Genomic DNA, 116,756 nt, shown 5'->3' on the forward strand with positions numbered 1-116,756 from the left:
GATCATGCTAAACTTTGAGCTTTAAGATTAATCAGAAGCAAATCAGTGTGTAATAAATTCTTTGGAAGATTATGGTGGAGTTTAAAAATTTGATAGATCAGTAATCTAAGCTTCAGGGAAGATTGTCATGTTATATTCCCCATTCTAAAGGTGAGAAGATGTAGCCCCTCAAAAATATGTTTTCTTTTATAATGTTGGCTTTCCAAGTGTACCCTGCCGGTTATCTCTAGCCTTTTTATTTTCCCTTAGGCAGGGAAAGAACAGAATCTTCTTCCAACATGTAAGATTAATATTTAATGGCCACTCATTTTCTTTTTTATATTTGGGCTCTGGCTTTACAAAGACCACTTACTGTTTCTGGCTGTAACATAAATGTTTAATTAAAGAAAAACCTACTTTGAACTATTCTTCCATAATGTATAAAGAACTTTAGCCTTGGGCTATATACTTAAGCCACTTTCCAAAGCCATCTGTTATTTATCCTAGTGAGGTTTTTTTTAGGAGAGAAAAAAAAGTTTTACAAACTCAGGATGTGTTCACCTTGCCTGGCTATTGAAATGTTTCTAGAGGGTTGGGAATATAGCCTAGTGGCAAGAGTGCTTGCCTCGTATACATGAAGCCCTGGGTTCGATTCCTCAGCACCACATATATAGAAAAGGCCAGAAGTGGCGCTGTGGCTCAAATGGTAGAGTGCTAGCCTTGAGCAAAAAGAAGCCAGGGACAGTGCTCAGGCCCTGAGTTCAAGCCCAAGGACTGGCAAAAAAAAAGTTTCTAGAAACTGGGTGCCAGTGGCTTATATCTAATCCTAGCTACTCAGGAGGCTGAGATCCAAAGTTCTTGCGCAGACCTATCTGCAAGTCTCTTATTCCCAATTAACCAGCAAAAAGCTCAGAAGGTGGAGCTATGGTTCAAGTTGTGAAGTGAGAACCGAGAGCTGAGGCTCTGAGTTCTAGCACAAAAAGAAAAAAAAAGTTTCGATAAAGTGAATACATAGCCAGGAGCTAGTGGCTCACACTTGTAATCCTAGCTACTTAGGAGGTTGAGATCTAAGGACAGCAGTTCAAAGCCAGCCTAGGCAGGAAAGACTTAAGACTCTCATCTCCAATTAATTACCATTAAACTAGAAGTAGAGCTGTGGCTGAGAGTAGCAGAGTATTAGCCTTGAATGAAAGAGCTCAGGGACAGTGCCCAGGCCCTGAATTCAAGCCCCATGACCAACCGTCGTTCACAGGCACACACAACACACATTATCACACACATAGTAAAAGAATAACAAAACATAAAAGTTATCCTAATTTCCTTCTCTTTCATGATAAAGGCACACTATTTGAAGTTGAAATACACTTCTGTGTTTTCTTTAGTATTTTTTTGGTGATGCTAATGTTTGAATTTGGCCTCTCAACCTCATCCCACTTCTTTGCTTTGGTTTTTGACCTGGACTTGGTATTTTAGCCCAGGGTATCTTCAAATTGGCGATCTTCCTACTTTACCTTCCCAATTGCTGGGATTACAGGAGTGTACCAAAAACATACCTGGCTCATACAATTACTTTGAAAAGCAAACTATGTATTCTTAAATTTTTTAAATATTCTCTGAAATTACCCACCAAAGAATTTTGTTCAACTGTTTCATCTTGTTATAATATTCACATGCGTATAATAATTATTTTCAAGCCATGTGCCAGTGGATCATATCTGTTGTAATCCTAGCTTACTTAGGAGGCTGAGATCTGAGGATCGCGGTTCATAGTCAGCCTGGGTAGGAAAGTCCATGAGGATTCTCATCTCCAATAAACTCAGAAAAGACTGGAAGTGGCACTATGGCTCAAGTGGTGGAGTGCTAACCTTGAGCACAAAGAAGCTCAGGGATAGCGCCCAAGCCTTGAGTTCAATCGGATATAAAATAAGGTTACCTGTAAATGGGTCTACACTCCCTCAAGCAAAAGAATATTTCGCTGATTAAAAACTGTGCTTTTGGGCTGGGAATATGGCCTAGTGGCAAGAATGTTTGCCTCGTATACATGAAGCCCTGGGTTCCATTCCTCAGCACCACATATATAGAAAAGGCCAGAAGTGGCACTGTGGCACAAGGGGTAGAGTGCTAGCCTTGAGCAAAAAGAAGCCAGAGACAGTGCTCAGGCCCTGAGTCCAAGCCCCAGGACTGGCAAAAAACCCCCAAACAAATCTGTGCTTTGAGAATTCACTGTCCCTTGGATGTGAGTCTCTGGTTTCCCTAAAAGATTCTGATCACTCAAGTGTAGAGCATGCTGCCTGAAGATCTTGAATGGAATTCCAGGAAAGCCCATGGCTACATATGGCTCTAATAAAGCTTTGCCATAAACATATGTGGGAAATATGAGGGCACACGCCTAGAGGGATATTAAATTTGGAACCAGTTGGCTTTTTGCCCTTGTGTTAGGTCTCTTCCGGCAAATGAAGTGAATTCTTCCTAAGGAATCTGAGGAATTAGTTAAAGTTCTGCTTTTCTCTATTTAAGCTCTGGGTTTTGTTTTGTTTTTAAATCTAATCCAGGGCACTCTTGTGACCCTGAATTGTTAGTGTAAAATGAGATGGTGATCTCAGCCCTGTCCTAAGGAAAACATCTTTCACATTGAAATTGGCACTAATTGGTCTTCCTGTTGACAGGCCTGGGCAAGAGCTCATGATTGAATGGACATTGAGAGCAGAAACTACTGTACTTCTTCAGCTCAGCATTTTGCCCAAATGACACAGAACAACTACCAGTTCCCCATGTTCCCAGCAGATCTTGACTTGTAAAGCAGCTAGGTTGGCCCAAGGCACCCCTTATTTGTGCATAATAATTTCCATATGTCTAGCCCTATATGGATAAGGCCCTAGGCCTTGGATCTGCAGACTTTTTCTGGAAAGGGACAGAGAGAAAACCAGGCACAATAGTTCATATTTGCTAACTACTTGGGAGGTAACAATCTAGAAGATTGATGTTCCAGGCCACTCAGGCAAAGTGCTAGCAAGATCCTCATCTCAGCAAGACAAACCAAGTGTGATGATACAGACCTGTAATCCCAGCTATATGGTAAGAGAACACCTAAGCCTGGCTGATGCAAAAGTGGTGAGAAATACACAAAAAAATAAAAGAATTTACTGGGCGCTGGTGGCTTACACCTGTAATCCTAGCTACTCCAGAGGCTGAGATCTGAGGATGGCAGTTCAAAGCCAGCCCAGGCAAGAAAGTTCGTGAGACTCTTATCTCTAATAAACCATTCAGAAAAAGCCAGAAATGGAGCTGTGGCTCAAGTGGTAGAGTAGCCTTGAGCATAAGAAGCTCAGGTTCTGGAGCTGTGGCTCAAGTAGTAGATCAATAGCCTTGAGCATGAGAAGCTCAGGGACAAAGTCCAGGCCCAGAGTTCAAGCCCCAGGACTGGGGAAAAAATAATTAAACACTGAAGCAGAGCATTGTGGTGCAATGCAAAGCCTGTTCTCCAATCACTCATCAAGTTCTAGGCCAGCCTGGGCTATACAGGGAAACCCCATCTCCAAAGAAAACACTGAGCCAGGCCTAGTGGCTCATGCCTATAATCAGAGTTAGGAGGCTGAGATCTGAGGATTGTTTTTCAAAGCCAGCCCAGGCAGGAATGTCTATGAGACACTTAACTCCAATTAACCACCAGAAAACTAGAAGTGGGCCTGTGGGTCAAAGTGGTAGAGTGCTAGTCTTTTAAGCAAAAAGAGTTCAGGGACAGTGCTCAGGCACTGAGTTCAAACCCTATGACTGACAAAAAAAAAAAGAAAAAGAAAAAAGAACAATGACATTGGGATTTTATGTAAATTTTTTCTCGTCAAAAGGTATTAAGATGGGTATGGTAAAGCATACTTGTAATCCCAGTAGTTAGGAGGCAGGAGAATTGAAAGTGGTATTCCAAATGTGAGGTCTTGCCACTCCATCTCTACCATGTAAAGAGATGATAATAGTGATGGACAGGAAAGAGAAAAAAGAAGAATTTATTACACAGCACAGGCAGCTGTAGCAGAAGAGGTGAAGTAAACACTTGAGCCCATCTTTGGCCATCTTCAGGATACAAACAGAAGCCATAAGCCATATGTTTAAACAGACAACTCGGGGGCAGAGGGCAGAAAGATATGAATAAGCAGTCACAGGTGTGGCCTGCCTGGTCATTATCTCACTGCTGGTTCTCCTAGCTTCTAAAGACATCAGTGATGACAGTGGTCATGACCTGAGAGGAAAAAATCTAGTGTGGGTGAGCTGATTATTCCTCCTGGGCGCAGCTCATCATTACAGATTAGTTGTCCTCATTTGGGGGTAATCTGTCCTGCAAGGCTCTGTTCTTCCTTAGGGGGAATTTTAGTCCCTTGTTATAAAGATGTTATCATTATTCCTGTCTTTCCTGGGTGACTGCAACGTGAATGACTTAGAACAAGGACAGATGCCAAAATGGAGACTGGGATGACAATATTTTTGCCTGCTTTGGGTTAAAATGTGGTCCCACATAAGTAGTTAGGGCTTTTCAGGAAACGTAGCTTTGTACCTGTTGCAGAATCATGAATTTGAGGCTAGTAAGAGTGAAAAGCAAGACCCTGTCTCCAGAAACCAAATAATAAAGTGTTATTCTCCCCCTCTCCCCGTTAAAAAATGTTAAAAAAAAAAAGTAAAAATCATTTCTAAAGTTAGGTGCCTGTGGCTCACTCCTGTAGGAAGTGGCACTATGGTTCAAGTGGTAGAGTGCTAGCCTTGAGCTGAAGAGCTCAGGGACAGCTCCCAGGCCCAGAATTCAAGCCTCATGACAAAAAAAAAAAATCATTTCTAGTTTTCTAGACATAAAAAAGAAGGCAGTAGTCCACATTTGGGCAACAGTTTGCAGACTGCAGAGATGTTTCTCACTTCTAGCTTGGTCATTAATAAATTGGATCCTGGGTACTTTCTTATCTTCTGTGGGCTTTAGCTTCTTTTTTTTTTTTTGGCCAGTCCTGGGCCTTGGACTCAGGGCCTGAGCACTATCCCTGGCTTCCTTTTGCTCAAGGCTAGCACTCTGCCACTTGAGCCACAGCGCTACTTCTGGCCGTTTTTCTCTATATGTGGTGCTGGGGAATCGAACCCAGGGCCTCATGTATACGAGGCAAGCTCTCCTGCCACTAGGCCATATCCCCAGCCCATGGGCTTTAGCTTCTTTTGATTTGTTTTTGCACTCAACCTCAAAGCCTTAAAGCTCACTAACCATGTCCCTGTCCTTGTCTTGTTTCATTAACTTAGGATCTTACCATGTAGCTCAGGCTAGCCTTGAACTCACTAATCCTACTGCAATGACAAGCTCAAACTACCAACCCACCTTGCATCTTGCATTTTCTTTAGCTCTTCACTGGACTGTTAAATAAATGAAATCTGTTTAGTCCCCAACTAGCATTGGTACCAACTTGATGTAGCCATCCTGTGTGACCCTTTCACACTTTACTGTTTTGTTCAGTGACTTTCTTAATTTGAGTCAGCACTAAGCAGATGTTCTAGAAGATAGGCAGAAGAATGAATAAGGGGAATCTTGGGCTCCTGCTGTTGTTAAGCAGGAACATGTGTGTAGGGGTGTGTGTGTGTGTGTGTGTGTGTGTGTGCGTGCGCCATACTGGAGGTTAAACTCAGTGAAGCCAGACTGTTGCTTAGCTTTTTGCTCAAGGCTTGCACTCTACCACTTGAGCCACAGCTCCACTCCCAGCTTTTTGGTGTTTAATTGGAGTTACGTGCCTCTGGATTTATCTTCCCTGGCTTGGCTTTGGACCTTGATCCTTGGATCTCAGCCTCTCTCTTTTTTGGCCAGTCCTGGGCCTTAAACTCAGGGCCTGAGTATTGTCCCTGGCTTCTTTTTGTTCAAGGCTAGCACTTTGCCACTTGAGCCACAGCGCCACTTCTGGCCATTTTCTACATATGTGGTGCTGGGGAATCGAACCCAGGGTTTCATGTATATGAGGCAAGCACTCTTGCCACTAGGCCATATTCCCAGCCCAGATCGCAGCCTCTTGAGTAGTCATGAGCCATGTGCACCTGGTTAAGCATAAATAACTTAAAAGGTAGGAAGTGAATTGTACAGGACTCTAGGCAGTGACCAAAGGAAGATACTCAGGAGAGAAGCACAAAGGTACAATGGTTATCTGCTTCTGATCATGTAAAATTATATTTATCGAATAAACTTCAGGAAATTGAGAGCTTTTTCTTCATTGCTGCTCTTTGTTCATTTATCTCTTTTTTTGTTTTGTTTTTTGCCAGTCCTGGGGCTTGGACTCAGGGCCTGAGCACTGTCCCTGGCTTCTTTTTGCTCAAGGCTAGCACTCTACCACTTGAGACACAGCACCACTTCTGGCCTTTTTGTATATATGTGGTGCTGAGGAATCGAACCCAGGGCTTCATGTATATTAGGCAAGCACTCTACCTGTATGCCACATTTCCAGCTCCTAACAATTTTTTTAAGAAGAAAAAAGGTAGAAAGTGAGTCAGGAGTCAGTGGCTCACACCTGTATCCTATCTACTCAGGAGGCTGAGAGCTGAGGGTCATAGTTTAAAACACCAAAGAAGCTGAGGTGGAGCTGTTTGGTAGAACTCAAACTGTGGGCACAAAAGTTCAGAGATAACACCCAGGCAATGACGACAAGCCCCAGGACCAGCACCAAAGAACAAAAAAACTAGAAGGTGAGAATAAGGGGAAAGCAAGTTTCCCAACTGAAAAAAAAAGAATCAGGCACAAGTAGTAGATGTTTTTACATTTTTCTTCCCCCATAAAAGACTAGGAGACAGGGGCTTCACTGCAGACAGAGTTCCTTTGAAATCTGGGCACTTGGAATGTGGCCAGCTCATTTTTGGTGGGATTTGCATGTAAACTGATTATTAGGAGGCCTAGCTTTACACTCTCTGCTGTAGTGAAACTGACTGAAAAGAACAGTGGTTGCTCCTTTAAAATCCTGAAGCTGGGTTTGGAAACTTGCCTCGGGCCTCTGTACTTGATTCTGTCTGAGTGTGCTCTCTCTCTCTGTGTATGTGTAGTACAATTTTGTTTTACATGAGAACTTTGCAGACTTGCTCAGACTTCAGGGCACTTGGCTTCTGAACTTGATAGGAAGTAGTATTTTTAGGGTCTAAGACATGCCCTCTGACCCTCTTTAATAGGTGCTGGAATGAAGTGTCCCCTTGTTGGTTAGACAGGCTATTAGTTTTGATGGCTCCACAGTGCAGAAAGGCCAGCTAGCCTTTCTCTGCTCCATTTGTTCTTGCCAGAGTCAGAGTTGAGCAGGTTTGTTTTGTTTTCCCCTCCATTGCAGTGGGCCCTGGACCCACTGCCATGGCTCCCTAGTATAGTCTTTATTATCATCTTTGGCAAGTATAATGGTGGTGTTGTTTTTTCCCTCTCCCTAATGCCCTTCTCTTTCCTTTGATTCAACACAATCACAGTAAAGTCTCATGTTTCCCTTTGAAAAATAAGCCTCCAAGTTTTGTTGTTTCTTTGCTTTTTTTTTTTGGCCAGTCCTGGGGCTTGGACTCAGGGCCTGAGCACTGTCCCTGGCTTATTCTTGCTCAAGGCTAGCACTCTGCCACTTGAGCCACAGCGCCACTTCTGGCCATTTTCTGTATATGTGGTGCTGGGGAATCGAACCCAAGGCCTCATGTATACGAGGCAAGCACTCTTGCCACTAGGCCATATCCTTAGCCCTTTCTTTGCTTTTTGGGTGGTTCTGTGGTTTGGACTCAGGGCTTCATGCTTTCTAGACAGGAGCTACAATCAGCCTGCCAGCCTTTTTTGCTTCAGTTACTTTTGGGATAAGGTCTAATGTTTTTGCCCACCCCAGCCTACACCATAATCTTCCTATTTATGGTTAGCATGTAGTTGAGATGACAGGTGCGAACCATGACTAGGTATTAAAATGGTGTCTTGTGAACTTTGTGCATGAGCTAGCTTCAAACTGTGTTTCTCTTATCTTTGCCTCAAGTAGCAGGGATTTTTTTTTAACAGCCTAGTGTATGACTTTTATTTTATTTTATTTTTCTGGTCTTGGGGCTTGCCCTCATACCCTAGGCACTGTCCCTGAGTTTTTTTGCTCAACACTAGCATACTGCTACTTGAGCCACAGTTCCAGTTCTGGCTTTCTGGTAGTTAATTGGAGGTAAGAGTCTCCCAGACTTCCTTGCCCAGACTGGTTTCAAAACATAATAATCCTCCAATCTCAGCTTCCTAAATAGATAGGATTACAGGTCTGAGCCACCAGTTCCCAGCATCTATAAACTTTTATGCTGTTGTATCTTTAAGACAAAGTCTTGTTAGGAAGCCCTCAAATTCCATCGTGTGTGTGTGTGTGTGTGTGTGTGTGTGTGTGTGTGTGTTCCCATATTAGGGCTGAACTCAGGGCCTGGGCACTGTCCCTGAGCAGCTTTTGCTCAAGGCTAGCACTCTACCATTTGAGCCACAGCACCACTTCTGGCTTTTCCTGTTTATGTGGTACTGAGGAATTGAACCCAGGGCTTCATGCATGCTAGGCAAGTACTCTACCATTAAGCCACATTCCCAGTCCCAGTCTTTTAGCTTTCTTGCTCAAGGCTGGCACTCTGCCACTTGAGCCACACCTCCACTTTGGCCTTAAATTCTCAGTCCTCTTCCTTCAGCCTTTCCACTGTTAGGGTTATGTGTGCACCACCATGCCTGGCTAATAGCATACCAACCTGGTATGAAAACAAAATTGAGAGAAGTAACCCAAAGGTTACCTTTGCTGTAACATTACATATGTGTGTTGTAAACAGAGAAACTACTGGAACCCAGGTGTCTGGGTATATGAAGAGGCTAGACTTTGCAACTTTGCCTTGGCCCTTGGATAACCAAGAGATTCATCCTCCAAATCAGAAGTGCTCTTGTGCATGTGGCAACAGGTATTAAGAAGGCCACAGAAAAATGGAGGATGTATTAAGGAGTGACTGTATGTGCGCGTGAGCACGTACGTGCATACTGGTCCTGGCGCTTGAACCTGGGACTGGGTGCTGTCCCTGAGCTTTTTTGCTCAAGGCTGGCTCTACCACTTGAGCCACAGCTTCACTTCCATCTCTCTCTCTCTCTCTCTCTCATGCTTAATTGGAGGTAGGAGTCTCACAGGCTTTTCTGTATGGGCTGGAACTGTGATCCTCTAATGTGGGCCTCATGGGTAGCTAGGAATACATGGGTGAGTCACTGGTGCCCTACTGATTACTTACTAATTAGTTTCTCTGAAGACCAAAGTATTGAAATCAAGAGAATAATACCTTAATTGCCTGTTTATATGTAGAGGCAAGCTCACCTAAATATAAAAGATTCAGATCTTTTTTTTTCTTTTGTTTGAAAATTTCTATTTTGTTGTATTGGTCTTTAACTGATGATAAAAATAGTATCTAATTGTACTGATATCCCGTACAAAGATATATTATGTAATGTTTAAACAAAACATTGCCTTAGACTTTGAGCATTTTGTGATAGTCTTGCTGTTTAGCCCGAGCTGGGTTCAACCTCATCTTTCTGCCTTAGCCTCACCAGTACCAAGATTATAGGCATGGACTACTGCCTTGTCCACAGTTGATCACATTTGAAAGGTGTGCTCTCTCCAGTGCATGCATGTTCTAACTTCAAAGATGAAAAGTTGGCTGCTGCTTGTGGGTCTCGGGACAATCCTGCTTGTGGGACTTTCTGTCTCTGCTGTTGAGGTTCTGGTGAGTTTGTAGTGTACTACCTCCTGTCTTGTGTAAAATGGCTTTGGCTAAGTCAGGCTTTTGTTGATGGTTCCATATACATTTAGAGTTCTTTTGTTTTTGTCTCTATGTAAAGAATGACATATTGGGGCTGGGGATATGGCCTAGTGGCAAGAGTGCTTGCCCCGTATACATGAGGCCCTGGGTTCAATTCCCCAGCACCACATATATAGAAAATGGCCAGAAGTGGCGCTGTGACTCAAGTGGCAGAGTGCTAGCCTTGAGCAAAAAGAAGCCAGGGACAGTGCTCAGGCCCTGAGTCCAAGCCCCAGGACTGGCCAAAAACAAAACAAACAAACAAAAAAAACAGAATGACATATTGATAGAGATTGGATTGAAGCTGTAAAATGCTTTGTGTGTATGGATATTGTTAAAAAAAACTTCATTCTTTAAATACAAGAAGTCTTTCCAAAAAAAAAAAAAAGACACAGGAGCAGTGGTGTCTGGCATCAAGTACTAAATACATTGTACTGATTCTGTTTGAATGAATCTTGTGTACCAGGCTTTGGGAAGGTGCTGATACACAGAAATAAATCATGAGTCTCACCCTGATGAAATCTCAGGTTGACTGATTATATAGGCAACTAAATATTATAGCCCTCAACAAAGTGTTGTGAAAGGCTTAACAATGTGCTTGAGAGTGGATGAAATTGTCTTGGATGTGTCACTGGTTTTGTAATCTAGGTTTTGTAGGCTTCCAAAGGGGTAGATGAGAGGAAAGCTTTTCTAGGTAGAACTGTAAGAAAGGGCAGGATCATTTATTTTTGGAAGCCTGTAATGTGTAGCTGGATGAGAGTGGGGGAGGGAATGATGGAAATAGAGACTGGGGTCTTTTCTCTGGTTCTTTCTTACCTCCTCCTCTCTTTCACTGCCAGTACTGGGGCGTGAACTCAGGACCTTGAGCCCTTGATTGGCTTTTTGGCTCAAGGCTAATGTTCAAACACTTGAGCCACAGCTCCACTTCCAGAATTTTTTAGTGGTTAATTCAAGACAAGAGTCTTGCCCGGGGGCTGGGGATATAGCCTAGTGGCAAGAGTGCCTGCCTCGGATACACGAGGCCCTAGGTTCGATTCCCCAGCACCACATATACAGAAAACGGCCAGAAGGGGCGCTGTGGCTCAGGTGGCGGAGTGCTAGCCTTGAGCGGGAAGAAGCCAGGGACAGTGCTCAGGCCCTGAGTCCAAGGCCCAGGACTGGCCAAAAAAAAAAAAAAAGAGTCTTGTCCGGCCAGACACTGGTGGCTCATACCTGTAATCCTACCTACTCAGGAGGCTGAGATCTGAGGATCTCTACTTGAAGCCGGCCAAGGGAAGATAAATTCATGGAACCCCCCCCCCCCCCGCCGCCCCCCGCACAGCATCCCTGCAACTTCAGCCTCTGCTCTGGAAGGCCCTAGGGAGGACATCAAGCTCAGGACCGGCCGTTCGCCACCTCAGCTCGCTGGGCTGTGGTCGGCTGTGTGCGCCAGGACACGCGGGAGTCTCTCTTCACCGGCGATCTCAGCACTCTGGAGGCAGGCGGGAGCCCAGCCTGAGCTTCTACGAGGAGCTTGGCCCGCTCAGACACCGGAGAAGTAAAATAAACTTGCTGAACACGTTAGGAACAGAAGCTAGACTCAAACTTGCGGTGTCCACGACACTCCCAAGCTTTCTTTCCGTCGTGGTCTTTTGCACAGCGAGCCACCGCCAAGCCCTGCTGTTGGCAGCCGCTGGAGAGAGGGGTTCTGCCGGGGGTCGAGGGGGGGGGGGGGGCTCTGAGAGTCGCTCCCAGCTGCGGCGTGGGGGGAGTGGCTGGGGCGTGGCTGGAGAAACTGCGGGCGGGCCGTGCAGGCCAAAGCTCCGCTTCTGGAAGCCCCGCCCCGCTCGCCGGCTCCGCCCAGACCTCGCCCGCAGGCCCCGCCCCTGCATCCCCGTTCCCCTGGCAGCGGGCGCCGCGCGCAGTCCGCCTCCCTGCTGGCCCGCGAGAGGGTCCGGAGCGCCCGTGCCTCCCGCCCAGCGGTAGCCTGAGAGCTCCAGATACCCTTCCCGCAGCAGCATGGCCCGTCCGGTACAGCTAACGCCGGACTCGCTGGCGCTGGTGCTGTGTCGGCTGGACGCGGGGGAGGCGGCGGGAGCCGCGGCGGAGCCCGGTGGGCGTTCGGTGTTCCGCGCTTTCCGTCGCGCCAATGCCCGCTGCTTCTGGAACGTGCGGCTGGCGCGCGCCGCCTCGCGGCTGGCCTACCAGGGCTGGCTGCGGCGCGGCGTGCTGCTAGTGCACGCGCCCCACACCTGCCTGCAGGTGCTGCGCGACGCCTGGCGGCTCCGCGCGCTGCGTCCCCCGCGCGGCTTCCGCATCAGCGCAGTGGGTGAGTGCGTGCGGGGTGAGGGTGCGGAGGGGATGGGCGCGACCCCGGCGACTAAGGGCGCAGGGGGCGGGGGCGACCCGGAGGGTCCTGAGACACCAGGAGAACTTCCATCCTGCCAGAGTTCTCGAAGCTCAGGCTCCCGGGTGTCTCCTTCTTCAAGTCCCACTAGATGCTCCGGGAGGGACGCTTCCCGTCTCCGGGTGTCGGTCACTTGGGCACTTAGGAAAAGGCAGCCGGAGTGCACCGAATCTGGCAGCTGCTCTTATTTATTTGTTTAAAATTACAGACTCAGAAAGGGTAACTTCAGGGGAAAAGAATTATACGGATTTTTGTTGTTTTGTTTGGTTTTCTGTTCCTTTGGCATTGCTGGGGATGGTAACCCAGCGCCTTGCATATGCTGAGCAAGCGCTGCACCTCTGAGCTACTTCCCCAGCCCTGGCTGCTGTGGTCCACATGCATCGCTTCCCATTAGCTAGACACAGAAGATTTGACCATCCAAATACCTTTGCTAGAAAACAGCTATGTTCCGTTTGCATAAGGTAGCTAGCTATTCATTGGGACGCTAGGCCCAGTGAACCAGTGAGTGGTCACCGACACAGGCCACCGAATTCAGGAGGCCATCTAAGTGTCTAGCAACAGCCTAGTTCAGTCTGTGCATTCAAGTGCTGTGTTGATGGTGTGTTGTTGACAAGTCACTAGTTAAGTCCCAGCCCTCCCTTTGACTCCTACCTAGGAAGCCTTCCATCTTAGTCCATAAACCCTCTTCGTTTTTCTCCTTCTCAGAGCAAAGAAACATATTTCATTATTTATTTATTGGTGTTGGTACTGGGGCTTGAACTCTGGGCCTGGGCGCTGGCCCTTACTTTTTTTACTCAAGGATGCCACTCTACTACTTGAGTCACAGCTCCACTTTCAGCTTTATACTGGTTAGAGAGGAGAGGCCCATGGACTTTTCCTTCCCCAGGCTGACTTTGAATGGGATTCTGAGATTTCAGCCTTCTGAGTAGCTAGGATTACAGGCATGAATCACTGGCACAAATAACATGAACTACTAGAGCAACTATTAAGAGCTACTGGCTCAAGTAAACATTTAGTCCCCAGAGACAAGGGATCAATGCATCTAGAGGCACCTGATGCTGTGTATCTTGTATCCAAGGATGTCCCCATAGCCCAGCAGCCCAAGTCAGTGCAGCTAACCTCAGCCTCACTTGCATGCTGTCATCCGGTTGCCACCTCCATTTTTTCTTCACCACCAATACCACCACCAACAGAAACCCTACTCATTGCAAACCCACATAGGCATGTTTCATCTCTGTTTACATGCAAATATGAATGAAGAAATAGCTTTCTGGCTCTGAAAGCAGAGAGCCAAGTAGCCAAGCCAGAATTCTCTCTGGGGAAGGGGTCTTTTAGGCAGGTTGGATGAAAAACTCTTTTCAGTTCTGTGTCCAGGGGTTTTCTGGTTTGAATTAGTGGTTACATTCTCTGGTTCCCCCACCCCCTTGCAAAGAATGAGCACAGACTGTGTTGCCCAGAGTGAGTAAGTTGCAGTGGGTCTAGATCTGGGGCTGAAATAAGAGAGGGCTTCTGCTAAGTGAAGGACAGCTATTGTGCCACTGTGTGGGTTGGGTCCAGAGAGTGGTGACAAATGATTCCCTATCATTATGGACATGACTGATATGCCTGCAACAAAGACAGCTTAATAGAAAAGCATAATAGATTTTTTAGAATCAAAGTTTTGAGTGACATAGGAACCTTCATAAAAGACCCAAAGACCCAGTGAAAACTAGGCTTAGATTCAATAAAGAACAGGCAGCCATGTAGAAATAGGATCAGACAGAATGCTTGTGACCTAGATGCAGTAGACTGAGGAAAGGATTCTCTTCTAGGCTTCTCTGAGTGGTATTCCTTCCCTCTATGTCTAGGGCAGGATGCCACTGGAATGAAGGTCTTCTGATACACTATCAGACCAGCGAGGTAAAAGAGCTTTATTGTAGACAGCTCTTTCACAGAAAGGCAGAAGGAGCTTAGAATATATTTCTAGAGTTTATGGTTGTCTTTGGAGGATAAGGGTTTGAGTTTGTATTTCCTTTTTTTTGTGTGCTGATCCTGGGGCTTGAGCTCAGGGCTTGACTACTGTCCCTTAGCCTTTTCTACTGAAGGCTGGTGCTGTACCACTTAGGCCATGCCTCTACTTCTGGCTTTTTGGTGGCTAATTGCAGATGAGTTTCACAGACTTCTCTACACAGGCTGGCTTTGACCCTTGGTCCTCAAATCTCAGCCTCCTCAGTACTTAGGATGAGAGACAGGAACTGGTACGTAGCTCCTTTTGCTTTTTCAGTTTACATTTCTGATAGAGTCTAGTAGTAACTTTGCCTGTGCTGACCTTAGGTCTTGATTTTCCTGCCTCCTGAGTAGCTAGGATTATAGGTGTGAGCCACCAGTGCCTAGTGGTGCTTTTGCTTTGAATAGTTATCATCGATGTTAGTGATTTTTGTTAGTTGTCATCTAACTTAGAGTCTCAGGACCATAGCAACAGAGAGGAGTCGTTGAGGCTGCTGTGTGAAAGGATATGTCTGGCCTTCCCACCGTGCGGAGATAATCACAGACAGGAGAAGAAGGTTTATAAGACGGTTTATTAGTGGGGCCATAGTTCCCACAGGAGTGGGAGCTACATGGTGTCTGCACTTTATCCAGGTGGCAGCTTCTCTCTTTGGGGGTAAAAGGGGAAGTAGGTAGGTAGTGAGTAGGAGTGGCTCATTAGGTATGGGTGGATCTGGGGGCTAATGGGAGGAGCTGAGGACCCGAGGCTGGGGAAATGCTAACACTGTGGAGATCCAGAGGGAGGTGAGTCCTTTCTGCCACAGGAAGTACACCTTCAGTCACTTGCTCTTTGGAGTCAGGCATTGGGAGCTTCTGCAAAGCCAAAGCAAGACACCAGGAAGGGGAGGGAATTGTTTCTGGGTGGCTGTTGCAGGTTCTTGCCTTTGTGGAAGAGAAAAATTGCTAGAAAAGGACACAAAGGAGCAATCTGACATATTTGCTGTGCTAGCCTTGAGCTAAAATAGGTCCGGGACAGCGTTCATACACAAAAAATCCCATGAACGTGTGTGTGTGTGTGTGTGTGTGTGTGTGTGTGTGTGTGTGTTTGTGGGTACTGGAGTTGCAATCTAGAAGCTCCTGTACATTAGGCATACATTGTCACACTGAATTACATACTTAGCCTGTAAATGAATGCTTAAATTTCTGTCTTCTTCCCTTTTTAGGGATTTTGTTTTGTTTATTCACTGTCCCTGAGATTCTTTCACTCAAGGCTAGCACTCTACCACTTGGCCATAGCTCTACTTCTGGCTTTTGGGTATTTAATATAAGTTTCCCAGGTTCCCCTGCCTGGGCTGGCTTCCAGTTGTAATCCTCAGTCTTAGTCTCCTGACTAGCTAGGATTTCAGGTGAGCCACCGGTGCCTAGTTCTTCCCTTTTAAAATTGTCCCTCCCTCCTTCCCTCTCTCTCTCCCTCCCTCCCTCCCTCCCATCTTTTGTACATGTCCTAGGGCTTAAACTCAGGGGCTGGGTACTGTCCTTGAACCACTGTGCTCAAGGCTAGTAGTGCTCTACCACTTGAGCCACAGCACCACTTCTGGCTTTGTTTGAGTTGTTGATTGGAGATAAGAGTCTCAGACTTTCCTACCTGGGCTGGCTTTAAATTGTGACCCTCAGATCTTTGCTTCCTGAGTAACTAGGATTCCAGCATGAGCCACCAGCGCCCAGATCAAAAATGTCTTTTTTTTTTTTTTTTTTTTTTTTTGCCAGTCCTGGGCCTTGGACTCAGGGCCTGAGCACTGTCCCTGGCTTCTCTTTGCTCAAGGCTAGTACTCTGCCACTTGAGCCACAGCGCCACTTCTGGCCATTTTCTGTATATGTGGTGCTGGGGAATCAAACCGAGAGCTTCTTGTATACGAGGCAAGCGCTCTTGCCACTAGGCCATATCCCCAGCCCCCAAAAATGTCTTTTCTTGGGTGAAAATTGTCTAGCTATAGAGAAAATGGCTGTACCTAATTATTTAGGTAGTCACCAGAAAGAAATACCTTGGTTTAATTTTTCCCTCTTTCCGGCCAGATCTTGGCATTCTCTAGTCACTTCCAGCTGGAGTGACCTTTCTTCTATCAGGGTAAGCTAGGATGACCTGTTCACTTTGCAGACAGGAAGCGGAATCAGCTGTGAAGTGCCTGGTTTGCAGGAGTTTCTTGCCTACTTTTCTGTTCCTGACCAGTCCTCCCCTGTTCCTTTGAAAATCCTGGTATTTCTCACTGGCTCCCACACTTCCTAGGGGGTTGTCAGATTGCTTCCAAGTCCTAGGAAATGGCAGAAACAGCTGCTTCGATCATGCCCTGCTCTCCCCTTTCTCTTTCTTTTTGTTCCTCCTTCCCATCCAAGATCTTCAGCTTTGTTTTCTAGTTTTGTTCTGCCAGATGTTGCCTTTTACGGTATTCTGCTGGGGGCAGCTGCAGGGCTCACAGCAGGATGTCTCCTGAGCTTGTTCTTGTCATTAAGCTGTTGACCAGTAGGCAGCATGTGTTTTGTTTTGTTGGGCGGTACTCAGGGCACCTTGGCTGGGTAAGTGCTCCATACTTGAGCCATGCCCACTAGCTCACATTTTGATTTAGCAACTGGTGAATCAGAGAAGACACCTACAGTTGCTCACATAAAGCACTGAGATCCAATGGGAGAAGAGCCAGTAACCTGAAAACCAGATCAAATTCCATTACCCTCTCCTTCATACCCCAGACCAGGAGGTCATTATGCCTACCTTTCCATTACCTCTGCTAGGCTTTTTTTTTTTTTAATTGTAAAGGTGATGTACAGAGGAGTTACACTTACATAAGTAAGGTAATGAGTATATTTCTTTTTTTTTGGCCAGTCCTGGGGCTTGGACTCAGGGCCTGAGCACTGTCCCTGGCTTCTTTTTGCTCAAGGCTAGCACTCTGCCACTTGAGCCACAGTGCCACCTCTGGCCATTTTCTGTATATGTGGTGCTGGGGAATTGAACCCAGGGCCTCATGTATACGAGGCAAGCGCTCTTGCCACTAGGCCATATCCCCAGCACCATAATGAGTATATTTCTTTTTTTTTTTTTTTTTTTTTTTATTATTTTTTTTTTTTATTTTTTTTTTTATTATCAATTGAACATAAATTTTTTTTTTTTTTACAAGGTGCTGTGCAAAGAGGGTGCAGTTACATAGTAGGGCATTGTGTACATTTCTTGTGATATCTTACAACCTGTTTTCCCATCCCTTGTCTAGGTCAGGTAGACCCATATGCAGTATACAATGTATCAAGCACATATACAGTGTTCACAGACTTGGTCTCTACTGTCTCTCCATCTCCCTTTGTTAACAGTCATATATCAGGGAGATCATGCCCCTTTGTTTTCTGTGTTCTAGGCTTGTCTCACTCAACATTATTTGTTCGAGTTCTGACCATTTCCCTGCAAATAACAATATTTCACCATTCCTAATCGCTATGTAGTATTCCATTGTGTATAAGTACCATATTTTTTGGATCCATTCATCTGTGGAGGGGCATCTGGGTTGTTTCCAAATTTTGGCTATTGTGAATTGTGCTGCGATAAACATGGAAGTACAAATGTCCTTTTGATATCTTGGGTTTTGCTGTTTAGGGTAGATGCCTAGGAGTGGTATGGCTGGGTCATAGGGTAGGTCTATATTGAGCTTTTTGAGAAACCTCCATACTGTTCTCCAAAGTGGCTGTACTAATTTGCACTCCCACCAACAATGGAGAAGGGTTCCTCTTTCCCCACAGCCCCTCCAGCATTTGTTGTTTCCTGAGTTCAGAGTATAGGCCATTCTAACTGGGGTGAGGTGGTATCTCAGGGTTGTTTTTATTTGCATTTCCTTTACTAGCAGGGATGTTGAGCATTTCCTCATGTGTTTCTTTGCCATTTTTATATCTTCTCTTGTGAAGCCTCTCTTTAGCTCTTTTGCCCATTTCCTAATAGGTTTATTGGGCTTGGAGGGGCTTAGTTTTTTGAGTTCTCTGTAGATGACAGATATCAGGCCTTTGTCTGTTGCTGTGCTGGTAAATATCCTTTCCCATATCGTTGGCTGTCTTTCTATTTTGGTGGCTATGACCTTAGCTGTGCAGAAACTTTTTAATTTGTAGTAGTCCCATTTGTTGAGTCTTTCCCCTATTTGTTGTGCGCCTGGGACTCTATTCAGGAAGTTCCTTCCTGTGCCTATAAGTTCTAGTGTCTTTCCTACTCTGTCCTTCAGTAGTTTCAAGGATTCAGGTCTGATGTTGAGGTCCTTGATCCATTTTGAGTTGATCTTGGTGCATGGTGATAGGCTTGGGTCTACTTTGAGTTTTCTGCATATGGCTGCCCAGTTCTCCCAGCACCAGTAGTTGAAGAGGCTATGTTTATTCCATTGTATGTCTTTAGCTCCTTTGTCGAATATCAGTTGGCTGTAAGAGTGCGGTTTTATTTCTGGGTCTTCAATTCTAATCCACTGGTCTTCCGATCTGTTTTTATACCAATACCATGCTGTTTTTGTTATGATGGCCTTGTAGTAGAGCTTGAAGTCTGGTATGGTGATACCTCCTGCACTATGTTTTTTGCCTAGAATTGCTTTGGCTATTCTAGGTTTTTTGCTGTTCCATATGAACTTATGGATTGGTTTCTCTATTTCAGTGAAGAATGTGGCTGGGATTTTGATAGGTATTGCATTGAATTTGTATAACAATTTGGGCAGTATGGCCATTTTCACTATATTGATTCTGCCTACCCATGAGCATGGGAGGTCTTTCCATCTCCTTGTGTCTTCTTTGATTTCCCTTATTAGATTTTTGTAGTTTTCATTGAATAGGTCCGTCACGTCCTTGGTTAAGTTGATCCCTAGGTACTTTATTCTTTTTTTGGCTACTGTAAATGGAATCGTTTCCATAATTTCCTTTTCTGTTTGTCTATTGCTGGTGTACAGAAAAGCTGCTGACTTTTGTGGATTGATTTTGTATCCTGCTACTTTGCCAAATTGGTTTATTAGATGTAGGAGTTTGGGTACTGAGTTTTTTGGGTCCTTGAGATATAAGATCATGTCGTCTGCGAATAGGGATAACTTGATTTCTTCCTTGCCGATGTGGATCCCTTTGATGTCCTCCTCTTGCCTTATTGCTATGGCTAGGGATTCCAGTACTATGTTGAACAGAAGTGGGGAGAGTGGGCATCCTTGTCTTGTTCCTGTGTTTAGGGGGAATGATTTAAGTTTCTCTCCATTTAATATGATATTAGCAGTTGGTCTGTTGTATATGGCTTTTATTGTTTTGAGGAATGTTCCATCTATTCCTGTTCTCTCCAAAGCTTTTAATAGGTATGGATGTTGTATTTTGTCAAAGGCTTTTTGGGCATCGACTGAGATAACAATGTGATTCTTGATTTTAGTTCTGTTTATGTGGTGAATTACATTGATTGATTTACGGATGTTGAACCATCCTTGTGACTGAGGGATGAAGCCTACTTGGTCATGATGTATGATATTCTTGATCACTTTCTGGATCCTGTTAGCTAATATTTTATTGAGGAGCTTTGCATCTGTGTTCATTAGTGATATTGGTCTGTAGTTCTCTTTTTTTGTTGGATCTTTGCCTGGTTTGGGGATGAGTATGATATTAGCTTCGTAGAATGAGTTCGGGATTTTTCCCTCCGTTTCTATTTCGCGGAAGAGTTTGAGGAGTATTGGAATTAGCTCCTCACTAAAGGTTTTGTAGAATTCATTGGTGAATCCATCTGGGCCTGGGCTTTTCTTAGTAGGGAGGTTCTTGATTACCTCCTGTATCTCACCGTAAGTTATTGGTTTATTTAGTTGATTTATTTCTTCTTGGTTCAGTTTGGGCAGTTTGTACTTCTCTAAGAATTGATCCATTTCTGTAAAATTATTGTTTTTTGTTGAGTAGAGGTTTTGGAAATAGCTCCTTATGATTGTTTGAATATCGTGTGTATTTGTTGTAATTTTTCCTGTGGAGTCCCTGATTTTACGTATATGAGTCTCGAGTATATTTCTTGAACAGTGTTACCATGTCCTCTGCAAAGCTTTTGCTCATCATTTGCTTTCAATGGTGCTGTCTCCTGGTTGGCCCTGCACATTCCCTTAATTCTGTAGCCTAGACACTCATGACATCTACAATGCAATTTTTTTTTTTTGGCCAGTCCTGGGGCTTGAACTCAGGGCCTGAGCACTGTCCCTGGCTTCTTTTTTGCTCAAGGCTAGCACTCTGCCACTTGAGCCACAGCGCCGCTTCTGGCCATTTTCTGTATATGTGGTGCTGGGGAATTGGACCCAGGGCCTCATGTATACGAGGCAAGCACTCTTGCTACTAGGCCATATCCCCAGCCCGCAATTTTTTTTTTTTGCCAGTCCTGGGCTTGGACTCAGGGCCTGAGCACTGTCCCTGGCTTCTTTTTGCTCAAGGCTAGGACTCTGCCACTTGAGCCACAGCGCCACTTCTAGCCATTTTCAATATGTGTGGTGCTGGGGAATCGAACTCAGGGCTTCATGTATGTGAGGCAAGCACTCTTGCCACTAGGCCATATTCCCAGCCCTACAATGCAAATTTGATTCTACCCTTTATCTGCTCAAATTCTACCTGCTGTTTCCTTAGCTTTTTGGGAAAAGGTCAGAACTTTTTTTTTTTTTTTTAATATGTACTACTAGATTTTCTGTAGATCATTATAGGTCATTATTCCCACAGGATTTGATTGTTTGTTTGTTTTTTGCTAGTCCTGGGGCTTGGACTCAGGGCCTGAGCACTGTCCCTGGCTTTCTTTTGCTCAAGGCTAGCACTCTATCACTTGAGCCACAGCACCACTTACAGCTTTTTCTATATATGTAGTGCTGAGGAATCGAACCCAGGGCTTCATGCATACGAGGCAAGCTCTCTACCACTAGGCCATATTGCCAGCCATAGATCCTATTAGTGTTGCCCAAACTCAGAGTTTACTTGAAAGTGAAAGGAAAGCCATGAAAAAAAAAAAAAATAGGAGATGCAACATCCAGAGAGAGGCCCAAAGAAAAATCCTTCTCATGGAGTTTTCTTCCCTGGCTAGCTGAGAACCACAATCCTCCAGGTCTCAGCCTCTGAGTATGGAGGATTACAGATAGAAGCAACTGGTGCCTAGCACACTCAGCAGATTAAAAAAAATTGTCATAAAATAGACCTAATATACCATCCTACTTGTAGGTGTACATTCAGTGACATTAAGTACATTCACTGTATTGCACAACTGGCATCCATCTCCAGAACCTAAATCCCAAACTCTGACCCATTAAATAGTAGCTCCTCATTCCCTCCTTCTTCCTCTCCTGTCCTTGCTTAATATTATTGTACTTCTTGTCTCTATGGATTTGGCTGTTCCAAGTATCTCTTACAGGTGGAACATTAGTTTGTTATAACTAGCTTATTTTTCTTATTATATCTTCAGCGTTCATCCATTTTTGTAGTGTATGTCAGGGTATCCTTCTTTCTTTCCTTCGTTCCTTTGTTCCTTCGTTCCTTCGTTCCTTCTTTCCTTCCTTCCTTTCTTCCTTCCTGTCTGTCTTTCTGTCTGCGTCTTTCTTTTTTTGTTGTTGTTGTCCCATTGTCCCTGAGCTCTTTTGCTCAAGGCTAGCACTCTACTATTTTGAGCCACACCTCTACTTCCAGTTTTCTGGTGGTTAACTGGAGAGAAGAGTCTCATGGACTTTCCTGCCTGGGCTGGCTTTGAATGATGATCCTCAGATCTCAGCCTCCCGAGTAGCTAGGACTACAGGCTTGAGCCACTGACGCCCGGTTTATCCTTTTTTTTAAAGCTGAATGATATTTCCTTGTATGCATACACATAAACACATTACCTTTTGTTTATCTAGGTAAAAGGCTGCTTTTTGTTTTTTGGCATTTAAACAGGTTTGTCATTTTCTCTCATTGTATGATGCATTGAACCTTTTTATGTCTTTTGTGAATTTCAAGTGTAATAATACTGAAGAACACCAAGAGATATTATTTTTCCATTATAAGCAGCAAAGAATCAATACTTTAGAAGTCATAGAATAGTGTAGATTAAACTTTTCAGCTCACTGAGAATCACTTTGGTTACTCAAGAAAACTTGGGTCCAAATTCTGCATTGGATTGGTAGCTGTGTGACCTTGAACTACCTCACTTCTCGGGCTGGGAATATGGCCTAGTGGCAAGAGTGCTTGCCTCATATATATGAAGCCCTGGGTTCGATTCCTCAGCACCCCATATGTAGAAAAAGCCAGAAGTGGCGCTGTGGCTCAGGTTGGCAGAGTGCTAGCCTTGAGCAAAAAGAAGCCAGGGACAGTGCTCAGGCCCTGAGCCCAAGCCACAGGACTGGCAAACAAACAGACAAACATAAAAACTCCAACACCTTCACTTCTCTTAGCCACGATGTCTACATGGGTGCCAGTGAGAATAGTTGCCTGGCAGGTCATTGTAAAAGTTACTTAGGAGTACTCATCCTGTGGCTGGTGCAGTTCGTGAGGGTCAGGAACACGAATCAGCTTCTAGCATGGAGGTTGAAGAGAATTCATCTCGGGATTCTTATTCTCCATACAGCCCATCTCTATTGTGGGCCAGCAGGTTACTTACTGCTAGCCTAGCACTTACTACATACAAAACCTCCTCGCCTTTTTAACATGATCTCTCGTAGACTCCTTGATGCTGGCCAGGTCCATAGCTGTTCACAGTCCACTGTTGTCCTGTGTTGGTGTTATACAAGGAGCTCAGCACTTCCATCCCAGTGCCTGACTTTGGAACCAGCCCTGCTGCTTGGTGGCTGGGGTACCCAGGCCAGTCCTCTTACTTCTCCAGGAATCTGGTGGCTTTTCTAGGGAAGAGCAGGTGAAAAACACATTGAAGTTGCCCAAGGTATTTTCCACAATAAGGTGGTTGTGCCTTTCCCCTGGGCCCACCTAGACACCTGGATTCTCTAGTGCGGTGTCCCCTTTGAGAAGCATCTGGAACAATTCAGTTACTGAGGCAGCCACACAATACTATGTCTACTTTGCTCACAGGACCATCTGTTGGTATGCATGCACAACCCCAGAGTAGTCAGTCACTACAGAGGGGCAAAAGAATTGTTTTTGTTTTTGTTTTTGGCCAGTCCTGGGCCTTGGACTCAGGGCCTGAGCACCATCCCTGGCTTCTTCCCGCTCAAGGCTAGCACTCTGCCACCTGAGCCATAGCACCGCTTCTGGCCGTTTTCCATATATGTGGTGCTGGGGAATCGAACCAAGAGCTTCATGTATAGGAGGCAAGCACTCTTGCCACTAGGCCATATCCCCAGCCCGGGGCAAAAGAATTGTATCCTGACCTCAAGGACCTTAGAGATGAGGGGCCAGAAGGGTGAATATGTGATGCACTGTGTGTGTGTGTTTGTGTGTGTGTATGTGTGTGTGTGTGTGTGTGTGTGTGAGAGAGAGAGAGAGAGAGAGAGAGAACGCCACAGAAAGATCACTGGACACAGGATGAGTATTAATCATGTGACCTAGGGCAGAGTAGGCCTCCACTCATAAATGGCAGTTGCCATTTGTGTGCCCTACTCCAAAGCTGATATGTTGCAGGGGTGTGGCAAGGCCTGATTGAGAATGTTAGTCTCTTTCCTACAACCCTGCAGTTCAGGTTCCAAGAAGGAGCAGAGTTTGGATATCCCCTGGGTTGACAGGTCTCAGATTAGGGGGCTTTCAAAAGCCCCCCTTGGTGCAACTACATTCCCTGCTAGTAGAGAAAGACACTTTTTTTTTTAACATTGCATATTTTTTACAGATGGGGAGATGGAAACTGCCAAGATCGTTCGCATGTTAAGTTCATACTGTGATAATTGACTTTTTAATCTATTGGGGAAAATGTGCAAAGGGGCCCTTGTTGGCACAAGGCACCTCTCCATAGCTTTGTATCTTTTCTTTAGCAGTTAATTAAGGATTTGGGGGCTGGGAATGTGGCTTAGTGGTAGAGTGCTTGCCTAGCATGCTTGAAGCCCTGGGTTCAATTCCTCAGCACCACATAACCAGAAACAGCCAGAAGTGGTATTGCCACTCTAGAGGTAGAGTGCTAGCCTTGAGCAAAAAGAAGCCAGAGACAGTGTTCAAATCCCAGGGCAATCAATCAATCAATCAATAAATGGATTTGGAGGCCCCTGGTGAAATTCTTGTGAAAACCAAACAGTCTTTGACTCCCCAAGTCTAAAACTATCAGTAGTGATTATTTGTAAGAAGCAATGAAGCAACATTGATTTTTTTCCTTCCTTGGCTTGACTGTTCTCATGTCATTGCAATTACTTACAACTTATATATTTTTTTCTGTTTGATGCTGATAAGCAAACCCAGGGCTTTACTTGACACAAATTTGGCAGGCATTCTACCCCTGAGCTTATGATACCTTCAGGTCCTGGTCCCTGCTCCCCACTGTATTAAAAAAAGTTTAAGGGCTGGGAATATGGCGTACTGGCAAGAGTGCTCGCCTCGTATACATGAAGCCCTGGGTTTGATTCCCCAGCACCACATATATAGAAAACAGCCAGAAGTGGTGCTGTGGCTCAAGTGGCAGAGTGCTAGCCTTGAGCAAATAGAAGCCAGGAACAGTGCTCAGGCCCTGAGTCCAAGCCCAGGACTGGCAAAAAAAAAAAAGCTTAAGTCCAAATTTTAAAAACTTGTTTTTGGAAGAGTTTAGTGAGACATCATTTAGATCCAGAAAGGTTAGACAAAATTAATCAGTTATATAACTGCCACCTCAATGAAGTTACAACACATTCCTAGTGAGCCTTTACAGTTGGTCCTTGCCCCTACCATCACTCAACCTCTTGGCTATCATCCAACTGATTTTTTTATTTTTCTGTCAGAACTGGGGTTTGAACTCAGGGCCTGGGCTCTGGCCTTGAGCTTTTTCATTCAAGGCTAGTATTCTGCCACTTAGGCCACAGCTCTACTTCTGGCTTTTTGCTCATTAATTAGAAAGTCTTATGGACTTGCCTGCCCAGCCTGGCTTCAAACCAGAATCCTTAGATCTTAGCCTCCTGAGTAGCTAGTGAGAGCAACTAGTGATATATATATATATATATATATATATATATATATATATATATGTATACCCAGGACTTGATGTATACGAGGCAAGCACTGTTGCCACTAGGCCATATTCCCAGCCCCAGTTTTAGATTTTCAATCCCACTCATTTTTGATGAAGATAGTGGCTTCTTAGGCCTTTTTATTTTTCTGTTAAAAAAAACTGTTAAAAATAGTTGCTTGGGATGGGGATATGGCCTAGTGGCAAGAGTGCTTACCTCGTATACCTGAAGCCTGAGGTTTGATTCCTCAGCACCACATATATAGAAAAGGCCAAACTGGTGTTGTGGCTCAAGTGGCAGAGTGCTAGCCTTGAGCAAAAAAGAAGCCAGGGACAGTGCTTGAACTCTTGCAAAGCTGTCATTACCACTTAAAGCCACAGCTCCACTTGCTGATTAATTGGAGGTAAGAGTCTCATAGACTTTTCTGCTGGCTAGCTGGAACTGGAATCCTCAGATCTCAGCCTAGCTAGAATTGTGAGCATGACCCACAAATACTACACCTGGGGTGTTAGCTTTGAATTAGGGATTTGTGCCAGAACTTCACTTCTGACCTTTTCTTGGGTAGTTTATTGGAAATAAGAGTTTTATGGACTTTCCTGCCAGGGCTGGCTTTGAACCATGATCCCTAATATTATATGTATGAGCTACTGGCACTTGGCTTCTACCTTCCTCATTTTTGTTGGCCAGTTCTGGGGCTTGAACTCAGAGCCTGGGTGCTATCCTTGAGCTTCTTTTTGCTTTGTGTATGCTAGGTAAGCACTCTACCACTAAGACACATTCCCAGCCCTAACTTCCTCATTTTTGACACAACAATTCCAACTGTAAAATAGTGTGGAAATTCATTGACCCATTTGGAGTCTTACCTTTCCTTTGCATCTAGTATATACTTAGGACATACAGTGTGTTATAATAATACTTCATATTTTTCTTTTCTTTGTTCATAGGTGTAATTAGGCCAGTCATCTAAAATTCTCCCTAAGGAGCTCCCTGATAGTTGTGATACATTCCTGTAATTCTGCTAACCAATCAGTTGGCTGAGATCTTTTTGCACTCTATAGATAGAAATTGTGATAGGTGACAAGAACTTCCAGTGCTGGCAGTCCTAGGCCTTTGAGAGGTCAAGCCCTAAGAACTGGACTCAGAAGCTTATAGCTTCCAAATTGAGAGCTGTGGCCTATTGCTCCTGCTTGTGGCTTTCAGACACTTGGCATGGAGGGTTATTGTTCTGAGCTTTGACTACCAGCAGTCTAGCACTTGGCAGCTATTGTCGTCCCTGACTTCTAGCAGCAGTGCATTGTGGTAGCAGACAACAGCAAGCAGCAGAGGTGTGGCACTTTCAATTGTGACAGTGGTGGGCTAAGGGGTGAGGATCTCTAGCCCTTGACAGCAGGTAGAGTTATAGCTCTCCGGCTCAAGGCATCTGAGACTTGTGGCCCTGAAGGCTTGGCAGCTCCCTAGCATACTTCCAGTGACCTAGATTGTAGTTTGTCGTATTCTGCAATTTATAGCACATGTGTATCACTTTAACCCCAGTTGTTTCTTCTCTGGAGGCAGCAGAGTAAAGTGATTCTTGCCTAACTCACAAAGTGTCTTGAATACTATACTTGGGCAGACAAAAGGGCATGACAGGGATATCTACATGAATCAAAGAAATATTGCATGCAAAAACCTATGCTCAAGGGCTAGGAATATAGCCTAGTGGTAGAGTGCTTGCTTGGCATACATAAAGCCCTGGGTTTGATTCCTTAGCACCATATATATACAAAAAGCCAGAAATGGCACTGTGGTTCAAGTGGTAGAGAGCTAGCCTGGAGCAAAAAGAAGACAGGGATAGTGCTCAGGTCCAGAGTTCAAACCCCAGGACTGGTGGGAAAAAAAAATGATGCTCAAATTTGGGATAAATACTAACAGAGGCTCAAGAGTATTTAACAGTGTTTCAGTAATGCATGATTTCACCTCTGAGATAAATGGATATCCTTGAATACGTCTCACTTCCTAAGCAATCATAATACTGACACAGAAAATCATAACATTAACATTAATAGCTTATACATGAACATTCCCTCTAAAATAACACAAAGAAAACAATGTCTGTATCCATGAATGATAATCCAAAGCATAAATATTTACATATAAGGATGATCTGTCTCTTATCAAGTCCACATTTTACCCCTGTATGTCTATTTTTTTGTTTTATGATAACATCCAATTCTTTACTTTGTTTTATCTATGGATTCCTTCTGTGCCAGTAACAAGAACCTGGAAACAATGAACAGAGGTCCTTCCCAACCTCACCACCAGCAACACTCACCAGATATGTGGCCTGCTCAATTACAGTTTGAGAGGACTGAAAAGGAGGATTGAAAACACTTGGTGGCATCCCTTAATCTTGATGGAAAACTGAGGGAGAGCGAGCTCTGACTTCTTGGTTACTGTACCCAAGGAGCTGATGTCAGCTGAGCTGGAGCTGCAGTCTGTGTGTGGCACTTGGCACAGACTCACTTTTTCTTTTCTTTTTCCTTTTCTTTTTTGTCTTACCAAGATTGAGCAGCATTTCTTGACCATTTCCTCATTTGGTATATGCTCCTAGAAACTTGAACTGGTGTTTTGTACAGTAAGCACCAGCTTGGTTTTGCTGAGGAGTGGGTCTGTCATGGAGTTTTTCATCCTGCCACTTTGCAGTGCATCCAGATGAGGTATTACTCCACTATAGGAGCCTAGGAAGATCATGAAAAGGAGTTGGAAAAAACCACCAGTCAACCCTTTGGATGAGGGGATGGGTGCCCTCCAGGCATGGGACTGACAAACATCCATCTTCTGTGCTTATTATGCACAGGACCAAATGATTGCTTCTTTGTCCCCTTGTTAAAGGAGGGGGGAAACCCTTTGCTGTTTTGGAGAGGGGGTGACAGAGATGTGTGTTCTTTCTCTACCCTTTTGGAATGTAAACACATCTCTGTAGGGGCCAGACACCAGCTTTGTGACCTAGAGATGTCCCCAAGGTCCTGGGGCTCCTATTTTCTGGAAAAAGAAACACATAGCTCTAGAGTTGGGCAAGTCTATCTATGCCCTTGTAGCTATTATTTTCTAAGGTTATGTGCACCTAGGTTTTGAGCATATTTTCCACTTGCTGCCTGTCTTCTGTGTATCTCCTGGGTTTCTCCATGGTGAGCTACTAATAAATTTTCCATAATATGCCACTCCATTGGCCATCTACTTCTAATCAGATCAGCAGGTGCTAGGACCCAATCCACTCAGTTTCTCTCAGTCAGACTTGGCCGACTTTTGCCTATAGAAGTCCTAGGGCAGGAAGAGGTCAATCCCATTGCATAGGTCTCAGCCTCAGCCTCTAGGACTCTGGCTTTAGTCAGTTGGACAAAATGCTTTCCCACAAGGAAAGCCTGTAGCTTCCCCAAGGTGAACTGGTTCAAGTCATATACCCAGGTAGAGCTGCATATGTATGACTTATGGTAGGCCATTGTGCTAGCCTACAAAGAAGAAATTCTATTCTGTGTGCTAGTTCTTCTATGCATTTCCTCAAGTCTCTGAAAACTGTCTATGTCCAGAGATCAGTTAATGGCCACAACTAATACCAGAAGGAGCATGTGACACCCCAGGAAAAAAGAGTACATCACTTTCAGAGTCTCTGAGTTGGACATGAAGCTGCTCAAGTGTTACCACTTGGTGGCTCTGGGTCCATGTGCTTAATGCTCCATAGCAGAGAAGTTGCTGGGAAGGAAATCAGGTCCTTCAAGGCCGGGCAACCTGGGAGATGAGTAGACCCATTGTCTCCACTCACTTTGAGTCCTCCAAGTGTCACCTTATAGAGCACAGGACTGGCAACCTGCTACATGCAGGTGGTCTCCATCTAGGTTTCAGGCTGTACTTTTCCTTGCCCAATTTCCCCCCCTCAGACTGGCACTTCCCAATCCACCTTGGTCTCCTGGGCCTAGTTAGAAACATACTGCTTTCCCACCAGCTGAATATCATAGCAGCTTACATGCTTTGTGTTAGCTGATACACAGGATTAAAGCCTAAGGGAAGACATTCTTTATTCTGGTATAACCTGAAGGTCACCAGGTGTTCTGGGTTCTGTAAAGAAAGGTGATGGGCTGGGAATATGGCGCCTAGTGGCAAGAGTGCTTGCCTCGTATACATGAAGCCCTAGGTTCGATTTCTCAGCACCACATATGTAGAAAAGGCCAGAAGTGGCACTGTGGTTCAAGTGGCAGAGTGCTAGCCTTGAGCAAAAAGGAAGCCAGGGATAGTGCTCAGGCCCTGAGTTCAAGGCCCAGGACTGGCAAAAAAAAAAAAAAAAAAGAAAAAAGAAAAAAGAAAGGTGACTTAGCATTTAGCATTTTAATCATTTAGATATGGCTTCTCCTTGGAACGTGGACTGCTGGGCTGGAGCTTTAGCTCAGAGGTGGAGCACTTGCCTAGCTTTGCCAGGATCCCCACACCACTCCCATTTCACCATCACCATCACCCTAGCACACCCTTCAGAGAGAGAATGCCAGGGAAAGGGAGGAGAGGCAGCTCTGCAAAGGCATGCACACTCCCTACCCCCACCACACACAAGAGGCAGACCCTGTTCCATAGGGACAAAGGTCTCTGAATGTGACCTCTTACTTTCTCCATCCATGGGTAAGTTTTGGTGTTCCTCACCTTCAGACCAAGGAATGCAGCTGATTTGGTTTTGGCTCTCGAGAAGCTTTTCAGGCCATCCTGACTGCTGCTAGCACCCCTGTCTACTGTGTGGAGTCCATGTTAGTGGAAAATGCAATCCTTGCTCTGTGTGGTCAGCTGTCAGGTAGCAGTACACAGTAGTGTACAGAGAGTAGTTTGGAAGCAGGATTCCTGCAGGGAGGGGCTTGGGAGAGCAAGGAAGTGTTTTCCTGTAGTGGCAGAGGGTTCCAGGTTGCAGATTCTGAAGAACCCAGCTCAGTAATCCTGTCACCCCACCCCATCCTCCAGAGTCTAGAGTTTGCTAGGCTGGAAGGACACTTGCTCTTTGCTTTTCCTCCATGGCTCCCAGATCTGTGGGTCCCATTGGTCCCATTTCACAGGCTTTGCTCAGTCACCCTCTCCTCTCAGCCAGACCTTTCTTCTAGAAGGTTTGGGTAAGCTGCTTTATGGCACATATTTCCACATTTAAGACAGACTTTGATTTGCATTCTCGTTTGCTGCATGTTCTTGTTTCTTGCTTTTGTTGCTGGGATCTTTGTGTGGGGGCAACCCCGTCTTTGTGTTTAGGGAGATTGTGTTCCTTTTGTGTGAAGATCATCTATCTGTGTGGCAGGTGAGCTAGAGTCTGGGTTAATCTGAATTTGAGCTCTGTAGGAATGGGGACATTCTTGGGGCCTTGGTTCACTGGGATGTCCTCAAAGGCAGAGAATCTGGGTGGTTATTATTGTCTGCGTTGTGGAACCTGTGCAGCTACCCTTGAGCATTTTGGGCCCCTGACATGTCAGTGTGTGTTGGGCAGGCCTATCAGCTCCACCGTGTGCTATCAGTGGCCACAGTGCTTCTGTGAAGTGACAGCTTTCAGAGGCTTGGTGATTTGGGGGGTACACCTCCCCTGTGGCTGTGTACACTCACCAGTGCTGTTGAACTGAATGAAGGCTTTGTGGGGTTTTGTGGGTCAGGTGAATGAGTGAGCCATTTCCATGCATCACATCAGGCTGCTCACAGGAAGGCATTTTCTCAGAATTTAAAGGGACTCGGGTGTGAATCTCTCAATCCCCTTCTGGGTAACTGATTTGGGGTTACTGTTGGGGGAGAAAGAGTGATACATGGTGTCCTGGAGAATTACTCTGGTGGAATTCTGAGTTTCAAAGTTTTTGCAAGTGGCTTCTGTTCCCTTCCTTCTCCCTAGCCCTTCCCTTCTTGTCCTGCTCCTGACCCAGTGCAAGACCTAGGTGGGGGCTCAGCTGTGTGTGCTGACAGCTGCATTGAAGAGCCAGGTGCCTCCCTGGGCTTCCTGGCACAGGAGGAAGCAAGGTGTGAGGGCTTGGAGTCACAATAGCAGGTGATGATTGAATGGCCTCTGTGAGATCCATAACATACCAATTCCAAGACTCTGCACCAGCCGGAGAGGCCCAACGGGAACTTCCATGTACCGGGAGGGGACCCAAAGTCCCATCTAACTCCATCTCTGGAGCGACTGTCTGGGCCCTACTTGTGATTCCACCTTCCTCCCCTCTCTCATTTATGTAGAAATCCCATTGCTGGCACAGTCATCAGTGACCCTGGGAGAACACCCATCCTGGGCATCTGGGTGTGTTGCGGGCAAGTCCCCAGCCTTTCTGATTTATTTCCACAGTCCCCATCCCCACAGAGGGGTGTCTTTCCATGGTGTTGAGTGTGAGTCCTTCCTGCTCACTGAGTAAGGCAACACCATCTGATTTCAGCTTGGCAGAGCAGAAACCACCACAGGCATTCATGTGCCATGCCACAGGGACAGCTTGTGAATCTAAGCCCTCTCCTTGCCACTGTCCCCCCATAGGCCTGTGACTTTTCCTTGCATTAGCCAGCAGAAGGGCCTAGCTGTTCCCTTCACCCATGCCAAGATGGAAGGGCATTAAGACAAATCTCCTTTCATCTGTCAATGACAGAATGAGCTGTCTTGCAAGAATGTCTCATCTGAGCTCATTGGCAAAGTTAAGGGCTGCTTTTGATCAAGGCAGATGTTCTAAGGTTGTACCTTGTCCTGGAGACTGTTCCTTTCCATGCTGGCTTGTGTTCTGCCTTTCCTTTGGGAAGAATATGAAGCTCTACACTGAGGCTTGTTCTGTTTCCATATCTAGAGACCTATTTGATTTCATTCTTGTTTGTATTCTTAAGAATCCATCAAATGTCACCTCTTTGCAACCCCAGGATTAAGAGGCATATCTCCCAACCATGAATAGTGTCAAGCAAGGCATGGAATAAACTATTTTTGTTTGTTTTGATCATCTCCTTCTGTTTTCTCAGATCTGGTGCTCCCTGTGCAGCACTTTAAGGACATAACATCCATGTCTATGTCTATTTGTTCTACACATTCAGACACTGTAATGCAGAAAATACTACAGAGCAGTTTTTAAACCTTTTCCCCTCCCCTCTTTTGGCCTTCCTAACAGTTCAACTCATCATTTAGAGGTATACAGTCACACCCCATAGATGTTCTGTTTCCTTCCTAGTAGGAAGTACAGAAGTGAGGCCTGTGCATGTAGTGCCGTGGTCATGCTGATGTCAGTCACGTGCTGGTGTTCATGGCTGTTCCCCCTTCATTCCTCAGTTTTACCACCAGCCCCATGTCCTCCCCTCACCGTGAAGGCATGTGGGTGTTGATGTCCCATAGAGCCATCAACATTGGGATCTCCCCACCCACAATTTCCCCTATGTAGGGAAACTCCTGAGAGCCTCCTGGCATGGGGAGATTGGCTAATGTAGATATAGAATAAAGAGCAGGGGAGGCAAGAAGTAGCTTCCTCAGAGTAGCAAGCTGTTGTACAGGACCACTTGACTCTACAATCTTGGACCTTCTAAGTTTGTGGCCACTAATTCTCTTTAAGAGTTTCGGCATCATTTCCCCAACCACCTGGAGGAGACAGGAGGATCCCGACGTGCCACTGGGCTGCGTTTTCTGAGCCTGTGTTGTAAATTCAGGCTAACAGAGCTTGCAGTCCTTCAGCAGGTCTGTGCCATTCCCCATGGGTATTGCTCAAGTCTTGCTAACCAGCCCTCTTCTCTTAAATCATGTGAATCACCACATCCCACCCTCCTCACTTCTATAGTGAGTGGGCTCTTAATAGTCATTTTTTTAAATTTTGTCAGGCATGGGGCTTGAATTCAGGTCTGGGTGCTGTCCCTGAACTTTTTCACTCAAGGCTAGTGCTCTACCTACCACTTGAGCCACAGCTCCACTTCTGGTGTTTTGGTGGTTAACTGGTGATAAGAATCTCATGGGGACTTTTCTGCCTGGGCTGGCTATCCTCAGAGCTCAGCCTTCTGAGTAGCTAGGATTACAGATATGAGCTACCAGTTCCCAGCTAATAGTCACCTTTTCTGAAGGCACCCATGAGATATTGTAGATAATTATTTGTACAATATGGTAAAATAATATAACTGTGTAGGCCCCAGGGTGATCGAATGAAAACCTGTCATGATATTCCCTTGTTTGGATACTTCGACAGAGGGAAGGAACAAAAGAAAAATGTATTTTCTTGGACAACAAACAGGAAAAAGAAGCAACTGCTTCCTCTTTTAAGAGGAGGGAGGGAAAACCCGTGTTGCTTGGAGTCAGAACCAAGAGAATCCTGGCTTCTCCCACTAACCTTTTGGAATATAAGTACATCTTCCCAGAAGCCACATTGGCTATGGTGGGTTTAAGGTTGTGGGCTTCATTTTCCCTTGAAATATAAACACACCTTCCCAGCTCGGAAGATTTCTCTAGTCTGTCATTAGATAACTGTAGAATAAGTTAACCAAGTGTCCCATGTGTTTAGCAACGTTTTTCTAGCAAGCCCTAACTTTTCAAGCCAACATTCAGAGGCTCTTGCTACCAGTGGCTCCATCCCAGTGGGTCATGTTGGTAGTGGGGCAGAAGCAAGAGTAGTGACCCCGTGGTGCATGCTGCTGGTGCTCAGCAGCCCCATCTTTGATCCGGTAGTGGAGAAACGGTGCCCTGTACTGGGCTGAAGGCCCAGGTGTTGGTAACATGAGCTGCAGCTAAGAATAGCTTCAGAGTGCAGGGAATGGGAGGACATTTTTGTGGAGCCCTTGGGAGGGGGATAGTTTATGAATACATGGAAAATTTGGGGCTTAGATATCTGAAAAGAAGGAAGAGAGAAGCAATAAGCTAGGAAGCAAGTGCATTCAAAACAATGTTGGAGTGGCTGGGAATATGGCCTAGTGGCAAGAGTGTTTGCCTCATATACATGAAGCCCTAGGTTCGATTCCCCAGCACCACATATATAGAAAATGGCCAGAAGTAGTGCTGTGACTCAAGTGGCAGAGTGCTAGCCTTGAGCAAAAAGAAGCCAGGGACAGTGTTCAGGTCCTGAGTCCAAGGCCCAGGACTGGCCATAAAACAAAACAAAACAAAAAGCAATGTTAGAGTTCCTTCCCTAGGTTGAAAATCAAGAGAAAGTTTGTTCTGGAGGGGTGTGGGGAGTCAGATATTCATTGTATGTGGATCCTATTGTGTTCTTCTGGACACATTCTGAGGAACCTTCTGGATATCCCGGGACATCAGGTGATTAAATGATCCATGATGTTCTCATATAGAGATCTATACTCTCCTTTAAGACTTCTCAGATATCATAAACTTCCCTCTTTTTTTTGGGGGGGGGTCTGTTTTTGGGACTTGAACTCTGTTCCTGAGATCTTCAGCTCAAGGTTAGTGCTCTACCACTTGAGCCACAGCAACACCCTGGTTTTCTGGTGACTAATTGTAGATAAGAGCCTCCCAGACTGTCCTGCCCAGGCTGGCTTTGAACTGCGATCCTCAGATCTCAGCCTCCTGAGTGGGATTATAGGTGAGAGCCACTGACACCAAGCATTCACATTTGATTTCTAAGTTGGTGAGATGACAGGGTGAAGTCCTGCTGAGGTGCTTTCATATCTTCCCAGATGAATAAACTATGAAGCCATGTTCTGTGTTGAATGTAAGGAAATCTGCAGTCTTAAAAAAAAAAAGGAGCACTTTGTCTTTAAAGTTTTTATAGGCCTAGAAATGCTTCTCAATAACATATTTTTACATGAATCATTTCCTGAAGTGTGTTTTATCTCTCAAAGTATTTCAGAGGCCAGAAGAGTCTATCATTAGTGTGAAGGCAGCTGGACCTGGGTAGTCTGGGGGTTGTAAAAGGGACCATTGATGTAAAAACTCAGTGATGCTTTTCAGACTGGGCCACTGGTGAGGAGGCCAGGAGAGAAGGTGGCCAGCAGGCAATCCAGCTTAATGGAGGGAAGCACTTGTGCTCATGGACAGGCCTCCTCAAATTCTGGAGCAGATCCTGTTCATTGCTCTGAGTCACCTTTTCTACACTGCTGCCACACGCCCCCCCTCCCCCCCTTCTGCCATGTCAGTAAAAAAGAAGCAAGCAAGGTCATGATTTCTGGGATTCTTTCTTTTGGTAGAGTGTATATGTCTGGGTATAATCTGGATATGAGGTAGGAGCATTGTGTGTATCTCATGATGCAAATTGGAATCCTCACAGTTCCTGATACCACAGAACCCACCCCCTTGTTGGAGCAGGAAGTCTCTGCTGGACTTAGTCCATCTCTAAACAGGTTCATCTACAAAGAGAGTGAGTGAACCCAGACTCTTTGAGCACCAAGACAGCTGTCTTCAACAAATGGCAGGGATTACCCCACTCCTAAAATACAAATGGCGTTATCCATATTGGCCTGCATAAATGCATTGCTTGCTACTAATGTTATTATTGGCTTGTGAGCTCAATTTCACAAGACTTTCTTTCAGCGCTGGGAATATGGCCTAGTGGTAGAGTGCTTGCTCCGCATACATGAAGCCCTGGGTTTTATTCCTCAGCACCACATATATAGAAAAAGCTGGAAGTGGTGCTGAGGCTTAAGTGGTAGAGTGCTAGCCTTGAGAAAAAAAAAAAAAGAAGAAGAAGCCAGGGACAGTGCTCAGGCCCTGAGTTCAAGCCCCAGAACTAAAAAAAAGAAAAGACTTCCTCTTTCAGGGAAGGCTGAAGTGCCTCTGGTTTTCGTGGCTCTAACTCTAGATATCTGTTCAAGAAAGAGCAGGCTGTTTTGTGATTTGCACATGCAGTAAGGAAATCCTCACAGAGAGTACTGATGGCCTTTTCAGTACAGATTTTCCCAAGCAGTTAAAAACTAGGAGTGCTACAAGCTTCTGCTTCTGCTTCTCGAAGCTTCTGCAGCCTTGGTGTGCTATGTGTAGAGCATCGGGAGCCTGGCACATTTTCTGTAAATAGTCGCATGTGTGGCACTCGTGTTTCACAGCAGTGAAGGTTAAAAAAAAAAAAAAAAGCATCTCATGGTTGTGGTTATCAGACTAAACTAGAAGCTGTGTTCAAGCCTTTGGCACATGTTGCTCACAATGGAAAATGTGAAAAAGCAAGGCTGTCAAGAGACCTTCCTTTGGGCTGGGGATATGGCCTAGTGGCGAGAGAGCTTGCCTCGTATACATGAGGCCCTGGGTTCGATTCCCCAGCACCACATATACAGAAAACAGCCAGAAGTGGTGCTGTGGCTCAAGTGGCAGTGTGCTAGCCTTGAGCAAAAAGGAAGCCAGGGACATTGCTCAGGCCCTGAGTCCAAGGCCCAGGACTGGCCCAAAAAAAAAAAAAAAAAAGAGACCTTCCTTTGTGAGCAGTTTCTGACCTCATGCACCTCCTCCTCAGGACCTCAGCAGGAAGAAAGAACCAAGGATGTAAGGGCAAAAGATGTGGAAGGATCTTTTTAAGATGTGTTGGCCATAGTTGTGTCATGTATCTGTTAGTTTTGAGTGAGGCTAGAAATTGAGTATTAAGCTTTTCTTCCGCTATACTAGAAGGCAGCAAAGGAAAAGTTGATTGGGAATGTGCTGAACAAGCCAACTTACCTTATCTGCCACAAGGACTCACCATAAAATGTTACTGGTTAAGGATGGACTCAAGGAACTTCTCTGTAAATCAGGGTGCAGCTTTACCAGCATAAGTTGTTTCCTCCCAGTTGAAGTGAGGTTAGAAATGGTCAAGAAATCCATCCATATACCTGACAGTGTTGTTTAAGAGAAATGTGCAGTACTAATAATGGCCCAGAACAAAGGTGATAAAGTGTGGTTTCCCCTAATTTGGGAAAAAAGTGAAAGAGTGCTAATATCAATAGAACTGCCACATGCCAAATCTTATTCTTTCAGATGTGTTCTCACAATGGCTTTTGAGCAAGTATTGTTACTTATATTAAATAGTTTTGAGTCCAAACACCTATTACTCAGCTCATAATAATAGAAGTGAAGGACTTGAAGCCAGGCTTGCTTGAAATCTGGGGCTCCCCTGTTTTAGATAACTAAGACAACACAAGGATAAATCTGGCTTTTCATTCTCATGATGGGCCTGCCTATGTACTCAAAACAATCTGAAAGGAATGTTCAGGTGGGGAATGCTATCTTGGATCATAATTGTCTCCAACCACTGCTCTTCACTGTCATCAAATCCCCTTGAGGGTGAGGGTTGTACCTTGTTGACTATTGTTTCCCTGGCAACTGGCATACAGTTGCATACTCAGTAAATATTTGCTGGATAAAAAATAAGCTGGGGCTGGGAATATGGCCTAGTGGCAAGAGTGCTTGCCTCGTATACATGAAGCCCTGGGTTCGATTCCCCAGCACCACATATATAGAAAACGGCCAGAAGTGATGCTGTGGTTCAAGTGGCAGAGTGATAGCCTTGAGCAAAAAGAAGTCAGGGACAGTGCTCAGGCCCTGAGTCCAAGGCCCAGGACTGGCAAAAAAAAAAAAAAAAGAATAATCTGATCCAGAGACCATGATCATATGATATCAATGAACTATGAGCATTCAGTGCTACACCACATTAGCCTCCCTTTTTTTTTTTCCCCAATCCTGGGGCTTGGGACTCAGAGCCTGAGCACTGTCCCTGGCTTCTTTTTGCTCAAAGCTAGCACTCTGCCACTTGAGCCACAGCGCCATTTCTGGCCTTTTCTATATATGTGGTGCTGAGGAATCGAACCCAGGGCTTCTTGTTATAAGAGGCAAGCACTCTTGCCACTAGGCCCAATTCCCAGCCTCCCTCCCATTGTTTTTTTTACAGGTGCACATGAGGAAGAATATATTTGCACCTGCTGGGATCAAAGAACATTCTGTGACAGTCACTCAGCTTTTGAGCTAGTCTTAAGTGACAGAAAGGAGTTTGAAAGTCAGATGCATGAGGAAGTGTGCTGTAGGTAGAGTACATGGGGATGAGGATATATATATAGGTGGGAAAACCCAGGCTGTTCAGAAAGAGGCCATTGTGAACAGATGTTAGAGCTAAAGGGCAAGCAATAGGCATGACTTAGAATGAGGTAGTTTGTTTTAAAACATGATCGGGAAACAGTGATTGTTACAGAAGTTCTCAAGAACTTGCAATATGCTATTGTGACACCAAGCAACATTTCTAAAACATTTAGCCTCAGGACTCTTTTTTGCAGAATATTTAGGGCAATGACTATTTCACACAGCACAGCACATTTTTGGAAATGCTGATCTAGACCCCTCCCCCCCCCCCACATATTCAAGGGCTAAGACCAGACCCTTGGCCTACTCAGGACCATGTAGCAGAATCTGGATCAGAACTTCCCAGTTCTTTGGTCAGATTGCTGGACTCCCAGTATAGGGCTCACTTGTACTGTGAGGACTAAAGCTAAAGGAAAAGACAGTTTTTTTTAAAGTTATAGGAAACATGTCTATTATTCAGACAACAACTTTGATGCTTGATTTTCTTCCCCAGCTTTGTACAGTGGTATTTTATATTCATCTCTATGAGGGCTGATGGGGATGTCAGTGCCTGTCCAGCCTCCAGAATCTTAGGAAGATTTATTTGCCTGGAGGACAAAGAAAGGATGGTTCTACACAGCCAAATAGGGACCAGGACAGTCTATGACTCCTGTCCGTCTTCTTTGTTATTCCTTGTCCCTTTTACTACCTGGTGTGCTGGTACAGTGGTCCACTAAAAATGCCCATATCCCAGTCCTAAGATCTATGACTATGTTGCCTTACATAGAAGAAGGGACTTTAGAGATATGATCAGTTTTAAATTAGGGAGATTATTCTGGATTATCATGATGGACCCAATCTAATCATATGAGTTCTTAAAAACAAATTTCCCTCCTAGAGGCAGGAGTAACAACATGAGGGGAAATCAGGTACTACTGAGGTATAAGAAAGCTTTGCTACACTTTCTGGAAATGAAGGGGCAACATGACAGGGAATGCAGGTGGCTTTGAGTTGCAGTGGGAGGTGTATATCTGACAACCATTGAGGAAATAGGGACCTTAGTCTTCAGCACTACAAACGTAATGAATGGAGAGAGATCTGCTCCATAATCTCTAGGTAAGTGTCCAGGCTGACCAACATTGAGAACCCAAGGAGGGCACTAGCCAAGCTACCCACACTTTTAATCGGTAGACTGATAGTTTGTGGGGTTTTGTTTTTGTTTTTGCCAGTCTTGAGGCTTGGACTTAGGGCCTGTGCACTGTCGCTGGCTTCCTTTTGCTCAAGGCTAGCACTCTCTTGAGCCACAGCACCACTTCCAGCTTTTTCTGTGTATGTGGTACTGAGGAATTGAACCCAGGGCTTCATGCATGCTAGGCAAGCACTCTACCACTAAGCCACATTCCCAGCCCCCAGTTTGTGTTGTTTTAAGTCACTAAGCCTGTAGTGACTGATTCTGACAGTTGTAGAAAACCAGCATAACCTGTGGAATATTATTAATATATCCAGAATGAAAACTTCAAAGGATAAAGGGGTTAGGTTAGGGAAATGTGAACCTGAGTGTGACTCTGTTGGAATGCTTGTAATGATTACTAGTTGCCAGTAGTTCATGCCTATAAAACTAGCTATTCAGGAAGCTGAGATCTGAGAATTGAGATTCAAAGTCAGCCTGGACAGGAAAGTCTGTGAGACTCTTATCTCCAGTTAGCCATCAATGAGCCAGACGTGGAGCTGTAGCTCAAGTGTTAATACACTAGCCTAAACAGAAAAGCTCATGGACCAGTGCCCAGGCCCTGAGTTCAAGCCCCAGGACTGGCACAAGTGCATGTATGTACACACGCACACACAGACAGACAGACAGACACACACACACACGCCTATTTGAGTCATTCACTCTACCCATCCCCAGCAGAGACCAGTCCGTATTTCTATCTAAAATGATGGGTCATCTTGAAGGAACCATGCCAGAGGCTTAAAGGGCATCCCCAAGCAGGGCCATCTGTCTTCCTCCCATATCTATATGTTGTTTGATAACAAATCTTGAGGTCTGTCATGATTGGTCCAGAGCTTCTGTGACTCAACTGCTATTTGATATTAGGAGATGTGTCCCTTGAAAAAGGGGGGGAGGATAGCCAGTTTGCTAATCCAGACTGGTTGAAGTGTGAGTATAAAAGAACATCTCTAAGAACTCCATCTGTGTAACAGCCCAGTCTTCTAAGGGAAGCATTAGATTTCAGTGCAGGGCATTTCCCAGAAGGGGACTGTTGTTCCTTCCTCTGAGGTGGTCCTGGGGGGAAAGGGGGAAGGGCAATGGAGTCACGATGCAGACAGGTCTCAGGAGCAAGTCTACTTTATTGTGGAAGCACAGCAGACTATATACACTTTTTCAACTTTTTTATAATACCCTACTCACCCTAGCAACCCAATGTAACTTATTACCTTAAAGGTTGTTTACTAGGTTCTTTTGCTCAGTTCTCAAGAATGAGGAAGGTGCGGTGGTACCTGATGTGGAGGACCTCGTGGAGGAGCTAGTGACCTGGGGCAAACAACACAGTGTTCTGGGTGGTGTTAGGCCTGCAGTGTGCTGTCACACCATGTCCTTTAGGGCAGTGGCATATACTCCAAGGCCAGGCTTGCCTCCCACAGGGGACCATTTGTCTGGGAGTCCAAAATAAACATCACTGTGTTTGAGAAAGAATTTTAACTTCCCAGGCAGATAACCCAGTTACCCTCAGATCTGCAGCAAGCTCCTGAGTCCTGGCACTGTTTTGTTTCTACATGTGGTTGAGAGTGTTTGCAGTCTTTTACTTTATTAAAATGGAAAGGGAGACACAAGGCAGGGGGCTTGGTTTTGCTGCTCTGAAACCCTTATTTTCATTTTGGTTGATTTTCTGAAACTGTTGAAGTGCTAATACAATGGACCTATTTGATTAGACCTCTCCAGGTTTTAGCACTGGCTCTTTTATCTGATGTGAACACGCTATTGCAAAATGCTTTCATTTGTACAAGTTCAGGATTAATTTGGGGTTAAAAAATTTAGTGGAAATTCTGTACCGTATAAAGACTAATTTAAAATCAGCGAAGCTTCTAAGGTTACTTTGAACAAAGCATCCTCTTTTTATTTTTTTAAATTAAACCTGAGTGTATGGACAGGCTGTTTTATTTGTATTGTTGTCACCTCAAATGAATGCAGAGAATACATTTCCCACAGTGAGATTTAATCCTGGTTTCCCTAAAAGATGGTCTTAGATTTCACACATCCAGGTAATTAGCCCAGTTCCAGAGGCTCAGTTAAACCATTTAAAGGTCAGTAAAGCAGACTGCTTTCACTTAGTCATTTGTATAGGATTTAAATGTGTCAGTAGTTGAGTTTTAGTTATGAAATAATAGGATTAATTTTACGTAGAATGTATTGGTACAACAAATTCTTGTGTGAGTATATGTAGCCCAGGCTAACCTCCTTAGTATTAGGGTTACAGGCAAGGTCTACCACATCTGGCTTCAGATTTTGTGCTTTATTGACACTAAAATGTTTGGATGTGAATGCTTTCCAAAATTCCAAATACATTTTTCTTTCTTTTTTTTTTTGCCTGTCCTGGGTTTTTTTGAACTCAGGGCGTGGGCACTGTCTCTGAGCTTCTTTTGCTCAAAGTTACTAATTGAGCCACCCAAATAAATTTTTGTTTTGCACTTTTTTTTTTTTGCCAGTCCTAGGGCTTGAATGCAAGGTCTCTGCACTGCTCCTGAGCCTCTCTGTGCTCAGGGCTAGCGCTCAATACTAGTAGCCACAATGCTACTTCTAGCTTTTTCTGAGTAGTTTATTAGAGATAAGAGTCACATGAAGGGCTGAGAATGTGGCTTAGTGGTAGAGTGCTTGCTTAGGGTTTGGTTCCTTAGTATCACATAAGAAGAAAAAGCCAGAGCCAGGCGCTGGTGGCTCATGCCTATAATCCTCGCTACTTAGGAGAGCTGAGGATCATGGTTCAAAGCCAGCACAGGCAGGAAAGTCTGTGAGACTCTTATCTCCAATTAACCACCAGAAGAAAACTGCAAGTGGCGCTCTGGCTCAGGTGGTAGAGTGTTAGCCTTGAGCATAAAAAGTTCAGGGACAGTGCCCATGCCCTGAGTTCAAGCCTTAAGGATGGTCTCTCTCTCTCCTCTCTCTCTCTCTCTTTCTCACACACACACACACCACATACACACTCACTTATACTCACAGAGCCAAGGGAGAGCTTGAGGCCCCAAATTCAAGCCCCAACACTGGCATCAAAATAAACAAATAAACATACAGTTGTAAAGATGATATTTAATTTTTTTCTTGTAAAGGCATATTTTAAACTAAATATTTACTTTTTTCCTAATACCTTGTTACAGTTTTCAGATATCAAAATAAGCAAATGTGATGAACATTTTTTAAAATTTATATTTCTTGGTCTGTTGTAGGGCTTGAACTCGGGGCCTGGGCACTGCCCTAAACTCTTTTTCTTAAGGCTAATGCACTACCACTTTGAGCTACAGTCCCACTACTGGTTTTTGAGTTGTCCATTAGAGATAAGAATCTCAGGGGGACTTTTCTTCCTGTGGCTGGCTTTGAACCGCAATTCTTAGATCTCAGCCTCCTGAGTAGCTAGGATTACAAGCATGAGCCACCAACAAGCTTAGGTTTGTTTTAATTTTACTAAAGCTTCCCACTGGTAGATTTTTAGGGGAACACTGTTTCTGGATTTTCAACCAGGTTCTTCTCAGTATCATAGTTCTTGTCAGTGTCTGCTTGCTTGACTCCACCATTCCTCCTGGGTGAAAGAATCTTGGTCATGATTTGACCCTCTTGATACTTTACCTTGGAACATGAATGTTCACACCCCACAGATTGGCTAGGAAATGGCTCTGTGAACCACTTCTTTTGCTGATAGAAAACAGCCAGCAACCAAATGACTAATCCCATTCACTTAGGTGAGTATTGGAAGGATGGATAAGGTTCAAGGTCAGCCTGGGCAAAAAGTGAGACCCACATCCCCACAAATAAACCAGGCATGGTAGTACATAGCTGTAATACCAGGTGTTGATTGGAGGATCATGGTACAAGGTAAGCCCAGGCAAAAATGCAAGTTGTGTGTGTGTGTGTGTGTGTGTGTGTGTGTGTGTGTGTGTGTGTGTGTGTGTGTTGCTGATCCTGGGGCTTGAACTTGGTCTGGGTGCTGTTTTTTGCTTGAGGCTGGCATGCTATCACTTGAGCTGCAGCTCCACTAATAGATTTTTGGTGGTTAATCGGAGATAAGAGTCTCACAGACTTTCCTGTCTAGGCTGGCATCAAACTATCATCCTAAGATCTCAGCCTCTGGTAGCTAGAATTACAACAGGTGTGAGCCAGTGGCACTCAACTTCTTTCATTAAAAAAATAGTTTCTTTTAGTTCTTTGAACATGTATTGGGTACTTTGAAGTCTTTAAGTCTTATATCTGGTCCCTTTCTCTGTTTGTGTTTTGTTTTGCCTTTTGGTCCAAGATTGGGATTCAAACTAGGTATGTGATGCTTTTGCTTTATTGGCTAGCACTCTACCAACTGAGCCACACTTCCAACCCTCAAATAGTTTTTATTGCCTTTATATTTTCCTTCATATAGATCATATGTTCCCAATTCTTCGCATGTTTACTGCTGCATTTGTTTGAAACTGGATGTTTTAGGTAATATTTTATAGCAAGTATGAGTATTCTTTTTTCTTTTCTCTGTGGTTTGTATTGACTTGCTTTGTGACTTGAGGCTGTTGCAATGAAATCTATGTGCCCTGCATGGTAAAGCCTCGAATGTTGCTCCTTAGGATACAGCATTGGATAGATCCACAGTTACCTGGGCCAACAGTGGTTTTGGCAGGGCTTTCTTCATATCTTTCCCTGATCTCTGTTAAGGTGATTGTTTCAAGGAATGCTGACATACATCTGTAGTCCCAGGATATGGAGACAGGACACCATGAGTTTGAGTCCAACATGGACAAAGAGGGGCCTTACACAGGGCCTCAAAGAAAGGAAGGAAGGGGGTTGGAGGCATGGCTCAGTTGGTAGAATGCTAGCCAATGAGTGAAAGTATTTGGTACTAAATTTGAGTCCTGGTCTTAGACCAGAATATATTTTTTTAAGCGTGGGGCGGGGGGGGGGGGGGGCGGGGAGAATGTAGCCAGAAGAAAGCAGAAAAGGAAGGAAGGAAACAAGGGAGGTAAAATTGCTGCTTAAGTTGCTAATATACCACACCCATTATGTTGACTAATAACCAATGTATTGCTCCATTTTTTTTCCTTTTTTTTTCCCCAGTTGTGGTCTTGAACTCAGGGCCTGGGCACTGTCTCTGAGCTCTTTTGCTCAAGGTTAGCATTCTTACCACTTTGAGCCACAGAGTAACTTCCAGTTTTCTGGTGGATAATTGGAGACGAGTCTCACAGGGACTTTCCTGCCAGGCTGGCTTTGAACTGTGATCCTCAGATTCAGCTTCCTGAGTAGCTAGCATTGCAAGTGTGAGCCACCAGTAGCTGGCTTGCCTGCTCCATTATTTTCAACAAGGCCTGTGGGCAAATTTCTCTTTTTTGCTTTATTTTATTTTTTGCCAGTCCTTGGGCTTGGACTCAGGGTCTGAGCACTGTCCCTGGCTTCCTTTTTGCTCAAAGCTAGCTAGACTCTACCACTTGAGCCACAGTGCCACGTCCATCTTTTTCTGTTTATGTGGTGCTGAGGAATTGAACCCAGGGCTTCATGCATTCAAGGCGAGCACTCTACTGCTAAGACATATTTCCAGCCCCAAATTTTTCAATAGCTTAATTCAATTTCATTCTGGCAGGAACAGTTTGTTGGTTTGTTTTTGAGTCATCATCTTACTATGTAGCCCAACATGGACTGGCATTCACAATTCTCCTGACCGGGGTAGTTTTTATTGCAGTCTTTTAAGGTGTATTCTGACCCTTGGAATGCTCTTCTTGTCTTTGTGATCCTCTCTAGTGATCTAGAGGATCTGAGGAACTCATAGATCTGAGGAACTGTTGTTTTTAACAATGCCCTTTGCCTTGAACTTTACACAGTTTCAAGAAAAGTCAATTCCATAGAGGAGTGCTTTCACAATCGCTTAGGAGCTGCCTCTCGCTCTAGGCACATTGAACGACTACTTTGCACATTGAGAAAGTAGCCTCTAGTCTTCTTTTTTTTTTTTTTTTTTGCCAGTCCTGGGCCTTGGACTCAGGGCCTGAGCACTGTATATGTGGTGCTGGGGAATCGAACCGAGGGCTTCATGTATGCGAGGCAAGCGCTCTTGCCACTAAGCCATATCCCCAGCCCCAGCCTCTAGTCTTCTTGGCTCGCCTCTGCCAGGATGAAGGCTGTTCTGTAAAAGGGAGCTAGTATGACGACAATCAAGGCTCTGACACTCTTGGCCTGCTGCTCTTGGAACAAAATTCTACTTTATAGGTAGAGGTGTATTTGAGGAAGAAAGAACTTAATTTCTCAGCTATAATTCACCATAGCCAGCGGGCATAAATAAACACAAACTGCATGATATTAGAAGCTATGCAACTGATGAGTTATGCTAGAGAAAATCATGTGATCATCCAAACAGTAAAATGCAAGACCACCTAAAACTAGCATGGAATCAAAGGGGCCAACTGAGAGAGACACTGCTAACTATCTTTGGTCTCATTATAATGGCATTTCCATATCATTGGTCTTGCAAAATTGGCTGTCCTCATGACGCATTTGACACATAAGTAAACCTAATTCCTGGAAAATGACATAAAGGAGGTTGGAATTCCCAACCTCCTTTATAAGACCACATCATGAATTATCCTCCAATGCATGACCATTTGCATATAAGAGGATGTTCTGTCTCTTATGAAACGCACACTTTACCCTATTTGTGTTTACTTTGTGCTCGGTAATAACACTTCTAGTTCCTTACTTTGTGTTGTCTATGGATTCCTTCTGTTCCAGTCACAAGAACCTGAAAACAATGAACAGAGGTCTCAATCTGGTCCCTCTATGTTGAGACCTTCCCAGCCCTCACCATCAGCAACACTCATCAGATATGTGGCCTGCTCAATTACAGTTTGAGAGGACTGAAAAGGAGGATTGAAAACACTTGGTGGCATCCCTTAATCTTGATGGAAAACTGAGGGAGAGCGAGCTCTGACTTCTTGGTTACTGTACCCAAGGAGCTGATGTCAGCTGAGCTGGAGCTGCAGTCTGTGTGTGGCACTTGGCACAGACTCACTTTTTCTTTTCTTTTTTGTCTTACAAGATTGAGCAGCATTTCTTGACCATTTCCTCATTTGGTATATGCTCCTAGAAACTTGAACTGGTGTTTTGTACAGTAAGCACCAGCTTGGTTTTGCTGAGGAGTGGGTCTGTCATGGAGTTTTTCATCCTGCCACTTTGCAGTGCATCCAGATGAGGTATTACTCCACTATAGGAGCCTAGGAAGATCATGAAAAGGAGTTGGAAAAAACCACCAGTCAACCCTTTGGATGAGGGGATGGGTGCCCTCCAGGCATGGGACTGACAAACATCCATCTTCTGTGCTTATTATGCACAGGACCAAATGATTGCTTCTTTGTCCCTTTGTTAAAGGAGGGGGGGAAACCCTTTGCTGTTTTGGAGAGGGGGTGACAGAGATGTGTGTTCTTTCTCTACCCTTTTGGAATGTAAACACATCTCTGCAGTGGCCAGACACCAGCTTTGTGACCTAGAGATGGCCCCAAGGTCCTGGGGCTCCTATTTTCTGGAAAAAGAAACACATAGCTCTAGAGTTGGGCAAGTCTATCTATGCCCTTGTAGCTATTATTTTCTAAGGTTATGTGCACCTAGGTTTTGAGCATATTTTCCACTTGCTGCCTGTCTTCTGTGTATCTCCTGGGTTTCTCCATGGTGAGCTACTAGTAAATTTTCCATAATATGCCACTCCATTGGCCATCTACTTCTAATCAGATCAGCAGGTGCTAGGACCCAATCCACTCAGTTTCTCTCAGTCAGACTTGGCCGACTTTTGCCTATAGAAGTCCTAGGGCAGGAAGAGGTCAATCCCATTGCATAGGTCTCAGCCTCAGCCTCTAGGACTCTGGCTTTAGTCAGTTGGACAAAATGCTTTCCCACAAGGAAAGCCTGTAGCTTCCCCAAGGTGAACTGGTTCAAGTCATATACCCAGGTAGAGCTGCATATGTATGACTTACGGTAGGCCATTGTGCTAGCCTACAAAGAAGAAATTCTATTCTATGTGCTAGTTCTTCTGTGCATTTCCTCAAGTCTCTGAAAACTGTCTATGTCCAGAGATCAGTTAATGGCCACAACTAATACCAGAAGGAGCATGTGACACCCCAGGAAAAAAGAGTACATCACTTTCAGAGTCTCTGAGTTGGACATGAAGCTGCTCAAGTGTTACCACTTGGTGGCTCTGGGTCCATGTGCTTAATGCTCCATAGCAGAGAAGTTGCTGGGAAGGAAATCAGGTCCTTCAAGGCCGGGCAACCTGGGAGATGAGTAGACCCATTGTCTCCACTCACTTTGAGTCCTCCAAGTGTCACCTTATAGAGCACAGGACTGGCAACCTGCTACATGCAGGTGGTCTCCATCTAGGTTTCAGGCTGTACTTTTCCTTGCCCAATTTCCCCCCCTCAGACTGGCACTTCCCAATCCACCTTGGTCTCCTGGGCCTAGTTAGAAACATACTGCTTTCCCACCAGCTGAATATCGTAGCAGCTTACATGCTTTGTGTTAGCTGATACACAGGATTAAAGCCTAAGGGAAGACATTCTTTATTCTGGTATAACCTGAAGGTCACCAGGTGTTCTGGGTTCTGTAAAGAAAGGTGATGGGCTGGGAATATGGCGCCTAGTGGCAAGAGTGCTTGCCTCGTATACATGAAGCCCTAGGTTCGATTTCTCAGCACCACATATGTAGAAAAGGCCAGAAGTGGCACTGTGGTTCAAGTGGCAGAGTGCTAGCCTTGAGCAAAAAGGAAGCCAGGGATAGTGCTCAGGCCCTGAGTTCAAGGCCCAGGACTGGCAAAAAAAAAAAAAAAAGAAAAAAGAAAAAAGAAAGGTGACTTAGCATTTAGCATTTTAATCATTTAGATATGGCTTCTCCTTGGAACGTGGACTGCTTGGGCTGGAGCTTTAGCTCAGAGGTGGAGCACTTGCCTAGCTTTGCCAGGATCCCCACACCACTCCCATTTCACCATCACCATCACCCTAGCACACCCTTCAGAGAGAGAATGCCAGGGAAAGGGAGGAGAGGCAGCTCTGCAAAGGCATGCACACTCCCTACCCCCACCACACACAAGAGGCAGACCCTGTTCCATAGGGACAAAGGTCTCTGAATGTGACCTCTTACTTTCTCCATCCATGGGTAAGTTTTGGTGTTCCTCACCTTCAGACCAAGGAATGCAGCTGATTTGGTTTTGGCTCTCGAGAAGCTTTTCAGGCCATCCTGACTGCTGCTAGCACCCCTGTCTACTGTGTGGAGTCCATGTTAGTGGAAAATGCAATCCTTGCTCTGTGTGGTCAGCTGTCAGGTAGCAGTACACAGTAGTGTACAGAGAGTAGTTTGGAAGCAGGATTCCTGCAGGGAGGGGCTTGGGAGAGCAAGGAAGTGTTTTCCTGTAGTGGCAGAGGGTTCCAGGTTGCAGATTCTGAAGAACCCAGCTCAGTAATCCTGTCACCCCACCCCATCCTCCAGAGTCTAGAGTTTGCTAGGCTGGAAGGACACTTGCTCTTTGCTTTTCCTCCATGGCTCCCAGATCTGTGGGTCCCATTGGTCCCATTTCACAGGCTTTGCTCAGTCACCCTCTCCTCTCAGCCAGACCTTTCTTCTAGAAGGTTTGGGTAAGCTGCTTTATGGCACATATTTCCACATTTAAGACAGACTTTGATTTGCATTCTCGTTTGCTGCATGTTCTTGTTTCTTGCTTTTGTTGCTGGGATCTTTGTGTGGGGGCAACCCCGTCTTTGTGTTTAGGGAGATTGTGTTCCTTTTGTGTGAAGATCATCTTATCTGTGTGGCAGGTGAGCTAGAGTCTGGGTTAATCTGAATTTGAGCTCTGTAGGAATGGGGACATTCTTGGGGCCTTGGTTCACTGGGATGTCCTCAAAGGCAGAGAATCTGGGTGGTTATTATTGTCTGCGTTGTGGAACCTGTGCAGCTACCCTTGAGCATTTTGGGCCCCTGACATGTCAGTGTGTGTTGGGCAGGCCTATCAGCTCCACCGTGTGCTATCAGAGTGGCCACAGTGCTTCTGTGAAGTGACAGCTTTCAGAGGCTTGGTGATTTGGGGGGTACACCTCCCCTGTGGCTGTGTACACTCACCAGTGCTGTTGAACTGAATGAAGGCTTTGTGGGGTTTTGTGGGTCAGGTGAATGAGTGAGCCATTTCCATGCATCACATCAGGCTGCTCACAGGAAGGCATTTTCTCAGAATTTAAAGGGACTCGGGTGTGAATCTCTCAATCCCCTTCTGGGTAACTGATTTGGGGTTACTGTTGGGGGAGAAAGAGTGATACATGGTGTCCTGGAGAATTACTCTGGTGGAATTCTGAGTTTCAAAGTTTTTGCAAGTGGCTTCTGTTCCCTTCCCTCTCCCTAGCCCTTCCCTTCTTGTCCTGCTCCTGACCCAGTGCAAGACCTAGGTGGGGGCTCAGCTGTGTGTGCTGACAGCTGCATTGAAGAGCCAGGTGCCTCCCTGGGCTTCCTGGCACAGGAGGAAGCAAGGTGTGAGGGCTTGGAGTCACAATAGCAGGTGATGATTGAATGGCCTCTGTGAGATCCATAACATACCAATTCCAAGACTCTGCACCAGCCGGAGAGGCCCAACGGGAACTTCCATGTACCAGGAGGGGACCCAAAGTCCCATCTAACTCCATCTCTGGAGCGACTGTCTGGGCCCTACTTGTGATTCCACCTTCCTCCCCTCTCTCATTTATGTAGAAATCCCATTGCTGGCACAGTCATCAGTGACCCTGGGAGAACACCCATCCTGGGCATCTGGGTGTGTTGCGGGCAAGTCCCCAGCCTTTCTGATTTATTTCCACAGTCCCCATCCCCACAGAGGGGTGTCTTTCCATGGTGTTGAGTGTGAGTTCTTCCTGCTCACTGAGTAAGGCAACACCATCTGATTTCAGCTTGGCAGAGCAGAAACCACCACAGGCATTCATGTGCCATGCCACAGGGACAGCTTGTGAATCTAAGCCCTCTCCTTGCCACTGTCCCCCACAGGCCTGTGACTTTTCCTTGCATTAGCCAGCAGAAGGGCCTAGCTGTTCCCTTCACCCATGCCAAGATGGAAGGGCATTAAGACAAATCTCCTTTCATCTGTCAATGACAGAATGAGCTGTCTTGCAAGAATGTCTCATCTGAGCTCATTGGCAAAGTTAAGGGCTGCTTTTGATCAAGGCAGATGTTCTAAGGTTGTACCTTGTCCTGGAGACTGTTCCTTTCCATGCTGGCTTGTGTTCTGCCTTTCCTTTGGGAAGAATATGAAGCTCTGCACTGAGGCTTGTTCTGTTTCCCCACATTCAGACCTATATGCTATAATTTCTAATTTCCATTTGGGTAATTAAAAATCCAGAGTTTTTGGTAACTTAGTTCCATTTTGTTTTAAGTTTCCCTTTTCTTTCTTCTGTGTAGGTGGGATCACATGTTTGTATTACCATTTTGGGTAGGAACTTTTTCTCTTCCATGTCCCTCCTGTTGTGCCCTTTCCCATGAGGTGAGTTAAGAATGTACTTGAGTTAACAAATTGGAGTAAATCAGAAAGTAAAACTACTTTAGTTGGCACAGACCTTTTTTTCTGGGCATTCTCATTGGTAATGGAGAAGAAGATCCTATGGTCAGAGAAGCCCAGTCTTAAGTCTCCTAGGGCAAATTTATGGCCACTGCTAGAAAATACCAGATATAGTCCATAGGCCCATAGATGGTAATGCAAGGTGAATAATGAGCCAAAATAAAAGGAAATTGGTGACCATTATAATTATAACACTATTAAAATAGAAAAATACTATTTGAAAAACAAAAAAAAGGAGGAAAGCATTAAAGAAGCCACTAGAACCAGGGAAGACTCTAGCCATAGGATATTCTATGGCAAAGAAGATCCCATGGTCAAAAAGACCCCTGACATTTCTCGCTCGACCAGGCAGGGGACTGCAGAAGAGTATCACAGTAAGTTTTGGGTGCTCTGTATATCTTGGCAAGAAGTAACTAAAGGAGGCCCAAGGGCAAAAGCAAGTCCAATGTTCCTGGAAGGAAATGGCTGGGCGTGATAATTGTTACAGTGAAAGAAAATGCTGGCATTAATTGACTAAAAAAAGGAAGCAAACTGCCAGCATAAGGTGTTTTTCTTTTTTCTAGAAGTCTTCATCGTGTTTATGGAAGATGCCTTTAGGTCCTCTTCTAAAGAAACCACATTTTTCCTCAACTTTGGTGATGTTGTGGATTACATAAGAACAAGTCTCACAATCCCAGCGTTCTGTCTGCTCCTGTAGTCCAGGGATATTGTAGGCTCTTGTCATTCAGCACCAGAGCCTGGGGACTGGTTGCTTAGTATTAATCTATAGCTATCTCGGAGTGATTTTAGTTACCATTGTAGGATTGGCAGCTGAAGGGACTGCCCTGGACTTACTGGAGGTCTTTAGCTTTTTCTTGTGAAAAGGTTTTTTTTTTTTTTTAATGTGTTGTGAAAAGGTTTTAATATTCTTACTTGTCAATGAAAATCTGTTCACGTGCTACGTATATTTAATTTTCCTTATAGTGTTTTTAAAATTATCCCCTCCCCATAGCATACTTTAAAAGGCCCTGAGTTCAAGCCCCAGGACTGGCAAAGAAACAAAACAAAACAAAGAGTCCATCTAAACTCATCATTTCTGTCATTGTAACTTGGAAATTAATAAATCAATCAAATCCTTTTGGGCTATAGCAAGAAATAAAATGATCCAAAATCTCTGGCAAAAAATCGTTTCAGGGGCTGGGAATGTGGCTTAGTGGTAGAGGGCTTGCCTAGCATGCATGAAGCCCTGGGTTCAATTCCTCAGCACCACATAAACAGAAAAAGCCGCAAGTGGCACTGTGGGTTAAGTGGTAGAGTGTTAGCCTAGAGCAGAAAGAAGCCAGGGACAGTGCTCATGCCCTGAGTTCAAGCCCCAGGACTGGCAAAAAAAAAAAAAAAAAGTTGTTGCAGAAAATTTATCAGACACAAATGGCCTTAACTCTCTCAGTTTGTTTCATTGGTGTTTGTATTTTCTATTGTTTTTCTCTTCCTGAGGCAGCCCAGAGAACTATGTAAACAGAGTGAGCAATGCTGTCTTCTGTTCACTCTGTGTGGCCCACAGTCTCTCTGTAACCTTCTCATCCCTACTTTAGTTCCAGGGTCAAAGAACCAGAGCTGGCCTAAACTTAAAGGAGCTCTTTAATTACTGCTTAGCAATTGAGGATAACGTCAAGAAGCTGGCATTCTATTGTGAAATCTGGTTGTATCAATAACTTTCTGTACATCTCTTCTGCACAGAAAGTTGTTTTTTGTTACAATAACTGAAGTAGTACAGCAGTAACTAAAACAGACCATTGCTATAACTTGGAAATGCTCCCCAACTCAGTCACAAAGGTTCCCTTGTTTGTGTATTCTACTTTCTTGCACAAAGAAAACTTGATTTATGCACCTGAAGGATGTATCTTAGCAACGGAGGTGAGGGAAATGTACTGAGAACCTCTTTCTAAGTTTTGTCTAGGTAAAGCTTTGTAGACGATATAAAGCAACTTAGCACATTTTCTACAGTACAATTTGCATTAATTTGCAGTATAATTTGTATTAATTTTAAGAAGGTACAAAAAGGCAATTGCTCTTCCTTGCTGGCAGTAGATTTGTTTACTCATAGAAGATACATCCTCACAACATGATAAGAATTAGGAAAAAGTTTTAAGAGTTTCTTTGGACTTAGTATTGTTAGGATACTTTTTTGCTTTTGTTAAAAAAAGTTGTTTATGGCTTTAAAAATTCTGTTTCCCCCCCCCCATACATTTCTGGTTAAAATTGTTTGGGGCCTAAAAATATATGAATTTTTTTTCATACATTTCTGATTGTTAACTAAAGGTAGTGATTTTGGGGATAAAAGCTAACTTCTATTTTGACTGTTGTTTTTTTTTTGTTGTTTTGTTTTTGTTGTTTTTTTCTGGTACTGGGGATTGAACTCAGGACGTTGTACTTGCTAGGCAAGTCTTTTGCCACTTAGCTATATCCCAGCTAATTTCTATTTTGAATTAAAGAGATTCATAAAGTGAATATGGACCTTTCTCTCAGCCCCATGAGAAATTTGACTTTTTTTTTCTTGAAACAAGGAAACAAACTAACGGGTTGAAGAAGAATATAGGTTGTTTAAATTTTAGCTCAGTAGTGAAATGGAGACGAGAGCTTCTGTTTCACCGATGTAGGAATGTGGTGCCATGACAGGTGCACAGGGTAGTGTATGGACTTGATCTGTGGTCAGTTGTAGGCTCTACCCTCCATTTCTTCCCCAGTACTCTAGTCATTTTAAGTGTAGGGACCTTCTCCCTTGTGTTAAATGAATTATCCATTGTCCCTCTGCAATGGGGATGGGCAATCAAGATCCCATGCAAGGAAAAAAGTTTTTGGGGAGGTGAGAAAAAAAGTTAACAAAAAATGATTGATGGGCTGGGGATATGGCCTAGTGGCAAGAGTGCATGCCTCGTATACAGGAAGCCCTGGGTTCGATTCCCCAGCACCACGTATACAGAAAACGGCCAGAAGTGGCGCTGTGGCTCAAGAGGCAGAGTGCTAGCCTTGAGCAAAAAGAAGCCAGGGACAGTGCTCAGGCCCTGAGTCCAAGGCCCAGGACTGACCCCCCCCACCAAAAAAAGAAAGAAAAAATGATTGATTTTAAGCAAAGCACATAAAATATTACAGAAGTATTAACATTTAAATTTCTACCTAAATTTTATATTTTTGTGTGCTTAAAGAAGAAAGTGGAAGAGAAATTAATGTTGCAGAGGTAATAAAGAAAGGCAGAGATGAGAAACGAGGCTAGTTATCCTTAGCTCAGGTGAGATTTTCAAGTGGAGTGTGAGAATGTGAATAGTTCAGTCACCACCTATCATCTAATGCAATGCTAATTAAGCAAGTAGCCATTCACCCTAGCTTGTGTGAGCCAGGCTATAGACCTAAGAGTTTAATTTATCTGGTGGGATTGTCAGCCTACAGAAGTACAGCCTTCCAAGGCCTCAGATTCCCCAGTATGCTGGATGAAGAAGCGTAAGTAAACAAGGGATCAAAACATATTATAACGTCTACTTATCAATATCCTAGTCACAGGTACACAGACAGTACTGTGGGCTGTTTGACAGCCTTGGCAGTAGCTCTTAACAGACCTCACCCAACCCACTACCTTCCTTTTTCTACAACCATTCATTATACTGATCTCTCCACAGTCAAGGGGGGTTAAACGCAGGGCACAGCCACATTTTCTCCATCATATAACTTCCTTCTGGCTGCACTTGACTCCTCTGCAATCCCAAGGGCCATATTTTAATTGCTATCGTTAGGCACAGTAACCCTCTACCACCCAGATAGCTCTTTCGACTTTCAATCTCAGTCTTGGACGTCCCCTGGGAAGTTGTTAGAAATGCAGCATCACAGGCTCTGAATCAGAATCTACATTACAGTAGCAAGATTTCCTGGTGATTCTCATATGCACATTAAAGTTCAAGAAGCCTGTGCTGGCCATGCTTTTCTATTCCATATTGTCACCTGCCCTCTAGAAGCAAGGATTAACTCATCTCCACATTCCTATTTCCTTCAGGTTTGCATTTTCCTATTTTGTTAATCAAAAGAAAAAACATTTGTTGAAACCAGAAGTCTTTCAGCATCAGCATATCTGATTAGAACAAGTCATTACTCAGCAAAGCAATATATATAAAATCTCAGAAAAAGGAATAGGCCGGCTGTGGTGGTGCATACCTGGTCCCATCACTCAAGCATCTGAGTGAGGCAAGATTGCAAATTTGAGACCTGCCTGGGTTACATAGTGAGACCTTGTCTCAAAAAAATAAAAGCAACTTGAGAACAAATCAGCCTGTACAGAATTGAATGGATAATACAGAGGATAGCAAAAAGTCATACGCAAAGAAAACTGTGTCCCCACAAGCCTGGAGGGAAGGGCGTAAATTTCCAAATCCTGGTTCCCACATCCCTGAAACATGATTCTTTAAGTTGCCGCATAAAGATCTCACTGCTGGCTCCTTTTAAGTCTTGAGCCACATCTCACCCAAGTCCAAAGCAGTGTATGACCCCCCAAATGAGAAAACAGCAGAATATGCATGGTTCTCCACTTCCTTCTCCTCCTCTGGCATAGGAATGCTAAAGCAGGACCTTAGGATTCCTTTTCTGGCTGTACTTAGTTTTTGTCAAGCTGACTTGTGGAGCATTGTCTGGCCATTTATCCCAGATTATCAAAGACCAAAATTTGGTTTGTAGATAGCTTTTGTGTCTGTATCTCTACCTGTCTATAGTTGGAGGGTGTTTGGATGAGGGAATTGCAAGGTTCAGAGTAGTCTGGTTTTATGCAACTGGCTGCAGAGTAACTGTCTTTAAGCTATCTGTGGTCCAGTTATTTCTGCCAGGTCTGTGGACTCTGTAGAGTACATTTCTTTCCTATTGAGCTCATTGGGAGGCAAGTGTGACTTGCCTAGTGACCTTGTTCCACATGTTTAGCTGGTGCCCAGAACTAGTTATCAGTCCTGGGGTTGAACTCAAGACCTTGTACTTGCCAGATAGGCACTCTTACCACTTGTATTTATGCCCTGTCAACTTGGACCACAATCCTTCCAATCTCCCCTCCCGAGCAGCTAGGATTATAGGTGTGAGCCACTACACTTGGGCTTCAGGAAGTTAAGATTTTCTAAGCCTCCTGGATCCAGCTATGTTATATTCATCCTCCGCAAGTTACTGGCCAATGACCACGTGCTTGCTGACCCTCACTGACACAGCAAGGGAGACCTCTTTGCTGTCAGCAAGAGGGTTGCCATTGGCCATCGTAATGTAAATTAGCTCTCTAGCTACTGGAGTGCATAGGCCAAGGGTCTTGAAGACCCTGGAATCAAACTTGGGTGTCAGTCCTGGGGTTGGTTTTAACCTAGAGAGCTCTAATCTGCTCACAGCTGGGGTGGCAATATTGTCATGACATGGCCTTTTGCATGTATAGATTTGGTTCTGTGTTAGGATGGAGGACATCTCTTAGCTCTTGTAGTTTGAAAGTTTTACATTTGTCTTTGTCCTCTATCATTTAAACCATCTGTTTTTTGTTTTGTTTTGTTTTTTTTAGAAAATTTCAGAAGCATCTGAATAGCTTCTGCTGTCAGTTTATTTCTGTGGTATCCATGACAGATGTTGTGACCTCTTTCAAAGGCTTGTTTGTTTCTTCCAAGGGCCAAGTGGTCAACTGGTTCATCTCTGGTAATGCCTTGAGGAGCTATAAGGTTTAGATGCTGTGCATGTGTTCTAACCCCTTGAGGTGGGTCTGCATGTCTGAATCAGTTTCTTTGATTTATACTTGGCACTTTATGATCAAAGTCCCTAAGAACAAAGTGAGCTTCCATAATGAGTTGATCTTGGCTTCTGAAGAGCCAAAGGACTTGGGTGAAGATTGCAAATTCTAAAGTGAGGGCTGAGAAACACCCTAACTTATTCCTAACCGTATTCCTAACCCTAACATATTCCTTTGTATTTTCTAGTATACCTCAAGAATAGCTTCCCAAAGCCCTTTCCTCATCATTTTATCCTCCCTTGCTTGCCCTTTTCCCCAAATTTACAGAGATTAGATGACAGTGCTGTAGATATACACCCACTGTTCCTTGTTCAAGTCTCAGATAAGTACTTTCCTCCATCTTAAAGCTAATTCCAGCTGGCACACTAGCTACTCAGGAGGCTGAGATCTGAGGATCACAGTTCAAAGCCATCCTGGGCAAGAAAGCTCATGATACTCTTATTTCCAATTAACCACCAAAAATCTAGAAGTGGAGCTGTGGCTCAAGTGGTAGAGTCCTATCCTTAAGTAAGAAGTGTAGCAGATAGTGCTCAGACCCTGAGTTCAAATCCAGTGTACCAAAATCATACGCAGTAACCATGTAGGGTATGCCACAGGAAATTCACCTAGAACTTTAAAGATAAAGTCAACAGTAGAATCCTCCTGTGTCCTTCTCTTGGAGTTGTTTTTGCTTATTGTCTTATATGATCATGTGTACATAGCTGTTGAGCTATTGATCCACTGATAGGTTTATTCTAGACCTTTTTATGTTTAGTAGTTGTTTAGATACATAATGTAAAGTTGCTGACCCAAACATCCTCACTTACATTTTTTTAAATCTCTATTTAGGTGATGTTTTTCCAGTGCAAATGAACTCCATAGAACAATCTCAGTTTGTGCCCTTGGCTGAAGTTGTTTGCTGTGCTATATCTGATATGAATGCAGCTCAGATTGTAGTAACACAGGAATCACTTTTGGAGCATTTGATGAAGCATTATCCAGGTAAGCAGTTTTTTTTTCTCTTTGTAGCTTATGCATTTGGTTTCTGTTTATAATCTTAGACACAGATACTCTGGATGGTATCCATATTTTATTCTACAGAGTCTTATGTCAGAACACTTCCAGAAAAAGTCCTGCCTCAACACATTTGATAAGGGTATTATTTCCTTTACTTTCTAAGCACACTTCTCAAAAGGCAGTAAATAAGACTTTTAAAAAATGGAGTGAAGGGGCTGGGGATATAGCCTAGTGGCAAGAGTGCCTGCCTCGGATACACGAGGCCCTAGGTTCGATTCCCCAGCACCACATATACAGAAAACAGCCAGAAGCGGCGCTGTGGCTCAAGTGGCGGAGTGCTAGCCTTGAGCGGGAAGAAGCCAGGGACAGTGCTCAGGCCCTGAGTCCAAGGCCCAGGACTGGCCAAAAAAAAAAAAAAAAAAAAATGGAGTGAAAAAGAAAAAAAAATGTCTCTCTTTAATTCCCATTTTTCGACTACCACTTCCTAGAGGTGACAGTTGTATTTTTTGTAGTTCTTATTTATGCTATTATAAATTGTATTTTGGGGGAGGGGGAAATGGCAGTACTAAGGTTTAAGCTTAGGGCCTGGAGCTTGTTAGGTAGGCACTCTACCACTTGAACCACTCTTCCACACCAAAAAATTGTATTTGAACAATATATATAAAATGTTAAAGATATATATATATATGCATATATATCCCTTTTATAATAAATGGGATCATTTTATATATTCTGTGCTTTTTCTTAGAAAAACAAGTCATGAGACAGCGTTTTTTTTTAAATTTTCCATATTTGCTTATCCAGAATACTTTTCAGCCAGGTGAGGTAGCTCAAGCCTGTAACACTAGCTACTTAGGAGGCTGAGATAAGGAAGATTCAAGTTTGAGGCCACCTTGGGCAAAAAGTTTGCAAGACCCAGTTTTAATCAATGGTGGTGGATGCATTCTTGTCATCTTAACTACATAGAAAAGCATAAGTAGGATCGTGGTCCCACCTGAGCAAAAAGGGACACTATTTGAAAAATAAGGCAAAAAGGTCTGGAGGATTAACTCAGACCTGGAATCCTAAGCTACTTAGAAGACTGAGATATGGGGATCTAGGTTTGAAGCCAGCCTGGGCAGGTAAGTCTATGAGACTCATCCCCAATAAACTACCAGAAGAGCTGGAAATGGAGCTATGGCTCAAGTGGTAGAATGCAAGCCTTAAGCAAAAAGAAGCTCAGGGACAGGTCCCAGGCCCTGAGTTCAAGCCCCAGGACTGGCATAAGAAAAAGTGGGGTTCTGGGTTAATGCCTGCTTTGCAACCTCAAAACCCTAAGTTTAAATCCTAGTACTGCTTAATAAACAAACAACACTTTCCTGAGCTGCATTCCCACCCACTCAGAAGGATCATGGTCCCTTGCAAAAAGCCTGGCCAAAGACTTTAGTAAAATCCATCTTAATAACAAAAAAAGCCAGAGTGGTGGTAGCTCACACTTGTCATCCTTGTCATCCCAGCTACTCAGGAGGCGTGAATAGGAGAAGTAAGATACAGGCTGACCTGGGCAAAACCCACAATACCCTACCTGAAAAATAACTAAAGTGAAAAGGGCAGGGGTAGATAACTCAAGTAGCTAAGTCTCATTCTAGCAAATATGAGTCCTTGAGCTGAAAGCTCAATACTGGAAAATAAGAGAACACTTTCTTCAACATTTTACCTTTTTTTATTTATAGTACTAGGGTTTGAACTTAGGACTTCATGCTTGTGAGGCATGCACTTTAACAGTGAGTCACATCTCTATTCCTCAAAAATTCGAAATGGATTTGTAGTTTAGTGAATCCAGATTTTTTTCTTTAAAAAATTCATCTAATCATATATCTTTTTAGGGAAAAACTTATATAGCTATTTTTGGCATTTTAATTAAGTATATTATATTACAATCAAGCAAATGGGTTGACCTCAGCTCTTTCACATAGCTTTTTTTTTTTTAAATTCATGGATACTGTTTTACCACTTGAGTCACCCCTCCACTTATAGCTTTTTGCTGTTTAATTGGAGATGATAGTCTCACAGACTTTTCTGCCAGAGTTGGCTTCAAACTATGATCCTCAGAGCTCAGCCTCCTCTGAGTAGCCAGGATTATAGGCTTGAGCCACTAGCACCTGGTACTTCTTATTCAAAAATCTGTTGATATAAAATACTTGTTTGTTTTAGGAATTGCAGTTCCCCCCCAGGATATTCTGTACACCACTCTAGGAGCTCTAATTAAAGAAAGGAAGATTTATCACACCGGAGAAGGATACTTCATAGTTACACCTCAGACTTACTTCATCACAAACACAGGTTACCAGGAAAATAAGAGAACACTTCTGTCAGAAGACAGCTTGGTGCCTACTTCTGTGACCTATCTGGTGAACATGGAGAGCTGTGCAGGGTTGGCAAAGGATAAGGCTGCCCCCATTTCCCATTGTCCTTCTTGCCGGTGTTTTTCTGACATGGGCGTTCAAGACACTGAAGATGCAACAAGTGCTGCAGAAGTGACTAGAAAAGGCCAGAAAAGTCTAGGGGAATCTGTACCTTTGGTTCAGAACCAGGCAGTTTCAGCATCTCAAGATACTCCTATCTGTGAGAGCTCCAAACCTTTACCATACACAAAAGACAAAGAAAAAGGCAAAAAGTTTGGCTTTAGTCTCTTATGGCGCAGTATATCCAGGAAGGAGAAACCCAAAATAGAGCACAGCAGCTTCTCAGCACAGTTCCCTCCTGAAGAATGGCCTGTCCGGGATGAAGATAACTTGGACAACCTTCCCCGAGATGTTGAACATGAGATAATCAAAAGAATTAACCCTGTGCTGACTGTTGACAACTTAATCAAACATACCTTCTTAATGCAAAAACATGAAGAACAGAAAAAATATAATAGCCAGGGCACTTCCACTGATAGACTGACAGCCAGGCCTAAATGTCCTTCAAAAAAGGGAGTTACAAGAAGGCAGGGTCGGTCAGCAAAGCCTCGTAGGCAGGGCCATTCTCGTAGAGACAGACTCAAAGCCCGGAACCAGGGAAGCATTAGACAGGAGAAGCACCCCAGGTATCCTGCTGCCCAGCCCAACCATAGGATTCAAAGTCTCAATGAAGGAGAAGTTCAGAAACTGACTGGTGAGAATGCAGCTGTGCTAGGTTCCCACTTGATTTACAAAAAGCGAATCAGTAATCCTTTCCAAGGCTTGTCTCTTCGAGGGAGCCCAGTAACCACAGGGCACAGCATTCAGAAGACCAGTGATGTGAAACCTAGCCAGATTGAACCAGAGGAAAAGCCTTTCCAAAGGACAGAGTCTTCCTGTCCTTCCTGTCCTGATCCCTCAGGAATATTTGATCGCAAAGTCCAGCAGCCATTTCCTCAACAGTGCTATGGTAAACCAAAAGCAGAATCCATTTATATGACTGACTCTACAGTCCAGCCTGCTGGTGATGACTTCAGAGGTGGTCTCTTAAATTACCCTCAAGGTGGTGCTTCACAAAATGACAGTCATTGCTGTTCCACTAGAGAGAGCATGTTGATATGTGATGTCTCTAGTGGAGAAAATAAGGAAATCCCTGAAGTCTTGAGGAAAAGCCACTTGGACAAATTAGGGGAGGCCAAGGAAACACAGCATATTCTCCCATCACAAGGTTCCTCTTTAGACCTGACATCCTCTGCTTGTAGATTAATTGACAAAACAACACACCAATTTCAAAACCTTAGCCTCTTAGATTACTCAGTTGGTCACAGCCATTTGAGACAGGATGGAGACTCAGAAGAACTAGTGAGAAAGGCATTTGTCCCAGAGGCAGAGACTGTGAGTCTAGAAAATGAAGGGCTTTCTGATGATGATCATGACTTCTACCCTGATGAAGTGGAGGATGATGATGGGGCCTGCAGTTCATTGTATCTAGAGGATGATGACTTTTCTGAGAATGACAACTTGTATCAAATGCTTTCTGGACATACTAAGTATTCCTTTGCACGTGGAAGCAAGTGGAATCATTTAGGAAAGCCAAAAATGACTGAGAGACCTTTGACTGAGTATAGTAGCAAAATGGGTAGGATTGAGCCGGAGGTGCTTAAAAGAAACGAATGTTACAAACCCACTGGGTTGTTTACAAACCCAGGGGAAAGCCCCAATCTTAATCTCTCTGATGAAAGCTGTGTCCTAAAATTTGGGTCCCAGATTAATTTTAACTATGAAGATGACCCTAACATTGCTAAATGTGTACGGTCCTCAGCACCTGTAGATAGTTTATTTGATTACTACAGTGCAAGGAAAACTAGTTCTGACACTGAAACCCTACAAGACTCTGTTGCTGACACCAGAAAGAAACCAGTTAGCTGGAGTCAGAATCCGGAATTGAGAAAACATTTCACACAAAAGTTAGAACTTTTCAATATGCCAGAATTGGCTCGGGATATTCAGCATGAACATAATCACTTGGAAGGCACAGAAAACCACAGCATGGCAGGAGATAGTGGAATAGATTCTCCACGGTAAGTGCACATAAAAGTGTCTCGCCACTCTCCCAAAGGAGCCTAGTGAATTGCTAGTGAAAGACTCATGAATATACTACTTAAACTGATTTAAAAAATTTGCCACCTTCTTATGAATAATTTAAAGTTACAATCAGATCGCCTTTAATAGAATAGAGTTCACTTTCAATGTGAACCAAATTTTATTGATACAAAATCTTGAATTACTTCTAAAATTAGAAAACATTTCCTAAAAACCAAGCACCTTGTGAATTAGGGTTGAAAATTTCCACTTGCATTCCTGAATCTATTCAGGTTGAGAAAGAGATGTAACTATTTGCCACTAACGTTTTCCCCTTCAATTTGCTTAAATAACTTGTTCAGATTTATAACAGTAATATCTTCATAATAGAACATTGAAGAAATACTGAGGGCTGGGGTATTGCGTGGTAGTAGAGCACATGCTTAGCAGGCATGAGGCCCTAGATTCAACTACCAGAACCCCCCTCCTCCAATACCAAAACTTATTTTAAATGCCTTTAATGAGCCTACTATTTTTCAAAATCCTTTCTTCTTTGATTCATTTATAACACTTCAGTCGGAATATATAGATCTGTGTATTTTGTCTACTGGGCTCATTGTTACTAATTTGCATTTTTCCCAATTAATAGTTTCTCACAAACAATCATTAATTTTTTTTTAATGGTCATCCTAAGATTTGGTGTGCTTACTATTTTTTTTTTTTTTTGCCTATCCTGGGTCTTGGACTCAGGGCCTGAGCACTGTCCCTGGCTTCTTTTAGCTCAAGGCCAGCACTCTGCCACTTGAGTCACAGCGCCACTTCTGGCCTTTTCTATATATGTGGTGCTTAGGAATCGAACTCAGGGCTTTTCATGTATACGAGGCAAGCACTCTTGCCACTAGGCCATATTACCAGTCCACTAATATTTTATTATATAAAATTATTGTATATTGAAACAGAAAAAAGTAAAACTGGGGCTACAGTCACTATTCCCCAACTTTTCTCAAAACATTGTCATGAATTGGACAATGAAAAAATGTGCTAAGTATTTTGCATATCATTTTCAACTTTTCTGATGCATTCATAAGTGTTTGAGTGTTTGTTTGTTTTTTTAACAAAAAAGTTATTCAAAGTTATGCCTGCCTTTCTTTTTTTTTTTTTTTTGACCTAATCTATCGTGGATAAAAACCTTTTTCTGAGACAGAGTTTCGCTCTGGAACCCACACTAGCCTTGAGCTTGGGATCCCTCCTGTTTTGGCATCCTGAATGCCGGGTGTCCTGGGTCCTCCCTTTTTAATGAATAGTTGAGATTTTGCTATGTGGTTCCTATTTTATTGATTTATATACTTTTGTGCTGGTACTGGGGGGCTTGACCTCAGGGCCTTGTGCTCTTGCCTTTTTTGCTCATGGCTGTCTACCACTTGAATCATGCCTCCAGTACAGCATTCTACTGGTTAATTGGAGAAAAGAGCTTCTTGGGCTTTTCTGCCAGGCTGGCTTCAAGATTCTCCAGGTTTCAGCTTCCTGAATAGCTAGGATTATAGGCTTGGATCACAGACACCTGGCATCTATTATGTTTAAATAGCAATTGTTTCCCTTCCTATGACATTAACAAATTTCCTAATTTTTTGATACTAACAAATCAACCTAAAGTTTTTTTTTTTTGCCTATGTGTGTGCCAGTACTGGGACTTGAACTCAGAGCCTTATACTCATAATTGTTACTCTACCACTTGAGCCATGCCTCCAGTCCAACGTTTTGTTGGTGAATTGGAGGTAAGAATCTTGTGTAAGGCTGGGAATATAGCCTAGTGGTAGAGTGCTTACCTTGGATACTTGAAGCCCTGGGTTCGATTCCTCAGCAATACATATATAGAGAAAAACAGAAGTGTTGCTGTGGCTCAAGTGGTAGAGTACAAGCCTTGAGCAAAAAGAAGCTAGGACCAGTGCGCAGGCCCTGAGTCCACACCCCAGGACTAGCAAAAAAAAAAAAAAAAAGAATCTTGTGTACTTTTCTGCCCAGTCTGGCTTCAAACTTTGATCCTCGGCTGGGAATATGGCTTAGTGGCAAGAGTGCTTGCCTCCAACACATGAAACTCTCGGTTCGATTCCCCAGCACCACATATATGGAAAACGGCCAGAAGGGGCGCTGTGTGGCTCAGGTGGCAGAGTGCTAGCCTTGAGCGGGAAGAAGCCAGGAACAGTGCTCAGGCCCTGAGTCCAAGGCCCAGGACTGGCCAAATAAAGCAAAAAAACAAAAAAACTTTGATCCTTATATCTCAGCCTTTTGAGTAGCTAGAATTACAAGTGTGAGCCACTGGTGCCCCCAACTAAAATGAACTATTTTTACATGTAAATGTTACATTTCTGACTAATTTAGACCAACTTTGCATAGGTCTGTATTTTTTTGTTGGTTGTGGGGCTTGAACTCTGGGCCTGGGCACTGACTCTGAGCTCTTCAGCTCAAGGCTCTACCATTTGAGCCACAGTGCCACTTCTGAGTTTCTGGTGGTTTATTGGAGATAAGAGTCTCACAGACGTTTTTTTTTTTTTTGTTTTTTTTTTTCGGCCAGTCCTGGGCCTTGGACTCAGGGCCTGAGCACTGTCCCTGGCTTCTTCCCGCTCAAGGCTAGCACTCTGCCGCTTGAGCCACAGCGCCGCTTCTGGCCGTTTTCTGTATATGTGGTGCTGGGGAATCGAACCTAGGGCCTCGTGTATCCGAGGCAGGCACTCTTGCCACTAGGCTATATCCCCAGCCCACAGACTTTCTTTTTAAGCAAAAAAAGTATATATAAACAAAATGGTAGTGATAGCACACAACTTGAAAGGAATATACAATGATAGAAGGTAACAATATTATAAAATAACTTTTGCAGAAAATCAGGAAATGTTTTAAACACATTTTGGGAAATACTTGAAAATAACTGATGTCCTTCAACTAGTAAATAAATAACTTTGCTACATGCTCAGTGACATATAACTCAACAAGAGAAACAGATGAACTACCACATACTAAGTAGGTGATTCTTAAATGCATTCATTGCATGGAGTCAGACTCAAGCAACTACGTACTATATGACTCCATTCATATGATATCCTGAAAAAGGTCAAACTCTAGAAACAGCAAGTAGATCAGTGATCAACAGAACAAGGTAAGAGAAGGGCTGACCACAATATAACAGCCTTCGAATAACATATTCTTCTGTCTTATCTGCTTCTGTCTCCTCTAACTTGATAGTGGTAATTGACAGACTTTCTTGAACTGCTATCCTCAGATCTCAGCCTCCTGAGTAGCTAGAATTATAGGTGTGAGTCACCTGCATCGGCTCATAAGTGTGTGTGTGTGTGTGTGTGTGTGTGTGTGTGTGTGTGTGGTTTTTTTTTTTTTTTTTGGCCAGTCCTGGGGTTTAGATTCAGGGCCTGAGCACTGTCCCTGCCTTCTTTTTTTTTTTGCTCAAGGCTAGCACTCTGCCACTTGAACCATAGCGCCATTTCTGGCCGTTTTCTGTATATGTTGTGCTGGTAAATTGAACCCAGGGCTTCATGTATACGAGGCCAGCACTCTTGCGCCACTAGGCCATATTCCCAGCCCCAAGTCTGGGTTTTTAAAACATTACTTTTTTCTGGTTTTGTTATTGTTATTATCGTGTGCAAGATGGAAGATGGAGCTCAGGGCCTTGTACATCCCAGGCAAGCACTCTACTACCAATGAACCACACCCCAATTCCTTACTCCCCTCTTCCCCCTTTTTTTTGTGTGTGTATGAGGGGAGGGGTGTGGGTGCTGTACTGGGACATGAAAACAGGGCCTGGGCTCTGTCTCTTAGCTTTTTTGATTAAGGCTGATGCTCTACCACATAAGCCACAGTTCCATTTCCAGCCCTTTACTGGTTAATTGGAGATAAGAGTCTCACGGACTTTCTTGTTGGGGCTGGCTTCAAGCCTGGATTCCCAGATCACAGCCTGTTGGATAGCTAGGATTATAGGTGTGACCCACTGACACCTGGCTCATATTAAAACTTTTTCTTTCGTTGTTGGTGGTGGTGAAGCATGAACTCAGGGCCTAGGTGCTATCCCTGAGCTCTTTTGCTGAAGGCTAGTGCTCTTCCTTCTTGAGCTACAGAGCTGCTTCCAGTTTTTGAGTGGTTAAGACTCTCACCGGGGCTTTTGTGCCTGGGCTGACTTCCAACCTTGATCTTCAGATCTCAGCCTTCTGAGTAGCTAGGATTACAGGCATGAGCCACTGACGCCTGGCCTTTAAACATCTTTAAAACATCTCTCCAAAGTAAAAATGGCGGTGTACAGTAATGTCACAGATCCCTTTTCTTTTGGCATGATAAAAACCAAGCCAAAGCACAGATTAGGGAAATTACTTCTATACATGCAATTGAAAATTTTGTTTTCTTTTTTGCCAGTCTTAGGGCTTGGACTCAGGGCCTGAACACTGTTCCCTGGCTTCTTTTTGTTGAAGGCCAGCACTCTACCACTTGAGCCACAGGGCTCCTTCTGTCTTTTCCTTTATCTGTGGTGCTGAGGAATTGAACCCAGGGCTTCATGTTTTTTTTTTTTTTGTTTGTTTGTTTTTTGGCCAGTCCTGGGCCTTGGACTCAGGGGACTGAGCACTGTCCCTGGCCTCTTCCCGCTCAAGGCTAGCACTCGCCCCTCCTGGCCGCCTTCCATATATGTGGCACTGGGGAATCGAACCGAGAGCTTCATGTGTAGGAGGCAAGCACTCTTGCCACTAGGCCATACTCCCAGCCCGGGGCTTCATGTATTTGAGGCGAGCACTTTACCTCTAGGCTATATTCCCAGCCCCTACAGTTGAAAATTTTAATTAGCAAATTCCTTTAAAAAATTTATTGGATTGGGATTAGAGGCATGGCTCCTTGGTAGAGTGCCAGCCAAGGAGCAAAGCATAAAAGTACCAAGTTTGAGTATTAGTCTCTGAACAACAACAACAAAAAAGCTTTTAAATATCTTTCTTGAGGCTCTTGTAAGTATAATTTTTAAAAATTGTTTGTAGGCAAGGGAAGAGAAAATACCATTTGAATACCAACTCCAATTGTTATGGGCTGAGATTAAGGGGATAGAGATAAACAGGATATAGTTGGTACTTACAGGAAGCATATACTTTTTATTTAGTTAAGGAAACCCTACAAATAAGGTAGATAAGCTGATCTTGAGAAAAAAGCATAAATCTTTTTTTTTTTTTTTTGCAGTCCTGGGCCTTGGGACTCAGGGCTGAGCTTCTTTTTGCTCAATGCTAGCACTCTGCCACTTGAGCCACAGCACTACTTTTGGCCTTTTCTGATTATGAAGTGCTGAGGAGTGGAACCTAGGGCTTCATGCATGCTAGGCAAGCACTCTACCACTAGGCCACATTCCCAGCCCCCAAAGCATGATTTCTTTATAACTGTCAAATATATGTGGAAATAAGTGTGATAGGTGAAGGATGTGCACAGTGTCTCATGCTTGTAGTTCCAGCTACTTAGGAGGTGGGGTTCAGGAGAGTTCAGGACAATCTGAGTAATAGATAGCTTCATCCCACTATCTCAACAAGCAAGTTTGACCTGGTGGTCCACACTTGTAATCTCAGTTATGTGCCTTCTACATAATGGATTGACGTCCAGGCTGGCTTGAAAAATAACTAAAGCAAAAACGACTAGGTGTGTGGCTCATAGCCCTGAGTTCAGATCCACTATATGAAATAAATAGCAGCATTGGGGTGTAACTCAGTGGTAGAGTGTGTGCCTCATGAATGGGTTGAAGCAAGTCATATATGGGTAGATAAGAAACAGAGTTTAGAGCTTCTGGGGAAAGAACATTATCAATGTGAAAAATGCAGCCATTTGCCTAAGCTCCTCTCAAAACAGTAAATTACATAGTAAGATATACATATTGGCTACTTTGTATGTATAGAAGAGTTTTTCAGAGAATTCGCTTTTTCTGGTTAGAGTATACTTGATCCTGGATCTGAAAAGAGAACTTCTTTGAAAGTAGGTACCAAATATTAAGATGCTACAGTGTACTGTTTAAAATGTAAAGAGTACTTTATATTTTTGAAGGTTAACTTATTTGATAAATGTGCCGTAATACAATTGATAAATGAGACTTAAGGTAACCTAAGTTAGAACTTCAAATGTACTTTAGTACAATTATCATATAAATTAACCTTCAAAGTAAATGAATTAGGACTATGTTCCTGAGTTCAAGTCCCAGTACCGCCAAAGTAAATAAAATTATAATAGTTTAAATAGCATTCCAAGTACCTTTTGAAGACAATAATCCTTTTATTTTTAATATCTCTAGGACACAAAGCCTGACATCTAATACTTCAGTCAGTTTGGATGAATTTAAAAGACGACAGAATTTTCAGAAGAAACTTGAAGGCACAAAGAACAGTCAGACACTCACATGTAATTCCCTACTACAACTAACTCCAGTCATAAATGTCTAATTATATTTTGGAAACTTTTTCTAATAATGTACAGCATTACTGTGGAGCCCTTGATTAAACGAATATATAAGAATCCTCTAAAGCCAATCATATATGCTATTCATGTTATTACATTCTAATTACTGGCTTTTCTCATTTTTGATGTTTTAAATCTTTTTGATATTTTACTAGGAATTTATGAAGAGTATGAAGATTGTTTGCAATAAAAATAACCTGGATCCATTGGTGTTTTTCCAATTAAATGTCTTCAATTTTTCATTCATTGGTTTCTCAAATGCATAGTATGTGAATTTACTACCCAGGAGTGAGTAACTATACTAAAATTGAGTTTGTAGGTTTTTCGAATCTCATCAGATTTAAACATAAAATTCAGAAAACTGTGTTTTAAGGATTGAGCAGGTACTTTGCAGTAAAAATCTTTAACATCAGAAAAAATTTACATGACATGTTGCCTACTTTGCAACAACAAGAATTCCTTTCATCCAATCATTGCTGCCAGATCTTCTCTTCAACCAGCTTGAACATCAACCAGATGGCCACAAATGTGATTGATAAGTGTCCACCACTCCTGCTGCAGTAGATGTTTGTTCCTTCCTATATTTTAGGCTCTTTCTATAACCTGACTTTCAGTGAAACATCAGATAATGGAGATAAAAGGAAAGCAGAGTGGGCTGGGAATATGACCTAGTGGCAAGAGTGCTTGCCTCACATACATGAAGCCCTGGGTTTGATTCCTCAGCACCACATATATAGAAAAGGCCAGAAGTGGCGCTGTGGCTCAAGTGGCAGAGTGCTAGCCTTGAGCAAAAAGAAGCCAGGGACAGTGCTCAGGCCCTGAGTCCAAGCCCCAGTACTGGCAAAAATAAAATTAAAAAAAAGAAAGCAGAATGGTTGCTGAATGGGTGTGTGTTAGGGAGTTCAGAAAGAGATTTAGAGAAAAGATTCATGGTGGCTGACAAACATTTAACCATTCATTTACATTTGCATCCATTTCTGCTCAAAAAGCTACATAATAGCCTTTTCAGAATCTTCTGGCAGCCTTTTCAGATCAGGTGGAGTGGTAAGTTCTTCAGAGTTTGGTTGGATATGGGGTCAAGATTGGTTTCAGGATATCAGGATGGTGGTACTGACTTATGGTTGAAGAAATTTTTTTCTATGTGCTAAGTATTGTCAAAGTCTTAGATCTCAAAGATGATTGAATAATTGGAGAGTGTCTTTCCACCTTTCAATCCTAATTACAATGAAGGCCAGAGTGAAGCCCCTCACTGTTGGTAGCTACATGCAAACACTGTGGGTGTGCATAAGAGGGGAATCCAGATTTGTTCTTTTTTTTTTTGGCCAGTCATGGGCCTTGGACTCAGGGCCTGAGCACTGTCCCTGGCTTCTTCCCGCTCAAGGCTAGCACTCTGCCACCTGAGCCACAGCGCCCCGTCTGGCCATTTTCCATATATGTGGTGCTGGGGAATCGAACCGAGAGCTTCATGTATAGGAGGCAAGCGCTCTTGCCACTAGGCCATATTCCTAGCCCAGATTTGTTCTTTTGTTTAGCAGTGGTCTGACTATTCTCTCCATTTCTGGATTTTAGTGGTACTTGATCAGTCTCTCATGGCTTTCCAAATTTAGGGTCATAATGACATTTGCAGCCCTACTCAAGAGTAATCTGGCATAGAAAGGATTTGTGGGGAGGTAAAGGCAGAGGCATTGTTTTAGAGGGGCTTACAGAATCAGCACCAGTGAATGGAAGTTTGAAGAAAGATTTCAACTCTGTCTGAAGAACTTGCTGTTTGGTGGAACAGTATCTGAAGATGAAGCAGATAGTTTTGTAAAATAATGGGTTTCCCATTATTAAGGGCGATCAGATGTTTGGCGATCCTTTTGTCTTATAGTTTTTTTTTCACTATTTAAACAGAATAGCTAAAGTAGGTATTTTGAAGAATTTTTTTCCGTGTGTGTGTATGTGTGTATGCATGCGGTGTGTGCATGCACGAGGGCTTATGTGTATGTTGCCAGTACTGTGACTTGAACTGAGAATTTGGGCACTAACCCTAACCTTTTCACTGCTTAAGGTAGGTGCTGTACCACTTGAGCCACACTTCTGCTTCCAGTTTATTGCTGGTTAATTGTAGGTAAGAGTTTCTCAGATTTGTCTGCTCGTTTCAAACTAAGATCCTCAGTCAGGTCTCAGCTTACTGAGTAGCTAAGATTACAGGTGCCCCAGCTCCAAGTCTAAGGTTTTATGATTTCTAAGATTGAGTGAGGACCTTGTGGAGTATTTAGCTCATGTAAGAGTCCTGATTATGCTACCAGTTCTCCATTCACCGATTCCTGTCAGTCTTTGAAAATGGAGCACCAACAGCTGTGTTTTATCTTCAGTTTTTAAACTGGAACAAGTTTCCTCATAAGTGAGGAATCCAAAGTTATTTCTGGCTCTACCCACATCTAGGTACTAAAACATACTGGGTGTGTGGCTGGGGATATGGCCTAGTGGCAAGAGTGCTTGCCTTGCATACATGAAGCCCTGGGTTCAATTCCCCAGCACCACATGTTACAGAAAATGGCCAGAAGTGGTGCTATGGCTCAAGTGGCAGAGTGCTAGCCTTGAGCAAAAAAAAAAGCCAGGGACAGTGCTCAGGCCTTGAGTCCAAGCCCCAGGACTGGCCAAAATAAAACCAAAAAAACATACTGGGTGTGTTTTGGCATTCTGTGTTCAGATGTATTAAATGAAGCCTATTATGAAACCAGCAGATTTGATGTCCTCCTACAAAATTAATGTAATCACAAATATTAGTGGAAATAGATGCTAAATTGTTTCAGATATTCTCTAAAATAGGTGGTTTACATTCTTCCCCTACCCCCCAATAGCCACTTAGTGTTCTGAGGGAACTTAGTTCTTGGTGTTTTTGGCAGTACTAAAAGTTTGAACTTAAGGTCTTAAACTTTGTACACTGGTGCTCTATTACTTTAGCCATGTCTCCAGCGATTTTTTTTTTCTAATTATTTTGGAGATGAAGTCTAGTGAACTTTTCTGCCGAGGCTTTCAGGTCTCAGACTTCTTTTTTTTTTTTTAAGGAATAATAAATTTTAATTTTATTTTAAAAATGTAACAATTATTTTCTTTCCCATTTAGTTTTGTCAGCCTGGTGGATGGCAGCTGTCCAAAGAAAGGAAGCAGCCAACGTTCTTTGTGGTGGTCTTAACAGATATTGACTCAGATCGACATTACTGCTCATGCCTAACCTTCTATGAGGCAGAGATCAATCTTCAGGTACAAAAACCAGGTCTCAGACTTCTGAATAGCTAGAATTACAGGTGTGAGCCACCAGAGACCATCTCTAATTTGCTCATTATGGTTATTTTCTTGTGTTTTTTATTTATTTTTATTTTATTCATTTATTTTTTTTTTTTGGCCAGTCCTAGGCCGTGAACTCAGGGCCTGAGCACCGTCCCTGGCTTCTTTTTTGCTCAAGGCTAGCACTCTGCCACTTGAGCCACAGCGCCACTTCTGGCCATTTTCTGTATATGTGGTGCTGAGGAATCGAACCCAGGGCCTCATGTATACGAGGCAAGCACTCTTGCCACTAGGCCATATTCCCAGCCCCCATCTTGTTTTTTTTTTTTAAGTGTGTGTGTATGTGTATACCAGTACTGGTTTGAAAGTTTTGTTCTCTCATTGGCTTTTTTTTTTTTTGCCAGTCCTGAAGCTTGAACTCAGGGCCTGGGAGCTGTTCCTGAGCTTCTGTGTTCAAGACTAGCACTCTACCATTTGAGCCACAGCTCTACTTCTGGCTTTTTGATGGTTAATTGGAGATAAGAATCTCCTGGACTTTCCTGTCCAGGCTGGCTTCTAACCAAGGTCCTCAGATGTCAGCCTCCCTGAATAGCTAGGATTACAGGCATGAACCACCAGAACCCAGTTAATATTCTAATATCTTAGTCTTGCTATGTAGGTTAGGTTGGGCTTGAACTCTCCATTCTCTTCCCTCCACCCCAGAAGTACACATCATAGGTGTGTACCCCTAAGCCTCAAATCTCAAAATTTCTCTTTCCATTGCAGGCTATTTGCTGTCTCTGTCTCTCTGTGCTAGTACTGGGGCTTGAACTCCCCGCCCCCCCTTTTTTTTGCCAGTCCTGGGCCTGAGCACTGTCCCTGGCTTCTTTTTGCTCAAGGCTAGCACTCTGCCACTTGAACCACAGTGCTCATGTATATAAGGCAAGCACTTTTGCAACTAGGCTATATTCCCAGCCCCTTGAACATTCCCCTTAAGGCTTGTATTTTTTTTTTTTTTTTTTTTTTTTTGGCCAGTCCTGGGCCTTGGACTCAGGGCCTGAGCTCTGTCCCTGGCTTCTTTTGCACTCTGCCACCTGAGCCACAGCACCGCTTCTGGCCGTTTTCTGTATATGTGGTGCTGGGGAATCGAACCCAGGGCCTCATGTATACGAGGCAAGCTCTCTCGCCACTAGGCCATATCCTCAGCCCCTTAAGGCTTGTATTCTTGCCACTTGAACCACACCTCCACTTTGGCTTTGGCTTTGGTTTTTTACTGGTTAACTGGCAACTAGCCAGACTTTTCTATCTGGCCTGGCTTCAAACTAGCAGTCTTAAGATCTCAGCCTTTTGAGCAGCTAGGATTACAAGTATGAACCACCAGTGCTTGGCTCTGTTTTCTATTCTCTAATGAGAAAACTATTCTCTCAAGGCAAGTTGATGATATGAGCTTTAGAGACATAAATTTGCATCCCATTTCCAATCTTTAATAGCTGTATGATGAAGCAAGTTACCAAACTTATGTGATTTATGTTCTCATATATAAAATAGAAATAGTAATGTCAACCTGACCATATTGTAAAGTTTTGGGATAATTTATCACATAAGTTATGTGTATTTTTTTGATATTTATATTGTCACAAAACTTGCCCAGCAGGTACATAGCTGAATTCAGTTCCCTGTTTTTGTCATGTTGTCTGGTATCATTCCAGTACTGATTTTAGTCTTTAGGTAAGACTAAAAAAAGTATTTTCCAGAAAAATCTAGGTATATCTGGGAAGCATTTTCTTGTCTTTAGCTAACAAGAATTTAACTATTTTTCTATAAAAAGGAATACAATATGACAATTATGGCCTTAGACATTATAGACATTCCTGTAATGTGAGGTACCATTTATCCTCAGTGATGTGTGATCTTCTCATACTCTAAAAATCCTCAGAAGTAACTGGGCTCTCTATAATATTTCACAAACTGCAGTTTCTTTTGCCCAACTCCTGGTTAACCATTTTCTTTGCCAGTTGCTGAAAATATACCAGCTCAAAAATGTAATTCCATGCTCATGTATCACTGTAAGGCTACTCATAGGTGATCATATATCAGTTATCACTAAATGCAATTTAGCAGACAAGATGTTTCAAATGTCACATCCATGAGGAATAAAAACAATGGAAGAGACTGTGAAGCACTGTACTTTTACCACCTCATACAGTTATGTGAGATGAGAACAGAGAAGATAGGTGGTTGCCTAACAGGATAGGAAAGATATCAAGCAAGAATGGGAGTATCTAAGACACACCACTAGCCTCTCACATAGCTTTCTTCCTTTTGAAATCTTTTAAACACTTTCATCAGAAGCAATTTCCATATCTTTCATGGGTAATAGTGCCCTCTTCTGGGATAACTGATGTGACTGAAGCTTTCACTCCTACAGCTGGATTCAAAACATGTATGGCTTTACTAAAGGAATAATGGTAGGAGATGTGGCTGAAAACAAACCTAGCAAGAAGTGCAAGGCCCAAAGCTCAAACCCTATACCACCAAAAATAATATTTTGAATTAGGAGCTACATACATACATAAAGGGACACATGATAATTGTTTAAAAATGTCTCTTTTCCAGTGCTGTGAAAGACCTCCAGCTGATGTGAATATCTCTATACCTCAGTTTCTGTAGTTCTCTGATATCAGTTCATCTTCCCAATTTCCTGCACCACTGGCATTATTGCTTCTCTACTTACAACAGATTTTAAAGTTGAATTGGCCAAGGTTACCTAGGTAACAGTCGCAGTGATACTCTCTTCCCTTGAATTCTCTTTCCTGTTTACCTATTTCAACACTCAATCTTATTCCCAATATCTCGATTTAGAACTGCCCTTTGTTTTCCCTATTCATTACATTTAAAATTGGTTATCACAAAAGTTTGACATGCAGATGCAAAATGCAATATAAAATGGCTCTTTTTACTTTCTATGGAAAAAAATGAAAACCTAGTCCTGTGGTTTTGAAAATAACCAGACAGGCCAATTTGGAAAGCTCATCTTGTTTTTATATCCTAAAAGGTAAGGACCAAGACAAGGAAACTCTTTATAGAAACTTAGAAGAGACTAGTGCACAAAGCACTTTTTTTTTTTGGTGCTGGTCCTGGGGCTTGAAGTCCTTAGGGCCTGAGAAGTGTCTCAGAATTTTTTTCTCAAGGCTAGTGCTCTACCAGCTGAGCCATGGCTCCACTTTTGGCGTGTGTGTGTGTGTGTGTGTGTGTGTGTGTGTGTGTGTGTGTGTTAATTGGAGATAAGAATCTCACAGACTTTCCTATCTGGGCTGGCTTCAAACCATGATCCTTAAGCTCACCTTCATGGGTAAATAAGGCCAAAGAAATATCAGTGGCTCTGTGAACATAGCCAGAAAATAAAAATGTTCTAATAATTTGGAGCTTGGCACTATGGTGCATGCATGGAAATGCTCAGGAAGCTCAGTAGGAGAATGACCTGAACTTCAGTTCAGAATATATATATATATATATATATTTTGGCCAGTCCTGGGGCTTAAACTCATGGCCTGAGCACTGTTCCTGGCTTTTTTTTTTTTGCTCAAGGCTAGTACTCTGCCAACTTGAGCCATTGCTCAAGGCTAGAACTCTGCCAACTTGGCCACAGCTCCATTTCTGGCCTTTTCTATATATGTGGTGCTGAGGAATCGAACGTAGGGCTTCATGTATATGAGGCAAGCACTCTTGCCACTAGGTCATATTCCCAGCTCCGAGTTCAGGACATTTTGAATTATTTGCGCCAGTCCTAGGGCTTGGGACTTAGGGCCTGAGCCCTGTCCCTGGCTTCTTTTTGCTCAAGGCTATCATTCTAACCTCTTGAACCACAGTGACACTTCTGGCTTTTTCTGTTTATATGGTGCTGAGGAATTGAACCCAGGGCTTCATGCATGCAAGGCAAGCATTCTACTGCTAAGCCACATTTCCAACTTCTTGAATTATTTTTTATTCATCCATGGTATGTCTTCCCCTTGGTCCCAAATCTCATGTTTTTGTTTTTGTTTTTGCCAGTCCTGGGGCTTGGACTCAGGGTCTGAGCACTGTCCCTGGCTTCTTTTTGCTCAAGGCTAGCACTCTGCCACTTGAGCCACAGTGCCACATCTGGCTTTTTCTCTCTCTATATGGTGCTGAGGAATCAAACCCTGGGCTTCATGTATACGAGGCAAACACTCTTGCCACTAGGCCATATTCCCAGCTCCGAGTTCAGGACATTTTGAATTATTTGCGCCAGTCCTAGGGCTTGGGACTTAGGGCCTGAGCCCTGTCCCTGGCTTCTTTTTGCTCAAGGCTATCATTCTAACCTCTTGAACCACAGTGACACTTCTGGCTTTTTCTGTGTATATTGTGCTGAGGAATTGAACCCAGGGCTTCATGCATGCAAGGCAAGCATTCTACTGCTAAGCCACATTTCCAACTCCTTGAATTATTATTATTTTTTGCCAGTCCTGGGCCTTGGACTCAGGGCCTGAGCACTGTCCCTGGCTTCTTTTTGCTCAAGGCTAGCACACTGCCACTTGAGTCACAGCGCCACTTCTGGCCATTTTCTGTATATGTGGTGCTGGGGAATTGAACCCAGGGCTTCAAGTATACGAGGAAAGCGCTCTTGCCACTAGGCTATATCCCCAGCCCCCTCCTTGAATTATTTTTTATTCATCCATGGTATGTCTTCCCCTTGGTCCCAAATCTCATCAGTTTTTGTTTTTGTTTTGGCCAGTCCTGGGGCTTGGACTCAGGGTCTGAGCACTGTCCCTGGCTTCTTTTTGCTCAAGGCTAGCACTCTGCCGCTTGAGGCACAGCGCCATTTCTGGCCATTTTCTGTACATGTGGTGCTGGGGAATTGAACCCAGGGCCTCATGTATATGAGGCAAGCACTCTTGCCACTAGGCCATATCCCCAGCCCAGTTTTTGTTTTAAAATATCTGTTCTCATATTTTCTAGTAACTGAGCAAGTTTTCTACTGAGAACATAGTATAACGCCAAGTATTTTCCAAGTAAGCCACTCCTTGGGCAAGTTCCTCGCGCACCTTTCCACCTAGCACCAAGGCCAAAGGCTCAGAAAGGAAACATTCAGGAGACACATATCACTTGTGAACAGGACAGAACTTTCAGACTTGATATTTGCTTTGGCATACAAGCAGTAGATAGATACCAAAGAGAGGCCTGAGGAGCAAAAAATTCACTCCATCCACTTTTAACCAAAGAAAGCATCCGTTTCTTTTATCCCAATCTTACGTGTGGCATTCTTAGCCACACTTATCCTGTGTTTCTATGCACAGCATCCTATCTTCTTGTAGGGCAACAACATGCTAGACTTAGGATGGGTTTGGAGTTGAGGTCAAAGGTTTTAGAACAGCAGAAATGTAGAGAAGCACTACTCTCATAATCTAGGGAGATTTTTTTTAAAAAATACAATCATTATCTGAACACTCCTTGTATTCAGAGTACGGGAGTTACACTCAAGCATACCGGCCCTGACTTCAAGTCAATCTACAGTTATGCAGAAAGCCTGAAGCAATCGCATGTTTCATGTAATGTGGTTTTCGCCAGTCAGTATTCACAGTAGACTGTAATTTTGCTAAGTCTGGGAGTGAGGAGAGGCTGGCACTGTACTTGTTCTTCACTCAGGAGTAGCGTAGCTGGAAGATATTTCTGAGGAGTTAAGTGCTTCTTAGAAGAAAGTCCAAGTAGCTATCACTGCAGACGTAAATGCTAAGAAAAGGAAAAAGCTAAGCAAGTTATCCTTTATGCGGCTCGGATTCGTGAGGTTCAGTGACAAGTGCATCCCTATCATGAGGTCCAGCAGTGCCTCACCTGGAGCCTAGATGTGTGCAGGGGGAAAAAAAGGTACTTATTGCCATCACACAATCTGCCAAAGACTGGAGGCTCTTGCTGTCGTGACCCTGGGTTTTTCCTAGCCGTTGTTTCAGGGGAGCATCTTCCTCCAGAAGCTCAGGGGAAAGTTAAAAGGCTCAGGCCGGCGACGCGGAGATAAATCCAGGGGCTCAATTCTCCCGTCCTGACGGCGGCTCTAACCCACTGTGTGACTTCAGACAAGCAGAGTCTCCTGGGTTCCACGGATGTCAAACGAGAAGAATCTCACTCAACGAACTAAGGCCTAACTCCGTGCCTAAATCCCCAACGCGATTTATCGCCTGCAGCCGCTCCGCGCCGCCACCATAAGCCCGCCCCAGGCCCGCCAGACTCGCTCGGACCCCACCGAGCCTCAACTCCGGGCCGTCCGCCACGCGCACAGCCGTTGAACGTTAACGCCTCCATCCCCTTCCCCTCACAAGTGGGCGGGACGAAGGCTGCAGCTTCCGGCCGCGAATGGCGAGGCAGCGCGTGGCACTCCCACCCACCTCAGTACCCACGTGCCAGACGCCAGCTCCCTCCCTCCCCTCCACCGGGGGCGCGCTAGTGGAGGGACTAGTGGCTTTTCAGCCTCCGCGGTGCATGCTGGGAAACCTCAGAGCGTTCCCCCGAATGCTGAAAAAAACTACCGAGGGGTGAAGGGGGGGCGGGGTAAGAGGAGGAAAGAAGGGAGAGAAACCGAATCCTTCATTCTAATCAAGTGCGCGCGTCCTTTATGGCGATTGGCCACGGTTTTATTCTAGAAGCCAATCACTTCAGAATAAGGGCGGGGCATTGGCGTCCTCTTACTTTCATTGGTGGGAGGTTGCGACGCGAGGCAGAGCGTAAACCGAAAGTATCGTGATTATTTTCTCCCGCCCTACAGCGCGTTTCCCGGAAGTGACGCACGACCCTAGCTGGGCGGCCACCCTACCCTCGCTTCCTTTCACGCTGTCGCCGCCGGTGGGTGGTTGTGCCCACGGCGCCGGGTGGGAGTCAGGTGGCACCCCGTAATGCCTGGGAAACTCTTGTGGGGGGACATTATGGAGCTGGAAGCACCCCTGGAAGAGTCCGAGAGCTTGAAGAAGGAGAGGCAAAAGGTGCGCTGGTGATGGGCCGCGCCTCCTTTCGGGCTGCGCGGACTTGGGCAGGGAGGGGAACTCATTAAGGCCTGTCAGGACTCGGCGGGAGCATCCGCTGGTTTCCTCTCAAGCCACACTCGGCCTCCCCCCCCCCCTCTCCCGGGAGGTCGCTCGGTATTATTCCCGTAGCCACAGTCCTGACCGGGGGAAACAGGGTTCTGGGCTTTGGGCCTAGCGTCCCGTGGCGCTCTTCAGCCCTTCGCGTTGGCGCCCGGCTCCCCCAAGAGGTGGCTGAGAAGGCTCCCACCTCCGCGGAATCTGGTCTTTATTGCCTTGCCTTACTTTAGCAGCGAGACCTGTCATTTGGTTTTCCCGGGCCGTCTTATCAGATAATTAGGAAAAATGATTGCTTTGAGTGTGTGTTGCTTCTCAGTCACCTTGTCCAATGTGTAAGAATCTTGAGGGAAACGATCTTAGGCTTGCAAACCTTGGTAAGTCCTTGATGCAGGCTCAAGGAATAGTGTCACAGCCAGCGTTGCCAGGAGTTGGCTGTGATGGAGATAATGTGGGCTGTATTATTAATAGCCCGTACTGACAGTATTTTCAGTCCACAAGTATTGAATGAGCCTAATTTGTGCCATACTGTTGATTTAGGTATATAAAATCGTCTCTGCCCTCTAGAATCCTGTAGGAGGAGTAGGAGACTGGAAGGAAAGGGAGAAACCGAAGAAAACAGGATGAAGTGCTGAAACATGCGCACATAGGTTGTTTTGTTTTGTTTTGGGTATGTGTGCCAGTACAGGGACTTGAACTTGGCCCTCCTCACAACATATGGTCTGCCACTTGAGCCATGCCTCCAGTCTAGCATTTTTGGTGTTTGTTAATTGGACATAAGAATCTCATGCACTTTCCCCCTCAGGTTGACTTTGAACTGCCATCCCCAGATCTCAACCTCCTAGCTAGTATTATAGGTGTGGGCTACTGGTGCCAGGCCTTTTCTTTTTGTACTGGTTATTTTGCAGGCAGTGCTGGATTTTTCTGCATAGGATGGTTTTGAACGTTGATCCTCCAGATCTTAGTCTCCAGATCTTGCTCTCCTGAGTACCTAGGATTACAGGCAAGAGTCACTGACACCTGGCAGAGTTTTTGTTTTGTTTTGTTTTTGGTACTGGGGATCAAATCTAGGACATTGCATTTACGAGGCAAGCGGTTTGCTCCTGAGCTACTTTCCAGACCCCAATATTGTCTTTATCATGTAGTTGTCATTATTTGCTTCCTTGTAAAGTTTTATTTATTTTTCCTTTGTGTATCTTTCCTACATATTTCCCAAAGATTCTTTTTGGGTTTTGTTTTGGTAAATTGTTGGGCTTGAACTCAGGGCTTGAGTACTGTCCCTGAGCTCCTTTTGCTCAAAGCTAGCACTTAAGCCACAGCACCACTTCTGGCTTTCTGGTGGTAAATTGGAGATGAGAGTCTCATGGGCTTTTCTGCCTGGGCTGGCTTTGAACCTCGATCCTCAGATCTCAGCCTCCAGAGTAGCTAGGATTTACAGACATTAGCCACCAGCATCCAGCTCCCAAAGGTTCTTAAGAAAAATGATCCCCAACTTCATCTACCCTTAGGTTTCACTTTTTTCTTGTAACTTAGTAGCTTTCCTATTATAAATTCTCCAGAAATACTTGTTGATTGCTCTTCATGAAAAATAGACTTGAAATGGATTGGAATACCAATTAATAGAAATAGACCATCAGGCTAAGTCTGGTGTTGACATAGTTTTTGAAGAGAATTTTGGTTTGATTATGTTGAGATGTGTAACCAAAGTAGGTGTCCTTAGAATAAAGGTGAGAGAGTGCGGGAGTGTGCATCAAAGTCATGGAACTGGTACATACAAGTAGAAATGTAAGGAACATTCACAGAAGAGAGGAACTATTCAAATATGATAGACATAAAGGATAAGTAGGGCATGTAGAGTGTAATGAAAACCTTGGAGATGCAGAATCTCAAGTACCATGGGTCTGATGTGGAATAATGTATTTCATCACTTTGTGATGTTGCTGGGCTTAAATTTAGAGGTCTCACTTTCACTTGCTCCATTTTCTCTCAGAAGTGCTGAACCCAGGAACAATTCAAACCCCAGTGCTAACTCTATAAATAATCTTGGTTTTCTACAGAAGTTACTGGTTTGGGGAAGTGTAGTCCAGTTAACTAAAGATGAAATGTAACTGTAGAGCATTTCCCCATGTATTATGTTACTTAGTTTTCACCACTATTTTATGAATGGAAAAATTAAATACTGAAGTCCTCTAAAAATATTTATTGTACTGGTGAAAATTTTGGTGCTGATAAGTTTTACTATCAGTAATTGCTACTATCTAATTTACTTTCCACATTTGGCCAAACAGTTCTGCAGTGCTAAATTCAAATCATTTCTTGTAGTTAGTAAATAAAAAAGTCACCAGTTTGATATTTAAAGTTGAACTTGCAGAATATGCCTTTTTAGGGTTATGTTGACTAAAAATACAAATTTAGAAGATTTTCAATGTTTCTGCCTTACCATGGAAAAAGAACAAGTTTTGCCAGTGCTTGGTAGCCCATGCCTGTAATCCTCCTAGCTCAGGAGACTAGATTCTGAGGCACAAAGCCAGCTCAGGCAGGAAAATCTCTGAGACTCCTATCTCCAGAAAACTGGAAGTGGAGCTGTAGCTCAAAGTGGTAGAGCACTACAATTGAGTGAAAGAGCTCAGGGACAGTGCACAGATCCTGAGTTCAAGCCTCACGGCAGACCAAAAAAGTTTTATTTGAATTACATGGTAATCTTTTTTTTTTTTCCCCTTTGTTGCCAGTGCTGGGGCTTGAATTCAAGGCTTCTCCCTTAGCTTTTTCACTCAAGGATGGTGTGCTTTCCCTTGAACCACATCTCCACTTCGGGCTTTTTTGCTGGTTAATTAGAGATGAGTGTCCATGGTTTGCCCGGGCTGGCTTAAAACTTTGATCGTCAGATCTCAGCTTCCTGAGTAGCTAGGATTAGAGGCATGAGCAACTAGGGCCCAGCTAGATTTCTTTCTCTTTGAACTGTTAACTATCAAAGTTAAGAGAGAAAGCATGGTGTGAGAAGAGTACAGGCTTTCAAGTCAGGTAGGGGTAGATTCAATTTCTAGCACTCAACCCACAAGAAATCCCACAGGGTTATGTATCTCTGGCAAGTGCTTAACCTCTGAGGAATTCTGTTTGCCCATCTGTAATACAGCAAAAATAATATAAGTTTACTATCATTTATACAAAATTCTTGGAGTTGAATGTGTTCGAATTCAAAATTCTGGGGATTTGTAGAAGGATGACAACATCTAATTAGGATTTTGGACCCGCAGCCTACAGTTAAACACCTCAATATATAAGAAGTCATACTAAGTGGAAAAATAGAAATTACAAATAACTTCACGTTATTTGGGGTTAAATTTTGCTATCAAATCAGTTCAGATCAGGTAAGGTTTTGTCTGCAAATAAGTCACAAAAAGACTCAGTTTTCAAAACTTTGTGGATATTAGAATTTTGGATAAGGGATTATGGACCTTTATTTCTCTTATAGGGTTGTTAAGGAAATTTAAACAAGATAAGCTGAAAATGCATTGTACAATACTGAGTAGGTACTCAATAAATAAATACATATTTTTTCTCTTTGAGATGTGAGATATTTTTGTTTTTAATTTATAATTTTGTAGTTTCATTCTTTTCCTGAGGAGATATTTTCCCCTAAAAGTCCTGTGATGGGATTAGAGGTAGACAGGAGCCTGAGTCTGCAGAATGTAAGAAATAAAATGACAAAGATAGTAACAGATAAGAAATAAAACTTAGCATTAGTAATCTGGGTTTCTACCAGATAGGTTTTCAACATAACTGTAGATTGAGCTTAACGGGTTGGAGAGTCATGCTCTGACTTCTTTTTTTTTTTTTTTTTTTGTCCTGGTGCTTGGACTCAGGGCCTGAGCACTGTCCCTGGCTTCCTTTTGCTCAAGGCTAGCACTCTGCCACTTGAGCCACAGCGCCCCTTCTGGCTGTTTCCCATATATGTGGTGCTGAGGAATCGAACCCAGGGCTTCAAGTATACCAGGCAAGCGCTCTTGCCACTAGGCCATATTCCCAGCCTATGCTCTGACTTCTGAGGTCTTAAGAACAGACCTGTGACCCTCTTGTCATTGTTTCTTTGTCCACAGAGTGATAGAAGGAAATCAAGGCACCATTATGAATCTGATGAGAAAACAGAAACAAGAGAAAATGGTGTTACAGATGACCTGGATGCTCCCAAGCCCAAAAAATCCAAAATGAAAGAGAAGCTAAATGGAGACACTGAAGAAGGATGCAATAGACTTTCAGATGAATTCTCTACCTCCCATAAGTCAAGAAGAAAAGATCTACAAAATGGAGATATTGATGAATATGAAAAAAAATCAAAGCGAGTGTCTTCTTTAGAAAGTTCTGCTCATAAAGCAAGTGAAAATAAACTAGAGGAGGTATGGATGCTTTTTTATATTATATTTGACATATAGGCTGATTTGATGTTTTAGGATAACTAGAATTGATTCCCTAGCATTTCCTGCTTAGTGTTCAATATTCAGTTGGACTAGAGTGTTGGCACAACTGAAATCTGAGCCTTTTTCTTTTGACTATTTTTTTCATCATAATTTCTCTTGGTGTAGAAATAGCCTGAAACTCTGAAATGTACCTGTACATTTGTGATCCTCCCTCCTTCCCTTCTCTCTCTCTCTCTCCCCCTCTCTCCCTCTCTCCCTCTCTGTCGCCCTCCCTCTCTTTGTCTCTCTTTCTCTCTCTCTTTTTTTTTTTTTTTCAAGTCCTGGGGCTTGAACTCTGGGCTTGGGCACTGTCCCTGAGCTCCTTTTGCTCAAGGCTAGCCCTCTACCACTTTGAGTTTTTGAGTCTCCACTCCAGTTTTTGAATAGTTAATTGGAGATAGGAGTCTCATGGGGACTTTTCTGCCTGGGCTGACTTTGAACTGTGATCCTCAGATCTCAGCCTCCTGAGTACCTAGGATTATAGGTATGAGCCACTGGCTCCCTGCTTATCCCTTATCTTTTTTGGGGGGCTGGTCCTGAGGCTTGAACTCAGGGCCTGAGCACTATCCCTGGCTTCTTTTTGTTCAAGACTATCACTCTTTTAGTTGAGCCACTTCCTGGCTTTTCATTGTTTATTTGGAGATAAAAGGCAGACTTTCTTGCCTCTGCTGGCTTCATACTACAATCCTCTAGATCTCAGCCTCCTGAGTAGCTAGGATTATAGGTCTGAGCCACCAGTATACATTTTTTTTTTGTAAGTAGTAACTAAAGTTGATTACTTAGCTAGTTTAGTAAAATAAGAAATAGTAAATGAATAAAATTGAAAGTAGAATATACTACATAAATTTTTATTTCATTTTGCCAGTCCCTAACACGTGAACAGAAAGAAGGTGCCTTCTCTAACTTTTCTATTTCTGAAGAGACTATAAAGCTTCTGAAAGGTACTGTGAATTTTAATGGGTATACAATTGGAAGTCTGTTGTGTTTTTTTTTTTTTATAAAACTCTTCTGCCTTTTTTGACCAAAATATGAAAGATAAAGAAATAACTCTTTAATTAATTTAAAGTTAAGACCATTTTTTTTTTAATGATTTGTGATTGTGGTAGGAATAACTGTAAATGTCATGAGGTAGTAAATCTTCAGGCAGGTATGGAGGAAGAAAGATTGTCATTTTCAAATGAATATATTTTTTCCTAATGCTAGTCTAAAGAAGTATTTTAATGAAATCTCATTTTACAGGTCGAGGGGTAACATATCTCTTTCCTATACAAGTTAAAACCTTTGCTCCTGTATATGAAGGAAAAGATTTAATTGCTCAAGCACGGACAGGAACAGGAAAGACATTCTCTTTTGCCATACCCTTGATTGAAAGGCTCCAAAGAAATCAAGAAACAATTAAAAAAAGCCGCTCACCAAAGGTAACGGTTCTAAGAGAGTAAAAGCTATAAACATTACTGTATTGGAAAAGGACAGAGAGTATACTACACTTTTTTTTTTCTTTTTTGGTGCTGGGGATAGAGCCCAGGGTCTCACACATGTTCATGCCCTGAAAGAATATACTACAATACACTAGTCCTTAATTTAAGTACTACCAAGAGAGAAAAGCTAGATCTGTGGCTAAAGTAAAAAGTTGGGTGATGAAACAAAAATTTGTTTATTTCACATAAGGACATTTCAAAAGAAAAGCTAAATGTAATAGTTATTGCATATGGATGTATTATATATGGTTATGAAAATGTCTTTAACTGTATTTTTAAGTCACTGTACCTGATTTTAGCAGCATTTACACTTAGATTTAGTTTGCCTTTTTTTTTTTTTTTTAAGGTGCTGATGTTGTCCTCAGCCCTGAACTTGCTATGCAGGTGCTCTACTATATGAGTCATGCCGCCAGTGTTTTTACTTACTAGTTATTTTTTAAATTAGGTCTTTATTTTTGCCTGAGCTGGCCTGGATTGTGATCCTTCTATTTACCCCTATTTACTACCTGTGTAACTGGAATGACAGGCACCTGCTACATGACCAGCTTTTTTGGTTTAGGGGTTATTTTGGGAACTTTTTATTCATAATGTCCTGGAACCTGGATCGTCTTGAATTCAGCCTCCCAAGTAGCTAGGATTACAGGCATGAACCACTGTGCTTGATCTTGACCTTTAGTTTTAAACAATGCATTTTCTAAAGAGCTGTTCACTTATTTGGTAAATATGCAGCATAGCTTTTTTCACTGGTTAACTTTTTATGAAGAATATAGTTAAAAGGATATTGCTAGCTTCTGTAGTATTCATATAGTGGAGATACGTCTTATAAATAGTAAAGTCAGCTAACAAAGGATAGTAGTAGTATTTTAGCCTAAAATTTGACTTTTTTAGAACCTATGTGCACTTCAAGGTTTGTAAAAAGTGATGAAGAAAAATTACTGCATCATAATTTGAACAGGTATGTTTGTTTTTTGAAAATTAAATGATATCACAGTTTAAAGACTAAATCAGCTATCCTATATGACACTGGCTGTGTTGGCCTTCAGGACAACTATTTTGGATATTTCGGTTTTTTGGGTGGAATTAGGAAAGTAATAGAAATAGGAAATACTTCCAAAAGTATTTTAAAAAGCTTTTATATTGAAAAAATGTTACTGGAGATTCCAGCTCTCTACCACTTCTAGCTATTTAATCTTGGGCACAACTTGTAAATTCTCTAAGACTCAAGTTACTTATCTATAAAACTGGGCTAATGCCATCTTACACTGTTTCTGAGATAATCAAATTTAATACTTCATGTAGAGTATAAGCGTTGAGCACAGAGTGGAATTTTTTTGGTTCACTTAAATACTTTTAAGTATTTGTTCTGTATAGATCCTGTCTGAAGTGCAGGGAATATAGTGGCCTGCTTTGTACATGCCTTTATATTGTCGATCTCAACCACTGTGGTGAGCTAGACAATCAGCAAATAAGTAAATATTTTGGGTGGGATAAGAAGGAGAAACAATAAAGTTTGGGGAGGATTTATAAAGAGATCTGGGAGTTTCATTGAGAAACTGATTTTGGATGAGGTCTGACAGAAATAGGATATAATAAATATAAGCTATTCTTGTTATGGCTATTTTTGTTGTTGTTGCTGTTGTTTTGTTTTTGCAGTGCTGGGGATTGATCCCAGTGCCTTAGGTATTTAACACTGAGCTGCACCCCCAGCCCTGTACTCTGTAAGTACCTTAATGAAAAAAATCCTCTTAGGTTGACTTTACATAAGTCTTTAGAAAAGTATCTTTTGTTTTTAAAATCTCTTAGGTACTTGTTTTGGCTCCAACAAGGGAACTGGCAAACCAGGTAGCCAAAGATTTCAAAGATATAACTAGAAAACTTAGTGTGGCGTGTTTTTATGGCGGAACATCGTATCAAAGCCAAAGTAAGTAAATATATATGATAGTGTAAAGATGTGTTTCTTATTTAAATCTAAATAAGGTAAAAGTGTGTATTTGACTTTTTACATATTCCTGGCATTTCTCTCCTCTCATAGTTAATCATATTCGAAACGGTATTGACATCTTGGTTGGAACCCCTGGCCGTATCAAAGATCATCTGCAAAGCGGCCGTTTGGATCTTTCTAAACTGCGCCATGTTGTGCTAGATGAAGTGGATCAAATGTTAGATTTAGGTTTTGCTGAACAAGTTGAAGATATTATCCACGAATCCTACAAAACTGGTATATTCTAATTGCAATAAGCACATTAGCATTTATTGTTTTTCTTAAAAGCTTTTTTTTTAATTACATTGTTCCCTGGTATTCTAACAAAACTAGTTATTCTTTCCCTAAAAAAGAAAGTACAGCTGCGTACTTTGTTTAGCTTTCTATGCTTTCTTCTGTGTATCTTTTATAATTATGAGATTTACTAACTTGTTTTGCTGATTTTTTTTTTGTGTGTGCATCCTTCAATTCTCATTTTTCTTCAGAGTTCATTTGTCTCCATATTGCCCTAGTTCTGAAACATGAACGTTTTAGTAGTTGCAATGAAGTCTATTTGTTAAAAATTGACCCCACGTTTGGAATTTTTCATTATTTCTTTGAAGCTGGGGGTGATTTTTAAGAGCTGATTATATCATGGGATATTAAAAAAAATTTGCATTTTTTTTGTTTATTTAAGATTCTGAAGACAATCCTCAGACTTTACTTTTTTCTGCAACTTGCCCACAGTGGGTATATAAAGTTGCAAAAAAATACATGAAATCCAGATATGAACAGGTTGACCTTGTTGGAAAAATGACTCAAAAGGCTGCAACTACTGTTGAAGTAAGTAGCTCCCCAGCATGATAGATACTAGTTTTTAGTTGGTATTTTATTTATTTTTGACATTTTTGAAGTTAAACTCGAGTTCTGGATACCTAATCAGACTTAAGCTCTTTTTTTCCCCCTTAATCAGAAAGATACATATATATTTCTATAGTATAAAATTGAGGAGCAGAATAGAATAATAGAAAAAAATAGTATGTGAACAGACAAGTCCTAAGATAAGGACCTGCAAGCAGCCTTAGACAGATTATTTAGAATGTACAGAAAAATAGTGCTGAAATAATTTGTTAAAGCTTAGCTGAAGAAACAGATCCTCATGTTACAGCCTGTACCAAAACATACCTTGAACTATTTTTAAAAAATAGTCAAATAGTTAATGGATTTCAGGAAATGGATGTGTTTCCAAATATAGAAGTCAGAAGAAGAAGCCATTAAGGAACAGGGGTGATAATCTGACTCCATGAAATGAAACCAAGAGTATGTTTTAAAAAAAGCCAAATTAAAGGTAATATTTATAGTGTTTATGACTGTCAGGTGTATATATCACGTCACCTTTTGCATTTAATAGATGTATATTTTATATAGGAAAAGTTAGGCCAAATGAATAATAGTATTGTATCTATAAAATACACAATATCTACAATGCAGTGGTTAAAAGAATGAGTTTGAATAAGTGACAAAAACCAAATCACATGAGTTTGATTCCTAGTACTATGAAAAAAACCAAAGTAATTATAGGATGATTTGTATGGAATCACAGTTTTAAAAAGTTTATATGCCGGGGCTGGGAATGTGGCTTAGTGGTAGAGTGCTTGCCTAGCATGCATGAAGCCCTGGGTTCTATTCCTCAGCACCACATAAACAGAAAAAGGCGGAAGTGGTGCTGTGGCTCAAGTGGTAGAGAGCTAGCCTTGAGCAAAAAGAAGCCAGGGACGGTGCTCATGCCCTGAGTCCATACCCCAGGACTGGCAAAAAAAAAAGTTTATGTGCCTATAATTCTAGCTACTGAGATCTGAGTATAGTTCTTTGAAGCTAGTCTGGCAGGAAATCCATGAGACTTTTTATCTCTAGTTAAGCCATAGTTAGCCATCAAAAAAGTCAGAGTGGCTGGGTGCTGGTGTCTCGAGCTAGTAGTCCTAGCTTCCCAGGAGGTTGAGATCTGAGGATCACTGTTTGAAGCTAGCCCAGGCAGAATAGTTCATGAGACTATTATCTCTAATAAACTTTTTTTAAAAAGCTGAAGGTGGAGCTGTGGCTAAAGTAGTAGAAAACTATTCTTGAGTTAAAAAAAAAATGCTCAGGGACAGCACCCAGTCCCTTGAGTTTAAGTTCCAGGACTGGCACAAAAAATAAATTAAAAAAATATTTCTTAGCACTGCAACAAGCCAAAAATATACATTTTATGCTAAACAGGTTCTTCAGGTATATATCAATGGAGAAAATAGGTCCAAAGAAAGATAAATATCAAATAATAATGTGAAACAGAGCAAGGGGACAGGGTAGTTACAGTGTCTAATTGTCACAGGAAGCTTTGAATATTTTCTAATGGTTTTAAAATAAGAATATAAGAATAGTCCTGCACTGGTAGCTCATGTCTGTAATACTAACTGTTCAGGGGCTGAAATCTAAGGATTGAGGTTTGAAGCCAGTGTGAGCAGAAAAATTTGAGACTGATCTCTAATTAACTAGTAAAAAGCCCGAACTAGGGCAGTGGTTCAGATGGTAGAGTTATGCATAAACCTTGAGTGAAAAAGCTAAGCAAGAGCTTGAGACCCTGACTTCAAGTCCCAGCATCAGCAGCAAGAAAAAAAAGAAGGTTGTTAGATACAACAGTTAAGGGAACATGGCTTAGCGGTAGAGTGCTTGCTTTGCATGCATGAAGCCCTGGGTTCTATTCTTCAGCACCTCATAAACAGAAAAAGCCAGAAGTGGCCTGTGGCTCAAGTGGTAGAGTACTAGCCTTGAGCAAAAAGAAGCCAGGGACAGTGCTCAGGCCCTGAGTCCAAGCCCCAGGACTGGCAAAAAACAACAAAAAAAAACCCCCATTTATTAAAGACATTGCAAGCATGTACAAAAAAAATAATACATAAGGAATCAATGCTATTTTTTATACTTGGGACATATCCTTTGCCCCTCCATTTGAAGCATTTTGCACTTAGGTAATTTCCTGCCTGCCTTTCTCCTTTCCTTTTAACCTTTCACTTTTTCCTTCTCTCCCTCTACCTCATTTATTCATCTCTTTTTGGTGTTGGTCTTGGGGCTTGAACTCAGTGCCTGGGCACTGTCCTTTAGCTTTTTTGGTTTTTTTTGGGTTGTTTTTTGCCAGTCTTGGAGCTTGAACTCATGGCCTGAGCACTGTCCCTGGCTTCTTTTGCTCAAGGCTAGCACTCTACCACTTGAGTCACAGTGCCACTTCTGGCTTTTTCTATATATGTGGTGCTGAGGAATCCAACCCAGGGCTTCATGCATATGAGGCAAGCAAGCACTCTTACTGCTAGGCCATATTCCCAGCCTAGCTTTTTTGTTTTGTTGGTGGTGGTGATGGTCTTGGGGCTTGAACTATGGGCCTGGGAGCTGTTCTATTAAGGCTAGTGCTCTGCCATTTTGAGCCACAGCTCTGCTTTTAGTTTTCTGGTGGTTAATTGGAGATGAGAGGGACGTTCCTGCCCCTGCTGATTTCAAACCGTGACCCTCAGATCTCAGCGTCCTGAGTAGCTAGGATTGCAGGTGTGAACCACTGGCATCTGACAGCCTTTTTGCTCAAGCTTAGTGCTCTACCACTTGAGCCACAGCTCGATTTCTGGCTTTTGGGGAGTTAATTAGAGATAAGAGCTTCATGGACTTTCCTACCCAGGCTAGTTTTCTACTATAGTCCCCAGACTTAGCCTCTTGAATACCTAGAATTACACATCAGCACTTATTTCCTTTTTTTTTTTTTTTCAAATTTAAATTCAGTATTAGAACCTTACAAATGCTAGGAAAGCACTCTACCACTTAAGCTCTCCTAGCCCATTTAGTTTTACTTTTTATTTTACTTAACAAGGATCTTGCTGGGCGCAGGTGGCTCGCTCACACCTGTAATCCTAGCTACTCAGAAGGCTGAGTTCTGAGCATTGCAGTTTGAAGTCAGCCCAGGTAGGAAAGTCCATGAGATTCTTACCTCCAAAAAGGTAGAAGTAGAGCTATGGCCCTAGTTGTAGAGCTCTAGCCTTGAGTAAAAGAGCTCAGGGTCATCATTCTAGTTCAGAGTTCAAGCCCCAGTATCAGCACACACAAAAAGGAAAAGAAAACAAGGATCTTCCTGCTACTGCAACTCGTGCTTGAGCTAGCCTTATACTCTATCCTCCTGCCTCTGTTATATGAGATCATGGGTGTGTACCATCACTTCCACATAATTGTATATATTTCTAAAGGATAAATAGGGCCTCTTTAAAAATAGTCTTTTGTTTTGTTTTGGTGTTGATATCAAACCTAGAGCCTCTCAACTGTGCAAACATGTACTCACTGAGCGACATCCCTAACTCTACAGTAATTTTTTTCATACTTTTCAAGTTCATATTGATGTACCTTTTCCTCAATTTTAAAATAGTTTCAAATATATTTTCATTGTTACTTGCTGATATGGGTCTTGAGTCTTTTTGTAATGTACAGGTTTCTGTCTCTTTTTTTCATTTTTCCTTTTTGTTGGGAAAAACATTGGTCTTAGGAGATTTCTACAGTCTTAATTTTGTTTATTTACATTACATCTGTAACATTATATAACATGTTCCTTTTTTTTTTTTTTTTGGCCAGTCCTGGAGCTTGGACTCAGGGCCTGAGCACTGACTCTCTGGCTTCTTTTTGCTCAAGGCTAGCACTCTGCCACTTGAGCCATAGCTCCACTTCTAGCCGTTTTCTATATATGTGGTGCTGGGGAATCGAACCCAGGGCTTCATGTATACGAGGCAAGTACTCTTGCTACTAGGCTGTATTCCCAGCCCTATAACATGTTCCTTGTCTTCATTTTTTCTGTGAGTTGATGTTTACGTTGTAAAGTTTGATCAGATTCAGATCCTTTTTCTGTTGTTGTTGGTCCTGGAGCTTGAACTCAGGGCCTGGGTACACTCTACTACTTTAAGCCACAGCTCTACTTCTGGTTTTTTGGTGATTAATTGGAGAAAAGTGTCTCGCAGACTTTCATGCTCGTCTGACTTTGAACCTAGATCATCCTTAGATCTCAGCCTCCTTAGCTATGATTGTAGGTATGAATCACCAGCACCTAGATTTTTTGTTTTTGTTTTTGAGATGGAGAAGCAGCATGACTGTCAGAGGTGGCACAAATGATTTTTAGTTTGCTTTTGCAGGTAGTCTATAAGTAATACATCACATTTATTTTAAAAACAATTTTATCGAAATGTAATATGTCAGTATGCCATTTAAAAATATGAAATATAAACTTTTTTCCAGCATCATATTGTGAAGCTTTCCAGGCACACTGCCAGGGTGAATTTTTTTTTTTTTTTTTGTGGTACATACTGAGGTTTGAACTCAGGACATCACTGCTTGGCTTGGTTATTTAGCTGATATTCTGTCACTTGAGCCATAGCTCCAGCCCAGCTTTTTGGTGTCTGTAGACTTATGTCATGCTGGCTGTAGACCAGCCCTTTAGCTATCATCTACTTGAGTAGCTAGAATTTTAACATGATTTTGCAGTGAACATCCATATGTCTAGCATCTGAAATATACTGATACTTTGTTTTGGTAGTACTACAGTCTCAAATCCAGGTCCCAATGCTTGAGGGATGCCTCCAAACCCTTTTTGCTTTTTTTTTTTTTTTTTTAAATTGCCAGTCCTGGGGCTTGAACTCAGGGCCTGAGCACTGTCCCTAGCTTCTTTTTGCTTAAGGCTACTAGCCCTCTACCACTTGAGCCACAGCACCACTTCTGGCCTTTTGTTATGTAGTGCTGAGGAATGGAAGCCAGGGCTTCATGCATGCTAGGCAAGCACTCTTCTGATAAGCCACATTCCCAGCCCTGCTTTGGTTGTTTTTGAGCTAAGGATTCACCTGTTTTTTTTCTTTTGCTAGTCCTGGGGCTTGGACTCAGGACTGAGCACTGTCCCTGGCTTCTTTTTGCTCAAGGGTAGCACTCTGCCTCTTGAGCCACAGAGCCACTTCTGGCCTTTGTATATATGTGGTGCTGAGGAATCGAATCCAGGGCTTCATGTATATGAGACGAGTGTTCTTGCCACTAGGCCATATTCCCAGCCCTGTTTTGTTTTTTGTTTTTCTTTGCCAGTCCTGGGACTTGAACTTGGCCTGAGCACTGTTCCTGAGCTTTTTGCTCAAGGCTAGCACTCTACTACTTGAGCCACAGTGCCCCTTCCAGCTTTTCCTATTTATGTGGTACTAAGGAATTGAGCCCAAGGCTTCATGAAGCATGCTAGGCAAGCACTCTGCCACTAGGCCACATTCCCAGCCCCTAAGGACTCATCTTTTACCTGCAGCTAGCCTAGACCTACTCAGTCTATTGGTGTTTCTTGCTGTATTTAACATGATTGGCATGCATCCTGTGCTGCACTGTTTTTTCTATTGAGATTGGGTCTTTTGAATTCCTCCCCCCACCCCCCATGCTAGCCTAGAACCACAGTCTTTCTAATCTCAGCCTTGTACATAGCATGTTTGACTGAGTCCAGCTATTGGTTGAGATGATAGTCTTGTGAACTTGTGCCTAGGGTGGTTTCTAACTGCAGTCTTGATTTCATTTCCTGAGTAGCTAGATGTGAGCTATTGGTGCCCTGCTTATTTTATTGAATGGTGTTGATGTGTAGTTTGTAACCTTCCTGTCTTAGTCCCTAGTGATGGGATTACAAGTGTGTTTCATCATGCCCAGGTAAATGTTTTATTATTTTCCTTTATCACATATATGTCTATCTATATGTCTGTCTTATTTGACTTAATTGTTTTTAAGTGCTAGAGATTGAACCCAGTGCCTGGAACATCTTAAGCTTGTGCCTTATCACTGCACTCCCAGCCCCTCTTTTTTGATTCTGTTAAATATTCAGAAGTCACTGTGCTTCACCATAAGTATAAGGAGAATGTATATCTTTAACTGGAACATATTAACTTGCAATATAACTAAAACTATAAAAATTTAAAAGCACAGTTCAGTATTATCTAGCACATTTGTGATATTTAACCAGTTTTATTTAGTCCCAGACTTTTTTTTTTTTGTATTTTTATTTTTTTGCCAGTCCTGGGGCTTGGACTCAGGCCTGAGCACTATCCCTGGCTTCTTTTTGCTCAAGGCTAGCCTCTACCACTTGAGCCACAGAGCCACTTTTGGCTTTTTCTATATATGTGGTGCTGAGGAATCGAACCCAGGGCTTCATGTATACGAGGCGAGCACTCTACCACTAGGCCATATTCCCAGCCCAGTCCCAAACTTTTTGATCACTAAAAAAGATTCCAATAACCATTTGTCAGTTTTTCTTTATTTCTTCCTCTGTTTTCCTCTGTCCTTATGGATATATCTTTTCTGGTTATTTCATATAAATGTAATTATGTAAAGCTGGGCACCCATGGCTTGTACGTATAACCCTAGCTACTCACTTCAAAGACAGCTCAGGCAGGAAAAATCAGTGACACTCTTTTTTTTTTGCTAGTCCTGGGCCTTGGACTCAGGGCCTGAGCACTGTCCCTGGCTTCTTCTTGCTCAAGGCTAGCACTCTGCCACTTGAGCCACAGCGCCACTTCTGGGCGTTTTCTGTATATGTGGTGCTGGGGAATCGAACCCAGGGCCTCATGTATACAAGGGAAGCACTCTTGCCACTAGGCCATATCCTCAGCCCCAGTGACACTCTCTTTGTGCCTGTCCTGGAGTTTGAACTCTGAGCCTGGGTGCTGTCCTTGAGTTTTTGTGCTCAAGGTTAGCACTTTTCTACTTGAGCCATACTTTTGGCTCTCCTCTCCCCGACCCCCCTCCCCCCATTAATTGGAGATGAGAGTCTCATGGACTTTCCTGCCTTTGCTAGCTTTGAACCACCATTCTCAGATCTCAGCCTTCACAGTAGCTAGAATTACAGGCATGAGCCACTGGCATCTGGCTTCTGTATAACTTAATTCCCATTAACTGTGAAAAACCCAGTTGTAGAGTTGTGGTTTAGCCTTGAGCAAAATAAACTGAGAGCCTAGGCCCTGAGTTCAACCCCAGTGCTGGCACAAAAAAGAAGAAAAAATTAATTATACATGAAATTTTGTGCATGGCTTCTTTCCCTTAGCGTGTTTTTGAGCTTTGTCTATAGAATATTTACAGGTTTTCAAAAATAAAACTTTTTTTTTTTTTTTTGCCAGTCCTGGGGCTTGAACTCAGGGCCTGAGCACTGTCCCTTGCTCAAGGATAGCACTCTGCCACTTGAGCCACAGTGCCACTTCTGGCCATTTTCTATATATGTGGTGCTGGGGAATCGAACCCAGGGCTTCATATACGAGACAAGCACTCTTGCCACTAGGCCATATTCCCAGCCCCCCAAAATAAACTTTTTATCTGAAGATACATCTCTGCACATATTTAATATATCTGCCTGACCAAACTAGCTTTTTACTATTTTAAAAATCATTATTTACCTAGTTTTTGTGCTTGTTGTACACATATAAGCAATTTATGTAGTTAATTGTTGACTTAATATATATGTAACTGGGGCTGGGGATATAGCCTAGTGGCGAGAGTGCCTGCCTCGGATACACGAGGCCCTAGGTTCGATTCCCCAGCACCACATATACAGAAAACGGCCAGAAGCGGCGCTGTGGCTCAAGTGGCAGAGTGCTAGCCTTGAGCAGGAAGAAGCCAGGGACAGTGCTCAGGCCCTGAGTCCAAGGCCCAGGACTGGCCAAAAAAAAAAAAAAATCATTATTTACCTAGTTTTTGTGCTTGTTGTACACATATAAGCAATTTATGTAGTTAATTGTTGACTTAATATATATGTAACTGATATTTAATTTTTAATTTTTAATTTAATTTAATTTTTTTATTTTTAATTTAAATTAAAACATTTATTTAATGGCAGTACAAGGGTTTCAGGTCAGAGCCTCAGGAATGCTAGACAGGTGCTCTATTGCTTGAGCCCCATGATCTGTTTTATTATAGAAGATTTATATGCAATTTGTTTAAATGTGTTAATATGGCATGTTAGCTTTCTGTTACTGGAATAAATGCCTGCAATTAAAAAAAAAGATTTATGTGCAATGAAGAATAGTTGTTCAGGTTTGACAAATTCACAAATGTAAGTAACCCAAATATTTTAACATTTATTTCTGTCATGCTAGGAAGTTTTTCATTATGTCCTTTAGTAGTTGCAGTATGTTTCCTCATTCACTTCTGATTTTTTTTCCACCAGAAATTTATTTTGTGTAAATATTTGGACAAAAATGTTTAACTGGGGGCTGGGAATATGACCTAGTGGCGAGAGTGCTTGCATTGTATACATGAAACCCTGGGTTCAATTCCTCAGCACCACATATATAGAAAAAGGCCAGAGGTGGCGCTGTGTCTCAAGTGGCAGAGTGCTAGCCTTGAGCAAAAAGAAGCCAGGGACAGTGCTCAGACCCTAAGTTCAAGCTCCAGGACTGGCAAAAAAAAAAGTTTAAATGGAGCTGAGATAGTCTTTTTCTTACAGTCTCCCAGGAAGGCCAATTTTTGACCAGATAGAAAACATAAACAAAAGAAACAGTTTTCCAGTAATTTTGATGAAACACATATCACTTTTTTTTTCCCTCCAAGCATTTGGCAATCCAGTGCCATTGGTCTCAGAGGCCAGCAGTTATTGGAGATGTACTTCAAGTTTACAGTGGATCTGAAGGGAGGGCTATTATCTTCTGTGAGACCAAGAAGAATGTAACTGAAATGGCCATGAATCCACACATAAAACAGGTAAGTTTTTCCATGCTTTTTCTGTGAGACTTTGCAGATAAATTACTAAACAAAAGTATACTGTTCTTGCTGGTGGCTTACAGTTGTAATCCTAGCTACTCAGGAGGCTGAGATCTGAGGATTGAGGTTCAAAGCCAGCCTGGGCAGGAAAGTCCCTGTGAGATTCTTATTCCCATTTAAACATCCAAAAAACTTAAAGTGGAGCTATGACTCAAAGTGGTAGAGCACTAACTTTGAGCGAAAAAGCTCAGGGACATCACCCAAGCCCTGGGTTCAAGCCCCATGAATGGTAAAAAAAAAAAAAAAAAAAAAATGATACTGTTCTTTGTGGACTAAACTTGGTAGTCATTCTCAGAATTAAGTCCTAATTCAGAAAAACTTAAATCCAGCCTCTGAGGATCTGTGAAGTCAGAATAGATTTAAAAAATATGTTTTTGAGGTTTTCAATGTGATAATAGAAGAGAATTGTGTAAATTTTTTTCAGCTTTGAAAATGAGATCTAGAAAATTACCAACACAAAAACGTGCTGGATAGAGTGGGTCAAGTAGTAAGCACCTGCTTAGCAAACATGAAGTCCTGACTTTTCAACACACAGTACCATTTCACAAACAATACAATCATGTGATTCAGTACACACTATGTAGAAAATGACTTATGTAACTGTGGGCAGAGATGGGAGAGAGAAACTTGGGGGTGAGAAACATTGGTAACTCCTCTGTATAACACCTTATTAATAACAATAAAATTATATTTAAAAAGAAACAAAAACTGGTGAAGTGGCTCAAGTCTGAAATTCCAGCTACTTGGGTCAGAAGGTAGAGATTGGAAGTATCATGTTTTGAGTCTAGCACAAGCAAAAAATTAGGAAGACTCTATCTTGATAATACTAGCCATGTGGGATGATACACGCCTGATACCTGTGTACAAAATGAGTATGAAGATTGTGGTCCAAGGCTGCCCTGTACAAAAATTGAGATTCTATTTGGAAAAAAAAATAAAGGTAAAACAAAAAGGGTGTGACTCAAGAGCTAGAGTTCTTGCTTACCTAACAAGCTGGGGATACTGAGTTCAAAATCCAGTACTAATGAAGAATTATGTCAAGGTGATTTTTTTTCCCTGTAAGTGATTTTTCTTTAAAAATCAGTAGGGCTGAAGGGTATGACTCAAGTGGTAGAACACTTGTTTAGCAAGTGTGAAACCCCGAGTTAAAAATTCCAGTACTGGGGCTGGGAATATGGCCTAGTGGCAAGAGTGCCTGCCTCATATACATGAGGCCCTGGGTTCGATTCCCCAGCACCACATATACAGAAAATGGCCAGAAGTGGCGCTGTGGCTCAAGTGGCAGAGTGCTAGCCTTGAGCAAAAAGAAGCCAGGGACAGTGCTCAGGCCCTGAGTTCAGGGCCTAGGACTGGCCAAAAAAAAAAAAAAAAAAAAAAAAATTCCAGTACTGCACACATACACTCATTTACTCACTCTGACTCTCTGTCTCTTGTGTCTCTCTCCCTCTCTCCTCTGCTGGTTCTGGCCTTGAACTCAGGGCCTGGGTACTGTCCTTGAGCTACTACCACTTGAAAGACAGGGCCACCTCTGGCTTTTTCCAAGAAGTTTATTAGAGATAAGAGTCTTACCGACTTTCCTGCCTGGGCTGGCTTTGAACCACAGTCCTCAGATCTCAACCTCTAGAGTAGCTAAGATTACAGGTGTAAGCCACAGACACCTGGCTAAGGTATCTCTTAGTCAGCAATGTGTTATACTTCCATTTGTTTGTGAACATTGTTTTCCTTCTCACCTCCATTATCTCTGGGAATATTACTATTCCTTCTTGCTAATTACTTTATATGAAGTTTAACCAACTTCTTGGTCAATTTTAGATGAAATTCTTTCCGAACTTGAAATTTTGGAAAGACATGAGCCAAATAGTTTTCTAGTTTCCCAGGTATAGGTTGTATCTAATATTGTTAGTGCTTAAAAATATAGTTTGCAAATTATATCTCAATAAAAGTGTTAAAAAGGAAAAAGTCTCACACCAAGCGAACTCCAGCTGTGTCCTTCTATAGCTTTATCTAGTTTCTTTTATTCTACCAGTCCTGGGGCTTGAAATTGGGGCCTGGGGACTGTTCCTGAGCTGCTATTGCTCAAGGTTTGCACTCTACCACTTGAGCCACAGCACCACTTCTGGCTTTTTTCTATATATGTGGTGCTGAGGAATCAAACCCATGGCTTCATGCTTGCTATGCAAGCACTCTACCACTAAGCCATATTCCCAGCCCTTTTCTTAGGTTTTATTATCTTTGGCATGCTTCGTTTGGATTCTAGAGTTAGCAGTTTCTCCCTAGTGTGGGGCTTTGTTCTGGAAAGGAAGTTTTGCTTTGGTAGTTTAGGATATTTATATAGGGCTTAGCATCTGAGTTGCTGTTGCCCCTGAAAATGTTACCTCTGGCACCTCACAGTCACCACTTCAGCTGCAGTTTTTAACAATTGGCTTGAGAAGATTTTCTTAAGAGCAGCTGTTTTAAGTCTAGCACATTTCCCCCATACATAAGCTCCTGCCCTTGCCTGCTGTGTTTAGAAAATCATTACAATACCTTGTCAGTTTTGTCACAGATGTTATATGTGGACTTTCCTTTTATAAAATTCTGGTTGTTTGTTTTTATGTGGAAACCAGAGAGTCAAAGACTATTGTTACTATCTTTCCCATTTCATGTTAGCTGATGGTGTATGAAAATAACAATATAATGTAACAATTAGGTCAATTCCCTAAATATTATGAAAGTGAAAATTGAATGATTGGGAAATGTTTTTAATTAGATTGACAATGATTTTGATTCATAATATACAGGGTAGGCACACTGATGAAATAAATATTGAGTAATGAGTAATAAGTAATGAGTACTGAAAAGGATACAACATTTTATAATAGTTGGTAGTAGCTATTACAGTGTTAATGTTTTGCTTTGTTTTGCCTGTTTTGTTTCTGGGCTGAAGACAACCCAGGACTTTTGTATATACCAGGCAAGCCACTGAGCTACATCCTGAGCTCCAGATACTCATAATTTTTAATTTATTACTAAGAGGTTGTAAAAGGGGTTCTAATTCAGTTTAAGAATACTTTGCTTCTTGAACATTGTCACCCTTTTCGTCATTCTCTCCATCTCAACCTCAACAATCTCCTCGATTTACCTAGTTTCATTTTCACATATATACATTGAATATTAAGACTGTATTCTCCCAAGTGGTAGAGAACCAGCCTTGGCCACAAAAGCTCAGGGAGGAAGCCAAGAATCTGAGTTCAGCAGAAGAAACTCTCTTAGTCTCTCCTTTCACATATCTTAATAAAGTATTTGTTATCTTTTTTTTTTTTTTTTTTTTTGGCCAGTCCTGGGCCTTGGACTCAGGGACTGAGCACTGTCCTTGGCTTCCTTTTTGCTCAAGGCTAGCACTCTGCCACTTGAGCCACAGCGCCACTTCTGGGCGTTTTCTGTATATGTGGTGCTGGGGAATCGAACCCAGGGCCTCATGTATACGTGGCAAGCTCTCTTGCCACTAGGCCATATCCCCAGCCCTTGTTAGCTTTTTTAACTAAATGTTTTGTATCTGCCTCCTGTAATAAAATTTGAGCTAATGTAATTGTTTATTTTCCTCAATAACAGGTATGTATGAAAATATGTATGTAACTATATTTACATAAACTGAACTGCTTGCCAAAAAAAAAAAAAAAAGACTTTATTCTCTTTCCCTTTCTCCCTTGTAGTCCTTAGATGTCAGCCTTCTGAGATGCTAGGATTATAGACGTGAGCCACTGGTGCCCAGCATTATCTCATTTTTATAAACCTTTATCATTTATATTGATAAACGTAAATGTTGTGACAGAATGTGACTATATATTAAAAAGCCTCATGGGTATAGTGGGACACCACTGTAATCCTAGCCATAAGGTAGAGGCAGTAGGAATAAATTCAAGGCCATCTTGGACTATATAATGAGTCCTTATCTAAAAATATAAAAACAAATTTCATTCCTGTAATTGCAGCTACTCAGGAGATTCATATCTGAGGATCATAATTTGAAGCCAGCCCAGTGAGAAAAGTCCATGTGACTCTTATTGATAATTAACTACCAAAAAGCCAGAAGTAAAGCTGTGGCTCAAGTGGTAGTGGACTAGTCTTGAGTAAAAAAATGAAAACAAAACCAACTCAGAAATAGTACCCAGGCTCTGAATTCAAGCCCTTGGACTAACACCAAGAAAAAAAAATTATATACATATAAATATGTATATATATGTAAGAAACAATGTGCTAGTGATACAGCTCAGTAGTAGAGTGCTTGCCTAGCACCGGTAAGGCCCTGATTTTATCCCCATTTCTTCAAAAAATGTAAATAAGAATAACAAAAAACATCTGACAGAATATCTACCAAATCATTAGTGGTAAATTCTTTTTACATTTGTGTCAAACATTTGGTGGAATGTTTGATTTTTTTTTTTTTTTGGTCAAATAAGAATCAAGCTGGGGGCTGGGGATATGGCCTAGTGGCAAGCGTGCCTGCCTCATATACATGAGGCCCTGGGTTCGATTCCCCAGCACCACATATACAGAAAATGGCCAGAAGTGGCGCTGTGGCTCAAGTGGCAGAGTGCTAACCTTGAGCAAAAGGAAGCCAGGGACAGTGCTCAGGCCCTGAGTCCAAGCCCCAGGACTGGCCAAAAAAAAAAAGAATCAAGCTGGGCTGGGAATATTGTCTAGTGGTAGAGTGCTTGCCTCACATACATAAAGCCCTGGGTTTGATTCCTCAGCACCACATTTATAGAAAAAGCCAGAAGTGGCACTGTGGCTCAAGTGGTATGCCGGGCTCGGGCTCGGGTCGCCTCCCCTGGCGCGGGGAATCAGGCTCTGCTATCCGCTAACAGCTCCCTTTCTCACCCTCTCCCCTGGTCACCCGACCTGCAGGTAAGGCCAGGGTGGAGTGGGGGGGCTCAGGAAAGACCTCAGGTGCGCAGGGCCGTATGAGATCGCTTTACCCCCCTCCTTACCCGTGAAGAAAGCCAGGCATACGTGGACCTCTGAGACTCTTCGAGAGCAAATCTGATTTAATAGGGAGGGGCTAGAGCTGATATAGTAGATGGCGAGGAGAAAAGGGGTCATCAACCTGAAAGCTGATGATAGGCTGGCGAGCTTGTCATAGGACCCCCTCATGAGCTAATGTCAACTGGCTAGCGCCACCCCGGGGGCGAAAGCCCACGAGACTGGGGGGCACATGGGCTGGTGAGAAAGTTTGGGGGCTGGTTGCAAAGCCAGTTCTTCTGGTTCCGGACCCAGAGAATTGTGGCCTGCTTCCGCATTTCCCAGGGCTGGGGGAAGGGCATTGCCCTTCCCCCTCAAGGCCAAAGCTGAACCCCAACAGTGGTAGAGTGCTAGCCTTGAGCAAAAAGAAGCCAGGGACAGTGCTCAGGCCCTAAGTTCAAGCTCCAGGACTGGCAAAAATAAAAATAAAAAAAAATCAAGCATGGTTACAATTGTTTATAACAAAATAATTACAAACAATAGAAGCTAAAGTGTAATTCCAATACTTGGGAACCTGAGGTACAAGGTACTTGAGTTTAAGGGCAGCCTGGGAACCCTGTCTTTAAAATAATAATAGCCAAAGCTCACAACAAAAAAGAGCACAGACCAGACTAGAGGCATGACTCTGGTCAGAGTACCACCAGTGAAAGAAAATGCCTAACTAGAGTACAAGTCCCTGAGTTCTAGCCCTGTTGTCAGCAAACACACACACACAAAACTTAAAAAGATTATAGACCTGATGGTGTTATGATACTACTTGTAAGTATAAGCTGTATGCTTCATTTTCCCCCCTTTTTTAAATAGAATGCCCAGTGTTTACATGGGGACATTGCACAGTCACAAAGAGAAATTACACTGAAAGGCTTCAGAGAAGGTAGTTTTAAAGTTTTGGTTGCAACCAATGTGGCTGCTCGTGGTTTGGACATACCTGAGGTTGACCTGGTGATTCAAAGTTCTCCTCCACAGGTAGGACATGGGAGTGATTTGGGGAAAATAAGGGCACTTTCATAAATTCATGTTTTATTTACAAAGTGGTGGTGGTTAGAATGTGAATGACAGGGCATTTGTTCTTGCTTTTAGCTATATTTTTGTAACTTTGGTGTTAAATGACCAGAATATACTTTTATAAATGACAAACTTCATTGTTTGGATTTGAAACTTGGCCCAACAAAACCATACAAAAGAGTTTTAAAAGCTGATTATGAAGAACTCTGGGAGAGTTTAAATATAACTTAAGAGATTTTTAAGCTTTTACTCCAAATTTTAGCATACAAATTAAAATTGATTAGTACACAGGAACTGGGTACCAGTGGTTCACGCCTATAATTCTGGTTACTCAGGAGTCTGAGATCTGAGGATTGTAGTTCAAAGCCAGCCTGGGCAGAAAAGTTCATGAGACTCTTAATTCCCATAAACTACCCAATAAACTAGCCAAAAGTGAAGCTCTGGCTCAAGTGGTAGAGTACTAGTCTAGAGTAAAAAAAGCTTAGGTTCTGAGCTCAGGACTGGCACAAAAAAAGAAAGAAAAGTACAATGGATGAAATAAAAATTGTTATGATTTGGATGCTAGAATAACTGTGGAACTCGGTAAGTTTTGAAAAGTTTTTTTTTTTTTCCTTATTTCTAGGATGTTGAATCCTATATTCATCGCTCTGGACGCACCGGAAGAGCTGGCCGGACTGGAATTTGTGTATGTTTTTATCAACCAAGAGAAAGAGGTCAACTAAGATATGTGGAACAAAAGGCAGTAAGTAAAGTTAAATAATCTCAGCCTTATCATCTAAATGATGCCTTAGAAGACAGCTCTTTTTACATTTGTTCTCACAAGTCAGTCTACCTAACTCACTTTAAACTGAAATTGGTTGTGAAACATGAAGCATGTTTATATCAGCTGCAAGACTTGTTTTATACAGCTTTTATTGTGAAGACAGAAGAGCTGACTTTCTAATTTTTCCTTTGAATTGTTCCCTTATTACTAAAAGCAGAAGAATATTATGATTCCATTATCTCAGTCCAGCATTGTAGATGGGTGATTATGACATTCTTTTGGTGTGACAGTAAAACAAAAATTTGTATTGTTAATGGCACAGTAGCCCTTTTTAAATTTTTTTTTAGACTTTTTTGTAGTACTTCATGTTTCTCTCTGCATTTATTTATTTATTTATATCTGATTTTTTTGTGCTGGTCCTGGGGCTTGAACTCAGGGCCTACAGTGAAGTTTTGTGCTCAAGGCTAGTGCTGTACCACTTGAACCACAGCTCCCTGTGTAGCCTTTTGGTTAATTGGAGATAAGAGTCACAGGTTTTCCTACTTAAGCTGGCTTCGAGTCCCTCAGATCTCAGCCTCCTGAGTAGCTAGGATTATAGGCATGAGCCCGCAAGCCTGGCTTTCCCCTGCTTTTGTGATGTATATTTTTATATGGTACTTCTTAAACTTTGTAAAACAAAATGGAATAACACAAAAAAATAGGTTTAATCAATGTCTTTTATATTTTGTCACTCAGCTTTGATTTGCAAATGAACTCTTATGATTATATCTTGGGGACAATTCAATTGGTTTTGTTTCTTTTTTCCTCTTTTTGGAATTTATAAGATATTTTTAGAAAAAGCAGATCTTTTCATCTATGGCTTGGAAATCTTGACCTCCAAGAAATGAAAGTTCAACAAATTATATCAATTTAGGAATTAAAGCGTAACAACTTCCATTTTTCTTTAATGTAATTCTTTCATTTTCAGGGGATTACTTTTAAACGTGTAGGTGTTCCTTCTACAATGGATTTAGTTAAATCTAAAAGCATGGATGCCATCAGGTATGCTTTCTGACCTTGCTGAATAATTTTTTCTTTTGTATTAGGCTACTCATCTTTAAGCTCCTAGTCAAATGTCAGAAAATTCTAGACACCAGTTTTCCCAGCAGACATTTAAGTTATAATAAAATGTGAAAATATTATTCTTTCCTATTCATTCTCTTCTCTTTCCTTTGTCCCCTATGTCTTGATCAATAAAAATTACTCTCTTTAAACCATAGGTCTCTGGCATCTGTTTCTTATGCTGCTGTTGATTTTTTCCGACCATCAGCCCAAAGACTGATTGAAGAGAAAGGGGCAGTTGATGCATTGGCAGCAGCATTAGCACATATTTCTGGAGCATCAAGCTTTGAACCACGATCTTTGATCACCTCTGATAAGGTAAAATGAGTGAGAAACTTGTGTATGTTGATAGAAAGTTAAAACTGGCCTATAGGGGCTGGGAATATGGCCCAGTGGTAAAGTGCTCGCCTCGTATACATGAAGCCCTGGATTCGATTCCTCAGCACAACATATATAGAAAAACCTGGAAGAGGCGCTGTGGCTTAAGAGGTAGAGTGCTAGCCTTGAGCAAAAGGAAGCCAGGGACAGTGCTCAGGCCCTGAGTCCACGCCCCAGGACTGGCAACAAAAACACACACACACACACACACAAAAACTGGCCTATAGCAGTTATTGTGTAACAAATTACTGAATGTTGCATTTAATTTATTTCTTTAGTATGTTATTTTCTCTGTCTAGTAAAAAACTATTTCTTGGAAGTAGAGCTGTATCTCAAGTGGTAGAGTACTAGTTGAACAGAAAAGCTCAAGGAAAGGGCCCCAGGCCCTGAGTTGAAGCCCTAAGACAGACAGACAGATACACACTTTGTTAGAAATGGGTTTTCTTATGTAGTTCCAGGCCCTGAGTTCAAACCCCAAGACACACACACACACACACACACACACACACACACACACACACACACACACACACACACACACACACACACACACACACACACACACACACACACACACACACACACACACATGCACACATGCACACACACTTTCTGTTAGAAATGGGTTTTCTCATCTAGTCATGGTGGTGTATGCCCATAATCCCAGTACTAGGGAGGTTGAGGCAGGAGTTTGAGACTAGACTGAGGCCCAGTGGTAAAGTGCTCGCCTCCTACACATGAAGCTCTCGGTTCCATTCCCCAGCACCACATATATGAAAACGGCCAGAAGGGGCGCTGTGGCTCAGGTGGCAGAGTGCTAGCCTTGAGCGGGAAGAAGCCAGGGATGGTGCTCAGGCCCTGAGTCCAAGGCCCAGGACTGGCCAAAAAAAAAAAAAAAAAAAAAAAAACCCAAGAAAAATGAGGGAGGAGGTAACAAGCTTGATAAGAAATGTACTCACTGCCTTACATATGAAACTGTAACCCCTCTCTCGGTACATCACTTTTGACAATAAATTAATTAACAGATTAAAAAAACAACAACTAAGAAACAATAAATAAAGTCTCCCACTTTTTTTTTTTGCCAGTCCTGGAGCTTGAACTTAGGGTCTGGGTGCTGTCCCTGAGCTTCTTTTGGTAAAGGCTAGCACTCTACCACTTGACCCACAGTGCGACTTCTGGCTTTTTCTGTATGTGGTACTGAGGAATCGCACCCATGGCTTCTTGCATGCTAGGCAAACACTCTACCAATAAGCCACAGTCCCAGCCTCCCACTGTTATTGTGTTGGGGTCTGTGACATTCTATGAGTCTAAGAGTGTTTGTTTAATGTATTTAGGTGCTCTATTGTTTGGTGCCTATAAATATTAACTACTATAAGATTTCCCTTTATTTTTATGTAATGACATTCTTTGTCTCTTTGTGCTAATTATAATGAGAAGTTTATTTTATCGAATACCATTATGGCTACCCTGGCCTTCTTTCAAGATGCAATTGCATGAAAGATATTTTTCTGTTCCTTCACTCAGAATTTGTGTTTATCTTTGAATGTGAGATGAGTTTATTGGAGACAATAAATTGTTAGATTGTTTTTTGATCCAGTTTGCTGTTTGGTTGGGAAGTTGAGCCTGTTTATGTTTAATGTTACTCTGGAGAAATATGTCATGTTTCCTGCCATTTTGTTGTTTTCCTATACAGAGGGAAAAATAAGGAAGTGAGGAAAGGAATGAAGTGAAGAAGGAAGGAAACTAATGCCCAACTTCATCTCCTAAGAATAAGAATTTTCAGGCCAGATGCCAGTGGCTCATGCCTGTAATTCTAGCTACTCAGGACACTGAGATCTGAGGGATCATGGTTCAAATCCAACCTCAGGTGGAAAAGTCCATGAGACTCTTTATCTCCAGTTAATCATTACAAAGCCAGAAGTAAAACTGTAATTCAAATAATAGAGCCCTAGCTCACCTTGAACACAAAAGCTCAGGGACAGGGCTGGAATGTGGCTTAGCAGTAGAGTGCTTGCCTAGCATGAAGCCCTGGGGTTCGATTCCTCAGCACCATATAAACAGGGAAAGCCGGAAGTGGCACAGTGGCTTAAGTGATAGAGTGCTAGCTTTGAACAAAAGGAAAGCCAGGGACATTGTTCAAGCCCCAGGATTGGCAAAAAAAAAAAAAAAGGAAAGAAAAAAAAGCTCAGGGACAGCTCCCAGGACCTGAGTTCAAGCCCTGAGACTGGCACACACAAGAAAGAAAAGAATATTTAAGCAAGGCACCAGTAGTTCACACTTATAATTGTAGCTACTCAGAAGGCTGAGATCTGAGGATCATGGTTTGAAGCCAGCCTGGTCAGACAAATCTGAGAGACTTGTCTCCAATTAACCAGCATAAAGTTGGAAGTAGACATGTAGTTCAAGTGATAGACTGGCAGCCTGGAGCCAAAGTCCAAATGAGAACCTGAGACCCTAGTATGGTACAGAATATAAAAGGATAAGAATAAGAAATAAGCCAGACACCAGTGGCTCACATCTGTAATCCTAGCTACTCAGGAGGCTGAGATGTGAGGATCACAGTTCTAAGCTGGGCAGGAAAATTCGTGAGACTATCTTGAATAAACTACTCAGAAAAAGCCAGAAGTGGCACTGTGACTCAACTGGTAGAGCACTAGCCTTGAGCATAGAGAGGCTCAGGGAGGACAGAGTCCATACTAAGTTGAAGCCCCAGGACCAGCCCCCCAAAAAGATAAGAAATAAGAATATTCACTTACATAATTATAGTATTTTAGTCTCTGTACATGAAAAGTAGTAGTAGTACTAGCCAGGTGCCAGTGGTTCATGCCTCTCCTAGCTAGTCAGGAAGCTGAGATCTGAGAATCTCAGTTTGAAGCCACTATGGGCAGACAAATATTGAAGTGTCTATTTTCCATTAACTAGCATAAAGCCAAAAAAGAGAGTATAGCTTAAGTGGTAGAACACCAGCTGTAAGTGAAAAGGCTGGGAGAGACAGATACAAAGAGAGAGAGATAGCCACCAAAGTTTGAGCTCCAATTCTGGCATGCACACACAAAGAGTTCTTTAATTAGGCTGGTAATGTGGCTAAAGTGCTAGTGCGCTAGCCTTGAGCAAAAGAAGCTCAGGGACAGTGCCCAGGCTCTGAATTCAAGTCCCAGGACTAGAAAAAAAAAAGTTCATTAGTCATTTAATATCTAGTCTCTATTCAGATTTGAATTATTCCATCAAAAACATTTATGTTTGCCTGCAGGGAAATAAACCCTTACCTTGCACAGTACTATACTGTTTATTACATACCACAAAGTATTCTTTTTTTAAACAATTATTTTATTTAATTTTTTACTGTTATTAAAAAGTTGATGTTCAGGGGCTGGGAATATGGCCTAGTGGCAAGAGTGCTTGCCTCGTATACATGAGGCCCTGGGTTCGATTCCTCAGCACCACATATATAGAAAAGGCCAGAAGTGGCGCTGTGGCTCAAGTGGCAGAGTGCTAGCCTTGAGCAAAAAGAAGCCAGGGACAGTGCTCAGGCCTTGAGTCCAAGCCCCAGGACTGGCAAAAAAAAAAAAAAAAAGTTGATGTTCAGAGGGATTACAGTGATATAAGTCTGGTAAAGAGTATATTTCTTTTGGGACAGTGTCACCTCTTCCCTAACTCCCAGTTTTCCCTCCCATCCCCAACCACAAGTTGTAAAGTTCATTTTCAACATAGTGTCCAGTGAGATTTTTATTTTTTTAGTTGTTTATATTATAAAGGATGTGTGGAGGGATTACAATTACATAAGTCAGGTGATGAGTACATTTCTTTTTGGACAACATCACCCTTTTCTCTCTTGCTCCCAGTTTTCTTTCCTGTCCCTTCCACAAATTACATAGTTCATGTTCAGCATAGTTCATTTTCAACATAGAATTATTCATTTTGAGGTTGCTATGGAACCATGAAACTGAGCAATAGATTCTGTATAGTAAACACAGTAGTGTGCAATTTAAGGACTACTGTATGTGTGGACAAGGAGGGTGTTTGTGTTTCTGAGACTATATATATATAATTGATTCCAGATTGGTATCAGATAATGGAACATAGTTCACAAATCCAACATGGTAGCTTTACTGTAGCTACTTGGGACGCTGACTTGGGGAGGTTCAAGGCCAACCCAGACAAAAAATTCATGATCCATTAAGGCAGTGGTAGCTCATACTTGTAAACCTAGCTACTCAGGACACTGAGGTCTGAGGATTTTGGTTCAAAGCTAGCTCAGACAGGAAGGTCATGAGACTCTTCTCTCCAATTAACTACCAGAAAACTAGAAGTGGAGCTGTGGCTCAAAGTGGTAGAGCGATATCTTAGAGCAAAAAGACCTCAGGGACAGCACCCAGGTCCCAAGTTAAAGCTACATGACTGACCAAAAAACAACAAAAGAAGGTCATGGTCCATAGCTCAACTTATAAATAAAGTACTCTGGTTTAATATCTCTCCCACCTCCTACCTTCCCCAGAACTAAGGTTTGAACCTAGGGCTTCGCTTTTTGCTGCTTATTTTGAAGACGGAGTCTACTAACCTTTGCCCTGCTTAGGCTGGCTTTGAATCTCAGTCCTCCACATCTCAATCTTCTAAGTAACTAGGATTTTAAGTGTTAACCACTGGTACCAAATTTAAGTCTTAAAGCATAATGGTTAGAATCGTCTTTATATAACCTTAACAATAATACACAGAAAGATATTTTCAATGATGTTTAAAAATTGGTCTAACATTTTCAAAAAAGATTATTTTTTTAGCACCCATGTTATACTCTTGGCTCATAAGAGATGAAGAGTTGTGTCATGAAGGGATACAGACTTAGAGCTTTACTGTTTTGCTGCTACTGATTTTTTTGCAAATGCAGTGTGACTTCTATTCTTTAAGGGGTTTGTGACCATGACTCTAGAAAGCCCAGAAGAAATACAGGATATCAATTGTGCTTGGAAAGAACTTAACAGAAAGCTGAGTAATAATGCTGTATCCCAAATTACCAGAATGTGCCTCCTAAAAGGAAATATGGTAAGTTTTTCTAAATACTTGTAAAGACTTTTAATCAAATACCAAAAATGTACATAGAGACTGCTGAAGTTTTCTGTTTCTTTTTTTTGGAGCCTGATGTAATGAATAATACTGTTTTTTTCTTCTTAGTATTGGTTCATATCTACTTACATTTTTGGAGAATTATATAAAGGATACTTTATTCAGAGCTGTAATTTTGCTTCTGGTTTAATCAATACCCTAGTTATTAAAGTTTCTGGCATTGTAGATCTGTCATGTATGATTGTATATCTTGATTTTCTAGGACTTAGTAATTTATGCTTGCAACAGTTAAACAATAATTTAAAGAAGATACAATTTTGGTTTTTATTGTTATTATTTTTGGGTAGTAGGATCTAACTTAAGCTTGTTAGGCAGGCACCCTGCCACCTGAGCCATGCCCCAGCCTGACAGTATTTTTTAACTGCTATTGGTTGCTAGTGAGGACAGTCATATGGCATGATTAAAATGGTCATCTTAGTGACTTATTTTTATTTTTTTCTAATGGTTTTGAGAAAACATGTTTTATTCAGATAGCTATATAACACATGTTCATTCTAACAAAATTTATTGACTAGATTATTTATTGGAAATAATGAACTCTCAAGGTATGATATTTACTTCAACAAAAATTGAGTCAAATATGAGAAAAATATACACCTTCACAAAAGAATTTAGAGGAAAGGTTAAAGAAAAAGATACACAGGCTTAACCAGTTGTTGAATATCAAATTAACTTTCAATTTATAGTCAACCAAAACTTCAGAGGAAATGCATTGGGTTATACTAGTCTTATTATGTAATAACAGTGTAGCTTTTCATGTGAGAAACTTTGTGACACTAAATGTTAATTTAAGATATATTCTTTGTAGCACCTATGGATTGAACTTATTATTTTATACATGTTAGGGAAGCAATCTACCACTGACTTCTATCTGTAGCCATTCACTAAATTTTTAAACGAATTTGTTTAGAAGGATCATTTTATAAGGGCTATGGAATTTTGGTGTCTACAAAAATTCTAGAAAATCTTGTTGGTTCTAGTAGATTAGATATACTTCTCAGATTTAGGAAATCTGTTGTATGTTGTTATGGATTATCTATTTTAGGAGTCATGGAATGCACATAATTGTTTTCTTTGAGTAAATATGAGGTTATCACAAATACTTATTTGTTAGTAAAAATCAACCTGTGTATCTAAATGAGGATGTTTTTGTTTTGCTTTTAGGGTGTTTGCTTTGATGTTCCCACAACTGAATCAGAAAGATTACAGGTATTTTAATTTAAGTTAATTTAATTTTTTTTTTTGCTGGTCCTATCTCTGAGCTCCTTTTTGCTCAAGGCTAACACTCTGCCACTTGTAGCCAGAAGTGATTAATTGGAGATAAGGGTTTCAAGGACTTTGCTGCTGGTGCTGGCTTCAAACTGTGATCCTCAGATCTCAACTTCATAAATATCTAGGATTACAGATGTGAGCTACCAGTGCCAGGCCTATTTTAAATTTTTTTTTTTTTTTTGCCAGTCCTGGGGCTTGAACTCAGGGCCCAAGACCTGCCCCTGGCACCTTTTGCTCAAGGCTAGCACTTTACCACTTCAGCCACAGTGCTACTACTGGCTTTTTCTGCTTATGAGGTGCTGAGGAATTGAACCCAGGGCTTCATGTATGCTAGGTAAGCACTCTACCACTAAACCACATTCCCAGTCCTCTTATTTTAAATTTTGATCTGCTAAAATAGTTTACTATTTATCTTAAAATTACTATTTTTTTTCATACAAAGGGGTTTCAGTTCAACATGTCAGATTATGAGTACGATACATTTTGGCCAATATCACCTCTTCCACCATTTTTCTCCACTTGAGTAAGTATTAAGGTTATTTTGGAGCCAGCTACCGGTGACTTGTGCCTGTAATTGTAGCTGCTCAGAAGGCTGAGATCTGAGTATTGAGACTTAAAGCCAGCTTGGGCAGACAAGTCCCGCTTATCATCTCCAGGTTCTGGGGACTGGCACCAACAAAAATGGGAGAGAAAGAATAGGATTTTATGATTTTTAGTTTTTCTGTTTAGGTAGTTTCTTTTTAGTTGTATTTTTTTCTTTTCTTCCTTTCTTTCTTTTCTTTTCTTTTTTTTGCCAGTCCTGGGGCTTGGACTCAGGGCCTGAGCACTGTCCCTGGCTTCTTTTTTTTTGCTCAAGTTGAGCACTCTGTCACTTGAGCCACAGCGCCACTTCTGGCCGTTTTCTGTATATGTGGTGCTGGGGAATTGAACCCAGGGCTTCATGTATACGAGACAAGCACTCTTGGCATTAGGCCATATCCCCAGCCCCCTTCTTATCATTTTTGGTATTGGAGATCAAACCGAGGATGTTGCACTTTCTAGGCAAGCAATTTGCTTCTGGGCTACATCCCAGCTTGATTTTTAGTCATTTTAGAAATTCAGTATATATTATGTATACATTTCTATGCCAACTATATAGTTAATAATTAATTGACCTGTAGAATTTGATTATAGGTGTATCCCCATGGATCCTAATTTCTGAAACTTTTTCAGAAAGTTATTCCAATTTGCTATTATAAACAAGATTTCTCTGAACATTGGTATATCTAATTCATGCATTGCCACATTTATCTTATTTTATTTTTGCTAATCCTGGAGATTCAACCTAGAACTTTTTGCATGTTAGATAAACATCCTACCCTAAGCTACATTCCAAGCCTTTTGCTATGTTTATCTTTAACATGGTCTCTCTCTCTCTCTCTCTCTCTCTCTCTCCTTTCTGTTGTTGTGTTGGAATACTAGGCCTTTCCTTGAGCCATCCATCCCTTCTTTGCTTTTCAGTTATATTTCAGATAATGTTTCATGTTTTTGCCCAAATCTAGCCTTACCCCCTCACATTAAGCTGGGACTCAGGTGCGCATTACTAGTCTGTTTATTTGGCATATTTTTGCTTGGACTAGCTTCAAATCACAACCCAGTAAAAGTGATCTCTGTGTCCTGTAATATATAGGATTATTGACTGATCCATTAGAACTTATTTATATGTCTTAAATTGTTTTATACCAGTTCCGAATTGTTTCCAGGTCTTTTCAAGTTCTTGGCTGGTGTGGGCAGTTTTGTGATCCACATTTTCAGTTTATTTTTTGGTTCCTTAAATGTACTTCCTCGAAATACTTCATTGCTTATTAGTGGCATATCTCTGTGCTGACAAAGTAAATAATGCTCTCTTTTAGAATGTGTAAAATAGGCATGTTAGTGTATGCCTGTGATTCCAGCAGTCAAAAGGCTGAGGTAACAGGATCATGAGTTTGAGGCCATTCTAGGCTATATAGTGTGACCTTGTCTCAAAAACAAAAAAAGCAAACAGAAATATATAAATCAAGTATGAATTCAGTCTTGAAATGATTCTGAGAGCTTCTTCAGAGACTAAAATTTTATTGAATGAACTTTGAACTTTTTTGTTTCATTTTCTAGTTTTCATTTTGTTGCAGACATTTTAATTAAGGAACAGAGGGGTTCTTTAGCTAATAGATAATTTAAAATAACCAGGCACCAGTGGCTTATGCCTGTAATCCTAGCTACTTCTGAGGCTGGGATCCAAGGATTGTGGTTCAAAGCTCTCAATCGCCAGTTAACCACCAAAAAACTGGAAGAAGAGTTGTGGCTCAAGCTGTTGAGCACTAGCCTTGAACAAAAATACTCAGGGACAGTGCCCATTCCCTGAGTTCAAGCCCCCCACCCGTACACTTCTCCCTTTGCTTCCTCCCCCCCCCCCAAAAAAAAGGGCCTTTTTACTCACTGCTGGCTTATGATTTCTATTTTGCATTTAATATTAATCCTGGTAATTCCCCTTACAGGCAGATTGGCATGATTCAGATTGGATACTCTCAGTGCCAGCCAAATTACCTGAAATTGAAGAATATTATGATGGAAACACAACATCGAATTCCCGACAAAGGAGTGGGTGGTCAAGTGGCCGGTCAGGCCGGTCAGGCCGGTCAGGGGGCCGATCTGGTGGCCGGTCTGGTAGACAGAGTCGACAGGGAAGCAGGTCGGGAAGTCGACAAGATGGTAGAAGAAGAAGTGGGAACAGAAATCGATCAAGAAGTGGGGGCCACAAACGGAATTTTGACTGAGCATTTGACAGTTAATCTACCAGTGTGAGCTTGCCTATTTCTGCCTAATCATGTACATTATCCACCAAAAATTAGGTCATCATAGTTGAGGTATGTGTCTGCAATTTACGAAGAAGTTGGTCGTATTTTTTTAAAAAGTATTTCACCAGAATGGTTGTAACAAATCTACTTATCCAGTTATACCTTTGAATAATAAAAAAAAAATCTTTTATTATCTCTCTTCACGGTGTGTTGAGAATTTTCTCAGTATACTCTTAAAATTGGTTCTAAGACTTGGCAGTCAATTTTGCCTTAAGGTTTCTTACATTCTATAAAATGTGGTGTATTTATATTTTTATATTCAGAGCATTCATTTTATGTTATATGACAGAAAATAGATATCCTTTTTACCTTAAGGGCTGTATAAAGCTGGTAGCATGGCTAATTAGGTATAGCATTTTAAGTTCTGAATAAATTTTGTTAAAAAGTTATATAATTAATGCACAATCCTAAATTTATTCAGCATATTTACTGTCTGCTATGTGTCCATTGCTTTGCTAATCACAATAATATAGTTGTGAACAGGCACAGTCACTATCTTCATGAAAAGCAATAATGACAAGCAATAATGATAAGCAATTAACAAAGGTAAGAGAAAGATAGAGGTGGAATGCTAAGGACCCAGTTGGGGTATATGGTTTTAGGAAGGTTTTTTTTTTATTTAAGCAAATGATACACAGTAGAAAGAAAAGTGGAAATATTGATTTTGTTGTGTATATGTATGATGGGAAATGTTTAGAAGGCTTGCACACAGAGCAGCATATACAGGAACTCAGTAAGTTAGGACTTTCTGTTCAGTACAATTTGCATGTGGTAGGCATAGGACAGGAATAAGAAAAGATTTAGAGGTTTTAATGGGACAAGTAACATGGGAAGATTTTTGTATTAAGAGAAATCAGGCTGGATTGGAGAGGTCAAATTGGAGGCCAGTAAATCCTAAGACACTAGGAGGGCTGAGGCTGTATTCGCTCAATAGAATAGCTTTTGCCTGGTATACACAAGACTCTTGAGTTCAATCAACAGTAATAAAAATTTTTAAAAAGTAGGCTGTAGGAGTAACCCAAGATAGAGATGATGGTGACCTAAATCCATGGTGAATATACTTGAGAAGTTGGGGCTGGAAATATAGCCTAGTGGCAAGAGGGCTTGCCTTGTATACATGAAGCCCTGGGTTCGATTCCCCAGCACCACATATAAAGAAAACGGACAGAAGTGGCGCTGTGGCTCAAGTGGCAGAGTGCTAGCCTTGAGCAAAAAGAAGCCAGGGACAGTGCTCAGGCCCTGAGTCCAAGCCCAGGACTGGCAAAAAACAACAAAACAAAATACTTGAGAAGTTGTTACCAGAAATCACATCTGGAGACCATTGTGAGTTATGATTCCAACACAGAGAATTCTTAACTGTTAAGCTAAATAGAGGCAGTAGACATTTAAAAATAAGTAGATTTCAGTCAGGCATTTGTGGCTCACACCTGTAGTCCTAGCTACTCAGGAGGCTGAGATGTGAGGATTACAGTTGGAAGCCAGACTGGTCAGGAAAGTCCATGAGACACTCATATCTCCAAATAACCACCTAAAAACCAGAAGTGGAGCTGTGGCTCAAAGTCATAGATCACTAACCTTGAGCACAAAAGCTCAGTGGTTTTTGTTGTTGTTTTGCCAGTCCTGGGGCAGGACTCAGGGCCTGAGCACTGTCCCTGGCTTCTTTTTGCTCAAAGCTAGCACTCTGCCACTTGAGCCACAGTGCCACTTCTGGCCGTTTTCTATATATGTGGTGCCGAGGAATCGAACCTAGGGTTTCATGTATAAGCATTCTTACCACTAGGCCATATTCCCAGCCCCGAAACTCAGCGTTTTTGTAGAAAATTTTAGAATAAATGTTAGGACTCAGATATTGATAGACTGGAAGAGGAGATAGGCAAAAGAATGAAACTTACATTTTCTTTGGACATTGAAGTAGCATACTAGGAGGTATAACAAAACAAGAAAAGGCAGAAAGTAGGAATATGGTTAATCAAGATATTTTAATATTGTGGCCCTCATATGAAGTTTTTAAGAGATGAGCAGTTTGGCAATCGGGTTCAGGGGTCTGAAGCTCATATTTGTCCACAAATGGGAACAATAAAAAGCTGAAATTGTAAAAATACAGTATGTGGATTTTCCAGGAAAAGAATAGTAGGAAAGGACTGAGAAAAGGAACTTGCAAGATACACTAGTGCACTTCTAAAAGGGTGCAGGGCTCACTCCTGTCATCCTATTCAGGAGGATGAGATCTAAGGATCATGTTTCAAAGTCAGTTCAGGCAGGAAAGTCTATGACACTCTTCAATTAACCAGTAAAGAGCAGGAAGTGGAGCTGTGGCTCTAGCGTAAGAACTCTAGCCTTGAGAACAAAAGGTCAAGGACAGCACCCAGACCTTGAGTTCAAGCCCCACGACTGGGACAAATAAATAGCTGAGAAACTCAAAAGATGATGAGAAGGTGCGCCCCTTTGATTGGATCCTACATGCCTCCAGCGTTTGCATGCAAAGGACGCTCATTACAGCGCTATTTCTCTC

At 42.4% G+C, this 116,756-nt stretch overlaps 2 protein-coding genes and 1 long non-coding RNA gene across 4 annotated transcripts; all 3 read left to right on the plus strand.

The window, feature by feature from the left end:
- Positions 1-11,746: 11,746 nt before the first annotated feature.
- On the plus strand, positions 11,747-68,905 carry Stox1 (storkhead box 1). Its single transcript, XM_048338905.1, has 4 exons — positions 11,747-12,082; positions 57,548-57,700; positions 59,909-62,219; positions 68,528-68,905. The coding sequence occupies exons 1-4, from the start codon at positions 11,773-11,775 to the stop codon at positions 68,673-68,675; spliced, it is 2,922 nt and encodes a 973-aa protein (XP_048194862.1). The 5' UTR covers positions 11,747-11,772; the 3' UTR covers positions 68,676-68,905.
- A 9,817-nt stretch (positions 68,906-78,722) lies between these two features.
- Positions 78,723-114,387, plus strand: Ddx50 (DExD-box helicase 50). 2 transcript variants are annotated; one of them, XM_048338907.1, is made up of 15 exons: positions 78,724-78,932; positions 83,126-83,422; positions 84,348-84,423; positions 84,722-84,900; positions 86,764-86,881; positions 86,993-87,178; positions 87,618-87,763; positions 96,521-96,670; positions 102,536-102,697; positions 103,359-103,478; positions 104,467-104,540; positions 104,759-104,918; positions 109,881-110,015; positions 111,261-111,305; positions 113,885-114,387. In XM_048338907.1, exons 1-15 carry the CDS (start codon positions 78,846-78,848, stop codon positions 114,161-114,163), a joined length of 2,214 nt encoding a protein of 737 aa, XP_048194864.1. In that variant the 5' UTR covers positions 78,724-78,845; the 3' UTR covers positions 114,164-114,387. The 2 variants fall into 2 exon arrangements, with proteins under 2 accessions (XP_048194865.1, XP_048194864.1); XM_048338908.1 differs by lacking the exon at positions 102,536-102,697 and having other exon boundaries at positions 78,723-78,932.
- LOC125346402 lies at positions 90,976-96,328 on the plus strand. The gene is made up of 3 exons (XR_007209926.1): positions 90,976-91,201; positions 91,921-91,926; positions 96,318-96,328. It is a non-coding gene; the product is annotated as an uncharacterized LOC125346402 (long non-coding RNA).
- Positions 114,388-116,756: the final 2,369 nt, after the last annotated feature.

Source organism: Perognathus longimembris, chromosome 2, assembly GCF_023159225.1.
Source record: "Perognathus longimembris pacificus isolate PPM17 chromosome 2, ASM2315922v1, whole genome shotgun sequence".
Taxonomy (NCBI): Eukaryota; Metazoa; Chordata; class Mammalia; order Rodentia; family Heteromyidae; genus Perognathus; species Perognathus longimembris.

Bases quoted from the DNA above. Each gene is read 5' to 3' on its own strand.
- Stox1 (XM_048338905.1), top strand. From the start codon at position 11,773: ATGGCCCGTCCGGTACAGCTAACGCCGGACTCGCTGGCGCTGGTGCTG. The intron at 57,701-59,908 runs GTAAGCAGTTTT...TGTTTGTTTTAG, and splicing joins TTTGATGAAGCATTATCCAG to GAATTGCAGTTCCCCCCCAG. The intron at 62,220-68,527 runs GTAAGTGCACAT...TAATATCTCTAG, and splicing joins AGTGGAATAGATTCTCCACG to GACACAAAGCCTGACATCTA.
- Ddx50 (XM_048338907.1), top strand. From the start codon at position 78,846: ATGCCTGGGAAACTCTTGTGGGGGGACATTATGGAGCTGGAAGCACCC. The intron at 103,479-104,466 runs GTAAGTAAAGTT...TTTCATTTTCAG, and splicing joins GATATGTGGAACAAAAGGCA to GGGATTACTTTTAAACGTGT. The intron at 104,541-104,758 runs GTATGCTTTCTG...TTTAAACCATAG, and splicing joins AAAAGCATGGATGCCATCAG to GTCTCTGGCATCTGTTTCTT.